This window comes from Peromyscus eremicus, chromosome 15 (genome assembly GCF_949786415.1).
Source record: "Peromyscus eremicus chromosome 15, PerEre_H2_v1, whole genome shotgun sequence".
NCBI lineage: Eukaryota > Metazoa > Chordata > Mammalia > Rodentia > Cricetidae > Peromyscus > Peromyscus eremicus.
The window spans coordinates 19596988-19715455 of record NC_081431.1 but is presented as its reverse complement, the minus strand read 5'-3'; the positions used below and the strand labels follow the sequence as shown (position 1 = coordinate 19715455).

General features: G+C 40.8%; 1 protein-coding gene and 1 non-coding gene across 2 annotated transcripts; both read left to right on the top strand.

Moving 5' to 3' along the window:
- The first annotated feature begins 6535 nt into the window (after positions 1 to 6535).
- On the top strand, positions 6536 to 112368 carry Wdr64 (WD repeat domain 64). Its single transcript, XM_059280541.1, has 28 exons — positions 6536 to 6890; positions 11733 to 11863; positions 21359 to 21461; positions 23111 to 23214; positions 26244 to 26273; positions 27949 to 28059; positions 30303 to 30517; positions 32910 to 33044; positions 41833 to 41912; positions 53965 to 54104; positions 57218 to 57344; positions 60383 to 60531; positions 66232 to 66355; positions 68832 to 69007; positions 71065 to 71244; positions 81729 to 81859; positions 85222 to 85323; positions 86986 to 87055; positions 87923 to 87959; positions 88955 to 89091; positions 91511 to 91616; positions 94068 to 94126; positions 95337 to 95446; positions 100524 to 100712; positions 104474 to 104579; positions 106479 to 106559; positions 108275 to 108388; positions 111968 to 112368. The coding sequence occupies exons 1-28, from the start codon at positions 6746 to 6748 to the stop codon at positions 112046 to 112048; spliced, it is 3273 nt and encodes a 1090-aa protein (XP_059136524.1). The 5' UTR covers positions 6536 to 6745; the 3' UTR covers positions 112049 to 112368.
- On the top strand, positions 95550 to 95738 carry LOC131925901 (U2 spliceosomal RNA). The gene has a single exon (XR_009383397.1). It is a non-coding gene; the product is annotated as a U2 spliceosomal RNA (small nuclear RNA).
- Positions 112369 to 118468: the final 6100 nt, after the last annotated feature.

The following is a 118468-nucleotide window of genomic DNA, read 5'->3' as shown; positions in this document are numbered from 1 at the left end:
ACAAATAAGGAAACTGAGGTAAAAGAAAAGAAAAAAGAAAAACAAAAACAAAAAACAACAGGCTGTGACTTAATTACTCTAGAACTGGAAGATATGTCCTAGGGTTTATGACAGTATGCTGAGATGGCAAGAGGTGGGACACCTGCCATTCTTAGACCTCTAGGATAAGGAAGGAAATAGCGTTGGAGTGGCATCCTGCTCCAGCCCTTCCTGTTTCGCTCTGCTGTAGGGGGTACCCTGATACACAAGCCCGCTGACGCGCTTCACTGGAGGTGACCTCTTGAGCAGTGCCCCTGAGGCTTCAATCTAAATCTAGCAGGTATAGAGAGGATATATTTAGAACAGCACGCATTTTCCACTGGACCTTTCCCCAGCAGCAGTGAAAATATAGTACAAGTCAAATATAGATTGTGAATGCGATACACTTCTTTAGGGCTACTTTCTCTGTTTCTGCTGCAGTCCCTGATAACTACCCACAGGAGGAAGATGTCCTGAGCTGTACCTGAGGCTGTCAAGGGCACTAATGACTGGCTTGTGGAAGCTAAACTGAGGTGCATGAGTGTTCACCCCTTCCACTTGTGTTAGATTCAGTGCATCTCCAAATTCTCCAAGAATCAGCTAGATAGACAGCTAGCTCCATACCTTACTGCAGTGAACACTAGCCAAGAGAGAGTGTACTCTGTCCTCAAAATCTTCATCGTATCTTTAAGGCTTCTAACCTGGTGTCAGCATCGATGACAAAAACCTTTGAACTTACCTGTCCTGAAAAACGTTGTAAATTTTGTATTTTAGACTTATATGATCATTTAATGAGTTCTTTTTATCCACTGTGTTTTCAGTATTGTTTTCATAATCTACAGTAACATTTCAATGTTAGTTGAATGAAGGAAAAATGTTTTTTTCCCCCAAAGCATTCGTTCTTTAGCGAAGAGTCTTTTTCTCATAGAGCTCACTTTCTAGTGGTGTTGGGAGAGAAGATAATAATAATCCAATTGGTTCATATGTAAGATGTCAGATGCCATAAATGATTTTAAGGCAGGTAAAATTGAACTGTATGAACACATTTTGCCTCTTTGGAGGGACCCAAGCCCACCTTGGCACATATGTCCTATTCATACAGTTCAATGCAGAGCTGTCTAAAAGGGACACATTTCTTTTCTCTTTCCTAATTTACCTGCCTTATGAAAATTACCCATAGTATTGTGTACTTTAATATTTGGTCCCTATCTGCTGACACTTTTATAAGAGCTTATGGAATCTTTGGACATGAGTCCCAAAATAAATCAGGCAGTATTCCCCAGTAGAACATTTCCAAAGTGACCCAGCCAGGCCTTGCTAGTCAAGCCCTGTCTGGTCAATCAAGGCTGTGCACTGTCAAGAATTCAAACGCTGCCACAGGCATCAGATGCCAACACTCATTCTTCCCTGGGAGAGTTCTTCATTGACTTATTCCTGGAGCTGATTTTAGCCATGGTAAATGAGATGTAAAACAACCTGCTTCTACCATGCCCTCATCCTCCTTAGTTGTCGTTTTTTTGTTTTTGTTGTTTTCAACTTAACACAAGCTCGAGTCTTCTGGGAACAAGGAACATCTGTTGAGAAAATACTTCCACTAGATTGGCCTGTAGGAAAACCTGTGGAACATTTTTATTATTATTATTAGTGATGGATGTGGGAGTGTAGCTGAAAGGTTTCCAGGTCCTACCTGGCTCCCGTGGCCTCTCAGTCCCACAGCCGCTCAGACCCAAATGAACACACAGAGGCTTGTATTAATTACAAACTGTATGGCCTACTGGCTGAGGCTTCTCACTACCTAGATCTTACATCTTAAATTAACCCATTTCTATAAGTCTACACTTTGCCACGTGGCTCATGGCTTACTGGTGTCTTTACATCTTGCGTCTCATGGCAGCAGCTGGCAGCGGCTCCCCCACTCTCCTTTCTTCTCCCACTATCTCTCTTGGATTTTTTCCACTTGGCTCCATCCTGCTCTGCCACAGGCCAAAACAGCTTTATTTATTGACTAATCAGAGTGCCATATATTCACAACATACAGAAAGACATTCCCCTATCACTTCCCATTTTCTTTCTAAACAAAAGGAAGATTTTAACTTTAACCTAGTAAAATTACATATATCAAGCAAGAATTACAGTTACAATATCTAGACTATTTGTATTTTGCAAAATTAAAGAAGATATCCTATCTATCCTATATTTGTGAGTCTAAGGTTTCATATCTTACTTATCTCTTATCATAACCAAGGAAAACCATAATTATAACTATCTAGTTTTCAACTACATCAAAGACCTCAGAAGGATACAGTATTATCTAAGTAAACAGGAAGAGCGTTGTAAGCAACTTCCAAAAATTCTGGAATGGCAGACACAGCTGCCTGCCTAGACAGTCATCCAAAGTTCCTCTGCAATGTGGGGGTACCATCTTCAGCCTATAGGCCTAGAGTCTCTTGGTCACTTCTCTGTGTCCTGTAGAATATCTGGCAGTCTCCTCTGCAAAGCAGGAACCTAAAGAACCATCTCATTTTGCAAAGTTCAGTGGTCACCTGATGCAAGGGCATTTTTTTACCCAGTGGCTAACTTTTGCCATGAAGAAGATAAACTTCATATGGAGCGTCTTTGGTGCCCATCATTTTCCTTGAAGTAATTGGTGCTGCCAGGAGCAAATGTGTCTCATTGTCCATAAAAATCTAAGTTTTTAAAACATTTTAAATGCCATATTCTGCAGGTCTTTGAAGTGTTTGAAGATTACCTATCTAATTGAATTATATCTATGTATACCTAGAAAATTTAACATGACTATAAGTTTGACTATCATAGAAGACTAATTATTAATCTGTATTTCTTAGTTATCCATTACAATTTCAAATGAACTGCACAAACATAATACCTTAAACAAGAGTAGAAATATACATACAATATAACAAAATTAACTATAAATTTGTATCAATAAACTAAAATTCATAGCATTGTAAAACATTTCAAACAAGTTGTTGCTCTTTAAAAGTAGATTCAACAACCTATCTTTTCATCCTATCATATCTATACTATTCCCTTTTCTTCTTTAGAAAGAGATTGGTTTTATAATCAACCCCCTTTAAAAAAAATAAACATTTATAAACAATATTTTGGGAATTTGGGCATAGCTTCTCATACTACTTCCTGCTAATTGTGGGTGCTGGTAATCTTATGGGGATCTTGAGAAAATTAAGATAAAATACATAAAATAAAATTATAAAATAAATTATTGTCAAGTCTTCACTAGAGTAGTCTATGATGCTGTGTTGTCTGAGCCAGTTGTCTTGAAGCTGATTTTGGATGTTGGATCATCCGGAGACCTGTCAGGGGGTCTTCCTTGATCAAACCATATGAGCCTGGAAGCAATGGGAGGATCCAGTCTTGAGTTATATAAGAAAGTATACAAAACAATACACAAAAAGCAAGCCAGTAAGCAGCCTTCTTCCATGGATTCTGCTTCAGTTCCTGCCTCCAAGTTCCTGCATTGAATTCTTGCCCTGACTTCCTTCAATAATGAACTGTGATGTGGAAGTCTAAGATGAATTAAACCCTTTCTTCCCCAAGTTGTTATGGTATTTTATCATAACAAATATCCTTCCAGCATGTAGAATGAATAGAAAATTCCCCATATAAGGAATGGGCATTTACTAGCTACTGACTCTTCCGGAGCCTTACATTGTTCCCAGTCTTCATAACAATAAGAAATGAAGTACTAATGCTTGCAAATTACTCAGTGTGACAGCAGGAATGGACTAAGACAGAAGGTATAACATATAATATAGTGAGTGACAGTTTAACTTGAAAACATTTTTTTTAATTCATATGTTCATGTGTGTGCAGGTGCCCATGGAAGACAGAAGGTGGCATTGGATTCCCTGGAGCTGGAATTATAGGCAGTTGTGAGCTACCTGATGTTGAGTGCTAGCCCTCTGGAAGAGGAGTATCTACTCTTAACTACTCCCACCAATAATGTCTTAGTATCACCCAATAATCTTGGCAGCGTTCTGATTTCTAACCATTTCGTAAGATTTGTAATGTTTTAACTTGATTGTAGGAAACCTAACTACAGTCCACATACCTTCTGAACTTCTGCCATCCCTTGCTTGGATTATTTAAAAACACAACCATATGGTGATATTTTATTTGTGCTGAAATGTTGTTTTATTTGTATGTTAATAAAGTTGCCTGGAGATCAGAGCTAAGAGCAAGCCACTTAGCAGAAGTCTGGTGGCGGTGGCACACGCCCTTAATCCAATCACATGGCAGCGACCTGAACCTTTAATCTCAGTACGAACCACAGAGACCTGAAGGTCTGTATAGACAGGCAGTGACAAGGAAGTCTTGTGGTTGGGTTTGGAAAAAATGAGAAGGCAGAACAGAAAGGCAATAAAAAGAGAGGACACAGGAAAAAGGTCTCTCTCTCTCAGGGGAAGGACAGCAGTGAGTGGTAAGATAAGGTGGTCTTAGCTTTTGGCTACTGCTTGATCTCTGGGCTTTTAACTCTTTATTTGTCTCTGTGTTTCTTATTTAATAAGACCATTTAGAATTACATCTACACGACCACTCATTGGCCTCTTAGCTTCTCTCACTTCCCCTTTCTCGTTTTATTTTTCACAAATATCTGGAAGAACCCTTTTCATGTACAAGTCAGAACATGGCAGTGCTATGCTCAGGATCTTTCCATGTCTCTCAGAGAAAAAGCCAAAGTCTTTATAATAACTCTGTGGTCTCCCTGGATCTGGCCACCACCCTGTGGATCTCTTTCTCTTCCTACAAACCTTTTTGCTGCTGGAGTCTTTGTTGTTTCTTGGGTGGGTCAAGTACATGCTAATGTCAGGACATGATTCCTATGGTTCCCTGGAGCCCTCTTGCCATTTAACCACATGGCTTGCTACTTTCCCTGCAGGATTCTGCCAAATATCTTTTTGTTAGTATAATTTCTTTTCCCTGGGCTCCCTCGTACACCCCAGTGTACCCACCTTTACTCTGTCTTCAAAGCATTTACCACTTTCTGACATACTATCTATGTGCCTGTTTTCTCTGTTAGGTTGTAAGTTCAAGACACTATTTTGCTCACTATGGAACCATTACTGCCTAAAACATCCCCTAGCATAAAGTAGGTGTTCTATAAGTACTTGCTGAATGAATGGGTGGGTGAATATAAGAATTCATGGATGAGAAATGTAGGAAGGATGGGTCCTTGGATGTTACCAAATAGTATTTTGAGAGCTTTAAAGGAGAAAACGAAGAAAGAATAAACAGTGAGGAGATCTTCTATGTAACGTGTTTATAGAGATTTACTCCCCTAATAGCTCATAGTCTGAGATGGATACCAAGGATAGACACCTAGTACTCGAAACCGAAGTGCCCCCCAATGTCATTTGATTCAATTCTGAACTCAGAATTTCACAAGATGATTTAAAAGACAGACTACCAAGGAACAGAGACCTCATCTGTCTCACCTAAACTTCCATAAGTTAACTGGTGATGAGCAGACCAAAAGGACTCTTATAAAAAGTTGGAGAACTATCTCAGTTGATAAAGTATTTGCTGCACAAGCATAAGGACCTGAGTGGAGATCCCCAGAGCCCACATAAAAAGATAGGCACAGTGGGATAGACACCTGTAATACTAATGCTGGGCATGCAGTGACAGGTGAATCCTTAAGGCTTGTTGGCCAGCCAATACAGTGAATACAGCTCCAGGTTCAGGGAGAGATCCTAAATCAAAAATTAAGGTGGAGAGTGATTAAGGAAAATGTCCAGCAGCATCCTTAGGCCTCCTTGTGCACACATACCAGCAAACACATCCACAGCAGCAAACACATGTGCACACACACACACACACACACACACACACACACACACAAAAGAAGGAGAGACGGGGAGGGAGGGAGATTGGAAAACTTGAGTCAGAAGTAAACAGTTGGAGTTGGTGGAATTAGATGAATTAGATATATTGAAGGAAAAGACAGTCAGAAAGCCTCCTCTCCTTCAACTGACTCCTCTTGAAAAACTCTTCCCCACAAGGATGCCTTCCTCATCCATGGCTCCTTTTAGTATTTTAATTCGAGGTAAATGAATAAAGAGAAAAGAAACATTTTTTATTCACCACAACTTCTAAAAATATCTTTATTTGTGCCAAATAAGACAGGTGATGAAATACATTTTCATCCTCACAAGTTAGAATTTCCATATCCAGGAGAGCTGTAAGAACAAATGTGAACTTTATCCTCCCTAGTACCATGAGGGGGACAGGGGGTTTCGAGTGAGAAGAGACATTCATTCCGAGAAAAGTCATTGGTCTTTACCCATCCATCTTCTCAATGCACACACACACACACACACACACACACACACACACACACACACACACACTGCAGGGGATGGATTTCAATCTGCTGCGGGACTTACAGAGATGCTGTGATGTAATTAGGTCCACATGAAGGACAATGCTCACATTATGAGGTCAGGGACCCTCACTAACCCCTCTGCCTCTCTGAAATGCAGCAGTCCTCAGCTTTCCTTCTGCTGACATCCTAGGGGCAACTCTTACTCCTTATTCCCATGGAATGGGAATTTAAAATCAAAGGAATGAGACCTAGGGCAAAAGTTGAGACAGCAGAATGGCATCGTAAAAACTAGAAGCTTTTCCACATTGGCAAATTCGCAGCATTATTTCCGTGCAGAAATAAGAGAGTCCTTATGTCTGTATGGATTCCATAGAAGACAAGGAGTTCAGCCTTGCACTGCAGATTAACAATTTCAAAGCAGCCTTGGTGGAGTTCAATAAATTGGTTGAACAGACAACAGCCCAAAAAAAGGATGAAAGAGCAGGCTTGTTTATCCCAAAAGAAGGTAAGATGGATGATTACAAGGAAGTCCATCTGGAGTTGCTGATTAGAACTGGGAGATGCTTTAGGTCATCAGAGAAAAGCAGTCTGGTTTAAAAGCTAAGACACTGAATGGGGGCAGGGGCCCTGAATTCTTTCTCTGTCTCTAACGTATCTAGCTGCATTTGAGGAAGCCTTTTCTATCTATCTGTAATATAGAAAAGTGGATTAAACGGCATTAAGGGGTTCTTCTGCAGACACTATCAGTCACTTGCTGACCTGAGACTCTGTATAGCATAGCAACCTCATGGGAGACCTTCTGTGTCTCCGTGTTTCTCAGCTTTTGGGCACTGTAAAATGCCCTAAATAATCAAGAAGAAAAAAGTATTTTGGAGGTTCCCATATATGGTCATATGGCCTGCTACAATGAGGCCTATGGTAAGAGTACCTTATGATGGGGCCATGATAATGTAAGTACATCTATGACAGCTGAGAGAGACAGGAAGAAACCAGGGTCCCAATAGCTCCTTCAAGGGCATATACCAAATAATCTTAACTTCCTTCCACTAGCCCTGCCTTCAAAAGGTTCCTTCTCTACCCAATAATGTTAAAGTATGCTGACCAAGCTTTTAGTACAAATGAGTCTTTGGGGACTATGTTTCCAAGCCAAGGTAGACACCCTCTCATTTCTTTATCTGAGAGCATCATGAGACCTTAAGGACTTTTCTAGACAACTCAAAGTTTCCTGTTTCACTATGATCTCACTGTCTGGGACACTCGGTAGGCAGGAGTTATTTGAATGTGCTGAAGGAAGGGGAATATGGAGGATGTAGTCTTTTAGGAGTTTTAGAAGAAGGGTAAAGTTTAAAGTGTGTCCTAGCCAAGAGGAGCAGTAGGCTGTATAGTTGGAGTGTTAAGACAACATTGAAGAGTAAAGCTATATAACAGTAAAATGAATCCAATAGAATAAGTCTAGTTGTTGTAATAAAAGAAGGATCCATATACCAACTACATAGACAGCTTGTAGGTACTGGGTTGTACAGTCATATGTAATTGAAACTCTCAACTGTTCAGACTCAAACAGGTATTGCTTGAACAGTATTTGCTAATCTGCAGGTCAATTGAATAAGCATAAGTTCATTTGATTTGTGTGACAATATGAACAGATAATATTAATGTTCAGTCTGCTTTGCTTGGGAAGACAATGGGAGGTAGAGAGGGGTCAGTCACTTGCCCATGTCGCTTAAATGGAGGGCTCAGTCGTTTTAGGATGTTCTCCAGATCTCCAGTCTTGGCTGGGCCCTCTAAACTGCTCAACAAAGCTGTCATTCCCTGCAGGCAGCTTGCTTTTCCTCTTGCTATAATTGATTCTCCAAACTCTCATCATGGTTCTGAATCCTTGATGGGATTTCTGCTCCTCTCAGCCGAGTTTCCTATCACAGGAGAAAGCCAGGTACAAAGTCTGGAATCTGCTCACTCTCCCTTTTCTTCTAGTCCGTATTCCCCAAAGCTGCACGCATCCTCCCTCCTCTCCACCACTATTAATGCGCTGCAACAATCTCAAAAATCTTTCTTCCCACTGGCTTTGTCCTTTGAATCTAAAAATAAACCCTGGCATCATGGCCTTGACTGTGTTTTCCCTTACGCTATCACTCCATGTCTCCTCTTTGCCTTTTTGCTAAATTTCCCCCAGCATCTCTGCCTCTTTCCTCATCTACTCCAGTCATGCTTCCTTCATTTTGCTGAAAATATATTCAGTACCTAGTATGGCTGCCAAATCCAGTAAATTGAGTTTCTTTTCCTTCTCTTCTTTAAGAGGTTCTCACTATGTAGCCCAGGCTAGCTTGGAACTCAATATCCTTTAATCCCAGCCTCTACAGTGCTGGGGGTTCTAGGTGTGCACCACCATGTCTGGCTTTATTTCCCCCTTTTGCATCAAACATGACCATTTCACCGCAGCATTAACAGTGGGCTCTGCCTCTGCTGTGAGAAGCTCCTCTTCCTCCTCCCGTGTGGCTCCTTGCCACTCTCTTCTGCCTTTGTACATTTCTCATTCTGCTTTTTCTTCTTTCTTTCTTTCTTTCTTTCTGAGTTTTTGCCTAGTATGTTCTTGCCCAAGTCTTAAGGCGTGAATGCTGGTCGCCCAGTCTCCTAAGCCGTGTATCTTAGTATCTTTGAGTATGTCATGGTAGGTCTCTCAGGTTATTACAGCACCTACTGCGAGTCTTCCTGCCAAAGACTTATTCCTTCCTGTATATTTCTACAGAGGTTTTTCCTTTAAAAACAAACAAAAGCAAATGGGTCTACCATATTCTTGATTTACTAACCCATCTTTAAAATCCATACGGATTGCCTTGGTGTGCAGAGCCATTCACCAGTCATGCCTCAATCGACCTTTCCAGTGTCAGCTTCTGACACCTTCAATCCTGTCAGACCCTTTCCAGCATTTAACCTTTGGGTTGTATTAGCAGGGCACTGACTTGCACCAACCCAAAGCTAAGAACGTCAGCAGATGGCATCTAAGCCTGCAGCAGAGCTCTGCCCACTTTGATATTCCCACCCATGTGTTTGAAAAATGCCTCAATTTACGACTTTCTTTTGTTCTGTGACTATGAAAGCTGACCACTTCCACATTGGAACATGTTATTTAGGGCAACTTGACTCAGATCCCAAGCTATGGTCACCCATACCTAGCTCAAAACAAACTTTTATTCCCTTTGGGATAAGAGCTATGATTCACAACAACAGTTATCAAATTGTTTCTTTTGCTGTACTTTTAATGACTAATATTATATATGTCATTCTCCCAATTTGAACAACTCTCCAGTCTCTATTTTCTTTTTCAAGAGAACGGAGTGCTCTCTCTCTGCCCACACTCCCAAACTTCCCCCAAGCAAAGCCATCCTCAGCATTCTTTCTGCGTTTATTGCTGTCTCTGGAAGTTTGCCTGCTTTATTTAGCTTGCTGACATTGATATGTACTCCCTCCTTGACCATTGGCCTGTAAGTGTTTTGAAGGGTTTGTTTGCAAAGGTAAGGCCAGCTCAAAACCTGGTGTCAGGAGGTGTGCCTTAAACATGCATTAAACAAACAAGTTAGCCTTGCTTTCTTCCCAAAGCTTGCAAACCCAGATCTGGGGTGCAAAGTTCCTTCCTCTGGAGTTCTTAAGATTAGATAAAAACTAATCACGTGGACAATGACCTTCTGTGTCAGAGGGACAAGGTCTAAGGATTGAGGAGATGGAAAAGATGTAACCCTAACTTGCACCAAGCTGCTAATACTATCCAAATATGTTTGTATTTATTAATAGATATTGGAAGATAAGGGTTAACTCTTTACTAAGTTAAGAATGTTTCAATGAAGAGGTGTCTGCCTCCAAGGGAGGCAAAGTAGACAGACTACAGAGATTTGTCCTGGTTACATTACTCTTAGATCTTCCCAATGACCTAATAGAATTTAGATCATCCCATGACCTAGTCCCACCCCTGTCCCCCATCCAGGTGCATTTAAGATAGAACATGTGTCTTTAAAATAATGACTTAATCTGGTCACCAGAGATGGCCAGTTCAGGCTATGTATCTGGTATTGCTAGGGGCCTTAGCTGAGGTCATCCTTGAAGATTCCTAGGAGATTCCCTTATGCCAAGGTTTTTACCTGACCCCAAAATGCCCCCTCTTTCCAGTAGTCTCTTTTAGTACTCTCCTGTTCTGTCTCCCCACAACTTGACCACTCATGTTCCCACTCACCCCTGCCCTCAGGCCACTCACTAAATCTCTTCTATTTCCCCTTCCCAGGGAGATCCAGACATCCCCCTATGAACTCTCCTTGTTACCTAGTCTCTCTGGGTCTGTGGATTGTAGCATAGATATCCTTTACTTTAGAGCTAATATCCACTTATGAGTGAGTACATACATACCAAGTTTGTCTTTCTTGGTCTGGGTTACCTTACTCAGGATGATTTCTTTCTAGTTCCATCCATTTGCCTTCAAATTTCCTGGCATCTTTGTTTTTAACAGCTGAATAATACTCCATCGTATAAATGTACCACATTTTCTTTGTCCATTCCTTGGTTGAGGGACATCTAAGTTGTTTCTAGGTTCTGACAATAAAGCTGCTATGAGTCTTACAGATTGTTCAATGTAGGTCTCTCTCTCTCTCTCTCTCTCTCTCTCTCTCTCTCTCTCTCTCTCTCTCTGGTCTGGAAATGTCAGTAAACATTGCCTATATAGTTTTCCATTATATGTCTGATGTTTAGCTAAGTGCAGACACATAATTAAGCTAGACTATTACTCAATATATATTTTTGTTAGTTAAATAAGGTAACAGGATTTTGTCTATATAGTTTGATGAATCCTGTCATTTAACTCTTTCTTGACTTGAGATTTAGTAATCCCACCCAAATGCATCAATAAACTTGGCAAAAATCAAGATTCAAGTAATGGTGTGTGTGTGTGTGTGTGTGTGTGTGTCTGTCTGTCTGTCTGTCTGTGCGCATTTACATAATATCAGATAACCAATAATTGTTCTGTGCCCAGATCTAAGATAAATTCTAAGAAAGATTCCAACTGGTAAATGTGTTTACAGTAAGAAAAAAGTAATATTTTTATCTTTGTATTCATGTACAGGATTTCTAAAATAGCTGAAACAGAAGAGAATCCTGAATACCAAAATAAAAAAAATGATTTATTTTGGTTAAATAATATTCTAGCCAAGGCCTAGTTATTTTCCCAAAGACAGGATCTTTAAGGTACCATTACGGTTGGTTTTATAAGCTGAGACGCTAACCCATAGGGTGGGAAATGTACATGAAGTGTGAAGCTCTGCCCTTGGAATGTGATGGAAATGTTACTGTCCTATCCCCACTGCAGAGGCAATCGATTACGAGAAGTTTTATGCCACAGTGCAGCAGCTCTTTGGCCCTGAAGTGAAAAATCAAGATGTGAAGTGTTTTTACAGGAAACTCTGCAACAACCCTGATGCATCTTTTGACTGGTGTGAGGTACTTGCTTGGCGTGCACATAATTTGGAGCCCAGGTCTTATTTAACTTTGTCCAGAACAAGCAATTAAAACAGTGTTGCTCCCACCAAAGCAATATATACAATGTGTACACAGATTATTACTGTATCTACAGCCATTAAGACTTAGCCATAGCCCACAAGAATGTGGAGAAAACAGCCGACTAATCAACCATAGTATCCATGAATACGTTTTTTCTTTGTTTTTAGACAGAGTCTCGCTATGTAGCCCCAGCTGACCTAGCACTCACTATGTAGACCAGGTTGGCCTTGAACTCATAGAGGGTTTCCTGCCTCTGCCTCACAAGTGCTGAGATTAAAGGCCTGCTCAACCACGCTTGGTCTCAATGAGTAACTTTTAAGTATTTTAAATGAATCTAGCCACTTGAACTGTCAGTGCCATTTAACAACAATCAAGATTTTAAGTGCTTCTGTTGCATCTGACAAGGAAGCATTTCTTTTCAGTGGCGTCAGTAGTTATTTGTACATTTTCAGGGTGCTCAAATCATTGGCACAAGAGGTTAGTTCAATTGTTCTCTTCTGTCAGGTCTTGAAATGTTTTCTGACTGGCAGGATATTGATGCAAATATTACAAACACGCAAGAAATTAAAACATCTGGCTCACTCTCAGCAATGAGTAGATATCACAGACAAGAGGAAACAGGATGGTTTCCAGTGTTGGACTGTCACATTTAACAAGGTTACCAGAGTTGTTAGCATCAAAGCCTGGCTTCTAGCAGCCCTAAGAACCTATGGTCAACTACCCATCCCCAACCTGTCAATTGAAGAGACAGTTGCTTATGAAAAACAGAGAAAGGAGCTTTATTCACAGTGGCCACACTAGAAAGAGGACTAAAGGGGTCCAGTGATTCCCCCCAAGTCTGTGGGGGTATTGATAAGAAGTTTAAGTCTCCAAAGAAGGCAAGAGGGACTTATAACGAAACAGTTCTAACTAAGGTATGGTCCAGCCTACGACTGTCTAAGCCCCATCTGTCCTGTGAGGTGGTCCAATAAGTTATTAGAACTGTGGAATCTTCCCGGGAGGAAGGTGCCTATGGTTGGCACCAGGGGTCCAGCTTTTCCCTGTCCCCAGAGTAGGATTCCTGGGAAATTTCTCTCTTCATGACCAGTTGTTTCAATAGTCTGATAGCTGAAGGGAGGGGCACAAGTGTCCCTTTTGACTGTTTCCTCTCCTGCCAAGGCAGTTGCAACAATCAGACAGACATTATAAATGGAATTTTGATGAATGCCAGACTTAGGAAAGATCTGTCTTGTGTTTAACTACATATAGACCATCACAAAATTGACCATATGTGTTGTTTTAAAAAGCAGATCAATAACCCAATGAAATAAAATTTAGAAGCTTATAATATAAGACAGCGCAAATCCCAAAACCAGCCAAAGCAAAAATTACTATTAAACTTTAGGAAAAATTACAGATGAAAAGCTTCTATAACTCTTTGGAGAATATAATTCCTATGAATATTTTACTAATATGCTAAAAACTGGACAGCTATCCAAATCATTTTATGAGGCTAAAACAGCCGAGTTGAACAAAGAAACCAAAAGGCAAATATTGCTTATGAACAGAGATGCTAAAGTGTTAGATAACATTTAAAAGTTAATTCCAGCCGGGCGGTGGTGGCGCACGCCTTTAATCCCAGCACTCGGGAGGCAGAGGCAGGCGGGATCTCTGTGAGTTCGATGCTAGCCTAGTCTACAAAGCGAGTTCCAGGAAAGGTGCAAAGCTACACAGAGAAACCCTGTCTCGAAAAAAAAAAAAAAGTTAATTCCAAGAGTACACTAGAAAATTTTTGAGTAGAAAAGTGGGGATGGTTTAATATTAGAAAAGCCACAGATTTCTTTCAACTATTTAAGGGGGGAAACAATGCTAATAGAGGACAACAAAACTAACGTTATGGTCGTAGCTGGACACATGCAGATTTTATGGTCAGTTCATTAAGCACAGCAAGGCCCAGTCACTTGCACACACTCTACAGGTGCTCCTGACATAGGCTAGTGACAGACACATTAGCCTTGACAGACAGCTAATGGTCTATGAACCTTCACCATTTACTATCTGGCCCCTTCTCTGAAGGTTGCTGACTCCTAATCTTTAAGATCAATTAAATTAATTAAATAAATTAAAAAGGAAGATGACAATTGATAAAAAAAAATCCAGTAGCTGCCCTTATTTTTAAAAAGAATGACAAAACAGAGTAAAAAATTAAAGGGAATTAATTGAAAGAGGAGCTTTTTTAAATTTTTCTTTCTTTTTCTCCCCCTTGTGTGTCTAGAACAAATGACTATACATTTAGCAATTTAAAAAATCATACATTATGTCAGAGTTTCCATTGACAAGGAATCTGGGAAATGGTCCTGGGAAATCCTCAAAGTCTCCTAAAGCTGCAGTCAGCAGTTAGCTAGGCTGTGGTCTCATCTGAAGGACCCTCTAGGAAAAAATGAGTGTAAGTTTGCAGGTTGTTGACAGGATTTACACCCTTGCTGTCTAAACAAACTATACCCCAACATTTCAGTAACTGAGTTTCAATGTGTCTTACTTCTTTTTTTCTCATTCTTATAAATACTCTTGACCTATTAAGCAAAGGTTGAACAGGTTTCAGGTACTCAACCCGGCTTAGAAGGCTTAGGCAGAACCAGACAGCTACATTAAAATATTCAAAACACTAGTGAGAAAATTTGTATCTATCCTTAATGACCATGTAACAAATTGTACAGATTGGGAGACTTTCCCACGGACTACTCCGAATACCTACAAAGCTTGGCTCGCTACCGTCTTACCTACAAAGCTTGGCTAGCTACAGTCTAATGCAAAGATTCTGCCAAGCTGTAAATTCCCAAAGTATGTTCAATTTTCTTTTCTTTTCTTTTTTTTAAGAATTGAAATATAAATTTAACTTAGTTCTTTGCTCAGCTGCGACATCAAAAGGTCTCTTGCTTTTTCTGTTGTTTGTAGGTAAAAACTCTGTCCTTGATGATCAGGAACAATTATTTCTTTTTATACGTTGACATTCTCTGTGCTGTCCAGTAGAAATATGAGGGGTGAGGAGAAGGCTCAGTGAGTAAAGTACCCCCTAGGCAAGCACTAGGCCTTGAGCTTATATACCCAGAATATACTTTGCAGGGCCTATATACCCAGAATATACTTTGACATCGTGATTCCAACTGAAACAGTTCAGACGTGTCCAACTTTTTGACATGTAGAGACAACGTTATCATCTATAAAGCTTAGGGCACGATGGGATTACAAAAAATGGCAGGAAAATTCTCATGGTCGAAGTAAGTTTACAGTTTTGTGTGAGGCTGCATTTATAGCTATCCTTGGTTGCGTACAGCCACATGAAGAGGTAGATATGCCTAGTGAACATATGTAAGTACATAATCTAGCAGAAAATAGAAATGGGAAGGAATGCAAACCACACCATAAAGCTCAAGTATCAAAAATGAAGAATTCTGATTGTCAAGTTCCCCTCCCCTCTTTCTTCTCCCCTCTCACTTCCCCTCTCCACCTCTCCTTTTCCTGGGAATGACATTGCAGAGGCCACACTGTTTACGTTTTCATCCTGTGTTTGTGGCCAAGTTTCCAAGATGTCTTGGAATTGGAGATTGATTGATTGATTGATTGATTGATTTGGTAAAGATTTCAGCTTCATTAACTGAATTTTGTGCAGTGATTTTCTGTCTTTCTGTAACCCACTATGCATTATTGTTGATATTGCTAAAATCACAGTGAATTCAGCTCAGGATACATTGAATGAAACTTCAAAGCATCTTTCATATATTACCAAGGACAAGAGACCCAGTCCACTGAGCACAGGTGGGCTAAGGTGTGCATGTGCTCTCTGCCTGGATGGTTCTGGCACAACCACATACCTACATCAGGACATTCAGAATAAGAATGGGAAACACTGGGCTCATCTTCAGTGAGTGTACGATATAATAAAACTGCATGAGAGCTCTGATAGGAAAGATACCATCTGGGAAATGAACCCTTAGATGCTCTAGACCTGCATGTTGAATAGCTGCCCTTTGCCACACGGGGCTGTCATATGTTGGAAATGTGATTCGTCTGAGTTAAGATGTACTGTGAGTGTAAAATACATACAATTTCAAAAGCATTCTATAAAAAGATGCAAAGTATTTCACAGTGACTTTTGATACTGATTATATGTTGAAATTATATTTTCAACATGCTGAGTTAAATAAAATACACAAAGTTGATTTAATTTTTACTCTATGTTTCATGCAGCTGCTGTAAGATTTAATGTTATATATATTGCTTAGATTGCTATTGGACATCACAAAAAATGTCAAAATAGGAACAGAATGAATTCTTCCTGACTATCAGGGTTAGGCTTTTACTGGCACACAATGGAAAGACGAAGAAACCTTGTCCAGCCACATATGTTAGAAGACTCCAACTTTGTATTTTGGGGTAACACCTTGTTTTTTATGTAATTTTTATGAATTCTTAGAAAACTATATACAATGTAGTTTGATCATATTCACTCCTCCCCCAAATCCTCCCAGAACTACTCCCACATCCCTGAGTCTCTGAAACTAAGCACCTAAAACAATATCAACAGACTTCTTCAAGGGCATACTTTTTTTTTTAAATATATTAGCACGAAGCACTTGTTTTACATTTTTGCTGACCAACACTGCTGTCTTAGTAATACAGCTTTAAATCACATACTGTAAAGAGACCCAGGACTCTTAGGTTCCATACATGCCGAGTGATAAGACATAGTGCTAGCTGGTAGAAATCGAAGATCTTTGAGTGTAATGGAGTGTGATTATAAAGTAAATCAGCATTTTCTTTTCAGTTGTGTAGAGGAGGAATTTGAGTCTCCTTTTCTGTGACATCTGCCCCTTCTAGTCTTACACAATCTTCTTATATTCCTAAAATCTCTTCTCATTTTCATAAATCCCAGGTTCCCATTTAGTCCTCACAACAGATCCACATGCAGGTTGTAGAAAACCATACTCCTGCCGTAGTGAGGTTGAGAACAGAGAAACCCAGACCAGTAACTGACTTATCTAAAGCCACATGGAAAGTGGGCTTTGGTCTCCATCTGCAATTCCAGATGCCATCATCCTTTCCCATCTTTTGACTTCCTATAAACCTTATAGCTTTGACAGACCAGCCTATGAGCAGCCTCTAATGCACTTGATGCATGCGGAAGTTGGCTGACGCTCGAGGAATCTATGCAGGATGCTCAGCCTTCACTGCACTACCATTTTCTCAGTAACCATGTGAGTCATCGCCCCTCAAGGGGTGTTGCTATTCCGAGTACTGCAACCTAATCTTTCTGGGCTTCTGATCTGTCATCTGTAAAATGGAAATTCAATACTAACCAATAGACTCACTTCATTTCAATACTGATTACCTGGTTTTTATAAAGTGTCTTTCAGTTAATAGTCATTGATCAGGCCATATGAGTTGGATTCATTCTTTAAAGATCAGGCAAAATTGCACAATCTGATTCCAAAATATAAATCTTTTTGTCACAGCAAAACTACAAAAAAGTTACAATTTCTTTTCCTGAGATTTAGATGCAAGTGCACTTGGAGACTTTTATACTATTAGACTAGTGAAATCTTAGAACTAATGGAAACATAATCTAGGTCTGCCCCTGCAATATATGATGAGAAAAACTAGATGTAAAGAAATGTGAACGGTGGGATTGCCTTACACTTACAAAGCTAATCAGTGAAAAGATCTGGTCTACATTTTAAACACCACCACGTTAGTCTGTGTTGCTAGCAGGCAGCTGTTGTAGTTTGTGTATGAAATGTCTTGATCCTCACAGGGTGGGACTGTTGAGAAGGTTGTGAACTTTGGAGAGGAAGGGAGTCTCTGAAGAGGGCGTGGGGAGTCTTGTGTTTTTTAGCCTAGCCCAGCTTCTTGTTTAGTCTCTGCTTTTCTGAGTTTGGATGCAAAGTGACCAGCTGGCTTGGTGCTCTTAGCACCCACTTCCCTGCCCACTGTCATATCTCCCTCACCATGACAGACTATATGCTGCTGGAGACATAAGACAAAACAAGCCCCTTCTCTCTTCAATGGCTTCCTCAGAATATTTTATCATAGCGACAGGAAAGGAAACCAAGAGAGGAACATAGAAACAGATTTTTTGGAGCACACTGTGAACTAAATCAAACTCAAGTAATAATATACCATATAGGATGCCCATCATGCCCCCAAGGTAAACTTAAAGTGTATTATGATAAAGTTAAAATTGTATTTGCTACCTTCAAAATGTTAAAAGAATGTTCTAGAGTAGATTAAAAGATAAGCTACATGAAAATTTTTATTCGATCTACCTGCTTTTCATTTTCTCCATATGTTCTACACTGAACATATGTTCCTTAAGTAATCAAAATTTTTTTTAAATTGCTGGAAGTATGGGGAACCTCTGGAAATTGCATTGTTAAAGAATATTAATGTTGTTTGTTATAATATATTGGATAGTCATAAAGTACTCAGGCCGGCAGTGTGCTTAAATCGTGTTACAGTTTCTAGCTTGAAATTTAAATTTTCAAGAAAGAAACTAGAGATTCTTGAGGCTACTGTTTATCATAAGATGACAAGAGATATTTCCCTTTGATCATAAAATTTTCTCCTTGAAACATAACCTTTCAAAATCAGCTTTGCCACCTCTTCTGAAGATTACCTACTATATCAAAAAATTTTCCTGAATAATTTTCAATTATTTGATGCACTTGGTTTCCTTGAGAAGTTATTAAGCAATGTGATAAAGTGTTTGTTATAAGTGAAAGTAGCAAAATCAATCAGCTTTTTAAAAATTGTATTAGCATATATTAATAATACATAATGGTGGGTTTCATTATGACATTTCTCACATTTGTATAGTGTATTTAGATCATATTCACTCTACCATTACTGTCTCTTGCCCCCTCCCACTTTCTCTAATCCCCATCTTCTGTTCAACGGGTCACCTTTCTACTTCTTGCATATCTTGTCGAAATTGGTAATTTTGGCAGGAGTAGATGTAGCATGTACACCCACATGGCTATGACTCCAAGGGATATGTATGATAAAATGCATGACTGACATGTCTGCTCGGACAGGAAAGGTGCTTACTCGATGATTTTTAACTGGCAAGGAGTTAAAGGAACCTAAGTTCTATTTCCTATACTGTACCCAGAAACCTAGGGCCCCATTCCTCACATGTTGACATCAACTGGGTTCCTATCCAGCACTTGGTATAATCCAAGTACATTATACTCTTTCTAATTACTAAGAAATATTACCATCCACATCCTCATATCCTGGTGATCATTTTCCAGATGGGGAAATTTCAGGCACAGAGAACTCCTAACAATGGCTTTGAGATCATGTGACTAGCTGACAATAGAATGAGGATTTGAACCCAGTCCAAATCCCGAAGTATGTAAGTCTGCCTGCAGGGGGGCATTGCTGCCACACCTCTTTACACATCTCTTCTCAGACACTGATCAGACACACTGTCACCATCTCCATGATGATTCTACAGAAATGAGAAATCAGGGTGAATGGCTATGTGTAAACTATTTGAGGTTACTGTAAACATGGCGCCTGGTTTAGAATTAGCAGGACCGTGTAGAATTCTCCTACCTTGACAAACACTGAAACTTCTTCAACAGGGAGCTGAGGAAACATGGTCCCCATTGTCATTTCACTTTCTGACCTGAATGTTATCATTTCACACCACTCTCTTAGGTTACACGGACTGCCAAACATTTATTAATTGTGCTGAAGAGTGCTTATAAAATAAGGGCATATAAAAGTGCCCTCCTTCCCAAGAGTCCTGGTCCCCAGTTGTACAATCAGTCACCATCCTAGGTAATTGTTAAGGGAATTTGCTGATGGCTTTAAGGGATTAACCAGTGGAGCTTAATATGGGGACATTATCCTATATTATCTAAGTGCTTCAAAGTCCTTCAAAACAAGATAGGGAAGGGAAGGATCCCAAACAGGAAAGTGACTTGGGACTCTGCTACTGTTACTAACAAGAATGGACTTAGGTCTTGGACCGAATAGAAATCCCTGGAATCTAGGCAGTGTCAGCCGACAGGAAATAGGCAGATCAACCTCATGCCAACAAGCCAGAATGATTGAAAACTGATTCTTCCCAAAGACTCCAGTAAACACACATTTCTACATCTCTTCGATTCGAGCATGCTGAGACCCATTTTGGATTAAAATCGATGAAACTATGGTTTACATAGAGGTTTAAAGAGGCTTTTAAAGTCATGTTTGCGACCATTTGTTTTGGTAGCATTAGAAAAAAAAAAAGGTAATGCGGGAGGGTAGGTGGTGGGGCTGGGGAGATGGCTCACTGGGTAAAGTGCTTTCTGCCTGAGCATGAAGACTTGACCTCAGAGTCTGCAGCATCCACACCAAAGTCAGCATAGCCGCAGAGCATGCAGTCAGCCCAGTGCTGGCTGGGCAGAAGCAGGTGGATCCCCAGAGCTCTTTGTCCAGAGCTGGATGGGTGAGCTCCAGCCTCAGTAAGAGATGCTGTCTCAGAAAATAGAGCTAGAAAAAGACACTGATAATGACAAACACATGCACGGGATAATGACACACACACACACACACACACACACACACACACACATGCACACACACACATGCACACACACAAAAAAAATCAAAATTCCTAATTTCTTTGAAAATTCTCATTAATGGGTAAGAAAATTAATTTCTGCTCATTAATAAGTTAATAGAAGTTATTTTGTTGCTGGTTTTGAGATAGACATTTCCTGTGTTGTCCAGGCTGGCTTCAAACTGGTCTCAAACATCTTACCTCAACTTTCAATAACTGAGCTTACAGGTTTGTGTGTCACTGTGCCTGGCTTATAGCTGCTAACGTTTTTTCAAGGGCCTCTGATTTTGAAACTTCCATAATTTGATAATTTATTTGAAAAATCACTTTTAATTACTCATAATATCTTCTTATAGCAAGGTAGCTGATTTTCAATCAACACTGGGAAGTGGGCAGCTAATCAAAAGAATCTAAAATCCCTTATATTCTGAAACTTCCCTCTGCCAGGATGAAAAATCTGACCCAGTAAGATTGATAGAGGATGGTTAGGAATAGTCATTCATGGTGAACATGCATAGCTGAGGCCCTGTCCGATGAAGGTTGACTTCATTTTTGAACAAGGGTAAGATGGTAATAGAGTGTTCACTCTGAGCAAGGACACCAACTTGGTGCATGGTTGCTCCACGGAAAAAATGTCAGTCTCTCCCCGGAAATCACTCATCATCAGTGTAAAGTGTGTTGAATGTCTAAGTGTCCCTTATTCCCGGGGGACTCTCTACTCTGACATCAGAAAACAAGGTGCATTTCATCTCCCTTAGACTTTGAATCCAGCCGATGCAGAATCTGTTGTTACTTGTCAGCCAGCTCTGAAACACCGTTTGTGTTTACTCTGTTTGCGATTTTAGATCTTTGGCTATTTCTCCTCTGAAGAAGATCCTCTTGCTTCGCAACTGGATGAAGAAAATTTGGTTTTCCTTGTGTCCAGAAAACAGCGAATTGTGATTTCAGGTGACTTTTACATTTCCTTTCCCAGTTAGTATGCATATTAATATTTTTTTTTCTCAAAACTGAGCTCTGGGAACATACTATTTCCAAAGAATCACCTTTTATTTCATGTCCTCGCTCAGTTTCTCATCAGTAGCAGTTTGGGTTCAGTTTCCAGAGAAACTATCTGCAGTTGAAAGTGGGAGGTCACCCTCACTCTGAAAGATGCTACCAAATGTGATTGTGGAAAGAAGTCAGCGTTGTGAAGAGGCTCAGACCTCCGTTTAAGTTTCTCTGATGACATCCTATCGGCATGTGTCCCAGTGGCACCAGAAGGAGCTGTGTGTCTTTACAATATTCTCAAAGAGTTCCCAAGTGAAGCTCCTCCCAACCCGCTATCCTTGATTCTCGCGCAGACAGTTTCTCTGAAACTGAGTTTGAGTCCCCGGTCATGGACAGGCATTAGCTCATCTCAGGACCTTCCCAGTTTCCAGGTGTCATCTTTTGCTGTTGTTGTCCTGGGACTTGAGTACTCCCATCCTTCTGCACCCTTGACACTGGGTTTTCTTCCCTGTTCGTTCACCCAGGGTGGGAAAGTGTCCGAAGAGATAAAGCCTAGAGCCTCTTCCTGTCTCTTAGCATTGCACTCCATGTTCTGAGATGAAGGGAGGACTCTAGGTTGAGTCTGGTGTTCCTTTAACAAATGCACCTCGGAGTGGGGATGCAGCTCAATTGGAACAGCATCTATGGTGCGTGTCAGGGACCTGAATGCTGGAGACACTGCAGTGAAGGGACATAGCTACCCAGGCTCATCTGTTATTTGCTTTTATGTGTCCCCCTGCTGAATGGAATACAGAGTCTGTTCATGTCCGTTCTTCTCTAAGTGTTTGCAATGATAAAAAATTACATCACCACGAGCAGACCATGGTGGTATACACCTGTAATCCCAGCACTGGGGACATTAAGGCAGGAGGAAAGCCTGGGCTACACACCAAACTAAAACCCAAGCAAACAAAAGTTAACTCAACCTGAGAAGGATTATGTGTATACAGCTTTGTCCTTCTGCCTGTGGGTGGGCACGGAAGCATCAAAGTATGTAGTGTTATTTCCCCAGATGTTCAAAATGTTTTTAGAAGTCTTAAAATAGCATTAAAGCAGTTTGATTATTTTATAATGGAAAGCCTGAGATAGTGTTGGGACTTTAGTCTGTGTCTACCACGATGGTGACACTTCAAAGAAAAGACCGCTAAGAGATGTGAAAAACCTCAAAGGAGAAATGATTCCAAATGATGTTTAGAAACCCCATTATCTGTGAAATGTGCCCATAGTGGTGTGTGTGTGTGTGTGTGTGTGTGTGTGTGTGTGTGTGTGTGTGTGCTGTGAGGGGTGTGGGTGGGTGTCAGAGTGTGGAGTTGCAAAGTTGCAAGTTGCTTTGGAACTCATGCACCATATTTAGCTGAAATATTCTATATTCATATTATATCTCTAAGGATAATTAAAAACCAAGCAGTAGTTGTATATTTTTTTAATGGCTTTATTCTAAGTTTCAAGTAACTCAGGGCTTCTAGTAAAATGCTGGCTGCCTTCTTTTTCTTCCTTTTTCTTGTTTTAGACCAATAACAAATGAATTTTAGGACCTCTGGAAGTCGACACTAATCGCATGCTTTTGACAGGTAGTAGAAGACGAGATGTGATCAAATGCATTGTGAAGGTCCCACAGTTGGACTTATTGATAACCGCATCTCAGAAAGGACTGATAACAGTCTTTAACAGTCAGGTAATTTGAAATCTTGCTTTCTCCCTCCCCTTTTCTCTTCCTGTGTTTTATCTATGCATTATCCAAAGGCTTCAGAAAACACAACAACATTTCAGTATTATTTACAAAAAAAAAAAAAAAAGAAAGAAAAAAGAAAAAAATACGAGGATCACTGAGCCCTGAGGTGATTGCTGGGGTTTGATCGCTGCATTTGGTATTTTTTTCAAGAGTGTCATAGTGAATCACGTGGCATCCAACATGTAAAGGGTTGATCTGGATAATCTCCCAGATAAAACTTTAAACACATGCTAGCCAAGTAATAGGAGATGCTATGAGGAGAGTGGGCTTGGTGTAGATGAAATGTCTAAGGTATCTCTGGTTTTCTGTGATGTTGAATAAGGAACTTCATGGGCATCATGGGATCTTCACATTGGGATAAACGGATAATATGACGATCAAATTCAATGATGAAGCAGAAACATGAATATTTCAAAAGAATGTGTGGTGGTGCATCCTATGTTCTTCAATGTGAAAAGAAGATATGCATTCTTGCTCTTAAATACACAGAGTAAAGATTCAAAGTTCATTTTTAACTGAAGACAATGATGGGCTCTTATTGTATAAGAAAACTGTAATTGAAATAATCATTTCCAAAGTCAATTTTAATCCTTCAGTAACACTCAACTCAGGGAGTTCTCCAGAAGATCACAGCTAGGGCAATGAGATTGTTAGGAAAGGGCCATGTGGGTACCGGACATTGGGTGTGTGGCCAGAGTCTGTGGCTTTGGGCATGTGGCCAGAGTCTGTGGCTTTGGGGTTTGTGGACAGATTCTGCTGTCTAGCTTACTACAGACATAGCTGGGTGTGATATTTAATGTCTCCAGGTCCCAGATCTCATCCAGAGCAATAGACTTTTCCTCCCCACATAATTGTGGGATTAAATGAGTGAATATATCTAATGCACTAGCCTATGAGCACCCAGAAAATTCTTGCAATTAATATGGTGAAAAAAAATCAGAGATCTGGCTTCTTTTTACACAAAACCCTTCTCGATCTTTTTCTTTTTCCCCTAACAACATTAGTTCCCTTCTCAATATAGACCTTTATATCTCCAAAAATCTGATTAAGATGGGATCTATAAAACAAGGTGGGAGGAAAATGATTGACATTGTAAAGGAGTCTCTGATTGTGGGGAAGTGAAATTTCATCCTCTGAGATGCTTCACGGACACCCCAGACAAAACAAACAACACCACAGAGAAATTTAGAGTTGAGCACATGGAAACTCACAAACACACAGAAAGTCACCTCAATTTCTTATAAAATAATGTGACAGGATCCTAAAACAGAAAGAAAGAAGATAAATAATAGGAGTGGAGAGAAAAGATTGCTTTAAAATCATATTAGGATTTGATACACTAGAAACAAATAATATTTTGCGTGTGACATTCCTTAAGCATGGATGGTTAATTATGGGAGGAAATCCTGTGAATCCCTGTGTAGGTCACAGTGATCACTTTTTAAAAGCAGTCATTAATAACTCCAAATATCTTTTAATTGATAAACACATAATACAGACTTTACCTAAGGAATAATGAATAAAGCTAAGGCTTCTCTTGGTGATAATAGACTGGAAATATTATTAATAACAATTCCTGCAAAAGGGTGATGAAGAAAGGAAGAGAACTTTTAAGTTGTTCCCACTGAAGTTGTATACAGGGGAGTAGCTTAGTTTCTTTTCCTGTGGCTGTAACAAAATACCCGACAAAAGCCACTTAAGAAAGGAGGGGCTTCCTCTGGCTCACAGTTGACCTACAGGCCATCCCAATGCTCAAGTCAAGGCAGCAGGAACTTGAAGCAGTTGGTAACACCTGTCGAGTGTCAGAAGAGAACAATGGATGCTGCTGAGCAACTTGCTTTTGCAATTTTCTGTAGCTCAGGATCCCCCACAGGGACTGGTCCTGCCCAGGGAGTGGTTAAGATGGGTCTTCACACATCAATTAACCTCATCAAGACAATCCCTCATAGACATCCTCGGAGGAGGCAAACCTTAATCTAGATCATCCCTCTCAGTGGGGCCCATCTCCTAGGAGATTCTTCGAGTTGACGACGCTAACTTCCCCAGGAAGTAAAAGAGGAAACCACAGTGCTCTATCCTGCTGTTAAGTATCTTCCTATCCAGAAATAAGACCCTGAAAGCAAGGCCTCTTGGCACTCTCCTGATGAAAGAGGGTCTGTGGCTTCCATGAAAGACACTCTCAGAGCTCTCCCTGCCCTACGTTTTTGCTCCTATAACCCATTCCTTCAGGGAAGCCATTTCCAAGCCATTTGCCAAGACCGTCTGAGAGTGCAGAAGAATCTACATCACTGGGGATACCTCAGCTGCTTGCCTTCATTTTGACAGCAGTCATCATGCGCCCAGGGTGTGAGAGACACTGCTACCTACTAGTTCTCTGCACAGGTCATATCTATGACCCTTAGCACAGTGCCCAGGACACCATTAATGGATGCTTCTGTAGAGGGCCACTAGACAGAATGTTTTAAAGATATCAAGTAACTTGAAGAGAAGTCTCTCAGACGAAGCATGCTGTAGTTTTCTACATTGTCCCTATTGTAGAAAACTATTGCTATTGCTCTAGTTAGCACTCCAGGAACCACTCTAGTCTTTGCTCTGTTATTTTGCATTTCTAACTTTTGATAACAAATGTTGCTCTGAATAGCTAAAAAAAAAAAAAAAAAAAAAAAGAGGATTTTGCATGTGGAAGGAACAAAATAATAATAATAATAATAATATAATAATAATAATAACAATAATAATAATACCAAGAGGAGAGTCACCATGGCTAAGCACCAACCATAGAGGTGGAAGTCTTGCTCCCTGCAAACCGAGTTGTGTTACTTCACGGAGTTAGGTGAATCTGAGGAAGAAGTCAGGAGAAAATTCTCTCAGCAGGTAAGATGACAAATGGGAGCAAACCAGAGGGATTGTGTGTAACCACAGCTTTCTTATTCTTACTGAAGATTCTAACTCGATTTCATCTTTACTCACAGATGAGAGTTCAGACCAGCACCAATGTTACAGTAAGTACATTAAAGGATTCTGAAGTATGTCAAGGTTAGGGGTGCAGTGATGATTCTTCCACAGTTCCTCAAAAAATCTCAGTGAAGTGCCTGCTTAAACAGGCTCTGCATATGAAGAGTTGGAGAGATTGGCTGAGGGGGGCGGGCAACGTGATCACTATGTGAGTATGAGGTCTTGAGTTTGAATCCCCAGGACACCTGTAAATCTGGACCCCATAGTGTGTATCTGTTACCCCGTGCTTATATGAGGATAAGATGGGAGGTGGAAACAGGAAAAATCCAGGAAGCTTTCAGGTCAGCGAGGCTGGTATATGCAGTGTCGAATAAGAGACAAGAAGGAAGGTCGGGACTGACACTCGAGGCTGTTCTGTGTCCTCCACATGTGCATCAGGATACATACATACATACACACAAACACACACACACACACACACACACACACACACACACACACACACACCCTATGCAAAGATTTGTAAAACTTTTTTAAAATGATATTTGAAGATTGCGAACTTTACTTTATTGACTAGGCTCAAAACTAAGCCTTGAATAATAGCAAAGACCCGAGTGTTACTTCCTGGAGCTCAGTTATCCGCAGAGAATTGCTGGGAAACTAGTTACTTCTTCGAACTTTAATTAAAAGCTTCTGAGTTTTAATTAAACGTTGTTTTAAAAAATTGATACCCCAAGTTATGAGAACAACATGGAAATAATCTGAGAACATTTTCAGCTTGAAAAAAATGCCATAAAAATTTGAGTTCAATTTTGTCATTCTTATTGCATGAGATGAAAAGCAAATCTTTTCATCTCATGCAATAAGAGGGGGTTTGTTTTCTGAGCCACCCCCAGCCCCCACCCTGCAGATTTGTGAGAGAGAGGGGAATGCTGGAGGTTTGGGGTTTTTTGTTTGGTTTTGTTTGATCCCTGTTTGCATGTATTCAATGAATTCACTAAACTACCAGGAGATGACGCAGAACCCGATAAAAGAAGTCCGGTTCTTGTTAAACTTCTCAGCCTCCATTTCTGTAATGGAACAAACCCATTGGATTCTTGGTGGGTTTGGGGAAGATTCACGTGCACACAAGTTTCTGACACTCCAGGCAATCCAGGCTGCCGTTTCTGCTGATGCTGTTAAAACTTCCAGGCTTGAGTTCAGACCCAAGAAAGACCAGTAGGTCTCAGCTTATGATCAGCTAGATCACTGATGACTAAGGGTTTTTCTAGAGGGAAGTGTTAGCAGGCAGCAGGGTGGAGCACTTGCTTAATCAGAGCCCTGATTCTAGCTGCGCATGTAAATAAATGGTCTCACTGACGTGAACGGTTCAAATGCTCGCCCAGCTGCCCTGCTCTTCTAAGGAGAAATTCCCACACTAACTCAGTCTCCAGCTAGTGGTCCTGAGAAACAAGGCAGATTGGAGGGAGCCTTTTCCTTTCCTTATGCCACTCCAAGGAGATGCACTGTAGGCTCCGATGCCACGTGGGATTTCTAATGTCAATAACCTGCTTCCTGCTATCCAGCACCTCGAGGTAGAGAGAAAAGCATTGTGATTCCCAATCCCCTTTATCTTAAGGTACTGGAGACTAAACCTAGGGCCTGGTGCATGCTGGGCAAGTGCTCTACCACTTGGACGTTATCCTCAGCCTTAGAGCCTCCAACGCTATGCTTTTCTGTCAGGATACCTCCTGGATTACGGGCTGCGATTACTTGGGCCAGCTAAAGCGAATCGTTGCCACTACAGAGAGGACCATTATCGTCTGGGATTATAAAGCTCAAGGGAACAGCCAGGTACTGTGCCAAGAGAGATGGTACAAAGAAACGAGACTGCATGTTCAATCCCTGTAAGGATACAGCCCGGCGACTGTGTAATGATTACCGGCTAGACCATGAGAGAAGTTACTAAGTAACCACTTTAGATGGAGTTCAGCATCAATACCCGGTAATGAAAGCGGAATGCAGTTTCCTTTAAGTCTCGTTTTGCTTTCAGTTTTGAGAGGGAAAAGGTAATTCTTTCAGTTTCTGCTGTTGCTACTGGATTTTAGTATTAGGTTGTTTTCTGAGATTGAGCAGCTGTCTCCCCACACCACTCAATCTGCTCTTGACTGGTACTCATCCCTCCTCCTGCCACCACATCAAACTCGTCAGCCTTTTATATCCTTCTACAAATCCAAGCATCATCTTTTCCGTTACGCTTGTTATCACATGCAGAGCCTTTCTCCCCAGCCCAGCATCCTCAGGAAGCGCATACTTTATAAAGTCTCAGAGGATTGCAGCCAACTCAGAAGGCCATGTCTCAGAATGCCGAACCCCAGGCCTGGACTTTGTGCTCTCTTGTTCAGGCTCTCCTGTTTGCACAGCTGATTTTTAACTCAGAGGAGCCTCTTCTTTATCTCTAGGCCCTCATGATTCCCTCCTTCCTGACTGCACCCCAGGTAGGACATCTGGGCACCAAGGCCACCTTTGCCCCCTGCTGGCTTCCAGCTGTAACCTTCAACTTGGAAAGACATTGCTGCCATTTCCTTGGCACACAGTGGCTGAGCCCGGCTGGGGAGACACAAACCACAGGACATCATCACAGAACAGAACCTGCAAGTTCAGTTGAGCTGTCTGTGGTTCCTGCTAACCTTCTTCATGGCCTTGTCAGCTTGTCCTCACCAGCTTGTCCTCACATTCCTCACAGTACTCCACCATTTCCCTATTCTCCTCAGGTCCACTCTCTCTTTCTGGATCCTCGATTGCTTCTTCTGCTCGCTTCTCTTCTCCCCTCCCCTCCCCTCCCTCCCTCTCTCCCTCTCTGAACACCCGTGTATCTAACACCCCCATCTCCTGTCTTGTAGAGACAAGGCTCCACAGTTTCTCTCCCTCTCTGCCCTTTTTACATTAATCTAATCTGGACCTTCTTCCCCTCTACTTCCTCTTTATCTTTCTTTCCACCAGTTTAGGTCAACCCCCCACCCTACCCCACTACCACCTCTGCCCGTGGAACATAAAGGAGCCTCATCTGTCCACAGCTCTGGCCTAATATGCGCTCCATCTTACTCTGTCTTCCCTTCATGCAGGGTAGCTTCCACAGAGTGAGAAGCTTTGTTGAGCTCATCTAGTACAGCCATGCCTGGAGCAATGTTTGGCACCCGGTTAGTGCTCACTGCTCATTAGTTAGTGGCTCAGGGAACTTCTAACTATATCAACTCTCACTCGTTCTAAGAAAACATGACCAATAACAAAAATTTGAACCTACTTTTCTTCTATCTTAGGACAATGAGTTCTGGAAAACCAACAATAGCTGCCTAGCTTAGGGAACCCATTTAATAGTACAAAGTCAGCTTACAAGTCCTTGTTGGATATTTATGGATAAACTTGGATGTTAGAATACTTTTCTCCTGATAATTCTGTATAAAATTCATGAGCATTGCCTAGCATGGATGAGACTCTTTGAGTTCAATCTCCAGGATTCCATAAACCAGGCACGGTGATAACATACCTGGAATCCCAGCTCTTAGGAGGGAGAGATGTGGGGGTGGAGGGTATCAGGGGTTTAAGATTTCTCTAGAACACTTAGGGAGTTTGAAGCCAGCTCAGTATTTCTATACAAAGTCAAGAGAAGGCAACTCCTAAGATCCCATAGTCACCCAGCCACAGAGAGTACTCTTTCTTACCCCAAGGAACAGCCAAAACACTGAGCTGGCCTCACAGCTTTGACTTTTATTTGGTTAACTTTTGCCTAGATTTTCCAAATTCCTGTATCACTGTTGGATCTAAAGTGAGAAATAGCACAGAAAAAAACATTAATAATGAAGATTTTTTTCTTTATCTGCTCTCCAACACCCCCCCCGTGTGTGTGTGTGTGTGTGTGTGTGTGTGTGTGTGTGTGTGTGTGTGCGTGCGCGTGCGTGTGTGTGTGTGACACTGGAGATGGAACTTGGCACCTCATGCATGCGGAACAGGTGCTCTACTACTTGCTACTGAGTTAAAACCCCAACAGTGTGGGTCAGTTAGCACGTAACTAATTCACAACATTCCTATGCTTCCAGGAGCACTATTTTGTCATCAAGCCCATGGACCACTGCCTGCTATGTGTGTGCGTGGTGCCCCTCCCTGACCAGCTCTGCAGAGATGATATCCTCCTGGGGGATGATGGTGGGTTTGTGAACAGGTTCACCGTAAACAGCGATGACTTCGGATTAAGGCAGGCAAAAACAAAGAAGAAATTACAAACCCAGGTCCTAGACTCTAAGAATTTTAAAAGGTAAGAACATCACATGAATAATACTCCCTTTGCTCTAACAATTATGGACATTGTTCAGTTCTATACACAAACAGTGAAATGAGATGCAAAGCCCACAGTACTTCTGAGAATCAAAAAAATGTCTAATCTAGCCTTGGAGATACACACCTGTCATCCCAGTCTCTGGGAGAGAAAGGCAGAGGAATCATGAGTTTGAGGCTAGCCTAGACTATGTATGGAATTCCAGGCTAGCATGTGCTACATAGCAAGACTGTCTTTCAGTAAATTTAAAAACAAAAGAGGATATGCTTCTCATCTCAAGAAACTTCCAAGACAATAAGGAAAGCATAATTAACAACTGATATTCCGTTTAAGTGTTGTTGGCCATTAAAATCTGTAAGTATGTGATAGATTGAGTTAAACTAAAAAGCGACATCATGAAATAAGCTACAAAATATATGCTTTTGTGTATTTATGACTACTTCCTGGCAATTAAATAAGTTTCTAAACATAAAAGCAATAGATAGAGATTTTTAAAGAAAATGATTTGATATATTCTACTATCTGCCAAATTGTTTTTCAGACCTTAAAAGAATAAATTTAAAAAGCAAAATGGCCTGCAATAAATGTACAAATGTGAGAAACAAGGAGTTGTTGGTACTCCTTAAAATAGATCTCAGAGTTTAATTTAAAAACAAAAATTCTCCTGGGCTGAAGAGATGGCTCAGTAGTTAGAAGCATGTGCTGCTCTTGCAGAGGACCGTGATCAGTTTACCAGTGTCTATGTTGGACAGCTCACAGATGCTTTAAATTTCAGCTCCAGAGGACCTGACACCCTCTTCTGGCCTCAGTTGGCACTTGCACTCACGTGCACCTACACAAAGACACACACATTATTATTTTAGTACTTATTTATTTGCACTGTGTGTACACACGAATCATCTGTTCATGACCATTCCTCAGTGTAATTGTTGCTGTGTTGAATTAAGATTAGCCCTGTTGCTGGAACTCTAAGAATAACAAAGTCAGGAAGACTGCTCCATTTCCTGCCCTATCTATCTAGGCTGTGTTGTGTAGTCCCTGTGTGGCATGCTGCCCTGTACACTATGGGCCACTTATTTCAGTCAAGATAGGCCCAGATAATAGAACCTTTTCCCCACTAAGAGGTGGGCCACTTGTCAGAAAGGTCCATGGTCCAGTGTCATTTCCTCCTCCCATTAGATAGATATATCAGATTGAGAATGGGGAATGAGGAGCAGGAGGGATTTGGAGATTCTAGATATGGTTGAATGAATGTGATCCTACCACTTCCTGAGGAGGATAATTTACACACAGACAGTCATCGTATCTATTTAAATCTTTTAAGACTCAAGTGTAGACACAGGATGAGTGTTGAGGCATTTTCTTGCACGAAGAGATCCTAAAACCTGCTAAAAGAAAAAATTATAAGACGAGAAGGATAGTAAAATTTCATAACCACCATAAAAGTTGACATTCTCAGAATTTGTTCATTTTGAGTCAGTAAGGATGTGGCCAGAAAACACTGATAGGCCGGGCGGTGGTGGCGCACACCTTTAATCCCAGCACTCAGGAGGCAGAGGCAAGCAGATCTCTGTGAGTTCGAGGCCAGCCTGGTCTACAAAGTGAGTTCCAGGAAAGGCGCAAAGCTGCACAGAGAAGCCCTGTCTCGAAAAACAAAAACAAAAGAAAACACTGATAGACAGAACATTGTATACATTAGAGAATTAGCCGATATCAAGAGTTCAAAATTAAACAAAATCTGGGATGGGAAAACACAAAAGTCTCTCTTCTATTGTGCCCCCTTCCAAGCTGCACAACATTGATACCCAGAGTTACAAATGTGTCTGTTGTCCTAGCAGAGGCCATGTGATACCCAGAATCTTATGTCAATCATATGTGAATGCTTAGAATTCTTTCATCAAAGTAAGGATAAGATGGCCAATATTACACTGAGATCCTTCTAGATTACTCTTTTCTCATTAGTTTCTTGCTTTTTTTTTTCTTGTCACTGTAACAAAATATCTAGGAAATTCCCTTAAGGAAGGAAGGGTATTTTTCATCTCTGGGTATAGAAGGGATACGGTCCATCATGACGAGGCATGCATGGTGGCGGGATTGTGAGCTTGTCACATGTCTGCTGTCAGAAGCAGAGCATGAGGAGTGCTGACATTCATACTTTCATTCCTGGATTGCAGCCCATGGAATGGTGTCCCCCACATTCATGGTGGTCCCTCCTTCCTCAGCGAAACACCTTTTCACAGCATGTCTGGTGTGGTGCATAGGGCTACGACATAGCACAGTTCAGAGTTACAATTTGATTCAAACCGAATGAAAAGCTGAGTAGAGAAAAAGTGTGTGTTTCTAACATAACACCCCTCCTTTTCATTCCCAGCGTTAAAAGGAAGCTGCATAATGATTGGGTTATGAAAATCAGATACATTCCAGCTCTCAATTGCTTTGGATCCTGCTCCTTGGACAGTGTCCATTCATTAGTTTTGGAATCCTTGAAGAGACTTGAGGACAATATGTAAGTACAACAGTGCATCTACATGAGCATTCTGGGACTTTCAGCATTTTTACAGTGATAAGTCCATCACAACCTTATAATGTTCAGAGTGGTTTTCAGAAATATCAGAAGTTAGCTGTTCCCTTAGTTTGGCAGGGCTAATTAGACTTTTGTGGAAAATGAAAGTCAGTCACATAAATCTAAATATGATACGCCCTCTTCACAGCAGTTGTACCCACTGGTTATTTGGTAGGGCCTGGGGGTATAGATCAGAGCTGGAGCACATGCCTGACATTTGTGAGACCCTGGGTTCCCTTCCCAGCACTACAAAGAATTGTTTACTGGTCTAGTACATTGTAATAAGTCAATAGACCTGTATCTATATGTTAAGCATTATTTTATTGGTAAAAGTTTATACGTCAGAATCATTTTAGGTAGCCAGCAAACTATGCTTATGATCTGTACGTAGCCAATCATATTTTATCTATCATAACACACCAGCTAGTGTCCTTATAGAACTGTGAGTTGGAGTAATATCTGACTCATTTTCAATCTGGTTAAATATTTCCTAATAACTAGCTATGGCATTTGAATTTTTAAAGTCTTTAAGATATTTGCTACAACAGATAAACTTCAAAAACATTCTAAGGGACAGAAGCTGGGTAAGAATTCTGTATATTGTATAACTGTTTATTTGACATGCCTCAAGGGACAGATTTCTAGAGACAAAATGTAGATCCCTGGTTGTCTCAGGCTGATGACAGGAGAGGAAATCTCCAACAGGCACATGGGAAATTTCTAAGGTACAGAAACTTGTCTTAGTCAGGGTTTCTATTGCTATGAAGAAACATCACGACCAAACCCTAGTTGCAGTGGGAAGGGTTTATTGAATCTTACAGCTTGCATCCATCATCCAGGAAAGCAATGATAGGAACCTGGAGGCAGAAACGGATGCAGAGGCCATGGAGGAATTCTGCTTTCTGGTTTGTTCCACATAGCTTGCTCAGCCAGCTTTCTTATGCAACCACAGGACCACTTGCCACATCAAATAACTAAAATAAAAAAATGTCCCACAGACTGGGAGTTAGGCAGACTCCCCAATAGGCAGCCAGATAGAGAGAGGTGCTTTTACTATGTGAATGTATCATATAATTTTCACAGGTATATAACATACGATGCACCTGTGATGAATAAGTTTTATACTGGCTAGTTTCATGTCAACTTGACACGAATTAGAATCATTTGGGAAGAGGAAACTTCAACTGAGAAGATGCCCCGATATGATGGGCCTGTGAGTAAGTCTGTAGGACACTGTGTTCCTTCTTTCCTTCCTTCCTTCCTTCCTTCCTTCCTTCCTTCCTTCCTTCCTTCCTTCCTTTTTTGCAGTTGAGAAAGGCTTTTATTAGGGATGTTTTTTCACCCCTAATTTTTAAATTTGTGAGTTTGAGTAATGTCTGCCTAATATTCGATCCAATTAAATATTTCCTAATAATTTATAAGCAAGGAAGAACAACACACACACACACACACACACACACACACACACACACACACACACACAATTTCCCAGAAATCAAGCAAAAGAGTAGCATGAAATATTTATTGCTGAGAAGAGAAAAGCAAAACTATCCAAACAAAAACAACTAGCCTGGAATTCTGTGCCCTTTACTTTTAAAATCATTCTTCAAATACCAAGAACTCCAAGTGTAGTAGGAGGCATTTCTGCAATCACAGCACTTTTGGTAGGAGGACCAGTAGTTCAAAGTGATGCTTGGCTACCAGCCAACTTCAGGTCAAGCTGGAATACAGGAGACCTTAGCTAATAAATAAATAAATAAATAGATATATAGATAGATAGATAGATAGATAGATAGATAGATAAATAAATAAATAGAATTAAAAGTTTCTCAGACAAACAAAAGTCAAAAGACTTTCTTGTGAGCAGGCCTGCTTACCAAGAATCCTATGAGAGATTCTTCAAAGCAAGAACATGACCTGGGTGAGGAATTCGTGTACATAAGAGGGAAAAGAATGAAAGAAAGAAAAAAAAACGAAGGTTAAAAAAAGACTTTATTTTCTTCATTTAAATTGATGTTATCAATTAGCGTCTATTACAACATCTTTGTCAACAACAAAAATGTCAACAACATCTTTGAGCATGTGCACATATATATGCTTGTACATAAGTTACACAACAATGGGAGCAATAAATAAGGGGTTAGAGAGGAAATTAGTGTTGTTTTGTTACTATAAATTACTTATACTTCTGTAAATCCGTGGACTTTGTATGTCACAAACTCCAGGGCAACCTTAGGAAGAAGAGGAAGGAGGGGACTAGCAGGAAATAGTTGACATTCAAAGAAACAAAACAAAAATCATAAACCTTAATGATGAGAAATGAGCCAGACACAGAAGTGCAAACATTCATAAATACAGAAATTAAACTAAACAAAGATCGAAAGCATAAAAAGTACAAACACATAAGATGCTCAGTGAACACAAACAAACAAAAAGTTAGAAAAAGAATGAAGACAAAAATAGGAACGAACTATAAAGGCAATGACTAGAAAGTAATTAACATAGTAGATACAAATCTAATATTAGCAATCACTTCAACTGTCAATATTAAATGCCACAGCTAAGAGATGGAGATTATCTGATGATAAAAAACAAGAACCAAATATATAATGTTTACAAGAAACACCTTCTTAATATATGTGCTTAATATATATGTATGTATTAATAAATATAAATAAATAAATTAACATACACATAATAGGTGGAAAAGGCAAGTCAAAAAACAAAATACAAACAAAAACATTCTCTAAGCTAAGTTTAAGTAAAGGAAAAAGAATTAGAAATTTAATAGAACAGACTGTCATATCTTTCAGATGACTGATGACCTTACATTTTCTGTAAAAAAATAATTTTAGACTTCATGAAAGACTCACATTTTGTATTCATTACTTAGAAGCTAAAAATGTTTATTTTGGTCTATAATGTTATCACACTGAGAAATGAATTTAAAAGCTTCATGGCATGTTAAAAATAATTTCACTCCCTGACACTGGCTTACGTTCCACAAATGTCATTTATATGATGCAATTAATTATAGAGTTTTATTTAGTTTCTGTAACATAATTAATTGCTAATGAGTGCCTGCTGGTGTTTTACAGAAGTACATTTCTGAAACACAAACTAATTAAGAAATAGGTGCAGCTGTATATCCAATTTGATTTTATCCTGTTCTGACAATTCATAGCATGGCCATAGCATGGGGAACGAACAACCAGGGCTGTGCATTGTGAAGCATATGTGCCTCGACCCACAGGACTTGGGTCCTGGGACCCTGGCTAAGGGTGGTGAGGGAGTGAAGACAGGACCAGCATATAGGCACATGCACAACAAAGTTGGGATCAGGTAGGCTTCTCTAATATTACCACCACAATCTGGAACCTTAGCACGTTTATTAGTTACAGCACATGAAGAGGGATTCGCTAGTCTTGGTAGGGGGTCTCTGTAGATGTTTACAGTCTTAGGCTGTAAACATCCAGGGAGAGGAAGCTGCCTTTGCTAGTTTTGCACACACTGATCATTCATAAATACTCATACATGGAAAAGTCACTTTGCCACTTCTTTTTATTCTGGGCCATATGTGTAATGGATTTGCCCATTTCCCATGGGCCAATTGGTCTTGGAATCCTCAACAGGCCATGCCTGTGTCAAAATGCACATTCACTCACTCCACTCACTCAAGATTTCCTTCTCTCCCTACACACATGGAACCATAACAGGCCCTTGTGGTCTTGTGGAAGATGTACTTGACCTCATCTAATTTTCATTTCCAAGGAGAGCAAATTTGGAGCCACAATGGTAGTATTGCTGATAATTACAGGACTCTTCAAGGATAATTATAACAAGTGATGTGGTAGCCAGAGGCATGCAGTGATCCTGTAGGTCAGTCTTTAAACCAGAAACATAACCATCATTCAACAAATATTTAGTCAACATGTTTAAGTCATGACCTTTGCTTACTTAAGATCTAAGTGAAGAACCAACTATGGACATGAGATCCAGGGTATTCTATAGACCTAGCTCTCATCAGCTGAGAGTTCAGGAATTTAGCAAGCCTTCGTCAAACACCGCCATGGCTAAACGTTAAATGATGCAAATTCGCAACCCAATTATATTAAAAACAAAGGTAAGACAAATCCCAAACCCAACCTATTGCCTCCCATTTATTTTACTATAACTTACAATTAACTTCTTGATATTTTTTCCATCTCTGGAAAATATAAATACTATATGATGTTATATAGTTCTGTATCTTTTACCAACTTGTACGCAAGGCTATCCCATTGGTAGTGTAGAATTAGCCATGGTGGGAACAAAATATTTTATGGAGACCTGCAAACACTAGTAAGGATTAGCTCTGTACTAACTTTGGCCCCAGATGTAAAGTAAATGTTTACCAGCACACAGGCACACCAGCACATAGGTAGATAACCATCAATGCCAAGCAGTGTGTTCAGGACAACAGCATGGTTTAGGAATACACACAAAAGTTCAGAAATGGAAATGTTAAGTGCTAGATTTTTGCAAAGCCCAGAGAGGTTAAGATATCTTCCAGCATGAAGTAGAATGAAATAATGAATAGATGAATATATATAGCCATAATTTTATCAACAAGAAAGGTTACAGCAGCCCAAACAAATCCATTGTATTTGGATCTAGAGTGATGAACTATCCCATTTCTTCCTTCTTAAAGAACATCTTTAGGATATTCTGAGTATATAGGGTTGTTCCCTGTTGTCACTGAGAACAGCATATTATAGAAATAAAATACTTCACGTTCTAGTTCCATTTCTGTTGCAGTGGCAAACATCCTGAGCAAAAGCAACTCTAAGTATTCCCATATAGAGAACCCCTGCAAATTGTGCCAGAGCTAGAATCTGAGACTCAAAGCTATGGGAAGACCACCCCTAAACACACACACACACACACACACACACACACACACACACACACACACAGAGAGAGAGAGAGAGAGAGAGAGAGAGAGAGAGAGAGAGAGAGAGAGAGAGAGAGAGAGAGAGGAGAGAGAGAGAAAGAGAGAGAGAGGAGAGAGAATCACTTTTTAAGGTCACCCTATCCTCAAATTAGAGAATGGGTTAGAAAAAGGCAGGTGGAAAATGGAAGATCAACTGAGAAAGATATGGAAATTAAAAAAAAATGATAAGGATTTGATTTTAACCAGTGGAAGGAGGTAAGGAGAAAACAGCTTTTTTTCATCAATCTTCAGAACTGATAACCCACAGGATAAAAGGAATAAATGGGAGAGATCTATTTTATTTTCTAAATCCTTAACATTTACTGTATGTCTCTTATAGACCGTGCCCAACTGCAAGCATTAATGATACAAAAAACACTGCAGGCTATTGCTTGCTGGTGTCTTTGGTCACCCCACAGGTGGGAGGTAAGTCCCTATTGCTGAAGACACCATGCAGTTCAGAAACGGAGCCCAGATGCCTCTGAACTAAAACTGACCAGTAAGCTTCCTCCCTAAGGAACAGCTTTCAGGGTACCAGCAGGTGCTGTGCAAGCTTCCAAAGGAGAGAAGCAAGTAACATTCTTACCCAGCTATAATACCTATGAACTACAGCAATGACCAGCATGGTACTAGAACCCTAAGAGTGCAAAGTACTGTGACAGTAACCACAGCTCTTTAACTTAAAAGTCACTCAAAGTCACTCAACAGGAACAAAACCACACCCAGTACTGGAAACCCAGCTAAAATACCCAGGGCTAGCAAAGTCGTGGATCTTGGAGAAGAACCTACAGCCACCACCTTACTAAGCAGCAAACCCCCTAACTTCTAAATATTTGTCCTTATACCCACAGATAGGTATAGTCCTCACCTTTAATCAAGGAAAAAGTTCTTTTTGCAACAAACAGATATCATTACAGAAAAAAAATCACAACCAATCAAATGCAGAGTTGTGGAGCCCAGTCTCAATGGATGCATCTATAAAACAACTCTCACACCTAAGGCTCGGGGAACATTGCAGAAGAGGATGCAGAATGATTAAGAGCCAGAGGATCAGAAAAGTTCCTGTGAGATTGTATCTCCTAGGAATGTCAGAACCCATGAAGCCTCACCAACATGACTGCCTAAACACGAGCTAAACAAGAAAGATACCAATAAACATGTCAAAGTTGAGGGAGGAAAGCCCATGCGGCCTCACGCCTGTACAAAGAGCTAAAGGATGCTGAGAATAGGAGAAATAGTACTCCCCGGGGACAAGGACATCAATTGGTTATCCAATACCAAGTGGTCAGGCCCCAAAACATACAGACAAATAACATTGTGCAGACTGAACAGGTTGTATTTAGAAATATTTGTATGTATGTATATGTATATGACAATTAGTGTAAAAATAGGCCATGAATTTGAAAAAAGAGCAAGAGGGTTTGGAGGAAGGAGAGAAAAGGAGAGAAATGATCAGATTATATTATAATCTCAAAAATAAAAGAAATACTTAAAAAAGACTAATTCTGTTATCATGGAGTTCATGCTCCTGTGGGAAAGGCAGACAATGAACCAACAATATGAGTGAAGTGAAATGAAGTAGCATGCGGGGTGGAGGGTAGTGGGAGGCAGTGTTTTGATGGCTATTCATAGGAGATCATTGCTTAAGCATAGATCTTCATGAATGGAGGACTGGCTTCTACAAAGATCCAGAGACAGAGGGTCTTTTATCTCAGATGTTGATGCTTTGTCAGAGAAAATATTACCATATAGCTAGCAGGATTCCAAGCAAAATTAATAGTGTGTTTTGTGTGGGGCACAGGAGTATGTGGAAACCTTATGAAAAGAGTTGATTTAGTAATATTTTCACGTTCTTATTTTATTTTTTTACCCTCATTTTCCATTCCATTCACACACACACACACACACACACACACACACACACACACACACACACGGGCACACAAACACAAACACAATCTGTTGTAGGAAACTTAAATTCCTATGCTGCATAATATCCCACAGACCTGATCCTTAAAAGTCACAAACATGATCTGGAAGGTTTCACCCTCCAACCACCTGGTACGTGTGGTGTTAGCTGAAAAGAATGTCTATTTCACAATAGTCAGGAGTCTGTCTTCCAGATGAATCCTGGACTTCCCACTATTTACTGTCTCTCTTGGAATTTGGTAGGTAGTAATTACATCTCTGCTGATTACAGCTAGAATCAGGAGTCAGGGAGATGAAAATATTCAGACAACCTCAGCAAACAGTGCTCCTTGATCCATCCGGTGCTCCAGGAACCTCTCAGCTGCTTACTCTTCTCTTTCTCTCTCTCTCCTGGGCCACTTTTTCTAAATTTAGACACTGAAGAGATTTCTCAAGTGATACTTGTGATCCTGTTTTCCTGGACGACCATGGCCCCTGGAGAGCCATCATGAGGGCACAGTTGGTTTCCTCCATTCCTAATGCACCATGTTCCTATTTCCGCAACTTCCTATAATGAGTCTTCAGATGAAACCGTATTTATACAAATACATAATTGGTCAGCTGTTAAAATAGGAGCCAGCGCATCTCCCAAAAAGGCAGGAAAGGGAACTCTCCAGAAATTTTAATTTCAGAAATGATTAGCATAAAATTTTGTGCAGACTTTTCAGAATTAGAGCCATGTACCAGGAAGCTGGTGAATGTCTGCAATTAATTGCCACATAGCATGCTGTCCTGTTGTAGCGTACAAGCTGAGCCTCTAACTCGGTCACAGCTTGACAGTTTCCCACAGGTGAGCAAGCAACTGCTTAGCCTTACCTTTTCTTAGTTGCTCGACTTAGAGGCAGAATATTACAATGGAGAGATGACAGCGGCGTTCCATAAATTTGCTATGGAGTGGGACAATACCAGTTTCTGTCCCTGCACCTAGTCTATGACTATTTGTGCAACTTAGCCTCAGTTTTCCCATCCATGAATGGGAATAAAGATGTTTACAGACTTTATAAATGTTTACATTTAAATGAACTGTTGTGAAGTGCCAGGTTTGATGCCTGGAGCTCTGAGTACTCAATAGACTTACATTCCTTTTTCTTGTTAACCTGAGAACTGAGGTAGTAAAAAAACATTTTTAAAAGACAAAATTGAATACTATCATAGCCCTGCATGGCTTTAGGCTTCATGTTCCCATATCTCAAGCATGACTCAGAAAATAATGATCCAAGGACCAAATCCAGTGGGCCAGCAGTATTCGTAGCATCAGGAAACTAAGAACAGTCTTTAAATTTTTAAATATTCAGTCTGTTTTCCATTGCTGTCATAAGAGCTCAATCGATATAAAAAGAAAAATGGGTTATTATGGCTCACAAGTTTCAAAGTTTCAGTCCCTGATGACTTGGCCCTGTTACTTCTGCTACCACATCATGGTGGCAGGGTTTGTGGGGGAAGAAGGTGCGTGGTGGAGTAAACTGTTCACTTACCTCATGGCAGTCATGAAGCAAAGCAAGGAAGAGGATTTAGACACCCCAACCTCAGGTATTAGGCCTTGCCTTTTAAAGGATCCACTACCTCTCAATGTACCACATCTTAGGGCTAAGTCTTTAGCCCATGGGCCTTTGGGAAACACCCAAACTAAAACAGGGAACACAGAGATTTTGTGGCTCAGAGAATATTCTGCCATTACTTATCATAGTCACTATGGACAAATATATTTATAAGCAATTTAGAAATGAGCCCATTAAACATAATCTATTTCTAAGCTGCAATTAACAGTTCACATCTAATTTTGTCTTCCAGGCCTGTCAGAGAATTTGCCATGCCTAGAGGAGCGAACACTTTCTGCTACTGCGTGAAAGCGAACGTCATTGTGACTGGAGGTAAGAGGACAGCCCCCATCATAGATAACTCTGGGTTTCTCACAGGACTCTCTTTGTCGTTTATGTCCAGAAATAACTTTCTAGAATGATTTAAATGTTGTCTATTCCTTTCACTTCAGCTTCGAGGTGTGACGGCACACTTTAACAAGCCTTCCTTCAAGGCTGGTGAAGTCATGAATCCTTGAGCAGAACCTACAACCACTGCTCTAAAACAACATAATCTCTAAACTACATCCTAAACATTTGTCCTTGTACTAATAGACAGGATTAGTCCTCATTTTTTTATCAAGGAAATTCTCTTTGCAAAGATGAAGCCCATTACAGAAAACTACAAAGTCAAAAAACAGAGTTGTGGAGCCTAGTGTCAGTGGATATATCTATATAACAGTCCCACACCTAAGCTCGGGGAACATTGAGGAAGAGAAGGTGGAAAGGTTGTAAGACCCAGAGGACCAAGGAGTTTGCTGTGAGATGTGTCTCTTAGTAATGTCAGAAGCTACTCCCATAAAGCCTCACCAACGTGACTGCCTCAACATGAACAAGGACAATAATAGACATGCCAGAGGGTACAAGGGAAAGCTCACAAGACCTCAACCCTACACAGAGAACTACAGCCAACTAGGGAATACTGGGAGTGGGAGAAATCATCTCCTCTGGAGATGATCATACCAACTGGTTCTCCAATACCAACTGGTCAGCCTCCTAAAATCCATATGAGTAACATTACTTAGACTGAGCAGGTTATAGTTATAAATATATATGTATAGACATATATGCATGTAACAACAATTAGTGAAAAAAGAGACCATGAATTTGAGAGACAACAAAAAGAGGTATATGGAAAGGTCTGGAGGGAGGAAAGTAAAGGGAGAAATGATGTAATTATATCATATTCTCAAAAATTGATGAAAAAAGTCTTCCTTAACCCAAGAATATGTGAAATGAATTTTCCTCTGCTTTACTGCTGTGTTTTACAATTTGCCTTTACAGACTTAACCTCACATAGAATGCATTTTTTTCTATGTGAAACCATGAGCTCCCCAATGTAAAAGGAGTCCTGGGGCTCCAGTAAGCAGAGTGACACTTGTACCCTGTCCTTGAGAGAGAGCTTAAATCTATCCACATCCCCGGAAGGTGCCTATGATCAGAAAGGTCCAGAGCCAGTAGGCAGCAATGAGAATAGAGGCCAGGACCAGAACCTTGAAGAACACCGACCTTCAAGGGACAGTAAGGTAGAAGATGGGCAAAGGGAAGGGTGACAACATGGAAAGCTCCATGGAGAGGTGGAGGACAGGACTATCCTTATGGATGCAGACTCCTTGGCTCTACTGTGATGGCTATGAGTCCGGGCTGTGGAGTCAGGCTTGGTGTAAATCCACTAGTAGGCTGTGCGATGGGCAGTTACTTACCCCTTTAAAGCTTCAATCCCAGGAGTCTTTGAGTAGAGTTAGTGATACTACTTGTTTATAGGGCTAATTATAATATTTAAATTAGTTCAAGGGCTAGAGGTGGTAATTCAGGCCAGTAATCCCAGCACTCAGGAAGCAGAAGCTGGAGGAGCAGGGGTTTAAGAATATCCTGTGCTAAAAAAGACCCTGTCTCAAAGTAATTCAAATAAGGCACTTAGCAGAGTGTCCCACAGCAGAGAATTTGATAGTCACTTGCTACTGATAATATATGTGCATCTCATATGGTAGATTTTAGAATTAAGACAATGAATGCATCCCTAGAACTAATAGGTTCTCAATAAATGCTAGTTTCGAGGGCCAGTGAGATGACTAAGTGAATAAGGGAAGTCTGTGGCAAGCTTGACCACCTGAGTTCAATCCCAGAACCCACATGATGGGAGAAGAGAACTGACTTCCAGAAGCTGTCCTCTGACCTCCCCATGTACACTATGATACTTGTGCCCACACACATACACACTCAAAAAATTTAAATAATGAAAAACAGTTTTAAAAACAAATGTTAGCCCAATCCATTACAATTCATAAGCAAAGTCCATTTGGTAGTGATTTTGTTGAGATAAAACTCTTGAGGCATCTGTACTACTGAGTATAAACATCTATACACTTTGTGGTGGTTTGAATGAAAATGGTCCCATAGCCTCACAGGGAGTGGCACTATCAGGAGGTGTGGCCTTATTAGAAGAAGTGGTCACTGGGAGCAGGCTTTGAGGTTTCAGATGCTCTAGCCAGGCCAGTGTCAATCTCTTCCTGCTGCCTGTGGATCCAGATGTAGAACTCTCAGCTACCTCTCCAGCACCATGTCGGCCTGTGTGCCACCATGCTTCCCACCATGATGATAATGGACTAAACCTCTGAACTGTAAGCCAGCCCCAATTAAATGCTTTCTTTTATGACAGTTGCCATGGTCATGGTGTCTCTTCACAGCAATGAAACCCTAAAACATTCTTATTTCAGTGCTTGGTAATCATTGAAAAGGTAAAAGCTCATCTTTCTCAAGTTCACTGTGTATTTTATATTTAAATTTATATTCCACTTTTAGCCTTCCAAGATACTTTTTTTAAATTAGCTTATTATTCATATACTACTTTTAAAAAATTACAGAGTGTTCTATTGGACAGGAAACCCAACAAAACAGTTAGAAGAGCTAGGTTTAGTGATATCCAGTCCAGCAGTAACCAGTATAATTTTCAACAATCATTTGCTCTTTCTCTGTTATTTTCCCTATCTGGTAAAATCAGGAAGTTGAACTGTAAGCATTCCAAGAGCCCTCTGATCTAAAATATCATTGTTACAGTTTTCAAAGACATTCTGAGGGAATGTCCTTGTAAACTCTGAAACTCAGTTTGTTACCAAATATTACTGGAGATTATATATATATATATATATATATATATATATATATATATATATCTTTGTATAGAATAAAGCTTTTATATAGAACAAAGAATCTGTGGCTCCAACACTGTGGCAATTCAACTAAAGGCATTAAAAAAAGAAAGCAAGACATACAGAGGAGACGTCTGCAGACCTGCGTGTGAACCAGAAGCATGCTCCTTGACACTTAGTGGTGATTCTGAGAACACACAGGAATCTGATTCTCTCAAACATTGTCTCATTACACTGGCCACTAAAGGAGCCCCTGCCAAGGCCTACATCACACACAGGAACAAATGCTAGACCTAGGTACTTTCTGAAAGAAAATCGCATCATGATTTCTTAACCTCTGTAGCCTCTTCCTGAGTTGGTAACTGTCTTGGCTTCTCATCTTTGGTAGAAATGGGTACACTTCCAAGCCTAGATGACAAGCCACAAGGAAGTGGAGGGGCTCCAGTGACAATCACATTGTCTGGTAAATGGCACGTTGAGCATACAGTGTTCATCTGAATTCCATTAATTGGCGAAATACCTGAAGCGATCAGTTTAAACGGAGGGAAGTTTTATTTCAGCTCACGCTTTCAGAAGTTTCAGTCCCTGGTGATTTGGCTCTGTTACTGGAGGCCTATAAAGAGGCAGACCATCATGGCCAGGACACATGGCAGAAGTATCCAGTTTACTAGGAAGCAGAGAGAGACAGGAAGGGCCATGTTCCCAGCATCTCTTCCAAAGGCATTCCCTTAACGACCTCATTTCTTCCTACTGGGCCCCACCTCCCAAAGCATTCACCAGTTCTCAATAGCAGTACAAACTGCCCTCAAGAGGAACATTCCAGATCCAAACTAAAGCAATGTCTAAGAATCAAACTAAATTCTGCCCCATCAAGGCATGTCTGCAGCCAGATAAAAATATTAGCCTTGCATCTAAAAACCCTTTGACTGAGCAGTATTCAAGTAGCTGGCGAAAGGAGGTGACTTCTAAAACATGAGTGACACATTAATCTTAACCACCTCTTTGTGCGCGCACACACACACACACACACACACACACACACACACACAAAGCAAAATTTTATGGATATCAGTTTTAGAATTCTTTGTAAGCTTAGCTTTGTCATCAATTCTAGGGAAAAATATTTTGGGAGAGTTCCAGGAATCATATGACTGTTGTAGATAAAGGCGTTGACACCATTAACCTCAGTGTTATTCATAGTATAAAATCCTCAACTACAGCTCAGAAATACTATAAATTATGGGGTTTGAGCTCTCATGAAAACCAGCAAATGTCAAGCAGCATGACTGACAAGCAGTGAGTGCTTTCCAGCATGCATGGCTTAATGAATTCCCCCAGATGTGGAGACTCTAATGGTAGAAAATGCAAATTCTCAGTAACCGCAAACATCCCCTCCTTCGGACAATACGCTTGCTGATGAGTGGCTCAGCCATGAGCCTCTACACTGTATGTGCTGCTGCTGACTCCACACGTACAAGGGCTGTTTTGCTCAGCACAGCTGCCTGTGTACTAGGACACTTGATGAGCTTGGGAAAAACAGGAGTTCTTCAGGAAATAAACAAACAACATGTAAAACAAACAAATATCCCCAAGACTGGGTGTTTATGGATTGGTGGTGGCTCATGCCTTTAATCCCAGAGGCAGAGGCAGATGGATCTCCATGAGTTCGAGGCCAGCCTGGTCTACAGAGCAAATTCCATGATAGCCCGGGCTACACAGAGAAACCCGACTCAAAAACCAACCTAACAAAACAAACAACAAAAAAGAACTCATGACTGGGAACTTACAAAAACCAACAACAGCAGCAACAATAACAAAAAAAAAACCTTTACACTTTCTAAGCATTATTTATTGACCACCACCATTTTTTTTTTTTTTTTTTTTTTTTTTTTGGTTTTTCGAGACAGGGTTTCTCTGTGTAGCTTTGCGCCTTTCCTGGAACTCACTTGGTAGCCCAGGCTGGCCTCGAACTCACAGAGATCCGCCTGGCTCTGCCTCCCGAGTGCTGGGATTAAAGGCGTGTGCCACCACCGCCCGGCCAGACTACCACCATTTTTTAACATAATATTGTCTTCTTTTATTATTTTAAGAATTAAGCACCTCATTTGGATGTTCCGAACATAAAAACCCAGGTCTCCATGATAGATGAGGACATCATGGGAATAGAAAGAGACAGGGTGCTGGGGAGGCTCTCAGGAATCCACAAGGTTGACCCCACCTTGGTCTGCTGGCAGTGGTCCAGAGGGTACCTGGACCAGTCTAATCTGGTGACCAGCCTAGCAAATAACCTAGCTGTCATCATAGAGCCTTTGTCCAGTGACTGATGGAGGCAGATTCAGAGATCCACAGCCAGGCACCAGGCTGAGCTCCAGGAATCCAACTGATGAGAGAGAGGAGAGATACTGCAGGTGAGGGACGTCGAGATCATGATGGGAGAACATGCAGAGATGTGACCGGCCACACTAGTGGAAGCCCATGAACTGTGGACTGGTGGCTGTGGAGCCCCCATGGGACTGGACTAGGCCCTCTGGATATGGAAGACGGTTGTTTGGCTCGAACTGTTTGGGGGGCACCCAGGCAGGGGGATCGGGATCTGTCCCTGGTCTATGGGCAGGATTCTGGAATCCGGTGCCTGTGGTGTGACACCTTGCACAGCCTTGGTGCAGTGGGGAGGGGCTTGGACCTGCCTAGGCTTAGTATGCTGGGCTCTGCTGACTCCCCATGGGAGACCTCGATTTGGGGGATGTGGGGATGCAGGGTGGCTTGGGAAAGAGGGCTGGGGGTGGGAGGAGGGAGGAAGGGGGATCTGTGGATAGTATGTGGAGTTAGTAGAAAAATTCTTAATAAAGAAAAATGAAAAAAAAAACCCAGGTCTCCCACCTATGATAACTCGGGAGCACTACACAAATTTTTTTCCATGATATATTCAACAAATATCTTTATGCAACTGTTAAGGACAAGGAGCTAGGGATCGACCCATCAGACTGTGATCCTAACCTTCAAGAATTCAAAATCTAATAACAGAAGTAAGACAATTCCAGACAGCTCTAATGCAAAACAGAGTCTGAGTCAAGAAACGATGGCAATGAAGATAACGCAGGAATAAGTGAAGCATTGTCTATCTCAAGAGCTCAGTATCTTGTGGCCTCATATGGCCTTTCTGCTCATTCTGGTGGCATCACACACTGTATGAGGACTCTGTTGGTATCTACAGAAGCAATAGAGCCTGCTCTGGAGGAAGACGAGGAAGACTGTTTCTCCACAGTGCACACAGGCAAAATCCTGGTCAAGAGGCTGCCATGAAAACAATCGAATGTGTTGCAATGTGATCAATGAGCAACTAATATTTTTCACCACGCATAATCGTTTGAATTGTTGTCGTTAATGGAGACTCTATTAGTAAAAAGTTCAAATTCTCAATAACTGCAAACATTGCCTTGGGGCAATACTCTTGTTAACAGTGACTCAGCCATGAGCCCTGCTACATGTACAGCATGTACTGTTGGTGACTCAGGCAGAAGTTCTCTTCTGTGCTCTTCTTCATGGAGAGTCTCAACTCCCCTGGGAGTAGTAACACCCACTTCAGGGATGTCACCGTCAGTGTTATCAATATGTGTGGGCCAGAGGGGCAAATTTCTGAACGTGCCTAGTAATATCATACTTCATGGCTGTTGCTGGTGAAAGACAAAGAGGGAGAAATAACTGAATTATTGGAATTATTACTTTGAAGCGTGTGACCGAGCTCCTGAAGGCTTCCTCGTTGCTATAACAATGTTAGCTTGCTCTCTACTCTCACTAAAGTAACCTTGCCTTCCCAGAGCTCACTTACACTCATAAAATGGGGCTGAACTGAATCTTGAAGATCATCATTTTACACAGGAGGAAATAAAGAAAACTATTTGCCACAAGCTGTGCAGCTAGTCAGCTGGTGGAGCTGAGGGTGAATCAACTGTCTTCGCCTTCAGCCTTGTTTTCTCTTTTCTGGACCACTGTGATCCTGTGCATCAGGGCGCTCTCCCACACCGTCCTCTGTGATCTGAGCCAGCTCATTTCATCAAAAGAGATGCGCTGGGACTGAGTGACGCACAGCCAAGAGGAGTTTGCTAAAATAAAGAAAAGTCTGTCTTTGATGAGCAGCTTTGTTTAAATCCTGCCTTAGAAAAAGGGAATGAGAGAAGAGAGGAAAGAGAATGAGTTAAATAAAAAGTAACAGCAGGGAATCAATAACTTATGAACCACAATTTATAATATAAATGGTTTAAATAATACATCATATTTAATATCATGATTTGATTATTTGTATTTGAACTTGTCTATGAATATTTTCTCTCTAAATAGTTCACTCTTGCCTTATGGCTGTATTAGATTATAAACACTTCACATCAGGAACTATGCTTTACGTGTCTGTGTAGAAGCTTCTTCCAATCTCTCCAAACATTTTGTAGAATGCATTATACAAAGCAGGGACTTAGAATAATCATACTAGTGGTTGTATCATCCAGTGAACAGTCAGGATCTGTTCAGTTAGATATGTGTGAACTTGTTTATTCTCACAAGAAAACTATAGTATGATTTCATTGAACTAGTAGAGCAAGAAACTTGGTTATAGAGCTAATAAGTGATATACCAGATTTCAGATTGAAACACTTAAGAGTACTAACTCAGCAAGCAACAACTGTGTACCTGTTATTTGTCAAGAATCACCACAAATGATCGATCCAAGGCTCATCATATAAACAACAGACAGACAGCTATAATTATAGGGCTAGTGCTGCAGAAGGCTGAGGCTTGGAGAGCATGGAAAATGACCTCTTACCTTCATCAGGGACCAGGAAAGGAGACTAGGGGAAGCACTGGAGAGGAATCCAGAATTCAGTCCAAAAGTACATGACTTCTTCTTTAAAAGTAGACTTTGGGTCAGATGGCTCATTAGGTAAAGGCACTTGCCTCCAAGCCTGCCAAACCTGAGTTCAACCCCTGGGACCCACATAATGGAAGGTGGGAACCAATTTTTACAATTTTCCTCTGACCACAACACAACACAAGGGGTATGTGGTACATCCATACCCCACCCCACATACACACATGTGCATGCAAAATAAATAAATACAAATTTTATAATTTTAAGTAGATATTAGGGAAGAATGATATCTAGAATCTTTGTATCCTCAAAAATCTAGCAAATTTCCGTGCAGGTAGTAATTTCTCAGGAAAGTTTTATTCTTGCTCTTAATATTTAAATTTAAGAAAGTCCTGGTTATCTACCTTCAAATAATGTGTTACTGCATTAATAATTGAGCTATCAAAACAAAATACCATACATTAAATAACTTAGACTACAAAATATCATTATCTTATAGTTCTGGAGGCTTCGGGTCCAAGATCAAAGCTTCAACATGGTCACCTCCTAATAAGGGCTTTCTTTGTGCTGTGTAGGTGGCCTCCTCATGTGGTAGGGAGATGAGAAGCAAGCTGCCTGATTCCTTTTCTTATGAGGATGCCATCCTTATGACCTTATTCAAAGTTAACTATCTCCCCAAGGCCTTATCTCCAAGCACCTACACATTGATGCTTATGGCCTCAACCAGATTGAGAGGGCACAATCTAGTCCCCAGCAAGTAAGAGCCATCTGAGTCCTCATTTTTCAGCCTTCTCATACTACTCCAAGATGTGAGCACCTAAATGATGTAATTGACCTTCACAAAGGGACTAGACAAACAATCAACTAAGGTTCCATTCTCAGGAGATGCATGTCCTCCCCACCCTTATCCCTTGGCAGTTCAACCTCTGAGCTGTTACTCTTCATAGCAACCAATGTGAGCAGCTCAATAACTACTTGATGAGCTCTCCCTGTGTGTTACCTGGTAGGACACCACTGTAAGTCAGAAGAGAATTCTGCCTCAAAGAGGAGCCTACTAGATTATTTATTATAAATTAATAGTGAATGATTATGAAGAGGGATTGTATATTGACAGGGCACTCAGTCTTGTTTTGTTTTGTTTTTAACTGTGGAGGTATTCTGGTATATCCTTGAAGATTGGATTGGGAGAGAATGAAAAGGGTAGGGAAAATACTACAGTCCTTTTCCTTGGGGTCCAACAAGATAATAGAATTATTGGAGCATCTGAATCTATCACATTTGGCTAACCTATGAATATCTAACTTCCAAGTCACCCAGTTGTACCCTGTACATAACTGGCCTTTTAATCATGGATCTGTCTACTTATACAAAAGTATCTAGCATATAAAGGCAAGTCGGTCCTGTGGGTGGCAAAATGCATGCTAGCAGATTAAGCAAAATAGATAAGTTAAATTTAAGATTTATGTATAACTGTCCCTTGGTTATGAGAACCTGATTTGAAGGTAAAAAGGAGAGCATGGCACCCAAAGGTTCTCCTCTGACTTTCTCAAGCACCCAGAGGCTTGTGTGCACCCATACTGTGAAAACACAAGCATACACTTATAGATCACACACACACATGCACACATATGCAGAAGCTGGCTAGCTTTGCTCCACATGCAGAACTTCTTTTCCGGAGCAATTCAACTAGGCTATCTTCCCCAGACTCCTAATACTTAGGTGTGGTCAGGTACTAACTTTCAGTGAATGAACTACAAGAGCCAAGATTTAAAATGACTCAGAAAGATATTTTCATTGTTTGTGTCATATGTATATGGAATTTATTTGTTATAAACAGCCTTTATTATTTGCACAAATGCACAGCTATAATTTATTTATGTTTTTAAAAGGAGTAAGTTGTGCAATGATTTTTAAAATATAGATTATTTTTAAGATATTGGATTTTCTATTTCACAGATAACTCATTAAATATCATCCTGGAAGCTGAATCATAAAAATATTACAGAATTTCAAGATAATAGTCAAGAAATTATATGATCCAACATCTTTGTATTACAAGAAACAAGCTCCTCAGGATTAAATGATTTAAAGTATTAAATTATTCAGCTTAGTGATTTAGATAGGATGCATTTGGAATAATATATCAGAAAGCAGAAAGAAGAGGTTTGGGGAATGGCTCCATGTAAGAGCGCTTGCTGCAGAAGCAAGGGCACCTGAATTTGCTCCCTAGCACTCATGCAAAGCAAAATGAAGTATCATTTTAGCTGCATTAAATACTTTAAATCACAGCATCCACATGATGGTCAGACTGATAAAGCCAATGTCCTTATGGTTGGTAGAAGCATTTTGGAAAGCAACTTAGCAATGTGTCTTAAAGACATAAACATGACTTAACATAATGTTTCTACTTTTGGAAACTCACTGTTGGCAACTAATCTAAGAAACAAAAGTGAACACACAGATGGGCTGTTCCTTACAGCATTGCTGAATAAAATAAAACAGAAAATGCAGAGTCAGAGAACAGTATGCCATAGATGATGGTTAAGAAATTATGAACTATCAATGGAAAGGTATTCAGCTATGCAAAAATAATGGTATTCCACCAATTGTTGCAACATGGACATCATGCTGATGATATAAGGCACACACAGAAAGACAAATACTACATGTTCTCTTTCTATGTGATCTTAAGTCGATCTTGAAGAAGAAAGTAGTATAGCAGTTACCAGAGCCCAGGCAGGGGGTAGAGGAGGGAGGGAATTGAAGAGATGGTGGATGGTTAGAAGCACACAGTTGGGAAGAAGGAATTCCTTCCAACATTCTGCAGTTTAATGACAGGATAACTGTGGTTGAAGCAATCAATTGACTAATTCACCATACCTAGTAGACAGGATTTTACAATGTTCCCATCACAGAGAAACACATTTCTGGGATAAAAGGTATTATCCTAATCTAACTATTATATACTGTATAAAAGTGTTGAAACTGTTACAACACACACTACAAATACATGCAGTTACAGTGTCAGTCAGTGCTCTCCAGGCTCAGTGAGAGACCCTGCCTCAAAAAACAAGATGGAGCACACTTGCCGAAGATACCTGAACTTGACCTCTGCCATTCATTCATATTCTCTCTCTCTCTCTCTCTCTCTCTCTCTCTCTCTCTCTCTCTCTCTCTCACACACACACACACACACAAAAAAAAAAAAAATAAAAAATAAAAAAATAAAAAAATAAACTGCAAAAAATGTTAACAAGTGATTTCCTGTAGGGAATGGAACTAGAAATTGGAGCACAAGGGGGCAGGCTGGGAGAAAGTTTTATTTATTTATTTATTTATTTATTTATTTATTTATTTATTTAACAAAAATGTAACCCTTCTATACTGTTTCACTATGTATCCAGATTATTTTAGCAATTGAAAGACAAAATCTATGCTATGATAGTAATTACATATAATGTCTTGTGCTTGTGGTTCTGCTGCAGGAAAAAGAAAAATGGAAAAATAAAAGGCAGATGATTTGTTCATGCTGGATATTATGAGCAGTTTGCCTCTTCCCTTGATTTCTTTTATTATTACAATCTTTGCATAATTTAAGGCTGTAAAAACAAAAGGCCAGCTGCCTGAAATATGTTTTGGAAGTAAATAAAGTATAAATAATGTATTAATGCATGACAAAGTAGGGAAGTATTGAATCAAGAAAAGGACTCATGAAATATTTATGGGAATTCACATTTGTATGTGAAGATACGTTCATCACAGACAGATCCAAAACAAGGCTAATGCCTTACAAGTCAGTCACAGACGAAATGCCTCTGGGGACCTGTGGGCTGCGGTTTGCTAGAAAAAAGACAAGGATCTCACTAAATGAGAGATGCTTTCTGTGATGGTGAATTTTTATCGTCCAGTTGCCACAGCCTAGAATGAGAAGATCTCAGTGAGGGGCTACCTAGTACCCATTGGCCTGTGGGCGTGCCTATGATGATTGTCTTGGTTGCGTTAATTGATGTGGGAAAATCCAGCCTGAAAGTGAGTCATGTCATTCCCTACTGTGAAGAGTAGAGACTGCTAGATGAGCAATAAGCATGCATGCATTCATTTTTCTCTGCTCTTGATGGTGGGTGTGTTGTGACTGCTGGTTTTAAATTCCTGCTGCCTTTACACTCCTGCTCTGATGGACTGGAACCTGAAATCATGAGTTAAAATGAACCCTTTCTCTCCTAAGTTACTTTTGGCCAAGGTGTTTTTATTAGAGCAACAGCAATAAAAAGGGGAAGACTTTTTAACCTTTGAGCACTTGAGAATGCAAGGCCTCTGTCACTGTCGTCCTTTCTAGGAGATGATAAAGTCCTCCGGCTGTGGCACCCCAATATCAGCACTAAGCCCGTTGGGAAGCTGGTGGGGCACATGTTCAGCATCACAGAGATCGTAAGCAATGAGAAAGAGCAACACGTCATCAGCCTTTCCTCCGCAAAGGTAACAAGAAGAAAACAGTAGAACCAAAAGGAAGCTGCTCTTCAAGTCAACTAGAGGGAGGCCTAGCACATGTCTGCATACACACATGCGCACATGCACACATACACACTTGCATGCATACATACATGCATGATTTTTCTCTGGAGTAACTGATGGCTGCTGAGAAAAGTGACATCAGCATAGAGAAGAACGCCATTGCACTGTTCCTTTCGACCACAGCATGAGACAGGACATGTTGAAAGACAGGTGTAAACTTCATATTGGGAAGAAAGACGGTATTTTCCTCTGTAGTAGAACACCAGAGGCTCCGAATCTAGCTAAGATCATCATCATTAAGGAAAGGAAAAAACAAGGACTTCCGTGTTTTTCTTTGTTATGAAACTGATTTAAATATTCTGGCTAAAGTAATACAGAAAGAAAAATAAGTTATAAATGTCAAAAATGAGAATCTTGAATATTTTGCAATATATTTGAAAAAACATATTTGTTTGATTGAATACAATTTATTTGAAAGTTTTAGGAAGAATAGTTCAATAAGGGTAGTTAGTTATAATAACAATTTCTTCTATCATCTCTGAGATTCACTGCTACCTCCTTCTTCCTTTCTTCTTTCTTTCTTTCTTTCTTTCTTTCTTTCTTTCTTTCTTTCTTTCTTTCTTTCTTTGTTGTTTTTCTTTCTTAATAATCTACTGAGTTCAGCCTGTGCTGACCATATACTCCTAGGTATAGAACCAACCACTGGAGCCTGGTTGACCTACCAGGGCTGCACGCTCAAAACAAACAAAAAGAACTCACTCCCTCTCCTAAAAGCCACCAATGGTCAGACTCTCTGCTAGGAGTGGGGATTTATGAGTCCCTCCCCCAAGCATTTGATGTTTAAATGATGTGTGTGCTGATGTCTTCACCTCATTTTTTTACTTGCCAATTATCACACTGAGGGGGAAAAATGTGAGAACAAGACAACAAAATTAGCAAGTCTTGTTCCACATTGCTATTTTTTTTTTAATATATCAACTTACTGGTAACAACTAAATAAGCACATTTTGCATTGAATTCCCTATAAGGACAATGTCAAATACTTACCATCCACTTGTAGTACAGCTGTACATAATCCATTTGTACTTCAGTTACATACCCCAGTTCTCAAATGTACCATCTGTCCATGATGATGAGTCTCAAAGGGGTTTTATCACCTCACACATGTCCAGGCTCCTTGCAATGTAAAATCATGTAATCCATTGAGTCAGCACCATTTGGTTCAGAAATGAACTTCTTGTGGCCATTGGGTAAAGTTTAGAAGGGCAGGTCAAATCCCAGACTCCCTTAATATATGATAGACTAATCTGTTCCTAAATTGCTCACTCCATCTAAATGACACTGTTTCTAAAGATGGGCTCAAATGGTGATGTTTTCACTATGTCTCGATGTTCATGTTTCCATTTAAAGAGTACTTATGGTGCAACATAATGACCCATCTCTTCCCTATTATCCATCTGAGCTTGGCTGTAGTCAGCAGCAAAGATATTGATAGCACTTTCACTGGTCATTACACTTGAGTGAAGTGCCTCTCCCAGTTCCCCAGTCACTGTGTGTTCATGGATTATGAATATCTTGTTAGTGTTGTACCTTTTCAGACTAGGATGTTCTCTTGTCTATAAATATGACACCAACTCCTAAAACTCAGATATTCTACTCTACTCATATCATGACAAACACTCATCAAAGTGGGGGAAAAAGAGGTATTAATACCTTTGGCTAATAGCAACTGACATGAAGCTTGCCAAAAGCCATTGCTGAATCTGAGCATGCATCCCTTGGTGTACAGAATGCTTAAATTTTTGATTTCCTTTATCATTACTTATTAGTTGTTCCTTACAGAGGGTTTTGGCCAAAGCCTTCTCTTGTCCTTTTCTATGAGGTTTTGTGGCTAGCGACTGTAGCTCCCCTCCGCACCTTATTCTCAAAGTTAATCAGCCTCATAATTCAGTGTTTTTCCCAATGCCAAAAATGATCCTTTTGTTTAATTCTTTCACTCCCAATTTGTTTGAAAAAATCAGCATTTTAACTCTTACTGCTACAAGACTGTGAATTTTTTTTGTAATTTATGTTCACTTGTGCATATGCAAGATTTAATTATGATTTGTAAATATTCCATTCTGTCACCCCAAGACTTGTTTAGTGAAAGTGGAAATCTTGTATGCTTGTCCCTTATACCAACTCAGCCTCTTTCTGAAACGGTTTGTCCTTGTTTTCTTCCTAAGCCTCCCCAGGGCTGACTGACTCTAGGTAGGCTCTCCCAAGCTTTGACACCAACACCTTTGCTCAAACACTGCCAGCTCCTGCTTGGAGCTGTTGACAGAGAACAGCAAGCTCCCATAAAACCTCCTCAGTATCACTGCTCTTTTCTCTCAAAGGCACTAGCATATTACAAACACCTAAGAGTGGCATCTTTATGCATCTGTGTCATTATATTTTCTTCTCATTTATTTCTGCCTTTCTGTCCCCACGGCTGGTTCCTTATCTTCAGACAGCCTTCCTTTCCGTTACTTCCTCTAATTCCAACTTCCCTTAACATTTCTTCCTCCTCCTTCATGATCTCCTTTCTCATTTGATGACTTTCATACACACACATAAATATGCATTCTCAATTTAAAGTCTAGTTTCCATATAAAAGGAGATATGAAGTACTTTTTCTTTCTGAGTCTGGCTTATTTCACTTAACATGATTTCCAGTTGCATCTATTTTCTTGTGATTGTCATAACTTCATTTTTCTTGATGGTGGTACAAAATTCTATTGTATATATGTAGCACATTTTCTTTGTCCATTCATCTCTCAATAAACACCTTGATTAGTTCTGTTTCCTGGGTATCTTGAATAATGGAGGAAAATCCAGTGACAAAAGATAAACCCTTAAGCAACGCTTTGCAGCCAGTTACTCATGTTGATAAAACAACATTGGAACTAAGAGCCAAGTTGAAACAGAGCACCTGTGTGCTCACAATGTAAATCGCATTTCACTGCAAGTTTATAAGATGACAATTCACTTGAAGACTTAACTGTCCCAAGTGAGAACAACGGTGTGTAAATTGGTGAATTCTGCTCATTTCCCAGGTCTTCCGGGTGTGGGATATACAGACTCTATCAGTATTGCAAGTCTTCCATGACAGCCAAGGAGGGCCAGGAGACATGCAGATTTATTCTATGGTGTATGATGCCAACCATGGCATGCTCATTACAGGTATGTGTACCGAAAGCATGATAAATTAATTTCATGTCTTTTACACTTAAAAAAAGATAGCTCTTGAGCATTTACTATGAAAACACACACAAAGAAAAGAAAATGACTAACCATGGTTCATGACAATATAAATATTTACTTCAATTTCTTATCGTATGTGAGTTGGTGAAATATGCAACCTCTTTTTTTATGAAAATACCAGGTCAGTTATATAAGATGATAAGCCCAGGTGAGGCAAAAAGGGATGAGAAAGCTCCCACTATGTCTAGGGCTCTGATTTGCTTCTTGGATGCAATAAATTGGTATTTCATAGGGTGGTGATCCTAGCATGTACCAGCATGAACTTGTTTCCTGATGCAAGACAGTTCTGGTAAGCAGTTGGTCACTCTGTAAGATGAGTACAGACCTTCTCAACTGCCTTTGCTTCCCGATAAAGAGCAGTAGAGAGAGAGGCCAGAACCCAGGAAGATAGGTCCTAAATACAATGCATTGGTTCCAAATTGTTTTATGGGTTTTTGATTTTCTTTCTTTCTCTTTCTCTCTCTCTCTCTCTCTCTCTCTCTCTCTCTCTCTCTCTCTCTCTCTCTCTCTCTTTTGATAGATACACTAAAAAGACAAAGAACCTTGTTAGGCATGTAGGTTGGCTACTGTTCACATATATAGTTTTCAGCATTTAGGAGATAAATGGTTATATTAATAGTAGCTCTGCCCTCTGGAACACTAAGCCAGAATTGCCTTTCCTAAGCGTATTACCACTGACCACCTGCTCTGAGTTCCTGGGGGATTAATTAAGGCAGGGAAGTGATTGGTGCTGTCTCTGTTAGAGAACATAATTATTTTTAATTTTGTGTTGTTTATTTTTCCTGGGTTAGAAGAGAACCATCACTTCATGCTCAATAAATAATTTTCCACCCTATAAAATAGAACTTAGTTTCAGTTGTGAATGCCTGTCCTCTATCTGACCTCCTCTGAAATGAACGTTTTAATGTCTATACACAAATGTCACCTCTTAATGTCCAAACTTGCCTGCTTGATTATTGGGTTCAATTTTCATCCCAATTATCATCAGAGTAAGGAAAGGCTAAAATACCCAGACAAAGAAGAAGGGGAATAGGAAAGCCAAGAATTCTGTCCACTCTTATACACTTTTGGTGGTGTTCCTATTTTCAAAAATACTGAGATCTGTATATTGCCTGATCATTAAAAGTACAGCCCTCACAACCTTACACAGACATACATGCAGGCAATGCACCAATGCCCATAAAATAAAATAAAATAAAATAAAATAAAATAAAATAAAATAAAATAAAATAAAATAAAATAAAATAAAATAAAATATTTTAGAAAGCACAGTCATCAGCTTGACATCAGGATTTCATCAAGTGCATTAATTTGTGCTTAGATTCAAGTGACATCAGGTAGGGTAGTTTTATGAGCCATGTGGACAGCAACACTGCACTCAATGCTTGGTAGAACACATTGTTCCTGCCAGTGCCATCAATACGCTGGTGATGATGACAACAACTATCTGTTGCCCTTTTCACTTTTCATTTCATCTGCATAGTCACCCTTGGAGGCAAGAATTGTTCACTGAAGTTTTATAAATGGCCAAGCCAAACCTCAGACAGTTGAACTGACTAGTAAGATGTTGAAACAGACTCCTGAATCCTCATTTTTTTCTTTTCCCTACAACTAGCCAAAAGGGTAGAAGAGTGTCAGTTCTTCACCTGCAAATCCAGCTATGTTAACTGTTAGTATCGTGTTTAAGGACTTATGGAAAAGTCCCCCCCTACCCCTGTCATGTGCCTTTGAGAGCCTGACGCCCATCCATCACATTTCCCAGCAGTGGTGTTTGGATTGAGTAGCATTACCTGATGAGCCATCTCAGTCCTTTACACATGGACAAACTGTATCACAGAATCTAAACACCTTAGTAATGGCTGCTATGACTTTGAGAGCTTCTGTGGAATGATTTGACAAAGTCACTGCAGGGTCCACAGTGGCAAATGGATGTCCACATCAATAAAGCTGGAAGAAGTCTCCTATTCTTAGAACTTTGGTTTTTGTTTCAACTACAGAATGTGCTGAGCTGTGGTGGCACAGGCCTTTAATCCCAGCACTTGGGGAAGCAGAAGCAGGCAGAGCTCTGAGTTCTAGGACAGCCTGGCCTACAGAATGAGTTCCAAGATAGCCGGGGCTACACATAGAAACCTGTCTTGGAGGAAAAAAAAACAAATAAATAAGCAAAATTAACTACAGAATGCTTTGATATGTTTACCAGTATTTCTAGACTTTACACTAAGCTAAAGCACACATGATTCTCATTTTGCAATTTAAGTCCTACACAGGGAAAAATGCCCTGGCCATGCTAACTACATCTTTTAGAATGGTTATTTGAAAATTACTTTTACTACTGATGTTGCAATCACTGGCCTGCAACCATTCTCATTCATTATATTTAATCAGACCATGTCCACAGCATGTGTTATCATTTGTTGGCTTGAAGAACTCTCTGGCTCAATTTCAATCACCAGTGCAAGCAGAGGGCTGGTGGACAGCATCACCATCGTGCACACATTGAAGAGGCACACATTAGGGAGCAGGGAGCAGACTATAAAAATGGAGGTCAGAATGACCTGTGTTTGAAGGATAATGAAGTCTCTGATGAATCCTTTCCTCTGACTAAATCACATTTGCAGTGTTTGTCAGGGATAGGCAACAGTATTCTCACCTTATTAAATGTTAAGGCACAGATTTTTATACTCTAATCTCACTGGCCAGCTAGCTCCACACGTAGCTGGTTGGATCAAATCCTCTATGAAATTCCAGACTTCTGGTAATGACAATTTAGGGGTGAGATGCTTTTGCAATTTTTTTCATTTTTTACTTCATTTCATTTTTAAGATGTGATGTTACTGTGTAGCCCAGGTTGGCCCAGGACTCATGATCTTCCCATTTCAGTCTCTAAAGTGTGGGATTACAAGGATGCATCATCAACCCAGCTTTGTGACATCCTTCCTACTTTCCTTCCTCTCCAGGATCAAGTGTTATAGACATGTATCCTTTGACCAGGATGATACAGGACACAAAGCAGGTTCCTCACACTCACGAACGAGAAATCAATGTCATGCTTTACAACAAATACTTCCACCAAGTGCTCACTATCTGCTCAGAGTCTATAATCAAGGTGAGCATGTAATGACTCCGTGGACAGGAAAAGGCAGAGCATGTGAAATATTATCTTCTTACAGATAAAACATAGAATTTTATATGTAGTGATACATAGACTGAGACAATATATTGAAACTCTTTAAGTTTTCATGAATATATGATAAAGAAGTGTTTTAAGCCAGTTCGAGCCACATGTTTGATTAAATAAAGTCAAATTGAAAAATAGAAAATTTAACAATATTACATTTATATATTGATTTTGTGTGGAAAGGGGTATGTGTCTGTGGAGACCAGAGGACAACTTGTGGGTGTTGATTCTCTCCTCCTACAATGTGGGTTTCATGGATCCAACTCAGGTCATCAGGCTCAGTTGCAAGCATCTTTACCCCCTGAGCCAAATAGACATTTTAAAGGAAATATATTAAGGAGAAAGAACTAGCCTGTATTTAAATTTCACTAGAGGTTGTATGCTAAGAAGGAAAGGAAAGACATTTAGTAGGCATGAACTGTAACTCTTACTGGTTCAGGTTATGTACCAAGACCACGAAGTCTATGATCTCCATTAAATCTCATGCAAGATCTTTGCAGATAGACAAAGCCTTCTCTTCTAGAGATGGGGAAGACAGAGCTCAGAGATAAGTGACCTGCCTCAGATCCTCTGTATTGGTGAAATTATTAAGGCCACTCCACGTAGTTAAAAGGAGATTTATTTAATGGCGTAACTTATAAATTAAGGGATAGGTAGGTCGCGGGGTCTGAGGAAGGTGTACGACAGTCCAGCGGTGTTCTCTGGAGCTCTGCTTGGCCCACCTCCACCATCCAAGGTCCCGGAACAGAGAGAGCACTCGCAATCTCGGGTCTCCAGGTGCCTCCCTTGGCCCGGCCTTGTAGAAGTCTCAATGGGGGTTGGAACTTCCAGATCAAAGCTGGAATGGCTACCCACTACACCTCTGTTCTCATAAAGGCGGGATATGAGTCTGAGTCTGACTGTGAGCAGCCATGGCCTTAAACTCTGTACCTCTAGCCATGCCCACTGCTGTGTTGAGTGGCATAGAACTTAGCCATGATAACTATGCTTGTCGTTACAACCACTGAAACCCATCTACCAGTGATACCTAGGGGCATTTCCATCCTGTTAGTTCATGAATGCACTAAGCAGAGGCCTATGGACCTGTAGACAGCATCCCTCTGGGAACCCATCAAATTCCTTATATTTTAACCTTCTGTGGTCAGCTGCTGGATATTTTCTCAAGTTTGAATCCCCTGAACTTGGTTAATTATCAGAGGACTTTTTATTTTCTGCTGCTACAGATAAAACAGACTAAAATAAACCCTGCCCTGCATTCACATAATAACATAAAATAGACTAAAATAAACCCTGCCCTGCATTCACATAATAACGTGCTCTTAAGCATAGTCTGTCTTATCTTCGCCATTAGAAGATGGAGAGAAGTGTCTAAGGGAATTTTTCTACACTGTTAGATGGAGAGGGATTGTAGTTCAGACTCAGAGATGGGCAACTTCAAGACCCATTTATGCAGGGACCCACATTCCTCTCTCTCTCCTCTAAGGACATTGTCTACACACAACACTCAGAGACTGAGAACGTGGCCTCTGGGCCAGACTTACTTCGTGTGCATCATGCCTCTACAGCTCCCCGAACAGTGGCCAGCATGCAGCCATGAGCCATTTCATCAGCTTCCACTCCCTCTCGCCTGGCTGTCACAACTTTCCTTCTGCTCCCTGGGAGAAAAGCACACCTACCTCTGGCCCGCAGGATGTACTGCCCCACCCCCACCAGCCCCAGTGCTCACAGCTGCTTCCCTGACCAGAACATTTACACCTGAACTTGGTGCAGCCCTAATGTAGGAGAGACGCAGATCATAGATAGCTCTATGGGTCTGTCCTCTGCATGTTTCCAATGAGAGGGATTGGTGAGCCATGATGTTTATGGACTTTTCCCAATACTGCCAGCCTGTTTCACAGATGGTCTGTCTCACTCTTACTGCAACCCCTTTCTCTGTCACTGTGTCTCATATCTCTTGTCAGAGAACCACCTAAAATGACCAGGGAGCTCTTTCTTTTTTTTTTTTTTTTTTTTTTTTTTTGTTATATTTTAGAAGACTTCTTTTCTTTTTTTTTTTTTTTTCTCCTCAGAAGAGTTGACTTTTTTTTTTTTTTTTAATTTTTATTTTGCAATACAATTCAGTTCTACATATCAGCCACAGATTCCCTTGTTCTCCCCCCTCCCGCCCCGCTCACCTTCCCCCCAGCCCGCCCCCCATTCCAATCTCCTCCAGGGCAAAGCCTTCCCCACAGACTGAGATCAACCTGGTGGACTCAGTCCAGGTAGGTCCAGTCCCCTCCTCCCATGCTGAGCCAAGGGACCCTGCATAGGCCCCAGGTTTCAAACAGCCAACTCATGCAATGAGCACAGGACCCGGTCCCACTGCCTGGATGCCTCCCAAACAGATCAGGCCAATCAACTGTCTCACCCACTCAGAGGGCCTGATCCAGTTGGTGACCCCTCAGCCATTGGTTCATATTTCATGTGTTTCCGTTTGTTTGGCTATTTGTCTCTGTGCTTTATCCGACCTTGGTCTCAACAATTCTCTCTCATATAAACCCTCCTCATTCTCGCTAATTGGACTCCCAGAGATCCACCTGGGGCCTAGTCATGGATCTCTGCCTCCAGGTCCATCAGTAGTTGGATGAGGTTTCTAGCACGACAATTAGGGTGTTTGGCCATCCCATCACCAGAGTAGGTCAGTTCGGATTGTCGCTCGACCATTGCCAGCAGTCTGTTGTGGGGGTATCTTTGTGGATTTCTGTGGGCCTCTCTAGCACTTTGTTTCTTCCTATTCTCATGTGGTCTTCATTTACCATGGTCTCCTATTCCTTGTTCTCCCTCTCTGTTTTTGATCCAGCTGGGATCTCCCACTCACCCAAGCTCTCTTTCCCTCGACCCTCGCCCTTCACTACCCCCACTCCTGTCCAGGCTGTTCATGTAGATCTCATTCCATTTCTCTGTCGTTGGGCGATCCCTGTGTCTTTCTTGGGGTCCTGTTTTCCAGGTAGCCTGCCTGGTGATGTGAGTAGCAGTCCAGTCATCCTTGTTCCACATCTAGTATCCTGTTATGAGTGAGTACATACCATGTTTGTCTTTCTGAGTCTGGGATACCTCACTCAGGATGATTTTTTCTAGATCCATCCATTTGTCTGCAAACCTCATGATGTCATTGTTTTTCTCTGCTGAGTAGTATTCCATTGTGTATATGTACCACAATTTGTTTATCCATTCTTCAGTTGAAGGGCATCTAGGTTGTTTCCATGTTCTGGCTATTACAAACAACGCTGATATGAACATAGCTGAACAAGTGCTCTTGTGGTGTGGTTGAGCATTCCTTGGGTATATGCCCAAGAGTGGTATAGCTGGATCTTGGGGGAGATGGATTCCCAATTTTCTAAGAAATCGCCATATTGATTTCCAAAGTGGTTGTACAAGCTTGCATTCCCACCAGCAGTGGAGGAGAGTTCCCCTAGCTCCACATCCTCTCCAGCATAAGGTGTCTTCAGTGTTTTTGATCTTAGCCATTCTGACAGGCGTAAGGTGGTATCTCAGAGTTGTTTTGATTTGCATTTCCCTGATGATTAAGGATGTTGAGCAATTCCTTAAATGTCTTTCAGCCATTTGAGTTTCCTCTGTTGAGAATTCTCTGTTTAGTTCTATAGCCCATTTCTTAATTGGACTGTTGGGCATTTTGATGTCTAATTTCTTGAGTTCCTTATATATTCTGGATATCAGTCCTCTGTCAGATGTGGGATTGGTGAAGATCTTTTCCCATTCTGTAGGCTGTCGCTTTGCTTTGTTGACCGTATCCTTTGCCCTACAAAAGCTTCTCAGTTTCAAGAGGTCCCATTGATTGATTGTTTCTCTCAGTGTCTGTGCTACTGGTGTTCTATTTAGAAAGTGGTCTCCTATGCCAATGTGTTCAAGACTACTTCCTACTTTCTCTTCTAGCAGGTTCAGAGTAGCTGGATTTATGTTGAGGTCCTTGATCCACTTGGACTTAAGTTTTGTGCACGGTGATAGATATGGATCTATTTGCAGCCTTCTACATGTTGATATCCAGTTTTGCCAGCACCATTTGTTGAAGATGCTTTCTTTTTTCCATTGTGCACTTTTGGCTTCTTTGTCAAAAATTATTTGTTCATAGGTGTGCGGCTTAATATCAGGGTCTTCAATTCGATTCCATTGGTCCACATGTCGGTTTTTATGCCAGTACCAAGCTGTTTTTATTACTGTAGCTCTATAGTACAGCTTGAAGTCAGGGATCGTGATGCCTCCAGAGGTTGTTTTATTGTACAGGATTCTTTTGGCTATCCTGGGTTTTTTGTTTTTCCATATGAAGTTGAGTATTATTCTTTCCAGGTCTGTGAAGAATTGTGTTGGTATTTTGATGGGGATTGCATTGAATCTGTAGATTGCTTTTGGTAAGATTGCCATTTTTACTATGTTAGTTCTGCCTATCCATGAGCATGGGAGATCTTTCCATTTTCTGACATCTTCTTCAATTTCTTTTTTCAGGGACTTAAAGTTCTTGTCATATAGGTCCTTCACTTGCTTGGTTAGTATTACCCCAAGGTATTTTATGTCATTTGTGGCTATAGTAAAGGGTGATGTATCTCTGATTTCCTCAGCCAACATCAAATTAAATGGAGAGAAACTCAAAGCAATTCCACTAAAATCAGGAACGAGGCAAGGCTGTCCGCTCTCCCCATACTTATTCAATATAGTACTTGAAGTTCTAGCCAGAGCAATAAGACAACATAAGGAGATTAAGGGGATACAAATTGGAAAGGAAGAAGTCAAGCTTTCCCTATTTGCAGATGACATGATAGTATACTTGAGCAACCCCAAAGATTCCACCAAGGAACTGATACAGCTTATAAACACCTTCAGCAACATAGCAGGATACAAGATCAACTCCAAAAAATCAGTAGCCCTCCTATATACAATGGGAGCTCTTTCTTTACAATTTGCCCACATATTATGCTGTTCACCACACTTTTGTTCCGTGACCCTTGGTGTCACTGAGGACTTAACTGAGCGCTATTAATCACTGTATTTCTATCCTGCTGCCACCTTCATTTCACTCTTATAGTAAGAAGGGAAATTTTCCATTACTGTGACAAAATACCCAAGACAATCAACTTAAAAGGAGGAAATATTTGCTTTGGTGCGTGGCTTTGGAGGTTTCAGTTGCATGGTGGATTAGCCCAGTTACCTTGGGGCATTTGATGAGGCAATGCATTGTGGTAGGATGTGAGCTAGACCAAGATCCTCACCTTGTAGTAGTCAGGGAGTGAGAGAGAGGAAGGGAAGGGACTGAGGGCTAGCATCCCTTCAAAAGCATGCCCTCAGTTTTGTCTAAAGTTTCCATGGGACTACAAGCAGACACTGCCTCGGCCAGTGTGATGCTCAGCAGACACACTCAGGAAGAGCACAGTCCCTAATAACAGGAGTCAACTTTCACAGCTTGCCTTTAAGCAAGCCAGCACTCAGGGCAGGGTTCTGGGAAAGGTGCTAGCTAGATGTGCCACGTACTAGTTTGAAAATGGTAAAAAGAACTTTGCTCAGAAATGAAGGGCAGATATATGGAATACCTGTTTGTTTGTTTGTTTTGTTTTTTGATGTTGTTTCATTCTTCTGTAGGTATGGGAACTTGAGACTGGCCTCCAAATATACCAGATTCTAGACCCTCATGGCTTCAATATTGAACTAACCTGTGCAGCTATTGATGAGAGTGGATTTCTTTTTGCCACAGGAGCATATAATGGTGAGACTAGTGTTCAGAATATGACATCTCCACCTTGGTGTCCTGAGAATTTGTTTAGGAATCCCTAAGTTTAGGGGGTTTAAGGGTAAATGTGAATCCAGCTGACATAGAGACAGTCCAGAGAGATGGCTATGCCTGGGTAAATGTCAAGAGTCTTATTTCATGGCCACTAATGTCTGGATATTGATGTGATGAACAAACCAGTAACTTACATTCTGTTTACATGACTGCTGCAGCTATGTGCAAAAGCCTCCACATAATGATACATGTGTATGAAAATACCATAATGAAACCCACTACTTTGTATGCAAACTTTAAAAAAAAAGTCATGAAAACACAAACCAAAGCCTCAAAATATTAAGCACTGATACATTGACACACAGAGTATCACCTACATTCTAATGTGTCTAGCTACTTACAATGAGCTAATACATTAGGGAAAGCCACTTTACACTGTAGTTAGAAATGAAAAGACTTTTACAGATACCACTGCATTTCAGCTTTTGGTGGGAAATAGCCATGTTGCGCTGACTCGTTTTATCGGATGCCTTTTATGTGCTGTTAGCTAAGAGGCAGTCATTAGACTTGGAATCTCTTGCTGCTGCTGCTGCTGCAGCTGCTGCTGCTGCTATTGCTGCTATTGTGTGTGTGTGTGTGTGTGTGTGTGTGTGCGTGTGCGTGTGTGCGTGTGCGTGTGCGTGTGCGTGTGCGTGTGCGTGTGCGTGTGTGTGTGTGTGTGTGTGTGTGTGTTGTGTGTGTTGTGTGTGTGTGTGAATTGAACCTGGGGCTTTATACATGGTAACCATACACTCTGCCTCTGAGCTACATTCCCAGCCTCTAAAATATTTTTACTCACAGTATATTTGGGAACCACACAAAATATTCATCTAGCTTTGGTGCAGAATGCCTAGAGTTCTGTAGTGGATATACTTCTATCCTTAGGCTCTATGATGGTACATCAAACTCGGGGGACTTTGGGGCTTGGATGTGACTGTGTTTCATATTTCTTCTTCTGTGGAGCACTTGTGGGAACTAGAAAGCTACACACTGCCTCACCTTTCCACCACATCTTGTTCTGAACACATACAAAAGATCTGCTTGCTCTAGACGGAGTGACCAACTGTGTGCACTATGCAGAATCTATTCATTCTGGGGTATATTTGATAAATAAATGCTTCCTCACAAACCGGTTGATGGAATGAGCAGGCACAGGATATGTGAAAGTCAGATATGTTAAAAAGTGAACAGAGGATAACCAGCAGGAATGCAATCATGAGTGCAGGATTAAGGTAAGGGAATGCATTGGCATACAATGCACAGAGACACAGCATTCCTCCCTAAGGAGCAGTGCAGAGGAACGCAGCCTCACCATGCCACAGGCACTCATCACATCTACATAAAAGTTACTAGTACTTTTAGTCCATATATTGTTATTTACAAACGTTCATTGCATTGAGTGGTTGGTCTGGTTTGAGGTCTCTGGTTTTTGCTACATCATCAATACTGGACCCTCACTGGAGCTCCTTTTGGACATCCTGTTGCTGTCCTGTGCCATGGAGATCCTGTAACTTTGGTCTGCAGGATGAGCCCCTTCATGTGCTCCAGCAGATCATAGATGGGGTGGGTGATGGGATGGGCCAACTCAGTTCTGATTCTGGGTCTGGGTGATTGCTGGGTTGGTCAGCCCACCAGCTCTCCTTCATCCTCACACCAGAATGAGTACCCCAGTACTGCCCCAGCTAGTTCACCATATGTAGTAAGCAGCAAGGGTTTGGGCTGATTCTCCTGGACTCACATAGCTCTTACCACTGTACAACATATACTGAGTAGTTCTTGCCACTGCAGGCAGGGTATCCAGGGTATAATTAATGTCTGGTGTTGGTAATGAGCAAATAATGATGGCGGTAGCCTGTAGAGGGGCATACAGTCAAATCATTGCATGTCTAGCAGTATTGGTGCTGAGGACTGAGACACAGGGGATGTCGGGCTTATGGGAGAAGCAGGCATGTAAGTAGATAACTACACACTGTCCCACTTTCCCAACTCACCTTATTCTGAATGTTTACCAAAGATCTGTTTGCTCTAAGATAGACAGTATGACCAACTGCATTCATTACCCAGAATATATTTATTCTGGGGTAGATTTTTAAATAAATACTTCCTCACAAGCTAGTTGATGGAATGAGTAGACATGAGTTTTCAGACATAAAGATTAAGTGACTGCTAGGCCCCACCTCCTAAAGGTTCCATAAATAGTGTCAAGATGGAAACCAACCTTCAGCACTCAGGCCTTGGGGGAGCATTTATCCAAACCAAAGCAGACATCCACCCTGTGCTGCTCACTTCTTTGATCAGCCTGTGGCGAATCAATCATGTAGGGCTACTGGGGGAAACGCAGCTGCCAGTGTCCCCTGAGCTAAGAGCCAGGCTGTCTTCATGCCATCTTACCTACAAAGCCTTTTCTCCATGCCCTCAGGAACAGCTAAGATCTGGGACTTTGGCAGTGGGCAGGAGATGAAAATGCTGACTGAGGGGAAAGACTGGGTAGAGGATGAACACGCGCTGCTGCGCCTGTTCTTCCTCAAGGCCCAGGTGAAGCACCAGTATCTTGTCCTTGCCCTGGAGCGCAATGGGACTGTCAAGCTGATCCAGGTTTGAATCCCACTTCCACGCTTGCTCTGCAGACAGTCTCCTTGAGGGAAATCCAATGGTGATCCTCATTTCTCTGCCTCTCTCTGTGTCCCACTCTTTCTCTGTTTCCATCTCTGTCTCTGTGTACCCCACCTCTCTCTCATATTATGGTTTCACGTAGCCCAGACTGACATTACACTCTTGATTCTCCTGCCTCTACCTCCCTAGTGCATACACATTACCACACCCACTTCATCAATTTATGTGATACTGGGAGTTGAGTGTAGGGCTTTAATCATATTAAGCAAGTAATCTACCAACTGAACTACATCTCCAGCGCTGCTCAACTTCTTTTGGCAATCAGTTGAGGATAGTGCTTAGCCACCAACTTTCCTGTGATGCTCAGAACCAACTTTGCTCAAGTCCAAGCAAATGGCATAAAGCTCAGCTGCCCAGGCCCAGCATCCCACCCATCACATTCTTGCTTTAGCATCATTATGGATCCCTTAAAATGGTTGTCAGAAAGGTTGGACTGATATACATCTACCACCGCTAACATTGCCCACACCCTACCTCGGCAATAATTCTCTGCTCCTCCAGAAGGCTCCCCAGCAGATTTTGTCCGTTATGGCCTATAAAGCATTCAAAGATGCTCAAGTCGCTTTTTCCATTCCTCACCAAAATGACTTGTTTATTTTAAGGTTAATGGTGCAATCTGCTCAGGGTTGTTTGAGGAGGTTGGAGCTAGGCTAATTTATTTTCCCTGTGAATCTATTACCACCTAGGAATACTAATGCCTTCTTCAAATTTAAAAAGAAGCCAACATCATTTATCCTGCCTGTGCGGCCCTCACCCAGTCAGCTAGACCTCAAGGACTAACATTACCTTTGTTGTTCTCCTCTGGAAGCTAGGACCGGAAAATAAGTCTTGAATGGGATTTCAGTGATGAAGTACAAACATCGACTGGGATGACTAATCTTTTTAGCTGAGAGAAAGGAAGGCGCATTTCCCCAACCAGTAGATACTTCCCTTGTTGTCTGCATATTTCAAAATGCGGCTGTAGAGGAAAGCCTTGGCAGCCCACATAAAGCACAATGTCACTCACCTTCTGGAAGTTGCTGTAATCAATCATCGGAATGTCAGTAATTATAGATGCTCACTTTACTTGAAGGGCTGCAAAACGAACCATGATTCTGGGCTTGGGATGCAGCTAGGTTGGTAGAGCGCTTGCCTTAAGCATGCATGAAGCTCGAGGTTTGATCTCTAGCATCACATGAACTGGATGTGGTGGCACACACATGTAATCCTTGCACTTGAGATGTGGAAGCAGAAAGTCAGAAGTTCAAGGTCTGACTGGGATATATGGGACCATCATATATCAAAAATGTCTTGAGTTCTGCCCTAGCCACTTCCACTTCAGTTATTCTGGTCCCCTGTGCAGAACATTAGACTAAGCTTGGTAAGAATTGAACACCTCATTTTGTATCTGCATTCTTGCCCTACCCATAGTAGATGTCTGTAGTCCATCACTGAAGGAAGTTAGGACAGGAACTCAAAGCATGAACTGATGCCGTGGCCATGAGAAAGTGCTACTGACTGGCTTGCTCCTCATGGCTTGCTCAGCCTGATTTCTTTTAGCACCCAGGACCACCAGCCCAGGGGTGGCACCACTCATGGTGGGTTGGATCTTCCCCATATCAATCATCAGTAAAGAAAATGCCCTGCAGGCATGCCCACAGGTCAATCTGATAGGGACATTTTCTCAATGAAGTTTCCTCTTCTAAAAGGACTCCAGCTTGTGTCAATTTGACATACAGCTAACCAACAGACACAGAGGTGGCTTAAGGCATGTACCTGTAGAGATAATAAGACTTCCATGACTAACAGCAGATTAAGGTTTCTGGTTACTATAAGGAATGAGAAGCAAATAAAATTATGTTTTGAGTGAAAAGGCAATGCTTGAGAGTTGATGATGTAGGATGATGGGGTACCAGTCTGTGTTTGCTTTATTTAAGAACAGCTCAAAGGAAATAATTCATTGAATTTTTTTTTCACTTACTGAATTTCTTCTGCACAAGGGAAAAGAGGATGATCTCTTCCTTGCGGTGATATGGGAGCTACCTGACGCCATGCCTTACCTACAGTACGGGAGCCATATTGTACACCTGAAAATGTCAATGAAAGAAAGGGTGATGGCCATTCCCTTCCCAGATGTTGAGTTAATCGTCCAGAAAAGCTTTGCTCAACAAACTAATCATGTACGTTTCTATTTCTTTTTACAAAATATTTTCACGGACAGTTCCATGCAATGTAGTTTGATCATATTCACCCCAACTCCTCTTCTTAACTCCTTCTGGATCCACTCCTACCTCCCTATCCCTTAACTTTGTGTCTTTTTTTTTAATTTAATAACTCATAGACTCCCAATTTGTGTTGTTCATGTACTTCTGGCTATGGGACCATCTGCTAAAGCATGGTTGACATTCTAGGAACCACACCCTTAAAGAAAATTGATTTTCCCCCCTCCCTGAGAATCCATCAACTGTCCATTAATCCTTAATGGAGGGGGGGGGCGGCTTGTAAAACACTCCCTCTCCCACTCAGATTGGAGACTGAGTTGATCTTGTGCGGGCAACACCAGCTACCCTGAATTCATGAGTGCAGTGGTACTGTCAGGTCCAGAGGACACTTTCTCTCCTGCCCTCCCTCATCTTTGGCCCTTATAATCTTTCTGCCTCCTTTTCCACAATGGTTCCCGAGCTTTGGAAAGGGGCTTTGAGATAGATGGCTGGGCACTCCATAGTCACTTACGCTCTGCAGTTTGACTAGTTGTAAGTTTCTGCAGTAAGTGCCACTGTAATATGAATTGCTAAACAGTCTTATTAATAAAAAATCCAGAGCCAGATATTGAGGTGAAAGCTGAAAGATCAGAGAAACAGAACAAGCCAGCCACATTCTTACCTCTATGAAATCCTCAGCCACAAGAGAGTGAGTTCCTGTTTATTCATGCCTTATATACCTTTCTGTGCCCTGCCATCTTCCTTCTTTCCTAGTGCTGGGATTAAAGGCGTGTGCCACCACGCCTGGCTCTGTTCCCAGTGTGGCCTTGAACTCACAGAGATCCAGATGGATCTCTGCCTCCTGAATGCTAGGATTAAAGGCGTGTGCTACCACAGCCTGACCTCTATGTTTAATATAGTGGCTGGCTTTGTCCTCTGATCCCCAGGCAAGCTTTACTTGTTAGAGCACACATAACATATCACCACATGCTATCCACTGCACAAAGAAACTTTGCTGATGAGGTCTGAGGGCTGCACCAATCTGGGTGTAAGGAGATGTGAATTTAGAGGGCAGTTTGATGCTATCACTATTTAGCACAATAATAGTTACAGGTTCAACACCCAGGGCCCTTGAACTCTCCAACCACACATGGGTTTTCTCCTGTGGAGTGGCCTTAAAAGTTGAATTCTTTAATTTTTAACTTTTTACCTTTTGTCACTGAGAATTAAAAACATATACAAAACCACAAAAAATAGCACAGTTAACTTCTAGGCATTAAATCGGTTTTGTTTATAGCTAGATTTCTTTATTCTTCAAACACTTACCATCTATGGATATTAAAATGGATCTTCAACATCATAGTGTCTTTTCAGCCTTAACTATTTCAGTATATATTTCTGGACAATAATTACTTTTAAAATGGCAATAACGTTGTTTTATAGACATGTTTAACATGAAACATATAGAGATATCTAATATAAAATTACAAAATTTTTATATCATATCATGTTGTATCATATCATATCATTATATTATATTATATTATATTATATTATATTATATTATATTATATTATATTATATTATATTATATTATATTATAATGCATTTAGTCTTCAAGCCAGAGTTCCAATTTTCCTCGGAACTTCTTGATCTTTGTTTCAGCCAGGGCCACACAAGATTCATTTGATTGACAGATACATTAAATAGCTTTTAAAGTATAAATTTCTTTTCCTCCCTATGAATCTGTGTACTTAAGAAACTGGACGTTATCATGTCCTACTCTGGAGTCTGTCTGTTGTACTCTCCTGATGTCATGTAAGATCTTCCACACTTGCTGTGATCTGGGAATTAAAAATGGTGAATTGCACACAAATTTAGCTTGTTTCCTTTTTCTAGCCACATTGCTTCATAAATTTTATTTTTAAACAATTTTTATACAGCACATAGGTTCAAACCTATGATCACAGCAGGCAAAAGGCTGAAGCCTGAGGACTGCCATGAATTCCAGGCCAAACTAGGATACAGAGGGAGACACTCTTAAAAAAATTTTTAAAGATAATTGATATCTATTCTTTATATGAAATAATAGATTTTATAATGAGAATTTTATTTATTAAGTACACCATATATTTGAACATACCCACTCCCCACTGCTCTCTTTTTTCCCCTTTCCCTTTTTATTGGTTTCCTCCTCTTCATATCTTTTACTTCCATGATATATGTGTAGACATATTAAATATATATTATATATACACATATATGTATACAGTATACAGATTTCTAGACAATTTCATTGGGCTAAATAATAGTATTTTCAATGGATATAACTAAGAAAGTTTTATCCGAAAATATATCACTCCTAACACTGATATTCCCAATTCAAAGTTTAGAGTAAATGGCTTTCACTACTTTTGTTTTATTTGATAACTCTTTTTCTGACAAATTCTTACGTGCTTTAGCTGATCTTTATTTAATACACCTATGCAATATCTAGGCTATCTTTTATTATGTTCTTGTATAGTATAGTTGCAGGAAAATAATAAAACCATCAGCAAGACGATTGACGACACAATTAAGATTTTCCTTCCTTTGCTGTGCTTTTTGGGCTCAGGGTACATGTGACTTGGAATGTACCATCGAACTAGGTGTTTGGAAAGTACTTGAGACAATTCCTGTGCTACCAAGTCTGCACCCAGTTAGATGTACTTGTTGCACTTTTATCACTTATTAAATGTTTATTTACTGGTGTATGTGTATATATCTGTGTGTGGGCAGCTGTGGAGGTCAGAGAACAACTTTCGATAGTCACGACTTTCCTTCTGCCATGTAGGTTCCAGGAATTAAACTCAGGTCATTGATCAACTGAGGCATATTATTGGCCCTGATTTACTGATTCTTTATTATTTTTCCTTGTATTATGCAAAACATGCAACAGTTATAAAATAAAATCTACACAACCATTTCTATTCTGAGACACACAAAAAAGCTATCCTCATTTTTTTCTTTCCCTACCACTTTGTTCTGTTACAGACCTGAATAGTTAAATTTTTGTTTCTAAGTTCCAGGTTTATGTCTGTGGTGTTATTTTTTAAGATTGTAATAAACAGTCATACTTAGTTCTCTCCTATTCTTTCTTAAGGAAAGAACAGAATGCTATACATATTTATGACTCTTCATTTATCTCATTTAATAATATATCCTGAAAATAATTATGAGCTTTATATAGAAATCTTCATTTTTTTCTTTTATAAAATTGATTATAACACACACACACACACACACACACACACACACACTACAATCTATCACCTCAACCAGTTTTCAGTGTACATTTAAAGGCCTTAACTGTGTTTAAATTGTTGTATAGCCACCTACCATCTCCAAGCATTTTTAAACTGAATGAACAAAAAGTTGGTTCTTTGAAAAGATAAAGATACACAAACCCCTAACTAGATTATCGAAAAGGAAGCGAGAGAAGAGCTAAATTAGTAAAATTAGAACTTAAAGAGGGATGTTATAACAGACCTCAAAATACCCAGAGATTCATTAGGGAATGTTCTTAAAACATATATTTCAAAAAAGAGCTGGAAGATCTTTATTTAGTGAGTAAATACTAGACATGTGACCTACCAAAATTAAATCAAGATGACTTACACAGATCCATAATTGGCAACGAGATTAAAGCAGTGATAAAATGTTTCCCCACAAAGAAAAGCCCAGGACTAGGTGGATTTACTGCTGAATTTTATTAAACCTTTAAGGACAAGCTAATATCAATACACAAATCTTTCCACAAAACTGATAGGAAAGGAACAAGTCAGATCTTACTCTATGAAGCCAGTATCACCCTGTTACCAATATCAGATCACAAAAACAGAAAACCATTGGCCAGTTCCCTGACAAATGTAGTTGCAAAGATTCTTGTAAATCACATTGAAGAACAGATGGAGACAGTTATACACCATGACCAAGCTGGCTTCACAGCAGGGATACAAGGCTGATTCAATACACAAGTTAGAATGCACATGTAAAATAACACATCAATAAACTTAGGATAGAAATAAAATGATTCATACCAATAGATCCAGAAAAGGCCTTTGAAAAGTCCAAAAAACACTTCATGATAAAAGCCCTGAATAAAACTAGTATTAGATGTAATATATTTCATAATGAACACTACGTTAAGTGGAGAAAGCCTAAAAAACATTTCTTTAAAATCAGGAGTGAGGCAAAAAGTGCCTACTCTCATACCAACATTATTTAAAAAAAAAGTCCTTGAAGTCTTGGAGTGTTGTGGGAATGTCTCTGGAATAAGCAGTCTACACCAATGAGTGTAGAAGAGAGCCAAAGCCAGCATAGCTCCTACAAGGCTTTGATCCTGGGTCCAGTTTCTATTCCCACTTTATACTCTAAAACCATAGGTGGGAAAGGCAAGAAAGCAGGTTTTAAAGAAGCTACGTGGCAGTCAGCAGATTCTTTTTTTTTAAATATAATTTATTAAACATTTTTTATTTTATGTGCATTGGTGTGAAGGTGTCAGATTCCCTGGTACTGGAGTCAGACAGTTGTGAACTGCCACGTCAGTGTTAGGAATTGAACCCAAGTCCTCTCGAAGAGCAGCCAGTGTTCTTAACCACTGAGCTATCTCTCCAGTCCAGTCAGCAGGTTCTTAAGGGTAAAATCCCATTGTTCCAACTATTTCTCCAGATCATTCTGTTTCAGGTAACAAGTGAAGTCATACTTGACAATTAGGCAGTACACACAGAGCTTTAAGTAAATCACTGTAGAAGACACACGTACTTCACAGATAAGCAATGGAGAAACTGGGCATGTTCATCACTCAGGGTTGTCTCTTCAACAGAGGAATTGAATACCTGTTTTCCACCCAGAAGACTGGGAGTGGATGTTGTTAATGACATGGTGACCTTTCCTATCTGTAGAGCCAGACCTCACCCCAACTCCCCAGAATGCTTATCCTAGACTCTGTATCCCTAGACCTTTGTGTTTTAGCTTTGTTTCTCAGTCAATAGAACCCATCTTTAGGGGAGATGTCACATGTACTTTATAGCCTGCTGACCTCTAGGCTATCTCAGTTAGGGACCACTTCAGATCCTAGGTCGTTACGCTATAGAACCCATCTTCATGATCACATGTACTTTGAGTTGTGTTTTGATGTGATTATGCCTCCTTGTGAACCAGGGTTTGTATTACATCAGAAAACTTGTTTCCAAATTGTACTGTATTTAAATATGCGTACAATAAACCACCTGGTGTTAGGTTCCAGAATTTTTGACCCAACATTGGCTAAGTCATGCTTCTTCCTCACTCATTTCTTCTTGCCTCACTCAGTTCATTTCCCTGTTGGTTATAGAGCTTACAAGGACCCCCACAAATCACTAAATAAATGAATAAATCCGTATCTAATAATTGGTCGTTTCTACATTATTCTACTTCAACGGAAATAAGGCAAAAAAAAGGAAAGAAAAGAAATACAAATTGGAATGGAAGTAAAATACCCTCATTTGCAGATGACATGGTAGATAATACCAGAAATCTCTGGCCTAGGAAACATTTTCAGCAAAGCAGCAGGATACAAAATGAACATACAGCCTTCTACATACTGATAATAAATTTGTTGACAAAAATTTCAAAGAAATATTCCAATTCACAGTAGATTTTAAAAAATACTTAGAGACATATTGTATGAAATTATCAAAGAATTACTAAAAGTATTTTTAAAATACCCAGAAATGACCAAGGAAGTGAAAGGTATCTACAACAAAAACTTTAAAACATTGAAGTAAATTGATAAACCTAGACAGAAAGATTTCCCATGTTTATGGACTGGCAAAATCCATACTGTAAAAATACCTATAAAACTAAAAACAATGCATATTCAATATAATCTCCATCAAAATCCAAGTACATTATTCACAAAATTTTATAAAAATATGAAAATGCTCCTAAAATTCACATGGAAGCACAAAAGATCCTGTCTTAGTTAGAGTTTCTATTGCTGTGAACATGACTGCAGCAACTCTTCTGAAGGAAAAATATTTAATTGGGGTGACTTACATTTTCAGAGGTTTAGTCCATTATCATCAGGGTGTAACATACTGGCATGCAGGCAGACATGGTGCTGTGGAGAAGGAGCTGAAAGTCCTATATCTTGATATGCAGGCAACGGGAAGTGGTCTGAGATACTGGGTGAGCCTTGAGCATATATGACACCTCAAAGCCTGCCTCCACAGTTCCTCACTTCCTCCAGTGAGACCACACCTACTCCAACAAGGCCACACCTCCTAACAGTGCCACTCCCTTTGGGGGCCATTTTCTTTCAAACCACCATGGATTCCCAAACAGCCAAAACAATGCTAAGCAGAAAGAGCAGTGCTGGTAGCATCAAACACTTGATCTCAAATTATACTACAATGTTGTTGTTTGCTTTTGGGTTTTTTGGCTCTTTGAGGGGGCCTACCACCCAGCTCCCTAATAAATACACACAGAGACGTATTATTATGTATGAATGCCTGGCCTTAGCTTGGCTTGTTTCTTACTAGCTTTTCTTAACATTAAATTATCCTGTCTATCTTTGGCCTTAGATCTTTTCTCTTTCTCTATTCCTGTATACCTTTTTTTTCACTTCTTACTCCATGTCGGGTGGCTGAGTGGCTGGTCCCTGAAGTCCTCCTCATTCCTCTCTTGTTCCTTGCTCTTTCTCCCTTTCTCCCAGATTTCTCTTTCTATGTGTTCTCTCTGCCTGGCAGCCCCACCTATCCTTTCTACTGCCTCGCTATTGGCCATTCAGCTCTTTATTAGTCCATCAGTGTTTTAGACAGGCAAAGTAACACAGCTTCACAGAGTTAAACAAATGCAACATAAAAGAATGCAACACATCTTTACATCATCAAACAAATGTTCCACAGCATACACAAATGTAACACATTTTAAAATAATGTTCTACAACACTACAAAGCCACAGTATCGAGAAGGGAATGGAACTAGCACAAAACATGTGGACCAATGGTCATAGGACCCAGAGATCTATGCAGCTATACTTACCCAATTTTTTTACAAAGGTGCCAAAAACACATATTGGGAAAAAGCCAGCCTGTTCAACAAATTGTGCTGGGAAACTGAATAGCTACATGCTGAAGAATGAAATTAGATCCATATCTCTCACCTTGCAAAAAAATTAAATGAAATATGGATCAAAAGTTTGAATATAAAATAAGAAATTATGAAACTGGTAGAGAAAAACAAATCCTGTGAAGTTTTCCTATATATTGACAAATCTACATGGCAATTGTATAATTTTGCATTTTCACTACTACATAAGACAGTGCATATTTCCCCACAGTCTTACCAAGCATTAAAAAACAATTTATATGAAAAAACATTTAATTTGGCATATTTTAGTGGCATTTTTGGTAAACTGTGGAGTTTACTTTCCTGTTTATTCATGGGGTATTTGCTCTATCCTCTGTTCATTCATGAGGTACTTGTTATATCCTCTGCTTATTAATTGAACATTTGTTATATCCCCTGTTCATTCAAGGAGCATTTGTTGTATCCTCTGTTCATTCAAGGGGCGTTTGTTATATCCTCTGTCTATTTTTTTGATACAACCTGTTGTCATTCCCTTTTTACATTGAATTTTTCTTATATATTAAGAACATGTATGTGTAAATGACATTAGAATGATTCACTTTTTTCTGCCCAGTTAATGTATGATTATAGACCTTTTTGGTTGTTTTTTGGATTGGTGGGGGTGGTGGCTTTGCTTTGGTTTTCATCTGTTTGTTTTATGAAAATGTTCCATTGTACATCTCAAACTGGTCTTCCTCCCTTGATCTACCTAGAGCTCGATCACAGACACAGTCCACCATGCCCATCTCTGTCATACACTTTTAACTAGGTTTTCCAAAGTCCGTTCACCAAACTGCATCTTTTCTTTTCATAGGTTTGGATCTTTGCTTCTCACCTTGCTTGGGAAGCACCATCTGGTTAATCATGAATGTACCTTTTACCGTTACCTTGTTGTTCTAAAATACAAACAAGGAGCGGACATTGTCGGACTTTCTTCTTTCAGGATATTCTCTAAATTCCAAAATTGTAAGCAGCCTGAAAGGAGGAGGCACCCTCATTTCCCACAACACAGGAAAATAGAGGTCTCTCCCAATCCTGGTCGGTTGGTAACAGCAAGGGGAGATCTCTCCTGATCCTGGTGGGCTGGTAGCTAATGAGGGATTTCAGAGGTCTCTGCAGTCAGTCTCTGAATGGCAGTTTGTAATCCTGGCATTCAAGCTGGGACATCAAGGTCAGGAGTTTGAGACAAGCCTGGTATTCTTTTCATCAATAGTTTATTATAAAATATTTGAAAAAAATTATAAACACATATAAATGTCTCCCCTTAAATGTAATTACTATTTTGCAATGTTTACTTTATTATGGATCTATTTGTGTATCTATCCTCTACCCACCCTCAAGTTTACCTTACTTAAAAAACGTATTTCAGAGTGTACTTCAGAACAAGTAGAAGCTGTAAATAGATGCTGCCTTGAATCCTTCAGTATATGAATCAGTAACTGGAGTCCACTGCTGCTTTACAGAGTTGTTTTTGGTGGAATTATTGAGGATTAGAAAGGAGAACTAGCAAGATACAATTGTAGTATTTAATGAGCTTGATGAGAACGTTGTACAACCCAAATCTCTGTCAAAACAGAGACTATGACCATCACCCCAGGCACCTGCCATGTCAACACTTACCTGATTCTCTTCAGCATAAATTTGTTGTCCACATGTGACAACAGTGGCTCCCATTGTGTATGTATGTTGTTGCCCTCATTTAGCCCAATGTTTCTGAGTATGACCATGTCATTGATACATGTCAACCCCACATCCCTTTACTACCGCAGAATTGTCTCAGGATGCTTGAAATGTGTGTGACCACTAAAACATGCATAACCACTAGGGCTCAGAGACCTTTCCAAATATTTCAGAAGTATCTATACATATTAAAATAGACACGTTGATAGAAATTGTCTTCAGAAAGTTATTTCTGTGACATGCTTACAGGCACATATATCTGAGGATGAAGTACCAAGGTGTTTGGTTGAGAGTTACAATAGGGAAATAAGGAAGACTTCATTTGTTTGCTGTTTGCTTGTTTGTTGCTTGTCCTTAAAAACATTTAGGCCTTTTGATTGTTTCAAATATGTCTTCATTAACTTTATTAATATACTCTAATATTAGCTTGAAGTACCCCAGCTTCTCAGCTTTTTCAGGGACAAAATGGTCAGATACCAAAGCCTTCAAGAGGACTGCAGGTTATAGAAGGACGAGTGATATAACTGTAATGTAACTCACAAGAAAATGACAAGGCTTGTCTCATAGAATTTGAAAACAGTCTATTGGATCATTTTAATATAGAAAAGACATTGTTTATCTCATATTGAAGCAAAAGTCACCATAGCACCGACTGAACTTGAATTGCATTGGTAGTTTCAATAAAAAAGGTTTCATTGTTAGATTAAAGGGCTTTGAAATTAATACATACAATTCTTAACACTTCGGAGATGAAGTCTAGCCTACCTCTTCCAACTCTATTTGTCACTGGAACTAGGTTTGGACATATGTATACACTGTATCTGAAACATTGTATATAGTCAATAACAGCAGAAAGGTGAGTGCACAGTGAGTTGGCACCAAGGCACTTGTCAAGTAATTGCACAAGTGACAAAGAATTGAAAAATGATCACTTTAAATCAGAAGATAAATTAGTGAAGTACAGAAATGGGGCTGGAGAAATGACTACATGGATAAAGTGTTTGCTACATAAGTCTTACACATGTCCCCAATACAGTATTTTGAGATTGCTCAGAAATTAACACATCAACTAGGTACTTTAAATTCTCATACATATCTCAGATCACAGACACCATCTCTAATTCTGTATTCTAAGAACCTAAGATGCTCAACAAATATCGGAGGCAGAATAACTGCAAAGAAGCACATGTAACAATACATAGAAAAAACTTCTATAAAGTTCTGTGCATCAGAAACTGGACAGGTGGACTAGCCAAGTGAAAGCCTAGCATGTCAGTGGGAATAGCTAATGTGCACTGTTTTTGGTTTTTTTTTTCAAAGAAGACTGAAGGGAAGATTTTTTAAAAAAATAGAAATAGTCTAATGATTGGTAAAGCAGAGTAAGTCAAAGCTAAATCAAAAGGGGCCAGAAGAAAATAAAATGTTTTTGTTGTTTCAGTGAATTACCCAAGCTAAGTTTTCTAATGCTAAAGGCAGTTGGGGGGAGAGGTGGTAATAAATTTCTTGCTCAATGACTTTGAACGTACTATGACACTGCTTTAAGTTGATTACAATTACACTGTGCATGTATAACATTTTAATTAGTCTGACTTTGCATTCCTACCAGTCTACATCTGTGTCTTTGTTTTTAGAATCCTGCTGTCGATGTTGAGGTCAACTGCATTGATTTGTTTCAAACAGAGGGATATAATTTGATAGCATGTGGAACCTTAAATGGCATGATTATCTTATGGAATTTTATAACAGCTTCTGTTAAAGAAATGTAAGTGTTATCTTTGCCCTAAATAATAGGAGTTTAACTGCATAAGCATCTAAATATCAAGTAATACCTTCAAGGAAGGATTTTCTTGGAGGTTATCTTCATAAGTACACTATGTGCTGAGAGTCTAAATTCCATAATTACACAAAAACCTTAAATATGCATATATCCGAAAGATTTCTCCTTTACATAAATATATGGTCTTTCCATGTTTAAATTTATTCCTTCAACAAATGGTTTTAATTTTATTATTTTATTTTATTTACCTGTGTATGTGGGTGTTTTGCCTGGTACCTGGCAGAGACCAGAAGAAGACACTGAACACTTTGATGCTGGCGTTACAGTTGTGAGTCAGGCTGTGGATACTAGGAATCAAACTTGGGTCTTCTAGAAGAACAGCCAGTATTCTCAACCACTGAGCCAGCTCTCTATTCCCAACAAATATTTGAAATGTGTAATAACTTGACATGCTAATATCCACAAGCTTTCAAGTACAGATATCCAATCATTTCCTAGCATTTCCCATCCGATCACTCCCCACTCACATCAAGCTGCACAATTCCTGACCTGCCCCTCCATCAAACTTCTCCTCCCTCTCTATTCCTACTGCCACCAACATCCACTCACTTACCAAAGACAAACGATGATAGATAGGCATTCTAGAAGGCTTTTCTTTCTCATTCACATCAGAGTATTCAATTTATTACATGATGACTCTAGCAAGGACCAATGTCGCAGGTGCATCCCGTATCTCAGCCAGTTCTGTTGAGATGTTCTGAATCATGACTGGAGCATTTACTCTCCCCAACTTACTGTCTCTAAGTGTTCTTGCCATTTGTTTAAAGTAACTAGCATAATGTGTTATCTGTATGTATGTATGAACTGTAAATAATAGACTGTCTTGACTTATGTTCTTGGAGGTGTGTACTGGGACCTTGTAGGGACACCCTCTGTCAAGGGGGCTTGTAAAATTAATTGCAGATACAAAATGGACAACAATCCTAATAAACCAAAATAAAATCAAGTCCATCTTGGAGAAAAGGGGAGTAGGATGGAAAAAGAGGAAAGCACATAAGGAATCTCTACCTCTAGTGAAAGGACATATACTACTGGTCTACCTGGAGCACACCCTTTTTCATCAAAGGTTGGCTCCATCCTAACACTCAGTGCCTGCCCTTGGGCTTCTCTTCTGCACGGTGTACTTGTCATTTGATACCTATGTCTGCACACACTGGGCAGCTCCTCACATTCTTATTAACAGTTTTCACACCGAAAGGTGTCAGTTTCTGTCTGGCTCACTGCTGAGAAGGAAAAGAAGACAGATGAAAAAGATCAGTGGTGATGCCACCATGAAAGGAGGGGGCAGCTGTCCTGAGCTATTTCCAATTTCAAGGTAGCAATCCTTCTTACTTAAGAACTAGGCATTTTGCCAAGGGATGCATGCAAAGCTAGCACTCAATAAAAGAAAGCAACTATGGTGGATTATACATCATGTCCGTTTTCCATAGGCAGATGATTATTTTAAAATAGTAGGGTCCTGGGAGATAATTCAGTGAGAAAAGGACTTAACTGCAAACACAAGGACCTGAGTTTGATCCCTGAAACTAAGTATAAAAAGCCAGGTGTCGTGACACATATTTATAACTTCGGCACTGCAGAAGTAGTGACAGGTGGATCCCTGGAGCTTGCTGGCAACCAGCCAGCCAAGCCTACTCGGCAAGTCCTAGGTCAGTGAGAGATCCTGTCTCAAAAACAATGGGTCCTGTACCGGGGAGCAACACAGAGCTTGTTCTTTGGCCACTACACATCTACATACACATGTATTTAGGATCACTGGAGTCTTTTGGAAAAGAAAGACACAACATCCCAAAACTGTGTAAGGTAATATATTCCCAGCTTTACCAGTTATAAAACTAAAAATTATTCCTATATTTGTGGTGGAGGCCATTTCCACTATTTTATTAGTTAACTTTATATGTATAGGTGCTTTGTCTGCATGTATATCTGTGCACCACCTGCATGTCTAGTGTCTAGAGAGGCCAGAAGAGGGTGTCAGATCCCCTGGAACTAGAGTTACAGACAGTTGTGAGCTGCTGTGTGTGTGTGTGCTGGGAAGTGAACCCAGGTCCACCAGTACTCTTAACCATTGAGCCATCTCTCCAACCTGCCATTTCTTAATATACCTCATTTTGTCTGACTCCTTGCCCAGTCAAAGAGAAAGAACCCTTCTCTCTCGAGAACACCATGATTTGGGGGTTCAAACTTAATGTTTCTTGCTAATTAGTAATCTGTTTCATAATTGATTGATGATCAAATATATCTAAAACCATTGAGCATAAAAAAGTCATCATCAAATTTACAAGCTTCTTGTTTGGTCTTGGTCCCATCCATACAAGACTCCTGCGCCATAGTGTTAGTCTTCTTTCTGCTACTGTAACAAATCCCTAAGATAATAAGAACAAAGGTTTGTTTGGGCTCATGACTTCAGAGGTTCAAGTGATCTACTGACCCTGTTGCTTTGGGCCTGTGAGAAGTCATCACATCAGAGTAGTAATGAATGATAGAGCTTCTCATAGTGAGGAAGTTAAAAAAAAAAAAAGGAAGAGGGTACCTGATCTCTCTCAAGGATCTGCTTTCCAAAGAACTAAAAAAAGTCCCACTACACCCCACCCTTAAAAGCTCAACACCTCCCAAGGGCACCAATCTGGGAAGCAAGTTTTTAAAATATAGATCCTTGGAGGATGTTTCAGATCCACATTTTAGCAATCACTCATCAGCTCAAATTAGCAGGTGTCATTTCCCTTAAAGGAAAGGGGCATGTTGCTAAGAGGTCAGTTTGCCCTAAGGGATGCAAAGTGATAGTTAAGAGATATAGCACAGAGTGTAGTGTTGGTATTGAGAGACTATTGTTCTGGTCTCAAGACACTATCTGGAAAGTCCCATGGGATCTGGGGCCATGGAAAACTAGAGCAGCGGGAGCTGGGTAATCTCTGGATTATCTGCTCTTGTCTACTCAGTTTTAAGATCCTGGGGTAAGACACCACATTTCACTCAAATCTATCCTTCCATATGTTCAGAGTAGAATTCTGCTATTTAAACTGTATGATACTTCCAGATAGTCCCTCTACAGGATGAGACACTGTGACCTATAGGTAGGAAATCTGTCCAGTTAATTGGATTAAATACTTGTAGATCATCTGATGATCATGTGGTTCTACAAAGCCTTGATAACAAGGCATATTTGGACTTTCACTTCATGTGCAATGATAACATTTCAAGTAGCTAGATATGCATGGAAATCATGCAATGTGAGGCGAGTTTCATAGTTCATGCCATTTACTAGGCAAGGACATGCTTGTTTTCAGATATCGGCCTGAGGACTGCTTCTCTACAGACCCTGACTTGGACCCCAAACGCTTTCGGATTAATGACATAATGTTCCTTTTCCGACCTCCTGACTGTGTAAGGTAACTCAGAGCTTCATGGTCCAGTAGGGCTATCTGGAACCTAGGTAGGTGATGTGAGCTACCCATATGCCAGCATCAAAGAAAGGACAACTGAAGGAAAATGTGTGTTGAGCTGACTCCTTTGTTTCAACGTTCTTCACTGTCACAGTATTGTGACATATTGGTGGGTAGACCCTTACCATGTCCCTTCATTGTGTGGACCCTTACCATGTCACCTCATTTTGTGGACCTTTACTATGGCCCCTCACTGTGTAGACCCTTACCATGTCCCCTCATTGTGTAGACCCTTACCATGTCCCCTCACTGTGTAGACCCTTGCCATGTCAGCCTCACTGTGTAGACCCTTACCATGTCCCCTCACTGTGTAGACCCTTGCCATGTCAGCCTCACTGTGTAGACCCTTACCATGTCCCCTCACTGTGTAGACCCTTACCATGTCCCCTCACTGTGTAGACCCTTACCATGTCCCTTCACTGTGTAGACCCTTACCATGTCTCCTCATTGTGTGGACACTTACTATGTCCTCTCACTGTGTAGACCCTTACCATGTCCCTTCACTGTGTAGACCCTTACCATGTCTCCTCATTGTGTGGACACTTACTATGTCCTCTCACTGTGTAGACCCTTACCATGTCCCCTCACTGTGTAGACCCTTGCCATGTCAGCCTCACTGTGTAGACCCTTGCCATGTCAGCCTCACTGTGTAGACCCTTACCATGCCCCCTCACTGTGTAGACCCTTACCATGTCTCTTCTTAGTGTAGACCCTTAGCAAGTCCCCTCACTGTGTAGACCCTTAGCATGTCACCCTCACATGTGCCTTTACCACAGAAGTGGAAATGGGAAATGCTCATTGGCTCTTACTTTTAGCTAAACCTAATACAGTCACCAAAAATGTGCAGCCAGTTTAGGTCTTGGAGGGAACAGCTGGAAAAGGCATTGGAAATTTCATCAACCTCCATTCATTCCTTCAAGTGCAGAGGGTTGTTTGTTAAATTTCTAATAAGAAGTATTTTTTCCTATTTTCTACTTGTATTTGCTTTAGGAGTCTGTAGTTTTAAGCAACAATGCTAAACAAATCTCTAGAGGGAATGAAATGTTTCTGTGCTATAGTTAGGGTTCACTCTTTGGTGAGTCAGAATCCAGCACCTTCCCTATACATTGTCTTATAATTATATCAAAACTCTTTGAAGAATAGCATCAGGACCTGTTCTTTTTACATAACCTACTTTTCAGCCCATGGCCACAAAGCATAGAAGAGACAGGATCAGGCCAAAAGAAACAACAATAACAAACAAACAAACAAACAAAAACATGCAAGAAGTTAGCCAGGTGTGTGTGCACCTGCTGCCATCCACCCCTGCATTTCAGTTTCTGAACCTCAATAGTTCAATCTAGTGTTAACACTGAGCCAGGCAAGGCTTGTGTTTCCTAGACCCAGGCAGCAGTGATACCCCTTCAATGCTGAAGCTCCCTAGCATTCTCTGTAACATCATTCTAGTGAGCATTCATTACACTGGATGTAAGGTGTAGCTCACCTCATGAGTGGGTGGGATAGTCCCAGGGATGAGGAGCAAATAACCACCTGAAACTGAAACAGAGCACACTGAGTTCTGTGGAATGTCTGAATCTTCCAGCCTGTGTCTCCTCCATCCCTGAACAGGAGATCAAGTCAGGATTCCATCTGCTCGTCAACCCAGTGTGACTCAAGCAAGGGTCCGCAGAGCAGCAAGGTGAGTGCAAGGTAGAGATGGCATCTTCCTGTTACAAGCAGAGGCTCAGAAACAGTGGCTCTCAGCCCTTGTGTGTACATCTATGACATATGTACATCTATATGAACATGCAACGTATTTGTTTTCCCTCAAAATCAACAACTACATTGTTTTTTTTTTCATTTAATTTCAAGGTCTTCACATGTGTGACCAACCTATACATGATCATTAATAAATAAGTGTATTAATAAGTTACACCTATTGTTTTTATGCCTGTAAGATAACCCAGTGATGTTGAGCTTCTCTTCTCTATTATCATATTTCACATATGGTGCAATCAGACCACAGCCCATAATATAATGCAGTGTGGTCTGCTGTCTTTTCAGTTCTGATTGTACATATTTTTACAGAGTGCTTTTCTAATCAGGACTTTACTAAGTCAAGAGGTATTCATATGAGAGGTATTTTGAAAGAACTAGTGTGGTAGAAAGAAAAGAACATGGGTGGATAGAAAAGCCAGCAGAGCCACGCCTCAATCCAAGCCCTCTGTACACTGTCCGACTTCTAACCTTGTCACTAAGGCCGAGGTTCTGTCTCCTTACGGGTAAGACTGGGAGAATAAAGACACCTAGTGTGGCTGTCCATAGAATCAGAGACAATGCACACCAAGAACTGGGCGTGTACCAGGGGCCAAATCACTGTCACAAGTGCAAGCCACCAGGGACTGCCATTGTTTTCTAGCTCTTCTATTTATGACTATGAAGATGTCTGCAATACATTAACATTAGTACTTAGGCATGTCATTGCAGCTCTGCAGAAGCTGCCCATCTACTAGGTCTCATCCCCTTGTCATGTCATAGAAACGTTTTCTCTCTCTTCTCCATTCAGGGAAGTAAACAAAGTATACATGACACGGAGGTCAAAGGTCAGTATCAGCACTCTTCTTTAGAACCAAGCAGCTGAGTCTTTTTTTTTTTTTCCTTGCCTTTATGACACTGGGGACCAAGCCTGGGACCTCACGCATGCTGGGCAAGCACTCTACCATGGAGCTACAGCCCAGACCAGCTCCTTTGCTCCTTTGTGACAGTAACTTTGCGTGATAGGATATTCCTGATGTACTCTTTCTGTAACTGAGTATTGAAGTATTTGGGGGTCTAGGTAGTGTAACGCTGTGACCCTTTAATACAGTTCCTCATGGTGTGGTGACCCCCACCCATAAAATTATTTTGTTGCTATTTCATAACTGTAATTTTGCTACTGTTATGAATCATAATGTAAATATCTGATAGGCAAGATATCTGAAATGTGACCCCCTAAGGTTGGACTAATGGGAAGAATATTAAAATGATGCCTTTTAAAGGGTTCAATGGGAGTGAGAGGGGATGAGAAAAGCAATACAGAGTAAATATGACTAATATATATGCTATACATGAGTGAAATTGTCATAATAAAACCTGTTATTATTGATAGTTAATATATGCTAATTTTAAAAGGATAGTGTGTCCAGAAACATTCTCAATATGAACAAAAACAAATGATGCTTTTTATGCTAATTCTAGATGTTTAAAATCCAAAGTATGACTGAACTTTTTAGTCTCCAATGCATTTTGCTAAAACTTATGCTAGACTTATAAAACATCTTAGATGTTTTAAAACTTTCACAAGGCTAAAGCCACCACATGCAGAATCTTCTAGAGGCTTTTACATTAGGAGCCCAAATAAGCCTTTTAGATTTTTTCCAGTGATCCAGGATTCCATTCTACAAAGGCCTTTCTATTTCCTTCCCTGTGAATTCTCTAAGAAAAAAAAAATGAGACAATCCTGTATTTCTCTTCCCACCCATCTCTTCTTTGGTGTTCCATTAAATTTGAAACCCCAAGGATTACAAATACCAGCAGAGCTTATGAGTTTCTCTACCAGGTGAGCAAACAGACATGGTGGGAGAGCAGCAGCCAGTGAGCAGAAAACAGCCCACCCCCACTAGCTCCATGGAAACACAGCCTCCTATCCTGGTCACTGCACACGAGGATGGACATCTCCGCTTGTGGACGTTGGAGGTGATGAAGTTTGGGCTTGGCTGGTACTCAAAAGGAATGGGATGATAAAGAGGATAGTTGTGCCTTGCAGCCTTCTTCCACATGGCATCCAGTTCAAACATTCCACTATTCTAGCCAAACAGATGGTCTTTCAGTTCGATCACTGACTACTGCCAAACTATACACTAGACTGGTTCTACTACTCAAGGCATTAGTTCATCAAAACTGTTAAGAGTTTCAAATCTTTCAAGCTGAGCTGTAAATTCATGGTAATATTCTATTGGATATTTAAATGAATGTCATCAGCAATGCATTCTATAAAAGGATGTAAGGGGCTTAGTCAATAAAGGACTGAAGACCCGAGTCTTCAGTCTTAATCCACATTAAAAATCTGAGCATGGTAGAGCACTCTTATAAACCCAGTGCTGGGGAAGAAGGATCAGCAGATGCCTGGAGCTTGCTGGCCAGCCATCCTAGCCTAGCTGGCAAGCTACAAGCCAGGGGGAGATCTTGTCCCAAAATAAGGTAAATGGTGTTCCTGAGGAGTGACATCCAAGGTTGTTCCCTGGCCTACACACACACACACACACACACACACACACACACACACACACACACACCCCTACACATTCATATTTTCATGCCATAAAACAGACTATAAGAATGCTGACACATAGCCTATAAAATACTTTTTCGTTATCTTTATCTGTGTGTCTGTATGTTTATGTATGTCTGTGTGTGCATGTAGTTGCAAGCATGCCATAGCAGTAATGAAAAAGTCAGAAGGAAACTTGTGAGAGTCACTTTTACTACCATGTAGGTCCTAGGGATCAAATTTAGGTTGCCAGGCTTGGCAGCAAGTTCCTTTACTGGCAGAGCCCTAATATAAAACTTTAATGATATAAATTATTAAAAGATGGTATTGCATCACTTTGAGTGTTCTTAAAATTTTTTTACCATGAAAAGAGCAGCTTTAATTTACCAGGAGATTTCAAGTGATTTTTGATGGAGGGTGGGTATCCCAAATTAAAAGTACAAATTAAGGAACACAAGATGGCTCAGTGGATACACAAGCCCCAAAACCCGAGTTCAATCCCAGGAATCCCATGTGTAGGTGGAAGAAGACAGCCAGCTCCATAAATTGTCCTCTGACCTCCACACCTGTACCCTAACACACATACACATGCACCCCAACACACACACATGCAACACACACATGTACCCCAACACACACACATGCACCCCAACACACACATGCAACACACACATGCACCCCAACACACACATGCAACACACACATGCACCCCAACACACACATGCAACACACACATGCACCCCAACACACATGTACCCCAACACACATACATGCACCCCAACACACACACATGTACCCCAACACACACATACAACACACACACCCCAACACACACACATGCACCCCAACACACATACACATGCAACACACACACATGCAACACACACACATGCAAAACACACATGTAACACACACGCGTGCATGCAACACACACATTAATAATTTTATTTTTAAAAAACTCAAAGTAGGAGAGGAGAACAGAAGAGGATGAAAGAGTTGTGAGTAGACTGCCCATTGTGACTCTGAAACTCTTAGAGACACAAGAAGGTGTGAGTGCTGTGATAAGGCTTCTCCTATGGAGAACCCAGGAGATGGCAACAGTGTTGTGTGACCCACACTGAGATCTGAGAACACAGAGCAGCAAGGCTGTCTGCCAGCTCAGTCCCAGTCTGCCCACGGGTTCTGGCTTCCTAGTGAAACCCCCGTCTTGAAAACACAAACTGCCTCCAAGATGATCTTGGAATAAAATGCCTTTTTTTCTGTGATGAATAAGAAACAACAGATGATATCCAAAGAAAGTCTTTGAAAACAGCTGCTGACTCAATTCTATTCTCAGTCTCCAGAGAGATAAATATATATGGAAGTCCTTCCAAGGGCTAGCTTATACCACTCCAAAACAGTTTATCTGGGCTTGAATCTCTTGCAATCCATTATTAATAATCAAAAATATGTTTTCCTAGCATGTAAGTATGCCTGTTGAAATATGCCTTGTAACCATAGAGTTATATTTGGCCCTGATGGGAATGCCTGTGTAAGGGGAGACCATATAGTTGAAATCTCATGCAAGGAAGTATGTGAAAAGACCCATGGATAACACCAAAGAAAGAGGAAATTAACCATCAGCGGATAGTCACCCATACTTTGAGTTATCCATACTATTCACTTCAAAGTAATAAGTCCTCGTGGATAGCATCAAGTTATTTTCAGTACGGAATAGAAAATCCTGTTAAGTAGTAGAGCTAAAAATTGAGATGTCTCGGGTAGAGTGAAGTTCAACTTTAATATTGCGGTTTTATAGACTTTATTATAATGGAAGATATGTTGTTTGCCTTGTCCTTTGTTCAGGGGAAGCTTCTGAAAGACATACTGCCCTTCACAAAGCACTCAGCCATTTCCCTGACGTCACTATACACTGATTCGTGCTGCAGGACACTGCTGGCCGGGAATGTGGGTAAGTCCTTGTTCTGGCAGATCAAGCTGCATCTTAACAATCTATGTGATATAAAAATGGCTCCAAGAAACACACATGACATTTACAGGGACAAATGAAAGTCTCCAAGAGGTATGCTCAAAGTGAGAAAGTTTGAGATTCAAGTATACCAAGCAGCATGGCCATCTGCCAGCTTTTCCGCTTGTGGCATGTGTCCTCCTTATGGTTTCTCCAGGGCCTGGATTCGGAGTCCTTATCTAGGTAGTTCTTCTCATGGATGACATTTGAATACAAGTGAAATCACCCATGAATTTTTCCTTCGTCTTACAAAGATGTTGTTCTTTATTTTTTTTAATTTATTTATTTATTATGTATACAGAAGAGGGTGCCAGATCTCATTACAGATGGTTGTGAGCCACCATGTGGGTGCTGGGAATTGAACTCAGGACCTCTGAAAGAGCAGTCGGTGCTCTTAACCTCTGAGCCATCAAGATGTTGTTCTTTTAGACATCCTCAGGACTTGCCTTAGACACTAAGACTCTGCTGGGTCTCCTGGAGGCTGAGGCTCCAGGATCATGAGATTGGACACTGCTACAGACTAGTGCCTGGCGTGTCCCAGGGTATCAGCTAATGCCAAATGGCTGCATACTCCTACCTCAGGGCAGGGTCCAAGGCTCTATCCCCCACCCACAGGATCTGGGCCAAATAAATTTATTTTTTGTTTGCTTCTTTGAGACAGGGTCTTTCTATGTAGCATTGGTTGTCTTGGAACTGGCTATGTAGATCTGGTTACCCTTGAATTCATAGAAATTAGCCTGCCTCTGCCTTTTGAGTGCTGGGAATAAAGGTGTGTGCCACCATGGCCAGCCTACAGATAATTTCTTCTTCTGAAATTCTAGAAATTTTCTGATGGAATTTGGGGATCTCTTTTATACAATATCATACCATCTATAAATAGGAATACGTTGACTTATTTTGCTATTCATAGCCCTTTGATTTTCATCTCTTGTCTTATTGCTTTAGCTAGGACTTCAAGCACTATATTGGATAGAAATGGTTAAAGTGGACACTCTTGTCTTCTCGATCTTTGTGGGAACGCTTTGAGTTTTTCTTCATTTAACATCATGGTGGTATTGATTTTTTTATGTGTTAGCTTTTATTATGTTGAGACATGTTCTCCACCCCAAGTCTCTCCAGGGATTTTATCTTAAAGAATGCTGTATTTTTCCCAAAGGTCTTTTCTGTATCAACTGAAATAATCATATGATTTCTGTCCTTGAGTCCATTATGTAGTCCAATTTTGTTCATTGGCTTACTCCCATTGAAACATCAATGTATCTCTGGAATGAAGCCAACTTGATCATATTAATGGTATTATGGATGTGCTCTTGAATTCAGTTTGCAAGTTTTCCTTTTCAAGAATTTTTTTCTTCTATGTTCATCAAGGAAATTGGCCTATAATCCTCTTTTTTTGTTGGATTTTTATCTGGTTTGGTATCAAGGTAATTGTGGCTCATTAAAAAGAGCTTGAAGTGTTCCTTCCCCTTCTTTTATGGAACAATCTGGGCTAGTATTGTTTTCATTCTTTCTTTTTTTAATTTGAAATAGGATTTCATGTAGCCCAGGTTGGCCTCAAACTTACTATATAGCTAAGGATGACCTGGTGTAGCATGAATTGTTAGAAGGTCTTGTTAATAAAATCAAACCCAACCAGGTATTGGGGTGAATGCTGGAAGATCAGAGAAGCAGAACAAGCCACAGCCACCTCACCTTGCTAATTTCTCAGCTGATCCCTCTTCCTCAGACTGGAAGCCTCTGTGTCCTTATTCAAATGGATCTCAGCTGAACTGCTTCTCAAAAGCCTGAAAGCTTAACCAGTCTGTAGTTCCTGGTCCTCACGCTTTATATACCTTTCTGCTTTCTGCCCTCACTTCCTGGAATTAAAGGCTTACTTCGTGGGATTAAAGGTGTGAGTCACCATGCCTGACTGTTTCCAGTATGGCTTTAAACTCACAGAGATCCAGGTGGATCTCTGCCTCTGGAATGCTAGGATTAAAAGAGTGAGTGCCACCATTTTCTAGACTCTGTATCTAGTGGCTGTTCTGTTCTCTGACCCCAGATAAGTTTATTAGGGTGCACAATATTTTGGGGAACACAATACCACCACAACCTGGTACTTCTAGACACTGTGCATTTACCTCCTGAGAACTAAGGTTACATTGGAGGTACCACCACACCCAGTTTTATGCAGTGCTGGGGATCAAACACAGGATTTCTCCATGCTAGGCAAGCCAAGCCCTCTACCAAGCTATATGCCAGGACTCCAAATTTCCTCTTTTATAGCTGGTTTCTCAGATTCTATTCTGTCTACCAATACAAGTGCCTGGATCAAAATGACTTGTCATGCTGGGGACTGTTTGCCTAAAGAATATAATATCTAATTAAGGACTCTAATGTTTAAATTTTATACAGAAGGACACGTTATCCTTTGCAGTGTTAGTTCCTTTTTGGATCCACCTCATGATGAAAAGGTATGAACTTTAGATTTCCACTTAAATAAAGAAATCAGAGCCGGGCGGTAGTGGCGCACGCCTTTAATCCCAGCACTCGGGAGGCAGAGCCAGGCCGATCTCTGTGAGTTCGAGGCCAGCCTGGGCTACCAAGTGAGTTCCAGGAGAGGCGCAAAGCTACACAGAGAAACCCTGTCTCAAAAAACCAAAAAAAAAAAAAAAAGAAATCAGCTCATGTTTGTTGAGCATTTTCCTAAAGCGCACACACAAATGATGGAAATGCATGTGCCCCCCTACACTCCAGGTACATATTCTACTGTAATTTAAGCTACATGACCCCAGCCTTTGCTTGGGTGGATGCTGTCTTAAGACAGAGAAAGAACCTTTGGATGACCAAAAGCTCTTGAACAGCTCTGAAACAATATGAAGTAGGAGAGTGCAGACTTTTAGCAAGTCTTTTTAAGAACAGATACCGGAAACTGAGTCAACAGTCTAAGAAATTATTCTCGACCCTGCTCAAGTCTCAAGGAATAGGAGATGCACAGGGGAACTGCAAGCCCCCTAGGACTTTGGTCACACCGATAACTCTTGAGTACATGGCCCAGGGGAAATGTGGCCTAGGCGTGCCCATCGATGAGCAGAGAGAAACAGAGGAAGTTACTGCAGAGCAGTCTGTAGGAATGTCTTCTGAAGTACCTTAGGGACTCTAAACTTGAGAACAAATGTTAAAGATAGACCTTCCTTAGGTCTATCAGTTGACCCTCACACCGCTTTTGAAAGAGAATAAGCTGTGCCTATCCTTTCTGCCAGTTCCTCACAGCAGATACCTCTTACTCCATACCCCATGCAAAGAAGAATGTCGTCAGTGCTTCCTCTAGATAAAATTTATAAGTAAAAAAGTCTCTTGGCCTTCACCTTCCGGATCTGCTCTCCCTCTCTTCTAATGGTCTTCAGTGTGTCTCCCACAACTATCAACCATCTGCTAAAGTCCACGACAAAATAATAAAAAATATGAGCTTCCTTCTCCAGCAGGGGTATGTGCAGAGTAATAATCCTCTAAAATTGGAGTGGTTTTGGCACCTCGGTAAGCAAGAGAAAAACTAATCAGAGTAGAGACTCAATCACCATCTATCACACTCACTCACAAATGTAGCTCTTCAATGAGAAATGATTTTGCTTAAGATTGTATTTTGATTCATTCCAAGAGATATGTCTTCTTGTTGCCATCTAGAAATTCAAGCAGCTGCTTTCCTGGCGTGCCCACTCTTTAGAAATTATTCAAGTGATCTATGTGGAAGACAAGCAGCTGGTGCTTACCGCCTCCATTGATGGCTCAGTGAGGTAAACCCAGATGGGTCCATCCTGGAATCTCGGGGTTTTTAGCGTGAGAGGAGTAAGATTTGAGGCTAATGTTGATGTGTTTGGTTACAACGCAGTGCTTTGGATCAATTCTTGACCATTTGGCTAAGATCAAATATGGATCTATTTTTATCAGCTTAATATCGGATACATCTTCTATCTGAGGACAATATATTAAATAGATTTGGGATCTGAAAGATGGGATTGGAGCTTATGCCACCAATTCCATGTGTGGACCTAATGTCACAGCATCTCCATAAATGGTACACCCCCATCATTGGAATAAATTTATATGTAAACCAAAAAAGTTATACAAAGAATCTTTGGGAAAACCATCACTGACTTGGATTCTTTTTCTACATCCAGGGAAATGAGATGCTATAGTCCTCTGTGGAAAAAGGGCAGAGACATGGGTCTCAGAATCATTTTTTTTGTAATGTTTGCTCTTTCACAGACTCATTAAGAAATACTTCTTGTTAAAAAGTTCTGACAAATATTTGCAGTAGAATTGGGTTTTGTGGGGTTATTTCAGAGAATTGAGCAGGATAGACAGCTCAGAGAACTAGACTCATACCTAGGGAAGGCCACAGAAGGGGGTTTAGGATCAAAAGTTTAAAAGGTAGTCATAGGAAAGAGTATGGAGCTAGGTGGAGTGGGGCATACCAGCAGTTCCAGCTCTTTGAGGGATAAAGCAGAAGGATCTCTTAGGCTCAGGAATTTTAAGCCAGACTGGGCAACCTTGTCAGAAAGAGAGAGGAAGGGGAGGGAAAAGGGAGAGGAATGAGGGAAGAGGTGAGAAAAGTGAGCAGAAGAGTGGGGAGAAAGGAAAAAATAGGAGAGGGGAAACAAAAGAAATGAAGGATATAAAGACAAAGGAAGAAAGGAAGGAGCGAGGGAGGTAAGGAGGGAGGGGAAGGAGGGAGGGAGAGAGGAAGGAAGGTAAAGAGGAAAAAGAAGGAGGCAAAGAGGGGAGAGGGAGGGGAGAGGACAGGTGAGGAGGACAGGAAAGGGAGGGAAGAGTAAAGGAGGAAAGGAAAGAAAGGGGAAGAGGGAGAAGAAGAGGCAAGAGTAGAAAGGCTTGAAGAGACCCACCCAAACAAAGGTGACCCAATAGTGAGAGATGGGAGCAGCCTTGTTAGGTTAGTGTGATTGACTTTCACATAGCCGGCTTACTTGAACTTAACTAATTCATTGTAATCAATGCTAAGCACATGGACCCAAAATACAAAATACTAAAAATACATACACATATATAAAGAAAAAGAAAGGAAATGTCATGACATTTCTGGAGACAAACTGCTGCCTACTTGAAATATTTTAAAATCGTGGCAATGAATTATGCCCTTGAAAGAATGGAGTTAGACAACATTAGGCGATCTAGAGAGGCTTCAAGTGAATCAGAGACCAGTCGAAATACACATGAAAAGGAAGGACTGTTTTATATTGTTATCAAGGTCCTTGAGTGGAAATTCAACAGATCCTGGTTAACTCTCTGGGCTTGAGGAGGGAGGAAGTCAGTTGGGACACAGCTGTGCAGTCCCTAGGCATTGCTGTGGATTTGTATATTTACCTTTAATGTAGCCACTAGAGGGCTTTAGATTGGAAACAAGTGAGCTGGGCGGTGGAGACTTTAATCCCAGCACTCGGGAGGCAGAGGCAGGAGGATCTCTGTGAGTTCGAAGCTAGCCTGGTCTACAAAGTGAGTTCCAGGAAAGGCTCCAAAGCTACACAGAGGGACCCTGTCTCGAAAACAACAACAACAAAAGATTGGAAACAAGTGGGTTAAGATTGAAAGCCATGTGGCAGATCAAATAGAGAAGACATGAGCTTCATCTAAAGGAGGAAGTGAGGGATCCGCGTGGAGAATGGGACCTGCCACATGCAACCAGGGAAACCCTAAAGCCATTCCAGATAGAAGTCACTAGAAAAACCCTAATACGGAAATCTCAAGCTCAAGATGATTCTGTAGGAGAGGCAAATGGATAGAACTATTTCTTGTGTCAGAAAAAAATGACCAGTTGCTTTATTTGTAAGGGAAAAAAATGTATCATTATAAATGCCATTAATGACTTGATTTTCTGGTCTTTACTTGAGCTTGTTTTCAGTTACCCATCAACAGAAATGTTTGATGAAGGTTGTAGTGCATATAGTCATGCACTCATGGGAGTGTGACTGCACATGTACACATACTAACCACATAGGTATATATCAGCCTTTTGTGCTATGAGAATTGCCCTCTTGACTCAGTCTTTTTAGGCTGCTATAACAAAGCACTTTAGAATGGGTTGTTTACAAACAAGAGGAATTTATTATTCATGGTTCTAAAGGACTGGAATGTCCAAGATCATATCTCAGCACATTGAACAGTTAGTGCTTATTCTCTGCTTCATAAATGTCATCTGCCTAACTCCTAACATGGCGTATGACCATCAGCCTTCCATCATTACAGCAAAGCACTTGATTATATTAACTTAGGGGTTTTAAGCTCGTGTGTGTGTGTGTGTGTGTGTGTGTGTGTGTGTGTGTGTGTGTGTTGTGTGTGTGTGTGTGTGTGCTTGTGTGAGTGATGGGGGTGCACACATGTGCTGTGGTACACATGTGGAGGTCAGAGGACAACTTCATGGAATCAGTTCTCTCCTTCCACTTTTCTGTGGGTTTAGACTCATGTCATCAGGCTTGAACAACAAGTGCCTTTTCCCTCTGAGCCACATCAGGGCCCACAGGGGATGTGTTATTTGGGCTCAGAGCATCAGAGACTTCACTCCTGAGTGGCAAGGCTTCGATGTTTCTAGGCCCGCAGCGAGACAGAGCCTCCTGATAGAGGGGCGTGGTGGAGGAAAGCTGCTCACTTTTTGGTGGCTGGGAAGCACATGCAGAAAGAGGCTATGACATGACTTTCAAAGGCGTGTCTCAGTGACTGGTCCACCTAAACCCCACTGCCTTATAACCCGCTTAACTGTGAGCTCATCCACTGAAGAGGTCAGCACCTACATGACCTCGATCCACTCTCCACCACCAGCACTTGCTGCTAAGCCTGATGATCTGAATTTGGTCTTGAAAACCTACATGTTAGAGAGGAAACCAACTCCCACAGCTTATCCGCTAACCTCCACACAAGCACCTGTTTATATACACCCAATAAATCAACAAATATGAAGTTTTTAAAGGATGAAGGGCATGCGTAAGGATAATTTGCCTTGTCCTGTGATGCTCTGGGCAGCTTTGGAACTCTGTAGAGAGCCCCTCCTAGCACGGAGGACATCACCCTACAAGACCAATCAGTTTTAAACTTCTCAGTCTCAATACATCATGCAGTCAGTTATAGAACGAAAAAAAATAGCCTAAGGCAGGAACTAATTCTGTTTATGAAGGTGGACTCCTCATGACCTAAAGACTCCATCTCATTAGGAATTAGGGTTCAACATGACTTTGTGGGGACACAGACATTTAGACTAATGTATTGTTGAAGTCAGTCGTCCTTGGCCTGGAGAAATTATTTTTATGATTCCTTTAAGTGGAGCACTCCCCAGATACTCAATTCATAGAGCTTGTCTCTATTAATAGCTGTCTCAAAGCGCTGCTGCCCTTGTAACTAAGCCACATCCTTTGGCTAATATATGCTGCCACGTTCTCAAGAGGCAGGCACTCTAGCATTAGAAATCTTGTTTATGAAAAGATTATGACTTGTCAATGAAAAAAAAAAACATAATTGAGACTTAAGTCTGGGGCATAGAGCAGGAAATTGGAAACCTCCCTATGGCTCAGAGTCCATGTCTAAGGCCCAGGACATCAGGTGGGGTTTTTCACTTGGGACAGGGCCATGAGGAATAGGAAACACTGTGAAACAGGAAATCAAGTTGCTTTAGTATGGGCCTGGAACAGAATTCATTTAGCCTCTTAGCCTTCTTGCTTTTCTGTTTAAAAAGCTTGTTATAAATGTTCTTAATAACTCTACTTCCTTATTGGTAACAGCTCTGGGAAGGCCGTGCTACTTCAGTAATGCTCTAAATTAAAATATAGGAGGTATGTAACATGCTCATGTTAAATCTTCAGACAGTGTCCAGTATGAGACACCTCAGCTGGTCACCTCTGCTTCTGCATCCCTCACTAGCTACTTTCTCTGAGTGAGTCTGCTGTTCTGAATTGTGTAGAATCTACTCTCGGTCCCTTTAGGTTATTCTCCTTCTCAATCATTGCAGCAGATCCCTTGGTTAGTGTTGAAACCAAGACATAAAGAGATGTCTGTAATCCCAGGACCTGAGAGGCTAACACAGGAAGAACAGTATCTTACTATGTAATCTTGTCTAGCTTGTCTAGCCAAGAACTTCCTATAAATCTCTGGATGGCTAGACTAGGCTACTTATTGAGATCTTCTCTCAAAAAAAAAATCTAAATGAAAACAAACAGACACAAAACATCTCTCTGTAAGACACAGAGCGCACATTCCTGCTAATGGTATTCTATATTAATTAAGTCCCCTGGGCAAATTGGAGCTTCTTGGGGCCAACAGATAGGGAAATAATACAAATGGGTAAAGAATTTTATTATTTATGATGCTCTACTAGAAGCATCCCCAGATCTCTTGTCTCATGAGTTCTATTGGTGATTATTTCCTAAATAGACAGATGAAACACAGTCCACTGTAGGATCTACTTTAGCTCACAGACTCCCAATGTGGGTTCTGGTCAGCTTGTGTTAGCAGGGTTGTTTGGAGAGAAGAGTCGTCCTTGATTTCTAGCTTAGATCAGTGAAGATTGCTGGTACAAGTTCAAATTGGCTAACGCCAAAAAGTTACAGGTTAGAGTTCTGACTTGTAAACATGTTTACATTAAAGGCGCAGAGTGTAGTCTGGTGCTTATCTGGTATGCTTGAAGCACTGAGCTGAAAAATAAAGTCTTACATAATGATTAGCTCGGCAGCATTTGGGGGAAAGAGTCCTGAATGAACTTTACGATCCTTGGTAGACCAATGCAGTTCGTGTGACCTATGACCTGTGATCAAGCTCACTTCTTCTGACCACCCCCAGTTACTTCCCCTCCCTTCCTCGACTCTCCTTCAGGCTCTGGCATTCCAACAGCGGTCATTACTGTGGCTATTTCGGACAACGAAGAATGTTTGATTTAACTCAAACAACTGATATCATTTTGCCTTGTGATGTTAATGAATATCCCATAGAGATAAAAGAAGAAAGCAAGTTCACAGAGAAGCAGCAGAAATATGAATATCCTCTGATATTTGACCGTGAAAGGTGAGAACATTCAGTTTCCTTTCAATGAACAGATAAGAATTAAATTATTACTATGTGGTGGCACTGCGGTAGAATAGGAAATTCAAAACCAAAACTTTTCAATAATTTTGAAGCCCCATGTAAGAGAGAAATACGTAAATAAAAACTATGATTCAGTGCTGTAGTCCTGAGAACACCTCATTGTTAATAACCAATGAGCAATACCAAAGAACAAAAAAAGTTTGTGTCAGCAGAACCACCAAGTAACTCAAGACCATGATATGATATAGTCCTAACTGTGGAGCCCAGGGTGCGGGGATGTGGGGGAGATACAGGAGAAGAAGCTGTAAAAGTCTAGTAGAACCAGAGCCCCAGCTGCTCAAATCTGCAATCTCAGGACTCCCAAGGCTTTCATGGGCTACCTAGCAAAACTCTGTGTCAAAACAAACAAACAAACGAACAAACAAACAAAACAAAAACACAACAATAAATGGGCTGAAGAAGTGGCTCTGGGGCTAAGAGCACTTACTGTTCTTACAGAGGACCACAGTTCAATTCCCAGCACCCATATCATGTGGCTTATAACTATCTGTAACTCCTAGCCTCCAAAGACACCTGCACACGTGTGTATGTACTCACACTAAAGAAAAAGAAATCTACAGAGCTCACATTACCAAGTCTGTGAGCCAAATTGAGAAATCCAAACCATGGACCTCACTGGAACAGGAGTCACAGCAGGGAACAGGGCACAAAGGAACCTGATGGGTTTGGTTTGGGACAGGGTTCAGTCTACAATGCTTGTGGTCCGTCCAGGTAGAGCAGATGTACTCAGGTCCATCTGCCTCGACATGCTGAGAATCCACGGCTGTAGACAAGGATTTGAAGTCAGTTATCATAGTAATATTTTCACTGTGGATAAGGAATTCAGGTACCATGTCTTGAGTCAGAAAAACAGAAAACTGTTGAAGAAATAAAGAGAAGGACTGGGAAGAGATAGGTATGGAAAAAAATCTTAAAAGAAAATAGCTGACATATAGGAAGAAAAAAAAACACAAACAAGCAATATAGGGGAAATAGAGGGAGAGAGTGTGTAAGAAAACAAGGCAGAGCTTTTGTAGTGTACAGGAACAACGCCACACAACAGAGAAGGAGGTGTTGGGCTTGAGGCCAGAAAGTCCTTGATGACCCTGGAAGGGTCGTTTCATTGGAGTGACAGGAGAAAAATGACAAGGCAAAAGTTAAGAAAGCTACAGGTAAAGTTAACTTTACCTTTCCTTGTATATTATTTTGAGTTTTTTATTAACATTTAATAATTGCATTTATTATGTATTATAATAAAATATTTTGGCACATGTATTTGTGCCACACATATAATATGTATTTAAAATGATGGTGATTAGTGTTTCCATTTTTGCTGACATGACTTTATGCTTGGAGCCTTCAAGTTTCTTGCTGATTATTTAGGAAAACCAGTCAACCCGAGTACCCAGTAGCTCTAGGCTTGGTAGCATGTACCTGTAATTTCAGCAGAGGCAGAAGGATCAGTGAAAGTTCAAGGCCAGTCTGGCTTTGTAACAAGTTTCAGGCCAGCCAGAGATACATAATGAAACCCTATTTCAGAAGAACAACAACAATAAAAAATATACGTAATAGAGCTTATTAAAGGCCAAGGAAGGAGGAAACTGCATGTAAAGGAGGAAAGGGGAGCTGTGGTAACAGTCATCAAAAACACAATTAATAAAGATTACTTTTTAAAGGAAGTAAGTAGTTGTAAGCATTGCAGGAGAGACTCTTTCAAGGGTTTGTTTTTTGTGTGAAAGCCTGGGGATGCTCAAAGGCATGGAGGAAGGGAAATGGAATGTAAGGAAGAAAGCATTTTACAGATGTCATCTCTTGCTTTTTGACTGGCCTCTGTCCTAGCAGAAGAGACTGCCGCTCATCTGAGCTAAGCTTATACAGTAGACATCTAAATGGCAAGCTTAAACAACAACAACAAAAAAAAAGATCTGCCTAGGCTGGTGATAATCCTGTAAATCAGAACTTGGAGAGCCAACAAGGATGATTCCCAAGCAGGAAGCCTCTGAGGGGTTGTCAAAGAGCAGTTCCTTTGGGAGAACCCTAAGTCAGTCAAAACCGGGAGAACCAGATGCCATCATTTAATACAAGAAATGCCAAAATTGTTGGAAATAAGAATTGAAGCTAAGAATGGAAACTACAGGACTCAAAAATATACAACCAATGTGGGAAGAATTGGGAAGGTCTCCGGGTGACAGAAAAGCCCCACCAGAAGGCTCAAGGCTTGCCTTGGCTGGCCAGGAAGGAGCAATGGGAAGGAGCCTGGCTAAAATATAAGAGATAGACTTGTAGAACGAAGCCCATCAGGATGTAGCCAAGTTCAGCAACGAGAGATGATTAGCCCTATCTTTGGGGTAACTTTCCAGACTTGAATATCCATGTAGCCTGTATTAGTTACTCCAGTTCCTGCTGTGACCAAATGCCTGGCAAAGGTAACTTAAGGAAGAGTTTGTTTTGGCCCAGGCTTCGGGGGTACAGTCTGTCTTGCCATGGAAGTCACGGCAACAGGAGCCTGAGGCAGTTGGTCCTGAAGCAGAGAGTGATGAATGTTGATTATGTCACTTTCCCTTTTGCATTCCATCAGGACCCCAGGCCGTGGCATAACGCTGTCCACATTTAGAGTGTGCTTTCTCACCTCAATCAACCTAATCTTGGATAATCCATCACAGACAGGCCCAGAAGCTTATTTCTTGTGATTCTAACTCCTGCTGAGCTGACAATATTAACTATCATGTATCTTAATACTTCAGATTCTGTGTTCTAGTTTATGGATGTGAATCTCCTTTACTCATGAGTCCTTTAAAGGACCATGGTCTTGCTTATGCATCTTTATATCCCCAGTCCTTAGCTCAATGCCAGCATCCAAGAAGCACTCAAAAAATAGTTCTGAAAAACTAGTAGTGACTATTACAAACACAGGGGACAGGCCTAAGTGGTAGATACCAAAGCATCAAAGGGTCGTCATGCCTTGGATAATTTAAATGTATGATATGTGCTTATGCTGTGTTATTAAAAGATAAATTTGCTCTGTATAGCAAATTTAGCAAATTAAGCCTTGTTCTATAGAATGACTTCATTACATTACATTTGTTTATTTGTATGGAGAGAAACAGAGAGCACATGCCACAGCAAGTCTATGGAGGTCAGAGGACAACAGGCAACAGTCGGTTCTCTCCTTTCACTGTGTGCATCCTGGGAATTGAACTCAGATCACCAGACTTGGCATCTTCACCCAATGAACCATCTCCCTGGCCCCAGAACAATCCCATCTCAAGATATATTATTGATTGCTTTTTTAAAAGTGTTTCTAATGCTTAGCTATGGCTTTCTAAATATATATGTAAATAAGCTTTAACTGTAAAGGAAGCTTCCCAAGGTTACTCAAAAGTCAGGCCTTGAATTTCTAAGACTTTCCCCTCATCCCGACTACGTAGGGCTCCCCGCAAATGACAATTGATGATTTTAATTACACGGACAATTCTGGCAGAGTAGAACTGCTGTAGTTTTCCCTCGAGGGAGATCTAGGGAGCAAAATAGAATAAGGATTAGGTAGATAGTCAGTGTTTCTGGGACTGGTGCCATGAAAGTCAGGCAGTGTGGGGAGCAGAGGGGAAGGACACAAAGACAGGGTGGAGATTTGCTCACTTGGTAAGGAATGCAAGTTATAGCTATGTGCTTGACTTTTTTTGTTGTATTTTTGTATGCAGATGGAAAAAAATGAGCTCAATGTCTTTGCTTTTCAAACGCACACCTCCCAAGCCCTTTGAAGTGCAACACGATTTTAAATTTTTCAAGTCTCTTTCTTCTCCGAAGGTAGCTAAAATAACAAAACTTACCTTTGCTTTTGAATTTTTGAATCCAAATATTCCCCCTCCTGTAGCAGGCTGGCTTTCTGTTGTTACTCTTGCAAACCGCCACAGGTATTTTTTTTTCTTTTAGAATAAACAATACAAAGCAATTATCTCGCTGATTTGTAGGTTAAAAGGGGAAAAAAAACTTAAATGAGAGCAGGGTGCTTGCCTATAATCCCAGCATTTAGGAGGTAGAAGAAGGAGGGTCAAGAGTTCAAGGCCATCCTCAGAGACCTGTGGAGTCCAAGGTCTGTCTGGGCTAGATGACAATTTGTATATTATTATTCTTTTTAAACACTGAAATGAGTCTCATAGGATTGAAACTAAAGTGTAGACAGAGCTGTGGTGTTTTGTTTTTTTTTTAAGATATTGAGGTGGTTGGGGAACCCACATTCCTTAGTTTGTGTACCCTTCCTTCATTGTCAAAGTCAGAAATGCAGGTTCTCACTGAGCACATTGTTATGGGGGGCCCTGACTCAGTAGGAAAGGTTCTGTACTTTGAGAAGTCAAGTGATTACCTGGGGGCACTCAAGTAAGTCAGGAGAACCTCTCCCCTCAAAACTAAAGTCCGTGCATAGAACTCCCAGGTTGAGGGCAGGAAATAGGGTGTAGACATCACTGGTGTACATTCTGTATTCATGGGCACATTTTGTTTACAGGGCAGTCTGAGAAAAGTGAGTTGTTACTATTTAACCATGTTAGAGGATGGATGTAGTGTGAGGTTGGCCAGAGGTCTGGGATTAATTAATTAATTAAAAATATATTTCCTCTGGCTTGCCCACAAATAGAGCAAGCACACGTGTCTGGATTAATCTCTAGTCCACTACTGCCTCGCTGTCTACCAAACACATTTACTGTCTTCCTGAATTTTCTGTCCCTAATGTGCAGTTCATCTGGGATGCCCTCGACACAACCAGAATGTGTCTTCATCTGTCCAAACCCACCCTGTCTTCAGAACACTCCTAATGAACACTGTTGGCATCTGGAATATGAAAAAAAAAATGAGCAAAAAGAGAGTCCAAAAACTGCTTTAAAAGCTTGGATATTTCACTAAAGAAAAAGTGCAGGCCAATAAGCACACAAAAGACACCTAACCTCTTGAGTACACAAGGAAATACATGTCAATAGTACTGTGGGATTCCACTTTAGACCTCCCAGGGTCTAAATAAAGAGTCTGATGATACCAGAAGCATTAATCTTCTGGTGGCAGTCATATGACCTGGTAGAGACTCATTGAAAATCAATGTGGCATTATCAGAAATGGTTGAAAATAGCCATGCCCTATTATGTACATTGGAGCTCAGGAGATGGGCAGAAGAATGCTAGGGTAGGAGGCTAGCTTGGTCTACATAGTGAGTTTTGGGCTGGCCATGGCTACAAAGAAGGACTTGTCTCAAAAATCAACACACACACACACACACACACACACACACACACACACACACAAAACAAACCAAAGGTGAGGTTATAAATGAAATATTAAATAAATTGGTTAAGATCCTTAGAAAGGCTTTGTAGAGTCCTTGAAACACTTGAATATCCTAAGTTTCTTCCCTTGCTTTCCTATCTTCCCACCTCATTGGTCCAGTGAATGAAAATACTTCAATGCCAGTTGAGTTGAGATAAGATTCACTTGGAGTCTCTGATTAAACTAGACAGCTTTCTGATAATTTCCTTTTGACGTGTGTGGTTTACAGTACCAATAATATGATAGTCAAGCTTCCTTTGGGGTAGCTCCTTTCCCTAAATTTATCATCAACAGAGAACTTGCCTAAGATCTTGCATTAGTGGGTCAGGTTTTTGATGGGTATTTGGTGTCCAGAACGTGCCCTTTCTAGTAAATTATTGCATTGTTTTGTAGATTCGCCGGTATGCTTTGGAAGGTTTCATGACAGAAAACAGAGAGGCGGGGATTGTTTTTGGTTCTTTGCCTATATACAGGGTAAGTCAGAAGTTTCTCTAACTAGGGTGGTAACAGGGCAATACGAAATGTGACATACAATACATAATCAGCCCATGGATGTTTCCATAAATGTACTGGGTCCCATCCTAGACAAGTCTTGAGTAATGTATTTCAGTAGCTTGAACTGCTCGTCTCTGCCATTGCACCTAAGAGTGACTTTGAGCTTTGACCAAGTTGTTTATACCTCCAGGATAAAATCCAAATGCCATAGAGTAGCACACAAACCTTCTATGATCTGGCTCTGCCAGATTTTTGGACCCTGTTTTCTATCACATTCTCCCTGTACTGTCTCTATATTCCAGCAGGCTTGAGTATCACTGGATATTCCATCATGGTGCTTATGCTACTATCTGCTCAATAGTCATCAGATCTCATGTCCAAGTCTCCCCCCCATCCCCAGATAACCAGTGTTAAGTAACTAATGAACAAAACCAAGAAATAATAAACCAAATATGTCACTTAACGTCAACACAGAACTTCAACATTACTTATCTTTATGAGGACTTGTTTATTGTAGTAGATAACAAAGAACAATGATGCTGACAGTCGTCAAGAATTAACTGGGGAGATGGTTCAGTCATTAAAGGGCTTGCCACACAAGTGTAAGGACTTCAGTTTGTATTCCCAGCATCCATGCAAAAACAAAAAACAAAAAACAAAACAACTGAACACAGTAGGGTGCATGTGTAATCCCTGTGGAGGTGGGCAGGGGGGCAGGAGCAGAAACAGAAGATCCCTGGGGTTCTTGACCACCTAGTCCAGTTTAATTAGTGAGGTTGAGGTTCAGTGAGAGAGTAGACCTCAAAAAATAAGGGGGGGACGGGCAGGGGAGATGTCTCAGTAGATAAAGCACTTGCGGTACAAGCACCAGGACCAGAGAGTTCAGATCGTCAGAGCTCACATAAAAGCTGAGAAGTCAAGGCAGCTCACCTGTAATCCCAGGGTTTAGGAAGCAGAGGCCCCAGGGGATCTGCTAGGCAAGCTAGCTAGTTTGACCAGCTTGAACTGGCAAGCTCCAATTACCCTGCATCAGTAAATAAAGCAGAGAGTGATCAGGAAGACAACTCATATCAGTCTTTGGTCCCCATAAGCATGAGTGCACACATACACCTGAACACTTATACACACACACACACACACACACACACACACACACACACACACACACACACAAACTGAATTAACAATAAGGTAATATACACCTATATCCCCAGCACTAGGAAGGAAGAGGCAGAAGGGTGTAGGGTTCAAGGCCAGCCTGAAATATATAAATATGTCTCAAAAAAAAAATAAAAGCAAGGGGCTGGAAAAAATGACTCAGTGGTTAAGAATATTTGCTGCTCTTCCAGAGACCTGGGTTCAATTCCCAGCATCCACATGGCAGCTCACAACTTCCAGTAACTCCAGTTCCAGGGGATCCAACACCCTCTTCTAGTGACTGAAGACACCAAGAACATGCATGGTACACAGACATACCTGCAGGCAGATCACCCAAACACAATCAAAATTTTTTTTATTTAAAAAAATAAAATAAGGCAAACCAAATTTACACAGGGAAAAAGACAGAACAATGGATGTCTGAAATGGAGCATGTGCTTGAAGCAGATGGACCTCTCCTGTGACACCCTCTCCTAGGGTTTACATTCCCAGAAGTAAACACTATAAATGTGCTTAACTCAGTCTGTGGTTTACAGGTTCCGAGCCCCACGAGCCTAAGGTTCCTTCCACTCATTGGCTCTGAAGCGCAGAGAGATTCGGTAGAGGGTGTTCATGGAAGGAAGAAGGGCACTCATGTTCAACACGATAAAGTAAGTTATGTGCACTCCACAAAGCACTCTAGTTACACACACACACACACACACACACACACACACACACACACACACCTATACACATACGTATTTTGTTTTTAAATGCTTCTCTGTCCCCCCAAAACATTCTGAGCCTACAATTATTTCAGTGTGTATTTTCATGGATATTCCAGATGTGTATGAGTTTAGCTCAGTGAGATTAAAGTCATGTGTTTGTTGGGTAGAAGTGAGAGGAAAATCAAATACAGCCTGTGGGTCTGAACAAATGAGGCAATGAGGCTATGCTGGTGATCACCAAATAAGCTCTTTGAGTGGCTTTAGAAGCCAAGCAACTGGATACAACATGGCTATTCAGTGTTACTATCCTCACTGTGGAGTTTTACTGTAGTTATGGTGGCTGTGGGAGCCCTGGTATCAGTGAGCTTACCAGCAGTGGTGGTCCCCATGCATTAATAGGAAATAACCGTGCAATTTTTCAAAATTAAATGTGTTCTTATAAAGGATTCTCTTAATTTTTTACAATTGAGTTAAAAGAAAATTTTAGGTCTATCTTGCATTTGGGCAGTTAATGAAGTGCTAAGCCCTAGAACTTTCCCTTCAGATTTCGTGATCAGAGCTGATTCCAATAGCCCTAGAAGTGTCCATGGGCCTGACTTAACCTTCACTCACTCATCTATCTAGTCATCAGCATGGATCCTGCGTTAAGAGAAAGATGTAACCCAGTGTATGGCTTTTATTGTCCATTGCTAACTCAGTAACTGATTACGGACACAGTGCCAACAGGACTAACCACTTTTTTTTTTTTTTTTTTTTTTTTTTTTGGTTTTTCAAGACAGGGTTTCTCTGTGTAGCTTTGCGCCTTTCCTGGAACTCACTTGGTAGCCCAGGCTGGCCTCGAACTCACAGAGATCCGCCTGGCTCTGCCTCCCGAGTGCTGGGATTAAAGGCGTGCGCCACCACCGCCTGGCAAGACTAACCACTTTTAAAAGCTATTTTACTATATCAAGATGAAAAATGTCTTCATAATTTAGTTAGATTTTGCACTGAATGGAACTGTGGATGAGTCCCATTAATCAGCCATGCTGTCTGTCAATTATTTGAGAAAGATATATTGGCAATAGAGGCGTTTTCTATAAAAATAATTTTTGCTTTTAGTTGTAAGGAATGGATGAAACAGCATGTTATAAATAATCCCAAAAAAAGGTAAAAAAATTTATCTGTGTTGGGTTTTACAATTCATATATCTAGTGTCCCATATTTTTATTCTTTACAATTTTATCTAATCTGATAGTAAATAAAAGTTTATTTTCCAAGCAATACAAAGCTTAGAAAAGAAGCTGTTCACATAGGCCTTAAGAATCAGCATAATGGAATTAAAACTTAGTCATGGCTAGAAGGGCATGGGTTGGTAACTCAGTAGTAGTTAACTATCATGCACTAGGCCCTAGGTTCAATCCCTAAGTGCCACAAAAATCAAACAAAGGGCCGGGTGTGGTGGCACACAACTTTAATCCCAGCACTCAGGCAGAGGCAGGCAGATCTCTGTGAGTTTGAGGCCAGCCTAGTCTACATACAGAGTTACAAAGATGTCAGGGTTATGTAGTGAGCCCCTGTCTCAAAAAAAAAAAGAAAGAAAGACAAGAAAACCATCAAAAAAATGAAGTTGAAATGTGGAGAAAGCATAAGAATGTGAACTCTGTGGCATGTAACCCATTTTCAAACTTACAGAAATGCCCAGTCACAGAGAAACGGCTTCTCTGAAGACAGTACATATGCCAGCATACTCCATTCGTACCATTTCATTTTAAGTGAAAAAACTGTACTCAGTTGCTAAAGTGCTTGCCCTTCGAGCATGGGGGCCTGAGTTTGGATACTCAGCACCCACATAATAATCTGGGTGCAACGGTGTATGTCTGTAATCTCAGTACTGGAGAGATGGAGACAAGAGATCGCTGGGACTACGGACCAGTCAGTTTAGCTACGTTGCTCAACTCCAAGTACAGTGAGAAAAAAATAAGACAGTGAGTGAGTGATGGAGGAAGACACATGACGCTGACCTCTAACACACACACACACACACACACACACACACACACACACACACACTTCAATCTGATGATACAATTGATAATTACGGCTAATTTTACCTTTAAATTAATGTGCCAAGTCTGAGGCTGTGCGCTTGGCATGCACTCTTGCATCTCTGCAACGGTGCATTAAAATTAACACCCCCATTTTGCAGGTCCAAAAACTGAAGCATAGGGCATAAACAACTATCAAAGATTCCCAAAGAACCTGGTGACAGAGCTGGGATTTAAACCCAGAAGCTTGGCTTTAGAGCCTAATTGTTTAAATGTAATTCAGTATAACTTAGAAGTATGGGAGCTTCTGGGATCTCCTGGTGGAAATAAGCTCTGAGAACACACGAACAATGACAGCCCCCTCGTTCAGTTTTATTTTCCTCCCTGCCCTCATTACCATCGGACTTCCTGTCATATAGTAATTCTGCTTTTCTACGATGGCACCTTGGTTTTCCTTGAACACTCATTTCTCTTCATTGTCTATTCTGCTGGATTGTAAATCCCAAGGGTATACCTTTGTCAGACTCATTCTCTCAGACTCACACTGAGAAGCAGCGAGAAGCTGCTGAGTAGTGGGGCTTAGGGACGAAATGAAGGATAGAAAATGGCAGAAAGGAGGACACCCGAGGCATGGGGACACTCCATCACTGGAGTGTGCAGGTCATAAAGGGGCCTGAGCCTCCTAGCTTGTTTCAGGGAGACAGAAGCGGAGATACAACCTGTTAGTACCCAGGTGTACAGGACCCTTGAAGAAGAGGCTGGGCCTCAGAGCTTTCTGTCTCTTTCCTCACCTTGCATGTCTCCTCTTCTCTTCTTGTGTTACAAAATTTTGTAACCAAATCCCAGAAATATCTCAGAAACATATGGTGTTCATCTAGTGTCTCTTATAAGTGCTGATCGAATGTTGCTGACAAAAATGTGTCTAACTCTATGTATCTATCTATCTATAGACTTTCATTTGTGTGTGTGTGTGTGTGTGTGTGTGTGTGTGTGTGTGTGTATGCACATGCATGTCATGGCATATGTGCAGAGGTCAGAGGAAAGCCTGCAGGAGTCAGTTCTCACCTTGCACAGTGAGATCAGGGGACAGAACTCACACCGCCAGGTCTGTACAGAAAGTGCTGTCAGGAGCCGGGCCATCTCACTGTGCCAAGGCATGCTTTTGGGATCTCGTCATGTAGCCCGGGCTAGCCTGGAACTTGTTATGTTCCAGGCTGGACTCATACTTGTGGTAGATCCTCCTGTCAACCCTTTCAAGTCAGGGTACATGGGTCCTAGAGTGGAGAAGCACCCTATTAAGTAGCTGCGAAGCTCTTCCAGGACCCTTTGAGGGTTTTACCTCCTCCTATCAACACTCTTCTGCCTGGAGACACACAGGATTGTTGAAATCACTTCACTGCTTGTCTAAGAGGATGAAAACTCTTTAACGGCGCAAGTGGGGAAACCTGTCTTTAATGCTTTTATTTCCCTAATGAATGTCTCCTTTGCTCCACAGTCACGGAGGAAAAGCCTGAAAAGAAATCTCGTCCCACAAATAAATCTGGCTTCGTCCTTCTTCCCAGTCATGCCCAAGTGAAGAGGAGCCTCAGAACTGGCTGTTGTACAGGAGGCCCGAAGTCAGGACAACATCCCCATCTGTATTTCCAGATGAGGCACCGCCGGATGGTTACACATCCCTCTACCTCAGGCGATCCCAGTAATGGAGATTCCTCCACGGGGTTCTGGTGACCTCAGCCCTGACAAGAAGCAAACAACAGCCTGCAGCCAGTTTGCCAACTTCCTTTTCACACGGAGAAACACATAACAGATGGGCCGTGTCTCTTGTCATGGTCAACAAGATGGCACAAAGAAACAAATGAAATCAGTAGCATAAATAGACCCCGAGTGATACGGCTAGTGACGGTTAGTTCCTCATTTCCACCTGTTGTTCACCCTAATCCGTAGCCAGAATTAGAACGTGTGCAGTAAGAGGAAAATTGTGTGTGTGTGTCGTGCTGTGTGTACACAGAGAGGATTATCAGTGTTGTTTCTTTGTCTAGTTGAAGTTGAACCTAGGGGCCTGACATGCAAGGCAAGTCAGCTCCATCCACAGCCATTTTCAGATAATGTCTCATTAGGTTGGTCTGGGAGGCCTTTAATTTAAGGTTACTCCGCTTCATCCTCCAGATCTTCCAGGAAAATTGTTATTAAAAACGAAAAACATCCCTAGCTGTTTGTCTGCTTCAATGAGGGAGTGTCACCTGGGAGATGCGTAACTACAAAAGCTGATTGATTGAAGAGAACAGCAGTGACACAAAGAGGCTGAAATGTTGCCAGTCCAGAGCCAAATTATCTTGGGGACATCTCTAGTCCCCTTAGTAGCCATTTATTGTCCCCCTCTATGCATGACTCAATCAATATCTGTGGTGACCATTAGGTAAACCCTTTGGAATGTATCAACAAACTCCCAGTGTCTGCCAATCGAAGGGCTAAGAAAGCTGTCAGATAGCATCGAAGGCCTAAAGCCGAGTTTTCCCCAACATTGCTGGAACCTGCCTACCTGATGTACTGTGTTAGTTACTGTTCTAGTGCTGTGAAGAGAAACCATGACCAAAGCAACTCTTACAAAAGGAGGCATTTAATGGATGTCTAGCTTACAGTCTCAGAGTGTGAGTCTACTACCATCATGGCAGGAAGCAGAGAGACAGGCGTGGCACTGGAGCCATAGCTGAGAGCTTTACATCCGGATCCACAGGCAGCAGGCAGAGAGACACTAGGCCTGGCATGGGCTTTTGAAACCTCAAAGCCCACTCCTGTCAACACACCTCCTCCAACGAGGACACATTTACTCCAACAAAACCACACCTCCTAATCCTTCTAAAAATTTCATCAGCTAGGATGAAATAGAGAGCCGTTTTTGCTCATCATGATGCGTACTCACCAATGGAGTTGAAAAGTGTGTTAGGTTTATGACTTTCTTTGTTCTGTTACTATAAAAGTTCCTGAAATTGCTGCCTTGTTGGAACATGGTATTTGAAGAAGTCAGATTGTGTTCCTCAACAACGGCCACTTATACTTGGCTCTGGAATAAACTCCCTTATCCTTTGAGGTGAGGGCTGTGTCTTTTGTCAACAGACCAAATGCAGTGGGGTCTCCTGTCACTGATAATGAAGCCAAAACAAGCACAGTCAAGACATAAAAGAATGGGAAAGATTTGTGGGTGGGATCAGGTGAGGGAAAGCAAGGACCTCATCAAACTAAAGGATCATGAGTGTGTTATTTAGGTAGCCTATATATAGTTAGTAGGGGATGATCCAAGCCTGGGCAAACTCAAGAAAGCATTACATTCCTGAGCATGCTCATTTTAAGGTTAAAAGAAAAATCCAAGAAAAAAAAAGATAGTAAATGCTATCTGGGTGCTAGGCTCAAGGTCATGAAAGCACCGTTTGAAGGATTAAATTAAGGTGGTGGACAAATGCCTCCAGGCATGCTCAGCTTGCAGCATAAAATTTGACCTGAACATAAAGGAAGAGACATTTTGAAGACAGGCTGATAGTCTGCCCATAACAGTGTCTGTCTTGCTTAGCAGCTAACAGAATGTTAGTCAGTAGATATACATGTTTTAAAAAAAATATATGAAAATATGACTGATAATGAATCAGATTTTAAACATGAGCATGGGGAAAAGTATCAGAATTGAAACATGAGAATTGGATAACCTGAGCTGCTTCAGGAAATGATTCTGAGCCTTGGGTAATAAAAGTGTTGCCATGGTAACAACTGTTAGTCTACTTTTCCCAAAGCTTCACTCCACCACTTGGTTAAAGAAAAAAAAAATCTCTTTTTAAATTCTGACTTCTTATTCTGTGAGAGAAGAATTATAGGGAATTCTAAAGCAATAATGACAAAATACGAACAAAACATACTTAGTAAGTAAATAGAGTAGTTCAATTAAAGAGAAAGTTAGTAAAACCCTTTCTCACCCTTACTGAGGCTTTTCTCCAGGCGCTGAGGTAAAGCCTCTCCATCCCTCTAGGGCTCCATCATGTTCACATCTCCATATATCTAATCCCGTGTGCCTGGTGATGGCTTCAAGGCCCTCTCTCCTAATAAACTGCATTTTTCTGAAGGGAATTCTGTGCCAGCTTCCTTTTCCCAAGCCAACCAATCCTGCTGTTTTATGGTTACTTCTCTATTATAACATGTAACGGCCACAGAATTCGGGGAATCTTAAGGGCTCTGAGAGATAAACATTAGAAGAAAGCAATGCAGTTTTGTATGCATCCTAGAAAAAATGCTAAAACAAAAAGTACAGAAGCAATCAAGTGAGACTGAAGGACACGGCATCCTTGTGCGGTACACAGGTGGACGGACATCAGCCGGTTTCTGCATAGAGCCGAAGGAGGAAAGACCAGAAAACAAAAGACTCCTGACATAAAACAAATGCCAACCCAGCATTACCAATCACGAGAAAATATCCTTCAGGAAGGACAGCCAAAGGTCAAATAAGGTTTTGACAAACAAAAATTGAGAGAACCAATGGGAATAGACACACGCTAAAGAGGCTACTGAAGAGGATGCTTTAAGCGGAGGAAAATAGATGGGCACTCAGAGATGGGGAACAGAGAAGAGTATCAGGATGGAAAACACGTCACTAACCCACAGGACGCCAATGGGATGGAGCAGCAGCAGCAGCAGCAGTTAAAACAGGTAATAGAGGAAGGGGCTAGGGCTAGAGAGGCAGCTTTGTGGCTAAGAGCACATACTGCTCTTGCAGGGGACCCACGTGGTTCCCAGGACACATGTGGAGCAGCTCATGACCACCTATCACTCCAGCTTCAGGGCCATCTGATGCCCTTTACTGGCATTCACAGGCAGTGCGCACATATGGAATGAACTCAAAACATGCACAAACATGCACACACATACACACACAAAGTAGATTAAAAATAGAAAGGTAGGAAAGGGGTCGTTATAATTTTTGAGGCTCTTGAATTGCCTGGAAGAAGGTGAGATGAACAATAATCATTTCAACTCTGATATGTCAGTAGTGTACGGGATAATCTCTGTGGAAGCCACTAGAAGAATAGCAACAACACACGACTATGGATAAGCACGGGAAGGAATCAAGAATAATAAAAAATTACTTGCTCTAAAAACCAAGAGATGAAAAGAATCATGAAAGGACTGGATAAATAGAAAATGCACAGCAACTGCCAGGTCTCAGACCTTCTTAGCTCAGTCCCCCCACACCCGCACCCTGAAATCAGGACAAAGAACTGACAGAACACTCAGACTGGGAAAAGGGTCAGGGAAGAGAAGCCCAGCCTCTCCTCCTTTAAGCTGTGAGTTTGCGATCCCAAGAGTCTGACTCTGTGCCTCTTGGCATGTAGTCCAGGCTAGACCACATGGTATGAAGCTTGTCTGCCCCCTGTTGGAACTTACCAAACGTCCTCTTTGTTCTGGGTATCTGAAAGCTCTTTCCTCTGGTCCCCTGCTGGCACACTTCGCTGTACTCCCCATCATGCCAGGCAGGGAAGCTATCTCTCCTAATGAATTAATGAAACGCCTCTTTCAACCTGGAGACCATTCTCCGCAGTAAGGGTCCCATAGACTAATAAAGCGCTTATGAAGGAGGACCTCAAGTTAGCTTCTTTGCAAAACCCTGCTGCCCTTTTTTAAGTTATAACAGTGACATTACAGACGTAAGCCTAAATATGCCAATAATTACCTAACTCTTCATAGACTGTATATTCAAACTGGTTTTGGGAATGCATAAAAGAAAAAAACTCCAAATATACATATTTCCTGTTACAGGGAATATGTCTGTGGCAGTTTGAAAGAGAATTTCCCCCATAAGCTCAGATATTTGAACACTGGTCCCCAGGTTTGGGTGCTTTTTTTTTTTTTTTTTTTTTTTTTTGAGACAGGGTTTCTCTGTGTAGCTTTGCGCCTTTCCTGGAACTCACTTGGTAGCCCAGGCTGGCCTCGAACTCACAGAGATCCGCCTGGCTCTGCCTCCCGAGTGCTGGGATTAAAGGCGTGCGCCACCACCGCCCGGCAAGTTTGGGTGTTTTTTAAGGAGGTTGTGGAACCTTTCAGAGGTGGAGTTTTGTGGGAGGAAGTTGTCACTGGGGTCTGTCTTTGAGTGTGTGAAGACTCTCCCACTTCCTGGTTGCTGTCTGCTTCAGGAGCTGATTAAACATGGCTTTTGTTTTTGGCTTCCCCCTCCTGCTATCATGCCTTCTGCTTGCCGCTGTGCACCCCCACCATGATGGGCTCTCATCCTTCTGGAACCATACACCCAAATCAACTCTTCCATAAATTACCTAGATCAAGGTATTTTATCACAGGAACTGGAAAGTCACTAATACAAAGTTGGTACCAGAGAGTTGTGGCTGTGAAGAGCCTGACCATGGTTTATTTGAAGAAATGTGGAGAACTTTGGAACTTTAGACTGAAACAGTGGTTGAATGCTATAAGTAGATGCTAAAGGGTCATTCTAGTAGGAACCTGGAAGTCAAGCTCAAGAGGCTTTAGACAGTAACAATTGTTGTGGAATATTAGTTGAAGATGTGTTTATGCTGTGGGACATTTGTTTAATGATGCAAAGATGTGGTGTTGCATCCTTTTATGTTGCATTTGTTTAACTCTGTGAAGTTGTGTTACTCTACCTGTCAGAAAAAGAACTGAACAGCCAATAGCAAGTCAGGACAAAGGATAGATGGGGCTGGCATGCAGAGAAAAGATATAGAGGGAGAAATCTGGGAAGAGAAGATCAGGGGGAAGAAAAGAAAGAGAGGAGAACTCAGGGGCCAGCCATCTAGCTACACAGCAATCCATAACATAAGAAATAAGAAAGTTAAATAGAATAGAGAAAGATAAAAGCCCAGAGGCAAAAAGTAGATGGGATATCTTAAGTTAAGAAAAGCTGGCTAGAAACAAGCCAAGCTAAGGCCAGGCATTTATGAGAAATGATAAGCCTCTGTGTATTTATTTGGGAGCTGGGTGGCAGGCCCCCCAAAAGAGCCAAAGAGTAAAAAAATAAATAAATAAAAAACTATAAACAATATTAGCAACTGGATGAAAGGCCACTCCTGTGGCACTTCATCAAAGGCTTTAGCTGCCTACTACTCCTGTCCTAAGAACTTGTCCAAGGCTAAATTTGAACATAATGAACTTATTTCATACAATGGGACTAAATGATTCAATATAAAAGGACTGGAACAAATATAAAACAAATTAACCTAAAGGAAGGTTTCATTAATATATTATATATTAATATAATTATTACCAGTATATTAATAGATTGTGTATTAATATCACAGTACACATTAGGAAAATAAAGGAAGAATGGATCTTGGCAATAATTTTCTTTATGGTGACTCAATACTGGAAAAGGCCTAGTTTACATCAGCTAAAGAATGACCAAGCAATCTGTGCAATGGGAAAAGAGTGGGGTGCTCTCTAATGAAAGCAGATACTACACCAATGCTTATGTTAACATGGATAACTCACTCAAGAGCACAAGTCACAGAAGCTTTGAGAAAAAAAAAAAGGCTACATTCAGTATGAATCTGTTTTTATGGTTTTTTTTTTTAAACAAGAAAAACTAAACTTTTACCATTAGTTAAGACAATGCTCTCCTCCACATGGTCCTCCCTAGTGCTGAGACATGATAGAAAGACTAGAAAAATTAAGGGGACATGGGAAGACAAACCTTTCACTCCATAATCTAGCTGAGAGTGAAAACCTTTAACACAATGGCCATGGTAGCACATGCTTTTAATCCCAGCACTTGGGAGGTGGAGTCAGGTAGATCTTTTTGAGTTTTAAGGTCAGCCTGATCTATATAGTAAGTTCCAGGACAGCTAGGGCTACACAGTGAGACCCTGTCTCAAAACCAAAATAGCAGCAACAACAAAAACTCTAACACAACTGATTAGATCCAAATTGCCTGCATCTGGAAAGAACTGTTTCCCTAAAGGCAACTCAAACAAGGATGTTACAAACAAGC

Coding starts and splice junctions, on each gene's coding strand:
- Wdr64 (XM_059280541.1), top strand. CDS start 6,746: ATGGATTCCATAGAAGACAAGGAGTTCAGCCTTGCACTGCAGATTAAC. Junction 23,215..26,243: donor TAACAGTCTTTAACAGTCAG/GTAATTTGAAAT, acceptor CTTTACTCACAG/ATGAGAGTTCAGACCAGCAC. Junction 87,056..87,922: donor AGGGTCCGCAGAGCAGCAAG/GTGAGTGCAAGG, acceptor TTCTCCATTCAG/GGAAGTAAACAAAGTATACA.